At 46.7% G+C, this 122,249-nt stretch overlaps 2 protein-coding genes across 2 annotated transcripts; both read left to right on the top strand.

Annotated features, from left to right (window-relative positions):
- The first annotated feature begins 66,304 nt into the window (after positions 1-66,304).
- Positions 66,305-89,624, top strand: TBPL2 (TATA-box binding protein like 2). Its single transcript, XM_012926882.2, has 7 exons — positions 66,305-66,355; positions 70,751-71,214; positions 71,801-71,888; positions 73,866-73,957; positions 78,665-78,832; positions 82,769-82,863; positions 89,494-89,624. Exons 1-7 carry the CDS (start codon positions 66,305-66,307, stop codon positions 89,568-89,570), a joined length of 1,035 nt encoding a protein of 344 aa, XP_012782336.2. The 3' UTR covers positions 89,571-89,624.
- A 3,399-nt stretch (positions 89,625-93,023) lies between these two features.
- On the top strand, positions 93,024-120,399 carry ATG14 (autophagy related 14). Its single transcript, XM_004584846.3, has 10 exons — positions 93,024-93,282; positions 103,461-103,523; positions 106,406-106,448; positions 108,921-109,002; positions 111,785-112,022; positions 114,198-114,427; positions 115,434-115,551; positions 115,998-116,088; positions 116,166-116,251; positions 119,661-120,399. The coding sequence occupies exons 1-10, from the start codon at positions 93,062-93,064 to the stop codon at positions 119,965-119,967; spliced, it is 1,479 nt and encodes a 492-aa protein (XP_004584903.2). The 5' UTR covers positions 93,024-93,061; the 3' UTR covers positions 119,968-120,399.
- The last annotated feature ends 1,850 nt before the right edge of the window (positions 120,400-122,249 follow it).

Below are 122,249 nucleotides of genomic sequence, written 5' to 3'. Positions count from 1 at the left end.
AACACTTTACCAAAAAAGGACATCATAGAGAGCATATCCTCTAAAACCTTTCCTAATTTCTTCTTCCTCTTGACACATGTTGCTCTAACACAAGCATCTCAACACCATATGGTGTTCTATCACGGGTCTGAACTACAACTGACCTACATACTCTGTGTTGAAGGGCGTGTAGCACTTTCTGTGAGCACAGTGTGGCACGGCTCTCTCTGAGCAGGTGTCTGACACATTCTCTGGGCTGCACTCTCTGGAGTGGCCTGACCATCTCAGTCTCCTGAGCTGGGCAGACACATAGCTTTCCTGCCTGTCTTGCTTTAGCCCACATTGCTGCCATATATCATTCTGAGAGATACATTGGATCTTGTCCCTCCTGGGTTTGAGTGCTTCTGATGAGAGAAGCCCACAGTCTGGTGCTCTAGCTCCTGCCCCCTCCTCCACGGCTGTGTCCCCCCAGGACTGCTCGTGGCTTCCCTGGGGATCCTGTGTTCCATCCCCTGGCATATTCTTTCCTCTTTCAGGAATGCCCTACCCCTTCCACCTCCCCTACAGGAAGCATCCTGTTGTTTTTCATGGGTCGTCTTCTCACTGGCATGCTCTCAACTGTTTGAATCCCAGTGCCACTATTTACTATAATTTGGGGAAATCCTTAAACTTCCCTGAGCCCAGTGTCTTCATCTATAGAAGGAGGTTGATACTAATCCACCTATCTCACATGCCTGACATGACAGTTCAAATTGCTGATACTGACTTGGGTTATCGAACATGATCTTTGACCTAGAATACTTCACCTAGTGCTTAACAGTATAAGTCAGCTTTTGTGCATTCATCTACTAAAACATTTTTCACAATTACTTTGCTGTTGTTAAATATTTCTTTTATATATTTCTCTCCCTGTGCTAGCAGGAAGTTCTTCAAAGTCAGGGACCACATCTAATTCACAGGTACCTCACCAGTCTAGGAAAAGCACATAAAACCAATGTTGGGTAAATCAAGGGATGATTTCTGGGAGCTCTCAGAGTTATTAGTTAAAAAAATTAAAAAAAAAAAGATGTCATACTTTGTTATATAGATGGCACTATATTTCTGTAACAAATGCTAACTTTGAGGAACATTGTACTTATTTCCCCTTCTACAGTCAAAACTTTCTTTCAAATGGGATTTCTTTTTAGGTTGGTAATGATGCAAGCCTATTGCTAAACAGTATCCGAAGAATTGAGGTTGTCATTTGGCTATTTTGCTTTAAAAAACAACAAAAGCATTATGGTAAATTTGGCTTTGTTGCTGACTTACAATCTTATTGAGGCGTGAATTAGTACCTAGAATTGCCATGAAAAAGCAGGACTGGGGCTCGGCAGCGTGGCCTAGTGGCTAAGGTCCTCGCCTTGATCCCATATGGCCACTGGTTCTAATCCCGGCAGCTCCACTTCCTCTCTATCTCTCCTCTTCTCAGTATATCTGACTTTGTAATAAAAATAAAATAAATCTTTAAAAAAAAAAAAAAAAGCAGGACTGGGGTAGTAATTTATCCTAGTGGTTAAGACACCTACATCCCACCTCTGATAGCCAATGTTCAACAACCCAGCTCTGGCTCCTGACTCCAACTTCCTGTTAATGCAGACCCTGGAAGGCAGCGGTGGTTCTGCAAGCAGGTGGATTACTTGTACTCACATGAGTGACAAGGAGTGAGTTCCTGGCTCCTGACTTTGGCTTGGCCTGGCCCTGGCCATTGCAAGCACTTAGGTAGGCAGTAAGCCAGTGGACAGGAATGTGTTCTTGCTTGCTCTGTCTCTTAAATCAATATTTAAAAATCCCAGGGACCATTTCTGACATTGAAACTCTATGAGTAATGTAGATTCACTGGTAGAAAATATACATAAAATGCTTCTGGCCTAACAGGGAGCGTGATTGGAAAAGAGAAACAGGAGTTGGAAGACAGCATGTTTGTAGACTTGCTGCCTTTGTCCCAGCTCCTTTGGTACTTGACATCCAGGGCCCAAACCCCAAGACTAAATCTTGCAAGGCTCTTCACATAGTCTGTGCTACCAGGCCAGCTGAAATTCACCCTGACTCTCTGCTCAGCAGCCCTGTGCTAGCACGCTGCTGTCTTCCTGCAGCCTGAAGCCCAATCTGCACCCCATGAGAGCAGAGGCCAGCTGGCAATGTCTGCTGACTGCCTTCCTCAAGCTGCCACTGCCCCTGCTCCACTAAGCAATGCCTGCCACTGTGACTTCTGCGCCTGCTGCCCCACTGTCCCGTCATGCTGGGTCTCCTGGGACTAATGACTGTGGAACTTGCCAGAGGTGCTCTCTGCTTACTGTTCAGGGAGGCCTCCCTGGATCTCTGCACTCTCCCCATGCCAGCTCCTGGGGCAAGAGTGGTGTCCAGGCAGGGTACTCCTGCTCAGTGTCCTTCTCCCTTTTGCCCAAGTGGCTAAATCATAATACATGGTGTCCCCACTACTGCTACTGTCACTTCTTATCTATCATATTTCTTTCTTCTTTTTTTTTTTTAACAAAAAGTGTTTTTTTTTAAATATAGGACACCTAGTTTCATATTATATTATGTTATATTATACACACATATATATATCACATCTAGTTAAAATCAAATTTCAGATAAACAATACATTACTTTACTATAAGTATGTGTCACTTAATATTCAGGACATTCTAAAAACTATGTAGTATTTATTTGAAAGTTGGGTTTAACTGAACATCCTGTTTTATCTGATAACCAAAGTTCCGTGTCTAATCTAAGCTTAGTGCTAGAACATGATTTGGATCAATAGTTAGTTATTCCTTCAGCATTAGGTAGCACATGGTTACCTCTGCAGTAGCTACCTCATTGTTCTAACAAAGTCAAAAACATGTTTTTATTTTAAGTCCTTTTTAAATACAAAGCTTACAAAACTATGTGGGTAATAATGTTAAGTATCTATATCTTTTTGTAAAGTTGCTCAATCTTTGTGTGAGGACTGCTAAAATTTAATATTCTCAAAAATCAGACTCACACCTGGTGAGCACTGAGATACTTTTATACTGGTTGGGTGAAAACATAACTTAGACCTGCTCAGAAACCTGTTACAAGGGCCTGGGCAGAGTCGGATGTTAATTTAAAATAAATAAGACTGCAAATGCTAAATTCAAAACATACCCACTATTATTTCATTGACTAAGTATTCATGATAACCTTTGCTCTCATACCTGTGGGCACAGATTGAGTTTCTTAGCAAAGTTAACCAACTGAAGTTAACTCCAGAGTTAAGATATTTTTAAAACTTTTTATTGATAATTTTCTCTGAAAGATTAGTGTTTTTTTAACTGGAAAGGCAGATTTATGGAGAGAAGGAGAGACAGAGAGAGAAAGAACTTCTATCCACTTCACACTCCCCAAGCATACCCAATCAGCCAGAGCCGAGCTGATCTGAAGAAAGGAGCCAGGAGCCTTCTTTGAGTCTCCCACAGGGCTGCAGGGTCCCAAGACTTTGGGTCGTCCTTGACTGCTTTCCCAGGCCACAAGCAGGGAGCTGGAAGAGAAATGGAGCAGCCAGGATTAGAACCAGCACCAATATGGGATTCTGGCACATGCAAGGTGAGGATTTAGTCAGGAGGCTACAGTGCTGGGCCCACTTTTTTTTTTTTTTAAGATTATTTATTTGAAGGAGTCCAGTTAAGTCTAGGCAGAGGTGCAGATGTTTGAATTTCTTTTTTTTTAAAGATTTATTTATTTTATTACAGTCAGATATACAGAGAGGAGTAGAGACAGAGAGGAAGATCTTCCATCCGATGATTCACTCCCCAAGTGAGCCGCAACGGCTGGTGCTGCGCTGATCCGAAGCTGGAAACCTCTTCCAGGTCTCCCACATAGGTGCAGGGTCCCAAGGCTTTGGGCCGTCCTCGACTGCTTTCCCAGGCCACAAGCAGGGAACTGGATGGGAAGTGGAACTGCCATATGGGATCCCGGCGCGTTCAAGGCGAGGACTTTAGCCACTAGGCCACGCCGCTGGGCCCTAGATGTCTGAATTTCCTAGCCATGTGGCTGGGGAAATCCGCCCCGCGCCAGGCTTCCTGCTGGCGATCCTAACTCCCTATCCACCGTTACCAGGCGGTGGGCAAACCCTGAGCTTGTCCAGCCTAAGATCCAAGAATCTGCTTCATCCACAGCAATCATGCTGTGGGTGGATCTTGGATGGCTCTGAGCATGCTCAGGACCGTGGCTCCCCCCACCATCACCATGTTGGTGGCCAGAATCCAAGTAAGTCTGGGCAGAGGCATGGGTGTCTAAATCTCCCAGCCACGTGGCTGTGGCTGGGGCAGTCTGCACTGGGCCAGGCTTCCTGCTGGGGATCCTAGCTTCCTGTCTACTGCTGCCAGGTGGTGGGCAAATCTTGAGCTTGCAGCCAGCCAGAGCGTCAATGGCATCTGGCTTTGCCCACTGGTCGCCTGACAGTGAGCTCTGGAGTATTGAGGTGGAATTATGACCTAGGGACATTCATGGATGAGGCCACTGTACATGTAGGTAAGGAATGAATCCAGAGGGACATCCAAAGACAGGGCCATTGTGCTTGCAGGTAAGCGAGGGGACTGAGACCTGGTGGTTTGGAGGAGAGAGACCTGAAGATCTGTAGGGGTCAGACTGATGTATCAGCCCACATGGGAGTCCTGAGAAGGGCTTGTTAGCATAGAACATGGCTGACTACCAAACATTAGTATATGCGGAAACTAGGCCTGGGGCCTGTCTAGAGGGACTAGATCCCAGTCCTGACTGAATGTCAGGGCCATGACACTAACCAGCATGTGAGAGAACCAGGTCTGGGGGTAGATTCTGTGGGGGATATGTGAACCAAGCCCTGTGAAAATATAAGTCCTGCTGGTTAGCTCAAGAGTTGGGATGGTAAGGTAGTCTGCATCAGCCAGTGGATTCTGGAGAGATTTAATCGTGTTTGGAATGGCAAGATTGGCAGCAATCCAGAACTGTTGAACTATCAAAACCACTTGAACAGGACCCTCAGAGCATGCCCCATGTCGGGGACCTGGGATGGGTGGGAGGATGGGTGGGGTTTCTCCCTTTATTCTCCCCTTACTCCAGATCTAGAAAAAAATAATAATAATGTGGAAACAATGATCTTACCCACTTTCCTGTAGCCCTTGACCCTTTAACTATAAAGATTATTTTAAAAAAAATAGTTGGGATGTTGATGGGCTGAGCCAGTGTGACCATGGAACATGCCAACACTCATGGTTACAGAGACTGATAATAGTCTGGACAGGTTCAGGCTGCAGCACCCACATATATGTCCTAAAACTGGGTGTGGGGCAGGCCAGGCTGCAATATTCACCAGCTCATACAAGGCCAAGATGGAGGGGCAGGATATGCCGGGTATGGGCATTGCACCACTGGCAAGCATAAGATCTGGGTCTAGGAGTGGGCCAAGTAGGGGAATTTGGGAAACTCTCCTAATGGGACATAACTCCTGCTGGTGATCACATGGTCCAAGCCTGGGGGTTGGGAAAGCTGGGCAAGGTAGTTCCAACTGTTGGCAAAGGTGTGGGTTGGTTTTGGAAGGGGGTGGACCGGACAGGGCCAAGCAAACCTTAGCTCACTGGCAAGTGCAGAAATCAGGCTGGAGTGCAGGTCGTGCTGGGCTAGGCTGTCACACCTGCCAGTTTGCATGAGCCAGGGATGGGAGCAGACTGAGCAGAGCCAGGTTGCAGCACCCACCAGTGAGATTTGGGACTGGGAATGGGTTTGGTCAGGCCAGGCTGTAGCATCCAGAGCAACCACTGGGACACACAAGATCTATGACTGGGAACAACCTGGTTGGGGAGCAAAGGTCATACCCTGGCTGGGTTACGGTTCCCACTGATGAGTGTGAGGGCTGGAGTTGGGGGCTGCTGTCTGGTCTGGACATGCTATCTGGTCTGGACATGGCTGCAGCACAAGTGTGAATTGGGTCTGGGTTGAGCCAGACTGGGCTAGACTCCAGCACCCACTGGTGCTCATGAGAACCAAGGTAGATGTAGGACAGGCTGTGCTAGGTCTCTGCCCTGCTGAGCCATGTGTGAGCTGTGTCTGGGTGTAGACCAGGCTTGGCTAGGTTATAACATACAACCATTAAAAGAACGATAGGTGAAGGCTGGAAAAGGCCACTGTTCCTGCTAGGATAGGATGTGGACTAAGTAGGCCTGGCCCATGGACCCACTGGTGTGTGCAACATCTGGCATTGGGAGAGGTTCTGGTGGAGGAGCTTGGGAAACTCCTCTGTTGGGACACAGTCCCTGCAGGTGAGCACAAGAACCAAGAAAAGCAGCAGCCCAGACCAGACCAGAAGGGTGCCCACTGGCATACATTTGGCATAGGTCGGGGGCTACCAGGCTGGGCCAGTTCATATAACCCGCTGGCAAATCCAACCACCAGAATGAAGTGTGAGTCAGGTCGGGTTGGGCCACAGCACAAGCCAGTTCACATGAGGACCGGGACTAGGGACTGGCTGGGTTGGACTAGGCTGTAAGCCGCACAGACATTGGTGGGGCTAGAATTGGGGCTGGGCTACACAAATGCCGAAGTGAGGCGGACCATGCCAGACTGGGCCTCAGCACCCAACTAGCACACGAGAGACCCAGAGAAGATAGGTGAACCTGGTATGGGGTTGCATGGGGTTCCCTTGCTGGACCACCACTCCCACTGGTGAGCGTGAGACTTGGGATGAAGGCAGACCAGGCTGGACAGGGCTACAACACCTGTGGGCCTCACATGAGCTGGATCAGGAGGAGCCAGGCTGGATTGACTGTGCCTTCTGGTGCAAGCATAAGTCAGAGTGGGTATGGGTTGGTAGGGCTTTGCCATAGCATCAGCTGGCAGATGCTAGCATGGGGGGCAAATTCTGTCAAGTTCAACTGCAGAAACACTTGGAGAGTATAAGATCCAGGAGTGAGAGTAAGCCCAGTAGGGAAACCTTCCTCTTGGGTTACCACTCTCACTGGTGAGCAGCAGAACCAGGACTAGGGCAGGCATGACTAGACAGAGAGTGGTACCTGCTGGCATGTGTATGGACTGGATAGTGAGGCTGATTGGGTTCAACTAAGCTTCAATGTCCATTGACATGTATGAGAGCTGAATAGGATGTGGGATAGACTGGACCAGTCAGCTGTACATACTGGCAAGCTCGGGAACCAGAGCAGGGTACGGACATGATGGGAGTTATTGTGGATTGCTCCAGCTAGGCTGCAGCTCCCACTGGTTTGCGTGAGGGCCAGTATATGGTGGACAGGATCAGGCTGCGCTGCAACACATATTAGTTTGCGTAGAAACAGGGCTGGAGACAGAACTGACCCAACAATTGTAATCATCAGCATGTGCATAAGTTGATTGGGACGCCAGACTGTGTCAGACCCTGTATGGGCAAGCATACACAGGAACCAGATCTGAGATCACCTCAGATGAAATTTCTTTGGGAATCCCCCCAACCGAACCGCTGGACTCAGAACCCCAACCATGAAGAGAAGTGCATGTTTCATGGTCTGACCGTGGAGTGCATGTGTCAGGGCTTGGCCGCCTCAGTGGCTTAGATGGAGCAATGGACAGCATATCCAGGTGCACATGGAGGATATGGCAGTGCATTGGAGTCTGCAGAGGACACCTGGTACCACAACACAGGACAGACGATAGAACAAATCAATCAACTATTCCAGCCAAGTGTTGACAGTGAATATCTGGGCAAATGGAGACTCTAAGGTGGACTATGTCAGTCAGTGGATTCTGGAGAAATTTCACCGTGTTTGGAGTGGCAAGATCAGCAGTGATTCAGAACTGTTGAACTATCAAAACTTCTTGAGTAGGACCCTCAGAGCATGCTCCACTTTGGGGATCCTGGGTTGGTGTCAGGTGGCTGTCCTCCATCCCAGGGTACAGAGGTGCTTGGTAGGCTAGATGTGACTTCTCCCCTTATTTCCCATTCCCCCATATACAAGAAGGAAAAAAAATGTGGAAATAATGGTCTCACCCACCTTCTTATAGCCCTTGACCATTATTACCCTAATCAACTATGTAAAAATCATCAAAAATAAAAATAATTACCGTAAAAATTAAGATTATTTATTTGAAAGTCAAAACTATAGAGATAGAGAAGTCTTCCATCCCTGTTCATTCCCCAAATGGTCAGAACAGCCAGCGCTGAGCCAATCCAAAGCCAGAGCTTCTTTCAGGTCCTCCACATAGGTAAAAAAGGCCCAAGCACCTGGGCCACCGTCCGCTGCTTTCCAAGCATCATTAGCAGTGAACTGGATAGAAAATGGAACAGCCAGGATTCAGTTAGTATCCATATGGAATGCCAAAGCTGCAGGTGGTGGCTTTACCCACTAGGCCATAGCACTTGCTCTTCTAATGCAGATTTTTGTTAGTGACTGCTGTTATCTCTAAAGATTTATGGTCTAACTCAACAATGTGTAGGCACTCATGATGCATTATTTAAAGCAGATCAACTGAAACGACAGTTTTAATCTCTCATGATTATTAAGTAGTAGTAAAACAAAGTCATCATAGGAGAAGTCCATGGCCATGTAAAGAACATCAACAAAAAAAGAAAAATAGAAATTTCTCAGAGGTGCAATAGAGGACTTTTAAATGTGCCTCCTGATTTTGACTAACAGTCTTCCAGTATCTAGGGAAGTTTGTCTATAATGAACACTCAGGACTTTCCTTCAATAGTAAGAGCAAAGTTTGTAGTACATAGTCCCCACCTACAAAGTTCACCTTGAAAGCTTCTGTAACCTTGTGATATGGTGCACCTGGTCAGTTATTGAAAGTGTAGGTGAACTGAAACTCTGTTCCCCTGCAAAGTAATGTTTACCTCTGACAGTAGGCTTCATAAATCCACACGCCCAGGTTGCACCCATCTCATGCAGATCAGGCTGCAGGCTAAGACCTCACCCTGTTGTGTAGCTGGTGGACAGGATCACTAGCCCTTACTTCATAAAAAGAGGTGGAGAGCAGGAGAGAGTTCTTTTCACCACTGACCATTGCTCTCGTTTGCTCTCTTTCACAGGCAACCATCTGGCCTCCTCCTGTTAAGTAATCATCCATGTGGGGTGGCAGGCCACACTCAAATAGGAAATCCTGTTCCTATTTGCTTACATTGCTGGTCTCCACATAGATGTTTTATCTCTGTGTGGATTGGAAATTAATGCCCATGCCCAGATCATTTGTCTGGATTCTTTGCTCTTGAAGTTTTTAAATTACCCATGGCATCTTTATCTCTTGCTTTTGACTCTTTTGAGTGCCTTACTCACAGCATGTCCTAATTACCTTATTCTCCTAAAATTCATACTTTTTAGACATGCACCCTCTTCATGAAGGAGCACATATCCATGTCATTTTACCAGGGAGACTTAAATGTCATCCCAGAATATTCTTTAGACAATCTTTGATCATTCATCCCTTTTTTAAACTTTTTTTTTGCTTGCTTATTTATTTGGAAGACAAAGTTACACAGAGACAAGACATAGCAATAGAGATCTGCTGTCTGATGATTCACTTCCCACATGGCACAACAGCCAGGACTGGGCTAGGTTGAAGCCAACGCCAGGAGCATCATCTGGGTCTCACATGTGTGCCAGGGATCCAAACTCTTAGGTCCTGCTCTGCTGCTCTTTGCAGGCCACTAGCAAGGAGCTTGATCAGAAGTGAAGGAGCTTTACTCACTGTGTCACAATGCCAGCCCTTCATTCCTTATTTTCAAAAAAGATTAACTTTATTTGAAAGTCAGGGTGACAGTAAAAAGGGAAGAGACTGAGAAAAAGATCTAACCACTAGTTCACTACAGAAATGGCTGCAATGGCCAGGTTTGGGCAAGATAGAAACCAGCAACCTATAACTCATCTGGCTCTCTCAAGTGCCCAATAGGTGCCCAAATCCTTGGGTCATCTTTCACTGCCTTCACAGGAGCATTAGCAGGGATCTGCATCAGAAGTGGAGCAGCAGAAACTCTAGCAGCCACATTGCCATCATTCCTCATTTTTAAAAAAGATTTGCTTATTTTTATTGGAAAGACAGATTTACAGAGAGAAGGAGAGACAGAGAGGGAGATCTTCTTTCCACTGGTTCACTCCCCAAATGGCTGGAACTGAACCAATCTGAAACCAGGAGCCAGGAGCTTCTTTTGGATCTCCTATGGTGATGCAGGGTCCCAAGGCTTTGGGCCATCCTATATTGTTTTCTTAGGCCATTAGCAGAAAGCTGAATTGGAGGTGGAACAGTTAGGACATGAACCAACACCTCTGTGCGATGTAAGTGACTGAAGGTAGATTAGCCAGTTGATCCATTGTGCCAGCCTCGTTATTATTACTCATTTTAGCAACAAAGGCACAGTGATCAATGACCTTCTGTCACCAGAACAATGATGGAGGGGAGAGTAATGGAGGAAAGCAATCTTTGTGGCACTTTCAGTAAGTGATGTTAAAAATAATATGAGATATGATGGGGAAGGTTTCGTAGCACAACAGTTAAAACTTAACTTGGGATGCCCACATCCCATATCAGAGTAACTGGGTTTGAGTCTTGACTCTGCTTTCAATGGGAACCTCCTGCGTTAGTGCCCAGGAAGCAGCAGATGAATGGTTGCCCACATGGGGACCCAGTTGGAGCTCTAGCCTCCTGGCCTTGGCCTGGCCCAGCCCCATCCATTGTAGACATCTGAAGAGTGAACCAGTGAGTGAGAGACACTTGTGTGTCTCTCTGCCCTTAAAGTAAAATGAAAAATAAATGAATAAATCTGTTTTAAAGGAGATCAAGCCATTCGATTTTCCTGGAAATAGCCCATAAGGGTATTTGCATGGTTTGGGATAAGGCAGGATGAAGGCTGGCATAGTGTTTCTATGCTTATAAAAGATGCCTACCATCTGAAAATGTGCTGACTTGGTATACTGACTGCTTTAGGCTGGAAATGACTTGAGGAACTGTAACTGCAGGAAGGGCTATTTGTTCTGTCCTTGGCTACATTCATAAAACAGAAGGCTTCTTGGGGAAGGCATGTGCTCCCCTTAGTAGAGCCAGAGGACGAGCCTGAGCCCCAGACTGGTTACTGCACTGCATGAGCCTCACAAAACTCTGAGAAGTCACCTGATCCCCCATTCACTTCTATACCCTTCCCATCTCTTATGGCATCCCTAGAATGGATCACCCTGGTAAAGAGATCCGTTGGTTCTGTCACTCCTTTACAAATGTGTTGTTCTTCCCCCAACCTCTGCAGGCACAAGAGGGAGAGCTAAAACATTGATCTCACCCTCCTTCCTTGCCAACCTCCACCCTCTCCATTGTAATCAGGGGCTCACATGGGTCTGTGACCCACTCCCCTTTGTAATAAATATTACAATTTTTTTTAAATGTATTGTTCTTTGTTTAAGAAGTATAAAAGCATCATGCTTTGGTGATTTCTTCACATTTCACTCTCTTGAAGACTCCATGTACATATAAATCTAATAAAGTAATTGTGCTTTTCCTCATTAATTTTATCTTCCTCTGGCTCCTGGATCCAGCCAGAGAGACCACATAATAATTAACAATAGATCAGCTCGGCAGCATGGCCTAGTGGCTAAGGTCCTCGCCTTGATCCCACATGGCTGCTGGTTCTAATCCTGGCAGCTCCACTTCCTCTCTATCTCTCCTCCTCTCAGTATATCTGACTTTGTAATAAAAATAAAATAAATCTTTTAAAAAAAAAACAGTAGAGGGGTTCTTTCTCCCCTACAAATAATATAAGATTCACTTCTTATCCATTTATAAGTGCACTGGTAGTGTTAAATATGTTCATATTGTTACACAGCTATCTTTAAAAATATTTTATCTTGCGGTGGGTATTGTGGCACCATGGATGGGCAATGTGACCCCAGAGTTCCCATGCAGCTGACAGGTGCACCTCTGAAGTCAGGATGACACCAAAACCCAACTGCAGCTGCTACATTGTATGCCTCAGTTCAGGGTGTGGAAGGAAATCATCCACTGCTCGGTTATGAATTATTAAATTGCACACTGTGGAACTACCAAGATTTGCCCGATTTGACAAAACAGCCCTTCCACATCATTCCACATCATACATTTATACTCTGTCATATGTCAGAGTATAAATGCATTCCTCTCTTATAACAGAAATCTTACCTTAACAGTGAAGAGTACCAGTAACAGATTCAAAAAGACCTCGAATGAAGCCTGGCTCTGTTTCTCTGTAGATGTGTGGATTGGTGGCAGTTTTTGCACATTCTTCCTCTCCCTACCTACTTTATAGTGAAGTAAGAATAGTGCCTTCCTTGGAGGGTTGTTGTAACAACCACTGGGACAGATAAGAGAGAGAAGCATTTAGTTCAATGTATAGCATGTAATCCTCACTCAGTTAATGCTGCTTGTTACTCTCATCACAATAAAAAAAAAAAACTGAAAAGTTTCACAGATCATGGTAATGATGATTGAACTCAATTCCCCAACTCTTGCATGGCTGGGATGAGAAACATTGAATTCAGAGCAGAGCACAGCAAGGCCCTGCTTCAAGCTAATTTTCCCAGCCCTCTCACTGGCCTCCTTTCTGGAGTGTGTATCCTTTGGGATGTAGGTGCGGGACTGGCATGTTAGTGCCAGCTTTCTACATGCTGACATGAGAAGGATGTGGAGTGGAAGGCAGGAGCGACTCTGTTGCAGCTTTCAGGTCTTCTCTTTTTGTGGAAGTCAGCTGGCTTCTACATGTTGGGCACCATCCAATACAAAATGAAATACCCTGCTGGGATCCAAACATTCAGCATATCTCAGAGGGCCCGTATACCCCGTGCCTGGCAATGTGTAACAGACAACCCAGGGCCAACCCCAAGGACCCACAGCAGCCTGCAGCCTCTCCAGGATCAGAGCTAATGTAGGTGAATCACAGATCACGTTCACTTAGCTTCATGTACTCCATGGGAGGGGAGCAAGCACCAGGATGCTTCAAACTGTTCATGGAAAAATGAATTACAACACAGTACACATATTCCATGGATTTCTTGAAGGCCTCTTGTATTTTCTTATCAGGGCCTTTCATGCTAGCATGACCCCCATCTTAGTATTTTGCAGGGTGGAGAAGGCTATGAGCCAGTGAGCTGACAGGCAGAGTCTCTCTGGCCACCCAGCTCTGATTTGGATGCACCGTGCATTTACTGCATTACTCTTTGCCAGGTTCCTTGCCCTGCCTCTCCCTCTGTCTCCTTAGCTATAACTGGAGGTGATAATAGTAGCTGTGCTATGGCAGGGTTGGAAACATTGAACAAATGCAGACCAAGCCCTGAGAAAAGATCCAGAGTCTGGAGTGTTTATCACTGCTGTTACTAAAATTTACATTGTGAATTTATTTTAAAGATGGATTTATTTGAAAGAATTGCAAAGAGAGACAGAAAAAGAAATCTCCCTTCCACTGATTCACTCCCCAGATGGTCACCAGGCAGGAGCCAGGAACATTCGCTGAGTCTCATACAGGTGCATGAGTCCGTCTTGGGCAATCTTCTGATGCTTTCCCAGGCACATTAGTGGGAAACTAAACTGAAAGTGGAGCAGCCAGGACTCAAATTGTAGCCCATATGGGATGCCAGTATCACAGGTAGTGGATTCACTTGCTATGCCACAAAGCTGGCCTTTTATAATATGGGGGTAAATTAGTCAGATCCAAATGTAAATAATACTATTTTATGGATTTTTTTTTCTGGTGAAAATATGCTCATGATCAGTGGCTCAGACGGAGCAGAGGACAGCATATCCAAATGTACATGGAGGATAGGGCAGTACATCAGAGCCTCCAGAGGACACCTGGTACCATGGCAGAGGACGGAGGACAGAACAAATTGATCAACTACCCCAGCCAATCATTGGCAGTGAAGATCTGGCCAGACGGAGACACTAAGGTGGACTGTAGCAGCCAGTGGATTCGGGAGAGATTTCATCATGATTGGAGTGGTGGGTTCGCCAGCGATTCAGGACTGTTGAATCATCAAAGCCTCTTGAGAAATTCATGGCATTGTAAATTTCTATTTTTCTTCCTGTTGTTGATTTTGTAGTGTGGCTTTTCATTTAAGAGGGATGTGTGGTGACTGTGTAATGGAGACTCTCATGTCCAGATGTGAGGATGCAGTGCAGTGTGCATCTCTACTTCCAGGTCAAAGATGGACTAATGAAACTATTAGCTGTATCTTGACATTCGGACTCTGCCATTGTCCATGTCCGCAATGATGAACATGTGACTGAAGAGCTATGCTATAGTAATAATATAGAGGAATTTGGTGTGGGGAGGGAACTTGGGGAGTGGGCAGGGGAAATAAAAATATATAAATAATTAATTTGAAAAGAAAAGCCAAAGCCACAGTGTCTGAATTCCCAGGCAGCATCCGAGATTTATGAGGATTCAACAGGCAGCACTTTTGAACTCCTCAGACAAAACTGTGTATTGATGAAGAACTCAGAGAGGCAAGCAATAATTCAATGACACGAGTAGTAGGAATTAGAACAAACAATGACTGGCCCACTCAGTGAGGCACTGCTCTAAATGCTTTACACTGAGTCCTCACCAACAGTCCTAGCAAGTAGCCAGACAAGCAGTGATTGTGCCAAGTAAAAACTCAGGTATAAATGTGTACAGCGGGTCAGCATTGTGGAATAGTGGGCAAAGCTGCAGCTTGAACACTGCCATCCCATATGGGTGTCAGCTCAAGGCCTTGGTTGCTCCATTTCTGATCCAGCTGCCTGATGATATGCCAGAGAAAAATGACTGAAAGAAAGTGACTGAGAATGTCAAATGCTAGTGAACATTCATGTATTGCCAGGGTGGGAGGGGACCAAATGTTATGGTCACTTGAGAAAATAGTTTGCCAACAGCCCAATAAGTCAAACATGCCAGCACATTTACCATAGCACCTAGTAGTCACACTGGGAGAAGTAATTAATTTTTTTTATTCGCAAGAAATAAAAACATATGTCCACATGAAAACCAATTACTGATAATAGTATATTCATAATTACCCCAAACTGGGAACAACACAATGTCTTCCCACCGGTGAATCGATAGCATGGAACATCACTCAGCCACTAAAGCCAAAAACAGATTCAGACATGAGGCAAGAATCCAAACTGAGCCCAGTCTTTGAGTCATCCCAGCTCAGTCAAAGGACAGCCAAGTAAAGAAGCTACCAGATTAACTCCAATCCCCAGCGAGTGAGTTCCAGCCAAGGCCACCAACACCACTGTTCGGAAACAAGCCTTTTCCCTCACCCACAGCACCTGCATGCATCATACAAAACTTCACATTACTAAGAAAGGGGTGGTGTGTTACACAGTAGTGTGTAAATTCTACACATAACAAACAACTAAATCAGGTCCTTGAGAATCCAGGTAGTAGTCATTGGATTTAGAGGTTTTTTCTGGTTTATATTTCCCAATTTAGACCAGATAACATTTTAGAAATAATTTCAAGAAGAAAACTTTGAGGATATTGTCTTCTGACTGATTCTCTACTTCTTATCCAAGTTCTCAATTCTGAACCAAGACTGGATAAACAGTACAGTCAATTCTGAATTGCCCAATGCCTATGAGAGTTGCTTTTCACCTACATGTCATTACTTCCTTTTATTTTAGATCCCAAATGATTAAACTTGTTTTTTTGAAAATTTTTAAAAATACAAAGATTAAAATAGGTAACTCCTACTGCATACACAGAAAGAAGAAAATTATAAAGGTACATTTGGCACAGTAAATGCCATCAATTAATTATGCAAACAAGTTAGGACACGCCTCAACTTCTGTGAGGAATGTGTACAAGCTTGTAAACTGTCTTTAATCACCATCCAAACTGTCCCAAAGGGAGAATTAGTACATCAGTCTTGGAGCAAGAGCTTGGCAGATGTTTTTTGATACTTAAAAATAAGTTTTACTTGTTAACTACTGAGCAATTTAAAGATTACTTTTCTGTGTCTATCACATTTAAGCCTCACAATACAGGTGCATGCATTATAAATGTTACCTTAGAGGGCCCAGTGCCAGAGCTCAGTGGCTGAAGTCCTTGCCTTGCATACACTGAGATCCCATATGGGCACTAGGTCATGTCCCGGCTGCTCCACTTCCCATCTAGCTCCCTGTTTGTGACCTGGGAAAGCAGTTGAGAACAGCCCAAAACCTTAGAACCCTGCACCCATGTAGGAGACCCAGACAAAGCTCCTGGCTCCTGGCTCCTGGCTTCAGATTCACTCAGCTCTGGCAGTTGCAACCACTTAGGGAGTGAAGCAGTGGACAGAAGATCTTTTTCTCTGTCTCTGCTTCTCTCTGTAAATCTACCTTTCCAAGAAAAATAAATACATCTTTTAAAAAAAAGTTACCTTAGAGACTTTTAAAGAGTTGGCCAACATTATACAGTAGCAAGTAATGACATAAAACAACAAATTTAAGTAATCTGACCTGGAAGAGGGAGATGGTTCTTATCAGATTTCCCATGCAGACAGCTTTCCACAGCACCTGCAGATGTCAGACTCCATCCAAGGTGGAAAGGAATGTTTCCCGCCCCCACCTGTTAAGACTGAAAAGTAAAAGTCATCTGTTGTACTTCAGGCAAGGACTGTCAGAAGCAGAAGTTTCTCTCTCTCTCTCTCTCTCTCTCTCTCTCTCTCTCTCTCTCTCTCTCTCTCTCTCTCTCTCTCTCTCTCTTATTTTTGTTGGAAAGCCAGATATACAGAGAGGAAGTTCTGTTGATTCACTCTCCAAGTGGCATCAATGGCAGGAGCTGAGCCAATCCCCAGGCCACAAGTAGGGAGCTGGATGGGAAGTGGGCCCACTGGAATTAGAACCGGCACCCATATGGGATCCCAGCGCATGCAATGCAAGGACTTTAGCTGCTGGGCTACCGCGCTAGGCCCAAGAAGAGGCTTAATTAAGTAGGAGCAGAAATCTGTACGGGAGAAATCAGCTCTCTGATGGAATCTTTGGAAGGCCATGAAGCAGACCTGGAACTGCTCAAGTTAAGCAGCCCACATGTGAAAATTCAAAACGCTCTGAATCCAAAAGCTTTTGAGAGGCAACCTAATGCCACAAGTGGAAAACTCCACACATGACCTCACAGGATGGATCCCAGACACAACGCAGGTGCACTGAAAACACCTTATACCATTACTCTCTATTGAAGTGTGTAAGGTGTCTATAAGGCATCGTGCATTTCAATATTTAGTTTTTGGGTTTCATTCCCAGGATATCTCATTAGATAAATGCAAGTATTCCAAAATGTAATAATAATAATGATCACCAAAGATGCTGCTTTTGTGCCTCCAAACAGCTATCAGAAACACTTCTGGTGTCCACAATGGCGCAATGACTAAATCCTCACCTTGTAAGCGCCAGGATACCGTATGGGTGCTGGTTCCTGTCCCAGCTGCTCCACTTCTCTTTCAGCCCCCTGCTTATAGCCTAGGAAAGCAGTAGAGGATGGCCACAACCTTAGAACTCTGCACTGCACCCACCTGGGAGACCCAGGAGAGGCTCCTAGCTTCAGATTGGCTCAGCTCTGACCATTACAGTTACTCTGGGAGTGAACCAGCTGATGGGAGATCTGTCTCTCTGTCTCTGCTTCTCTCTGTAAATCTGATCTGTCTTTCCAATAAAAGGAAATCTTAAAAAGAGAAGAAGAAGAGGAGAAGAAAGAAGAAGAGGAGGAGAAGAAATAAAGGAAGAAGGAAGCATTCTTCTTTGTGGCATTCATTTTCAGTTTGACATCTTGAACGCGTGTTCTGACTGATAGGCATTGTGCCTCTGCCCTGCCGCAAAATAGACTGGAGATCGCCTACGCATACACTTACACCTGAATTCTCTTTATAAAAAGGTTGCCGGGCTCATTATCATTCCCAGCTTCCCTTACAGTTGTGTCAATCAGCTCTGGCTGCCTAACAACTAAGTCCTAAAACTAGGTGGCTTTCCACAGCACAGCAGCAGACTTGAAGGTGAGGTGCACCACTCAGACCTCTCCTGGAGGGAGAGCTCTGCTGGGCAGCCAGCAGTACAGTTAGCTGACAGCTTCTGCAGTCAGTCTTTCTCATCTTTAGGGAGTCCCTAGCCAAGAACTGAGAGAGGCAATGGTACAGGGGCCTGGCCATTTCTACCCAGTGTCGGACTCTTTGATGGAGTTTAGGATGCGCTACTGAAAAGATAGCACCTTGCTATTTGAAAAAAAAAAAAAAAAAAAAAAAAAACAGCAGAAGCAGAACGGTCTCTGACCTTCTCCCACTCTTCCCCCGTTGACGCAGATCATAAAAGGATTCTCTGACCTTCTTCCTCTGCAGCAGGTCAAACCCCTCTCTAGTTCTTAATAGGAAAAGCTACAAATTCACATGAAAAAGGGCAGAATGAAGGACTGTGGCCAATGTGCAAATTACTACATCAGACGCATTTGATCAAGTTGTCACCAAAAAAATATTAGCAGAAGTGAAGTGTTCATTTATGAGCACTGGTCTGGTAACAGCTGTGTGTCCTCCATGCCTGCCCCTTCCCCCTGGAATTCATCTGCATTTGTTCAGCAGATGAGGTCAGTGCAGAGTGTTGCCTTCCAAAGAACCTGGGTCAGAGCTGTCTTGATGACCAGGAGCATTTATATCCTGGCTGTTGAAAGAGCACTTTTTCTTTCAAACTACTGCATTTTCAGCCTCTGTTATAGAGCCTTTGCATTCCCTTAACAAATGCCTAAATAAATTAATGTAGGTATTGAAATGAGAATGGGGAGTGAAAATGCCTAAGGGAGACTTTTACTATTTTTTAACTATCTGAGAGACAGCTAGGCAGGCAAAGGTCCTAGCAACTGGTTCACTCCCCAAATGCATGTCATAGCTGGATTTAGGTCATGACCAAAGCCAGGAGTCAGGAACACAATCCAGGCTTCCCATGCGGGGAGCAGAGATGAAGCTGCCTGAGCTATAACCAGGAATCAGACCCATGCACTCCAGTGTGGGGCGTAGATGTCTTGGCAGCTAATCTGAATGTCCATTCCTAAAGAAGAGTTCTAGAAAAACTTGTTTCTGCGAGTAACCTTCAGTCAAGGTCTTTATTATTTTCCATGCAGATTTTGGCACATCCCGCCCCCCCCGCCCCGAAATGTCAGTATCCTGGAGCTGAATCTTAAATAAGCTTGGGATAATTCAGCACAGCCTGTTTGCATGTGGGTTACAGGATTATTACTGCATTTTCAGTTAGGGAAATTGAAGTTACACAGCAGATAAGTGATGAAAACAGGATTCCAGTCCTGACTGGCGCAAGCCCATTTCTCAGCTAACCACCGATTAGATTTACTTTTTTTTTTTATCTTTTTTTTATTTTATTATTATATTGTTGACAATCTTTACATAGTTAAATATGGTATAAAGGTTCAGGGGATATAGGGAAGTGGGTAAGACTTTTATGTCCATATTGTTTCCTTCATGTATCTGAGGTAAAGGGGGATATTGAGGGAGAAGCCCCACCCAGTTTCCCACCCACCCAAAGTCCCGGATGTGGAGCATGCACTGAGATACTTGCTCAAGTGGTTTTAATAGTTCTCCAGTTATGGATCGCTGCCAATCTCGCCACTCCCAGCTCGATGAGGTCATTGAAGAACCACTGATTGTCACAGTCCATCATAGAGTTTTTTTTTTTTTAAAGATCTTTTCATTATTATTGGAAAGCCGAATATACATAGAGAGGAGGAGAGACAGAGAGGAAGATCTTCCATCCGATGTTTCACTCCCCAAGTGAGCCGCAACGGGCCGGTACGCGCCAATCCGAAGCCGGGAACCTGGAACCTCTTCCGGGTCTCCCACGCGGGTGCAGGGTCCCAATGCATTGGGCCGTCCTCGACTGCTTTCCCAGGCCACAAGCAGGGAGCTGGATGGGAAGTGGAGCTGCCGGGATTAGAACCGGCGCCCATATGGGATCCCGGGGCTTTAAAGGTGAGGACTTTAGCTGCTAGGCCACGCCGCCGGGCCCAATCATCATAGAGTCTTAATTTGCCCAGTATTCACTGCCTAACATATAGCTGAGGTGGTTGATTGATTTGTTCTGTCTTTTCTTGGCTAGGGTTCTGAGTCCAGCAGTTCAATTGGGGAGATCTCCAAAGAAACTTTGAGGTATTCCCAGATCAGATTCTCATAAGTTCTAGTAAGCACCGGGCCCTGCACAGTCCATCGCTACGATCAGCTGAGATTTACTTTTCAAACAGATGAGGATAGCAGAGGCTTTATTCCTGGCCTTATCATCTTTAGAGAGAGAAGGAAAATCTCCCACTCTGCCTGTGTCAGGCAGCAGGCCACTGGGAAGCAATCCAGCTATGTGGACAGGAATCCAAGACCAGTATCCTCTTTGGAGAAAGACAAGTGAGAGGGTTCAGCCAAGTCATCCTAACTATTTGGATCAAATTATGCCTCATTTGAAATCCTTATTAATTAATGTGATGAAGGAAGCACTGGGCTGAAGCCATCTCTGTACAATGATGAAAGTGGCCCATGCTTCAGCCAGAGCTCCAAAGAAGAATGGGAACAGGTTTACAATGGACACGGTGTTGCAGTATGCTGTCTCCAAAGGCTGTGTTTCAACCCAAATCTGTGTTACATTTCACACTATTAGCATATCCCTTCATATGATATATGGATGCACATGCACAGAGGGTTATATAAACTAGGTAACATTTTATAACTGTAGTACTAGGCCGAGGTTTTTAGTATTTTATTTTCTTTTGCAGCTGAGAAGGAAAAGAGGGAAAAAAATCAAATGCCTGACACTAAATTTTGCTTTCAAGTCCCAAATAGCAGTTTTAAATCTTAGGGGCCTACACAGCAATGTATTAAAAACAGAAATTTATATGCATAATTAACCACGTAACTGATTAGACTTGCCTGAATAAACACTTGATTAGTGTAGTCTACCTCGAGTATATTAGTTTCTAAGCTGCAATACATGTGGTGAATTGAAACAGGAATAGGGCCCGGCGGCGTGGCCTAGTGGCTAAAGTCCTCGCCTTGAAAGCCCCGGGATCCCATATGGGCGCCGGTTCTAATCCCGGCAGCTCCACTTCCCATCCAGCTCCCTGCTTGTGGCCTGGGAAAGCAGTCGAGGATGGCCCAAGGCTTTGGGACCCTGCACCCGTGTGGGAGGCCCTGAAGAGGTTCCAGGTTCCCGGCTTCGGATCGGCGCGTACCGGCCCGTTGCGGCTCACTTGGGGAGTGAAACATCGGATGGAAGATCTTCCTCTCTGTCTCTCCTCCTCTCTGTATATCTGACTTTGTAATAAAATGAATAAATCTTTAAAAAAAAAAAAAGAAACAGGAATAAAGAATAAAAAATCACTGACAATTAAAATAAGCTTTTGTAAACATCTTCCTTTAATTCAAGCCTACATTCACAGAAGTAATTCTTTTCATTTTCTGCGAAGCACTTGAAGCAAGGATGCTGGCAGAAATATTTCTCCTAGACCAACACCAAAGTTAGTGTTGATTAATACTTAAAGCTGGGAAGTAAGTGTCTTGAAGCATTCATGATATGTAGCCCAGCTCATCATATTCACAAGGAAGAAGCTGAAACTCAGAAAGCACAACTGATCAATCTAGGATTATTGGTTTTCTCACCAACCCTTATAATCTTATCTATCTATCTTTAGTTCTTTGATTTCAACATTTTCTTAACTAGTTACTGAAATAAAAAGGAGAAATGAACTCTAGAGGCAGAAATGATCTCAGAGGCATAACGTGCCTATACCGTTAAGAATATTTAATACAAGTTCTTTTCACCTGCAGGTTTTTAGCTGTGCCTGCCACACAGCAAATTCTGAACAACGAACAAATTCCTCCCAGCTGAAGGAAAAAAAAAAAAAGGAAAGGAAAGGAAATTCAATCTTCCCAGCCTATGGTTTCAAGTCTCGGTCTAAAATAAGTCATTGCTCTAAGAAAGCCATTGCCATCCCAGTCCCCAATCCCAAAACTAAGGCAATTGTTCTTCACAGCATGAGTCACAAATTCATTTTAATTATGTCCCTGTATGTATACATCATACATTGCTTCACAATGAGTTAATTTCTGAGAAATGCTCCATTAGGTGATTGTGTCATTGTGGGAACACCATCGAGTGTTCTTACATGACCCTAGATAGTGTATACCATAAACTGTCTGGTGTATACCATCATGTATGCTGTCCATATATACTGCCTTGCCTGGAGGTGTTTAAAAAACAATGGTCAAAGACACTTTTAAAAATCACAATGGAGCTCTGAAACACTGAGTCTCAGATCTGGTGAGTACAGCCAGAATTGTAATGAGGAAATAAATGGTTCTAAGGCAGCATATCCAGAAAAATATGACTCTGGTAGGACATTGAAAAAAACAGCTGCATTTCCCACAATAAAAAGGAATAGGCATCTTTCAGGCAAGCATAACAATGGTGAAGCAGTGAAAACCCCACACAGCAAGCGCACAGAGTCTCAGGACAGGCCTTACATTGAGCAGTTAAGACCATGTGTCCCACATTGGAGTTCCTGGATTTGGTATCTGATTTGACTTCTGCCTGCAGATTCACACTCAGGCTGACCCTGGAAGGCAAGGGGGATGGCTCCCGCACAGGTGCCTGCCTCCCACACAGAAGGCTGAGTTCCCAGCTTTCGGCTTTGCTTCAGCCAGTTATAGGCACTTGGGAAGTGAACCAGTGGATGTTTTGTCTCTGTCTTCTTCTCTCTTAAATAAGTAAATAAATAAATAAATAGTTTTTAAGGAAAGTCTTGGGTACATTTTCCTTCATCCTCTGTGTTGACAGCCTCTACAGAAATCAAAGAGGGTCAAGAACAATTTGAAATTAGGTTTTAAAGGCTTTAAGGCAAACCGTTGTTGAAAAACCTCCGTAGCTACTCAGTTGACTTATTGGTTGGTACCCAGGAGTGAATTCAACCTCATAACTGTATCCATAATAAGAAATGAGACAAGAAATAGGAAACAGCTTGTTAAAGGGAGGCCAAAAGCTTCCCAAGTAAAAAGGGAGCTCTAAGCCAAAAATTAAAGGCTTTGACAGTGAACAAAACCAAGCTGACTGTTCTTTCATGAACTACAAAAATAAACAAAAGGAAGCAGCTTACAATGGTTTGTATACACTCTTCAACACAGACCTTGAAACAGGAAGAATAGAGATCAAGCAGAGGAAATTTATAGACAGAATGGAAGTTTTCTCATCAAAGCCCGAAGCAGGCTCGTTTTATCAAGGCTTTTAGAGGCAGGGATCAAAGAGAGAATCCCCAAATAAAGGTCCCTCATTATGTCATCAAAAGGAGCATTATCTGAGAAGACAGGTTTCAAAAAGCAGCATAGGAGTTGACATTGCACATAAGATGCTTGCATGCCCCCCGGGAGTGCCTGAGTCCAGCTCTCTGCTCAGGTCTGTGCTAATGTGGACCCTGGGAAGCAGCAGTAAGGGCTCCAGTAATGGGGTTCCTGCCACCCACAGGGGAGACCCAGGGAGCTCCTGAACCCCACTTTCATCTCGGCTCAGGCTCAGCCCTCATCTATCCAGGGCACTTGTGAAACAAACCAGTGGGTAGTACTGTTTCTCTCTCTCTCTCTCTCCCCCTTCATACCTGTTTCTCCATTAGCCTTGCTACATCTCAAATTGTCTTTTACAAGATGAAGTTATTGTAATAACCTACTGAGAAATGCTAAATAATGAAAAAGTTTATAGTTTGTTTTTCAATGTTTAGGATATTTGTTGTAGTGGGAATGAAGAGAGAAAAAAAAGAGGGAGAAAAAGCACCTGGCAACCAGGAAATACAAACTTCAATCTAGATCTAGTGAAGTGTCATCATGCTCTGCTCTGGTTGACGTTATGCTTCCAAAAAAAGTTCACTTTCTTTGTAGTTTATATATTCTTCCAAACTCTACGTAAGACATCAGTGACTTACTGGAACTCTGGAAGTAGCCAAAAAGAAAGCCGTCTATTTTATTATTTTAACATATCGCTTTAAAAAGACATTTATCTATATTTATTTATTGAAAAGGCAGAGCGTTAGAGATAGAAAGAGAAAGATCTTCCATCCACTGGTTTACTCCCTACAGGACTGCCATGGCTGAGACTGAACTAGGTCAAATCAAGGAGCCAGGAGGCAAGAACTCCACTCCAGTCTCCCACATGGGCGTCAGGGGCCCAAGCATTTATCTTCCTGCTGCCTTCCCAGGTGAATTAGCAAGAAGCTGGATCTGAAGCAGAGCAGCTGCTCTGATATGGGATGCTGATGTCTCCACTGGCAGCTTGACCCACTGTGCCACAGCACTAACCTCAAAAGAGAAAAAAAAAATCTTTAAAATGTGTTTGTTTATTTGAAAAACAGAGTTACAAAGAGATAGGAAAAGATAGAGAGAGCACTTCCATATGCTAGTTCATTCTCAAATGGTCAAAATGACCTTGTCCAGCCAGGTGAAAGCCTGGAGCCAGCAGCTTAATCCAGGTTTCCCACATGATTGGTAGTGGCCCAAGCAATTGGGCCATTTTTCACAGATTCTCAAAGAACATTAGCAGGGAGCCAGATCAGAAGTGGGGCATGTGAGCTAGGAATTGGTATACATGTTGGATGTCAACTTGCAAGCAGAGGCTTAATCCACTGTACCACAAGGCCAACCCCAAGAGAACCCTATAAAAAAGAAGAATTTACCTTAAAAAATAAATAAAATTGAGACACCACTCCTAATACTCTAATTCAGAACAGCCCTAGTCTAAATTTCCCTGCATGTCCAGATGACCAACAAACAAACCAGCATGATGCTTTGTTTTCATAAAGCTGATTTCTTTAAGTGTTAAAGATCATCCTATATGGTCCCAGTGCAGTAAACTAGTGGCTTAAGTTCTCACCTTGCACACACTAGGATCCAAGGTGGGCGCTGGTTCATGTCCTAGCTGCTCCACTTCCCGTCCAGCTCCGTGCTTGTGGCCTGGGAAAGCAGTCAAGGACACCCCAAAGCCTTGGGACCCTGCACCCACGTGGGAGACCTGGAGGAAGTTCCTGGCTTCAGATCAGCTCAGATCCAGTCATTGCAGCCACTTGGGAAATGAACCAGCAGATGGATGCCTTTGTGTGCAAGTTATTGAGGAATGGCTTAAGCAATAAAGGCACTTGCTTCATATGTGGGAAGTCTGCAAGTTCCCTTTCACCACCACGCTGTAATCCTCAGCATGTTGGCTTGTCCCCTACAGCTGCCTTGCCACACAGTCCCAAGATGGCTGCCAAGGTTCAGTGTAACAACCAAGACAACAACATACAAAAGTAGAAAGGCTGCAGAGACTGGTATACCATGACACCGAAGAGCGTAAGCCTTAGAACCCTCACTAACACAGGTTCCTCCCAAGGGGCAAGCCAGTTCAGCAAGGGGCAGGGAAAACCCTAGCAATGCATTCACCTGAGAGAGAGAAAACATGTGCTCCCACCTGCTGATTCATTCCCCCAAGTGCCTGCAACCACCAGTGCTGGGCCAGGCCAAGGGTAATAGCTGGGAACTCCATCTGCATCTCTCAAATGGGCAGCAAGGACCCAAGCGCTTGACCCATCACCGCTGCCTCTCAGGGTGCCCATTGGCAAAAAGCCTGGCATCCGTAGCAGAGCTGAGGCTCAGGTTCAGCCCCTCCCAAACACTGCACCCAATGCCCAGTGTGTCTGTCTTTCTACGCAGAAAACTGCTGCATCATATCTCATTGGCTGAAACGGAGCCTTGACTCACTGCTAAGTAAGTCATTGGCAAGGGGGGCTGGGCTTCACCTCTTGCTGCAGGAGAATAGCCCTGCTGAGCCTGAAGCTTTTGGCTTCCTGAGACCCACACAAAACTGGGATTCTGTGATCAACAAAGAAGAGCATGAAGTTTTAATACACTACTAATGGCATTTTCGCTAACCCCATATTCGGCCTCAAATCCCTTTTTTAACTTCACTGACCCATGAAATTAAAAACTCCAGGAACCTTCAGGCAAGTCAATGAAAAGAACAAGCATCACTAAATATTTTTCAGGAGATTTTCAGGTCAGTGTGCTCCACATGTGCTCCCACCATCCCAGGGTCTGGTGACCTAGAAGTAGACCTGGGATGAGGCTGGTGGATCATTCACTAAACAGAAGGAACCTGCAGGGAGAAGCATGATGGGATGGACAAGAGCAAATGCCAAACCAAATACAGTTGCAAGTAGAGTTTGGGTTCAAGTCTGGTTCAAATCAAGGAGTCTGAGGGTGTGTCTCACACCACACCAGAGCTAATCCTCCACCTTGAGACAAGAGGACCTGAACTTTCCTTCCCCCATCGGTCAGTCAGTTAATGGTTGGACAAGAGGAAGTTGCTAGTAATTGCCCAGCTACCACCAGTAGTTCTCTAGGCAAGGGTTCAACTATGAGTGTTTTGCAGTGTACAAGGCCCCCGGGGCAGAGGTCCAGCAGCCCAGCAAAGCTAGGCTGGGAAAGACTCTAGCAGTCTCATGGTCTGTCCTGCTGTAAAGTGGATTCTGGGGGTTAGATTCAGCAGGAAAAATGATGCAGCTGGTTGTTTGTTTGTTTATTTGCTTTCCACAGATAACACCTGGTATGCTGAACAAGCTGCTCTCATGATCTATAATCATAAGGCAATGTGATTCTGTTGTGGGGCCAGTACTGCCTCCGAATCCCATTCAGTGACTCTTCTGGTCAGGTCCAAGAAATACCATTCCTATTATGATTCAAACTTCAGTGGGAAAGGGACTGTTTGGGCTCACATACTCTTTACTTTGTTGGTTTCATTGGCAATGCAGAAGCTTTTTAGTTTGATGCAATCCCAGTTTTTAATATTTGCTTTCATTGCCTGCACCTCTGGGGTGTTTTCCTAAGAAGTCTTTGCCTACTCTTATGTCTTATGTACATATACATAAAGTATATGTACCCTAGGTTTTTCTAGAGTAATTTGATGGTATCATGTCATAGATTTTTAGATGCTTGATCCATTTAGATTTGATTTTGTATAAGCAATCTTCTTTCACACTTCTGCTCACATAGAAATGATTTTCCCAGCACCATGTGTTGAAAACACTGTCCTTTCTCCCTGGATTGGTTTTGGTTCCCCTGGCAAAATTTTTGGCTGCAGATGAATTACTACATTCTTAATGTTGTAAATATAATATAAAATGGCTTAGGTCATTTTACTTCAGCTTACATTCTATTTATGTAGTATAACTTAGAGAGCATGTTTGCATGTCATTTAAATAGTAACTGTATGCATTGAATAGGCATTTTTTAAATTACTCATTATCACAATCTATGTCCAAATCACAAAGATAAAACATTAGCTTAAAAGTGGTTCTATGCAGTGTAAATGTAGCAATGTAAGCAGTAATGTAAATATTAAAATAGAAAACAACACTACAAATATAAAAACTGAGCAAGGATCCAAAGCAAATACAATACGTTAGTCTATTCATGCCAGGACAAGTTGATATGTGAAGCCTTCCAGTTTCCTGCAAGTCATGAAGAATGAAACGTGTGAACAGAAATCATGATGAGTTGTTGAGATTGACTGCTACTCATTCATCAGCCTTTTTCGCTCCAGTTCTGCTTGTGATGTGTGCTTCCAGCGGTTGCAGACATCTTGGGAAATACTGAATCTTGGGAAATACTCAAATGAAGCACAATGACCACCTCCGTGAACCAATCATCCATTTTATTCTAAAACAAACAAAAGCTAAATCCCCCATTATGAAAGCAATGGAATTTGCTACTAGACTGAGACAATGTTTATCACTCATCCTGAGTCCCATAAAAAGTAGGTGCATGTCATGATATTGCAAAGCAAATAATAATCACATTCAGAGGAATGATACAAAGAATTATAGGCAAAAATCCTCAAGTAAATCAGTAACCATTGTAGAATAAATTCAGATATCATTGCATATCACTCACTGTGCAAGTTGTTCTATTAACAGCACAAAGTTTGCTGAGATCAGCCTTGACAAACTGCCAGTTAGCTATATAGCCAAGATGGTATTGGGGCCAACATTGTGTGGTGGGTAAAGCTACCACTTGCAGTGCGGGCATCCAAAATGGGCACCAGTTTGTATCCTAACTGCTCTACTTCCAACCCAACTCTCTGTTAATGGCCTGGGAAAGCAGAAAAAGATGGCCCAAGTGTTGGGGTCCCTGCCATCTCCTCAGGAGGGCCAGTGAAGTGCCTGTCTCCTTGTTCTGGCCTGGCCCAGCACTGGCCATTGCAACCGACTGGAGAGTAAACCAGTGGATGCAAGATCTATTTCTGCCTCTCCTTTTTCTCTGTAACTCTGACTTCCAAGTAAGTAAATTAATCTTTAAGAAAAAGTGCAGGAATGGAATTCACATAAAAGAGGATGTTCCTGAGTTCTGAACATGCTGTAGTGTTGCCACATCGGCCATTCTAGCTTCTTCTTGTTGTTTATCTGGAACTCCTACTCCTGTAGCAGAAACCTGGCCAACAAGTCCCATTTTAAAGTCACAAATCCTTTGCTCACATGGTACAACTCAGTAGTTTGTTTGTTTTTTAATTATCCTGGGGGCATCAAAACATCATGGAAATACACGTTGTCTTTTGCTTCAATTTTTCCACAAAGTTCTGAAACCCCTTTATATCAAAAAGTCCTTTTCTTAGTGAAGTCTCTAGAAAACAGTCACACACAAGGACTAAACATGTGTGTTTGGGAGGGAATAAAACATAGGGCAGGACCCAGTGCGGCAGCCTAGTGACTAAATCCTCGCCTTGTCTTCACTGGGATCCCAAATGGGCGCCAGTTGTGTCCTGGCTAGGATCCCGGCTGCCCCACTTCCCTTCCAGCTCCCTGCTTATGGCCCAGGAAAACAGTTGAGGATGGCCCAAAGCCTTGGGACCCTGCACCCTCATGGGAGACCCAGAAGCTCCTGGCTCCTGGCTTTGGTTTGGCTCAGCTCCAGCCATTGCATCCACTTGGGGAGTGAACTAGTGAATGGAAGCTCTTTTTCTCTGTATCTCCTTCTTTCTGTAAATCTGACTTTCCAATAAAAAAAATTCAATAAACCTTAAAAAAAAGAAAGAACAGAAAAGAAAACCCAGGGCAAGTGAATTAGGGAAGCCCAGGATCAGGATAAAGAGATGGGTGATTGTGCTGGCTATTGCCTCCTCAGGGGTCATAAGCCTCCTGCCAGGATCCTGTGTTGAGGCAATTGAAAGCCCCCACAGAGACCTCAAAGCACAGGACATACACGGGAGAAAGCAGAAGGGCCCTGCCTTGCCGGTCTTCAGACTCCTGCTCCCCATTGTCTAAGTTTGTTCTATGAAGTTATGCCCTCTGAACTTTTAGTTTGCATTAGTCAACCCTGTGATGGTTAACCTAATGGATAACATGATAGACCAAGCATTTGAGCAAACATCATTCTGTGACATTTTTGGTTGCAAGTGGGATGGGATGGCATTAACATTTAAGTCAGGCCTGGCACAATGGCCAAATGACTAAACACTATTCTTGCATGCACCAGTATCCCATTTGGGTGCTGGTTCGTATCCTGGCTGCACCACTTCCCATCCAGCTCCCTGATTGTGGCCTAGAAAAACAGTATACCCCATGCAGAAGACCAGAAAGAAGCTCCTGGCTCCTGGCTTCAGATTGGCTTAGCTCCAAAGGCAGATCTGAGCCCTGTGGTGCAGCATTTGTCCAGCTCCAGCCGTGCTAGGAAGAGCAGGACTGCTAGGCACACAATTAGTCTGGATGCAGGATGGCAGTGCAGACATGCTGCTGAGTGTTCAGGGAGGGGTCAGAGAGACCCAGGGAGCAGAGCCATGTGGGCTCCTGGGGAAGTGGAGACTTTAGCTGTAACTGAGTTAGAGTGAATGGCTGTAGGTGCAAGCGTAGCATTTAAGGAAATCTTGGGAGAAACACAAGATGTCTTTAGCCTTACCGAAGCAAAGGTTGGACACCAATTATTTGGATCTTTCATACTGAGGATTCATCAAGATTTCTTCAAACAGATTGTGTACAAATGGCTCTATCACTAAGACCTTAAATTCTTTTTACTAACGCAGGACCAGTGCAGTAGCCTAATGGCTAAAGTCCTCGCCTTGCACACACCAGGATCCTATATGGGTGTCGGTTCTAATCCCAGGGGCCCCACTTCCCATCCCAGGCTCCTTCCTTGTGGCCAGGGAAAGCAATCAAGGATGGCCTAAAGCCTTGGGGCCCTGCATGCGCTGGGAGGCTCCAGACTCTGGGGTTCAGATCGGTACACCTCTGGCCATTGCCGTCACTTGGGGAGTGAATCTCTGTCTCTCCTCCTCTCTGTATATCTGACTTTCCAATTAAAAAAAAAAAATAGTTAAAAAAAAGAAAAAAATTTTTACTAACTCTTGATGTCTCATCAGACATCTGGGATGTAAATTAGGGATGCATTATTCAGATATTATAAATTATATCCTAAGACTGCAACACTGAAGTAAGTTTCCCAAATCCACTGTGACCAAGGATGAATTAAAAATCCTGTCATCCAGGGCAAGAACAATAGTCTAGTGACTAAAGTCCTCGCCTTGCAAGCACTGGGATCCCATATGGGCACTGGTTCATGTCCCAGCTGCTCCACTTCCCTTCCAGCTCCCTGCTTGTGACCTGGGAAAGCAATAGAGGATGGCCCAAAGCCTGGGAACCCTGCACCCACATGGGAGACCCAGAGGAAGTTCCTGGCTCCTGACTTCAGATCAGCTCAGCTCTAGCCACTACAGCCACTTAGGGAATGAACCAGCAGATGGAAGATCTTTCTCTGTCTCTCCTTCCCTCTGTATGTCTGCTTTCCAATAAAAACAATTTTTAAATTATAAAGAAAATAAAAAAGAATCCACTCAACCTCTCTTCTAACCTTACACATTCGGTTTCTGCACCTGGGAGAGCCCTGAAACTGCTGTATTTCTTTAATAACAACTCCACATTTTGTGTCTGAAAGCACAGCCTTCTTTATCTGCTAATGATCCTGGGATCCAGACAGGGCAAGGTTGGGACAGCTCATCTCCGAGCCACTTGCTGTTGGTTAGGATGACTGCCCCCTGGGTTCGACTCCCTGAGCACAGCTTCCTTCCTGTGCCTGGAGGTTGGTATTAGCTGTGGAAGATGGCCCAAGTGTTTGGGACCCAGGAGCTTCACCCAGATGAAACTCTTGGCTTCTGACTTCAGCTTGATTCAGCACTAGCCATTGAGGTTATCTGGGGAGTAAACCAGTGAATGGAAGACCTCACTCTCTTGTCTCTCACTCGCTTTCTAATTCTGACTTTTATAATAAATAAAGTAAATCATATATTTTTTTAAAAGTTGGTAAGAGATACAAGCCATTGCTATCAGATTGCCAATTTATGTTCCCAGTGGTCTCAAAATCTAAATGTAATATCTAGACAATTATAGGAATTACAATTAAAAATTCAAAAATTCATAACACAGCAAATTGGCCAGGGGATGCAGACAGTGATACTCACAGTGGCCCAACATGCATTGAAGGTTGACTATGTTCTAAGCTCTATACCAAATAATTTCCTGTTGAGCATATTCTGGCCCTGCAAGATAGGAATCATTATTCCCAGGTAACAAAGGAGGAAACTGACAGGACTAAAAGTTGGATGAACGGCCCAGACAGATGCGTGAGACTTCCATCAGCCCAAATGGAGTAGGTCCCATTCCAAGGTCAAACCTCAGCGCAATGCTGCAAACACAGGCCTCCGTTAGGGACTGCATGTCATGCTGCCACAAGGAAGGGAACAGATAAACTCAGAGGAGGGAGGAAACGGTCAAACCAACAAGACGTCTGCAGTTGGGACTGACGAACATGCAGGGCAGAGCTGGTTTCTTTGATGGCAAGAGAAAAGGAGCCCTGAGGGGAAACCGAGCGAGATCCCCACTGTCCGAATGCCAAGCAGGGAGGCGAGGAGGATGGGCTCAGGTTAATTCAACCGACTGCTCCCAAACGCCTTGCGGAAGATTGGGTTTCCAGACCCACATTCTCTTAGGAATGCTGGGAGTCAAGGTTGCTCCATCTCCGTCATTTTATGTAAGATTAATTTCATAGGAATTTGGGTCAATTACAATTAGTACAGGAAATACAAGCCTCTTCCTCGGCTGCGTTCCTAATGGAAAAATATCTGGGCCTTGCTGAACTCTATGCTGGTGGGGTGGGAACTCTGTGCTGTCACAGATGGCTGGGAAGTTCACAGCTCAGCACAACAGCATGCATGACTCTAACAGGGAATAAGAGCGTTTAAGCTAGGATCCTGCTGCATGTGGCCATCTCCGTTCCAGTATGTCAGCTGAATTCACTTATAATAATCCTAAATTATCTTAAATTGCTAAATATCTAACCAAAGAATTCATAAAATGCTTCTGCTGATTATTTCTAAGAGTTACCGTAATCTTCTAAAATTAAAAATTTAATGAATCTTATGAAATAAGCTTCTTATTGAATCAATTTTCCAGAATAATTTGCATTGAATTGTCCTGAAAATGATGTACATCTGTTTTCTTTATCTGAACCATATTTGAAATGACTCCATCTGTTGCTTAGGAAATACTCAGATTTGTCTGGATTTTTAGATTTTTTTTTTTTAGTTAAGTTTAACAAATTACATTTTTCTAGTTTTCTTCATATTTTGTTTTAAACTTTATTGTCATAAAGCTTTTATCTTCATGTATTTTTAGTTTCCCCTGCTCCATGAATTGTGTTCCAATTTTTTCATAGCATGCATTTTCCACAAATTTGTGTGCTTATGTGTATATTAGCCATAAGCATGTTGATTAAAAACTCTGTATACCTTTAGAAAAAAATTTTTAAAGATTTATTTATTTCCATTGGAAAGACAAATATACAGAGAGGAAGAAAGACAGAGAGGAAGATCTTCCATCCGTTGATTCACTCCTCAAGCAGCCACAATGGCTTGAGCTGAGCCGTTCCAAAGCCCAGAGCCTGGAGCCTCTTCTGGGTCTCCTATGAGGGTGCAGGGTCCCAAGGCTTTGGGCCAGCCTCAAGTGCTTTCCCTGGCCACAAGCAGGGAGCCAGGGATGGAAAGTGGGGCCACTGGGATTAGAACTGGTGCCCATGTGAGATCTGGCACATGTAAGATGAGGACTTTAGCCACCAGGCTATTGTGCCGGGCCCAGCTTTAAAATTTAAGAATCAAAAATTGAGACCTACAAAAAGAAATAGATAAATCTCTTATCCTAGTGGAAAAATTTAACTCATCACACCCAATATCTTCCAGACCCAAATAACAAACAAAACAAAACAAAAAAACACTAAAAAGGTAAAAAAAAAAAAAAAAAAAGCTGTAGAAAGATAAGAGCTAAAAATGATAATTAAAAGGGCCCATCATGATAGCTCTGCCTATAAGCACCGGGATCTGACATGGCAGCAGATTGCATCCCGGAGGCTCCACTTCTTGTGGCCTGGGAAAGCAAAGCAAGATAGTCTAAAACCTTGGCACCCTGGACCCATGTGGGAGACCCAGAAGAATCTCCTGGCTCCTGGCTCTGGATTGACTCAGTGCTGGCTGTTGCAATCATTTAGGGAGTGAGTCAGTGGATGGAAGATCTTTCTCTCTGTCTCTGCTTTTTTCTGTCAATCTGCCTTCCCAATAATAATAATCTCACACTAGATTTATTTTATTTTTGATGATGTTGAGAAGGATATCTGTCCATGTGGACCACCCATTAGGGTGGGAGGAGTCAAGGAATACAGGATAGTGGATGAGACTACTGCTGCTTCTTTCTGTTCTTCCTGTTTGTGGGGGAAGTACCTGAGGATGTGAAATGGCCGCTCGATGTCATGCTAGGGTCCCCGAAGTGGAGCATGTTCCAAGGTACTGCTTAAGTGGTTTGGATAGTTCTGAGATGCTGTTCAGGGCTCCAGGGTTGATGGAATCCCACCGCTGTCCATTGGCTGCCTTAGTCCACCTCAGAGTCTTGACTTGCCCAGATGCCTGCTGTCGAAGCTCGGCCAGGAGCGTTGTTCATTTTGATCTGCCCTCCATGGTATTAGACGTCCTCTGCAGGCCTCAGTGACCTTCATGTCCCCCATGTGCCTCTAGAAATGGTATCCACTGCACAGGCTTCAGCAACTGAGGATTCCTAGCTGTGACACATGCACTCCATGCTCAGACCACAGATCCTGCGATTTTGCCCATGATTGGAATTCTGTGTCCAGCAGTCCAGTCAGAGGATCCCCAAAGAAACCTCATTTGAGGTGACCCCAGACCTGATTCCTGTGTGTGTCACCCAGTGCAGGGTCCAGTTCAGTCCATCACTCACAGAGATCTTTCTGTCTGTCTCTACAAATCTGTCTTTCCTATAAAATTTTTTTTAAAAGATTTATTCATTTTATTACAGCCAGATATACAGAGAGGAGTAGAGACAGAGAGGAAGATCTTCCATCCGATGATTCACTCCCCAAGTGAGCCGCAACAGGCCAATGCGTGCCGATCCGAAGCCGGGAACCTGGAACCTCTTCCGGGTCTCCCACACGGGTGCAGGGTCCCAATGCATTGGGCCGTCCTCGACTGCTTTCCCAGGCCACAAGCAGGGAGCTGGATGGGAAGTGGAGCTGTCGGGATTAGAACCGGCGCCCATATGGGATCCCGGGGCTTTCAAGGTGAGGACTCTAGCCGCTAGGCCACGCTGCCAGGCCCTATAAAAAAATTTTTTAAGTAAAAAGAAAAGAGCATCTCTCCCATCTCATAAAATTAGTACTTCTTTAAAAAGGGGGCAAAATAAGATAAGGATAAGGACATGTTTAAACAGACAGAGAAATATTACCCAGTGTGAAACAGAAAGGGCACATTCCAGGAAATAGAAGAGGACAGAATAACAGCAGAGGGGTACCTAGAGACTGACAGACACAGGAAAGCAGCAAAGCAGCAGACACAACAGTGTGGTGTTGCAGTGACTGATACCCCAGCAACATTCAGCAAATGGCGATCTGAACTCCACCAGCAACCAGGTGGGAAGGGACGTTCATAGCGAGTTCAGGAGGTGAACCCAGACAAAGAACTGCCAGCCCTGCTGGTCTGTCTGATTTGACCAGGCGCAGAGACAGAATGGCAGATCCCAGACAGGTGGGGCAGGAACAGGGTGGATTTCATAGCCAGTTCCACCTCCTAGAGTCATATCGGGCATCATTTTGTTTAAGAAGGCAAGGGCTATGGGGCTGGACTGCACATGCAGTGAGCTGGGAGTGAACTCATTTCTGACTCAGTGAACTGCAACAACATGGCATCCTATAGGTTCCACCCAAGACAGGTCTGGGTAACCCTCAGACCTGATGGCCAGCAGATCAAGAACTCTAGTAGTGGTACGTCAGGTGCCATTTCTTACAATGTGGCAAAGAATTTAAGACTGCAAGGAACAACAGTGAGCTGCACATGCACTGAGCTCAACAAGAACTCACTGAGCTCAGAGCTTTGCACTGGTCCCACAGGAAAATAATACCAACTGTGGCATCGTATGGGTCAAAATAGGTCCAGGTGGCCCTCAGACCTAACATCCAACAGGCTCTGTCAAGATCATCACCACCAACAATCTAGCTATATAGGACACCTGGTGTCTCCCTAACCCTGGGACCTACTGCAACTGCAAGTGGGAGAAAGGTTGTACAGACAACGGTGCAGCCTCAGCAAGGAATCACAGACTGGTGAGCCAGGAGCTGGGGCTACGAGGACCATGGTGGGACTCTAACATAAGAACGCAGACCTGGAGGGAATGGTACAAGTGACTGCAAACAGAGAATCGTGCACAAACCAGAATAAGTAAAATCAAACTGTAGACCTGTGGGTGACAGAGCTTAGAAACCTGCCCCAAGGAGAAGACTCTGCTAACCAGAAGTACAATAACCAAGACCAAAAGAAGAGACAGAGGCACAGGAATATTACTGAAGACTCCCCTGCAAAGGAGCAAAAGCCTTTGCCAACCTCAGAATTCACTGAGAAAGACATTGAGAAAATGGGGATACAGAATTCAAAACCCTTGTTACAAAACTTCTTTTCAACAACGAGAAGCATGTAAAGCAGGCATTCAAGAAATTTAAGGAATATGTCACACTGGAAATGAATCAAATGAAAGCTGATATATCAGAAAATGAAGAATACAGTGGAGCAAACTTAAAGTACAGTGGAGTCTCCAAAATAGAATGAAGGAGTCAGAAGAAACAATCTCAAAATTAGAAGATATTTCCTGTCACCAGGGGAAAACAAATAAAAAGCTGGAAGCAGAGCTGGATCAGGCTAAAAAAAGTATTCAAGAATGGAAAGACACTATTAAAAGACCAAATATAAGAGTTGTGGGAGTCCCAGAAGGTACAGAAAGAGAAGCTGTGTTTAAGAATGTATTTAATGAAATCATAAGGGAAATTTTCCCTAATCTAGAGAAAGAATTGGGAGACAAGTTCCAGGAGGGGCACAGAACTCCCAACAGGGTTGATCAAAAATGATCTTCACCAAGACACATGATAACCAAGCTCTCTTCAATAGAACATAAGGAAAAGATCCTTAAATGTGCACGTGAAAAAAAATCAATTGACATATAAAGGAATGCCAATTAAACTCACAGGAGATCTCTCACAGGAAACGCTACAAGCCAGAAGAGAATGGAGTGACATATTCCAGATTCTAAAAGAAAAAAATTGTCGGCCTAGGATAACATATCCAGCAAAGCTTTCTTTTGTCTTTGAAAATGAAATAAAATTCTTCCACAGTAAATAAAAGCTAAAGGAATTTGCCTCTTCCAAACCTGCCCTACAAATGATACTTCAAGATGTTCTCTTCACAGAGAAAAAGGAATAGTAGCCACCAAAACCAAAGGCAAATGTGAAGAACATCCCAGTAAAGTAACAACAGAAAACAAAATCAATGAACAACCCATTGCTAAAATGACAGGACCAAAGTACCACCCATTCTTATTAACCCTGAATGTAAATGGCTTAAACTCATCAATCAAATGTCATAGATTTGTTGACTGGATTAAAAAAAATAAAATCCCTCTATTTATTGCCTACAGAAGACATATATCTCACCAACAAAGATAAGCAAAAACCATATCTCATGAATTTTTATTTTTTTTATTTTGTTTCATCTCTTCAAAATACTTTTTCTTGTTAAATTCTTCACTGACTCATAGACCACACAATAGCATCATTTTCTTCAAGGAGGTTTTTTATTTTTTTCATTTCTTCAGTCACACATTAGTCATTCAGTAGCATTTATTTAACTTCATGGTGTTGTTAATTTCTTCTTTCTGTTATTGATTTTGTATTGTGGCTTTTTATTTAAGGGGATGTATTATAACTGTGTAATGAAGACTGTCATATCCAGTGACATGTTATTTAACTTCACGGTGTTGTAAATTTCTACTTTTTCTTCCTGTTGTTGATTTTGTATTGTGGCTTTTCATTTAAAGGAATGTATAGTAACTGAAATGGAGACTGTCATATCCAGATGTGAGGATACAATACAGTATGCATCTCTACTTCCAGATGAAAGATGGGCTCTGAATGAATCTGTTTACTATATCTTGACAATAGGATGCTGGATTCTCTGCCATTGTCCATGCTTGCAATGATGGACATATGACTGTGTATGAAGAACTATACTATAGTAATGACAAAGGGGAAGTCAGTGAAGGGGGGAGCGAATTGGGGAGGAGATAAGGGAAATCTCAGGGCCTATGGAACTGTATCATAAAATGATAATAATAAAAATGAGTAAAATTTTGAAAAAAAAAAAGAAAGTAGAGCAGCTGGAACTGGAACCAGCATCCATGTGGGATGCCAGCATCACAGGAGGCAATTTCACCTGCTACACCACCATAATGCTGGCCCCTGGGGGTGGGCTTTTGACACAAGGGTTAACATGCTACTTGGGACACACACTCCCATGCTATTTCAGAGTGCTTAGGTCAAATACCAACTCTTTCTCAATTAACTCTCTGCTAATGTGCACCCTGAGAGGCAGTGGGTGCTGGTTCTAGTGATTAGGTTCCTGTTACCCATAGGGAGATCTTGATTGAGTTCTAGGCTCTTGGCTTCAGCCTGGCCCAGCCCCAGCTGTTACACGCATTTGGAAAGTAAACTAGCCAATGGAAGATATTCTCTCTCTCTCTCTCTCTCTCTCTCTCTCTCTCTCTCTTCTTATAAAACAAAATGAAAATATTTTTTAAAAATTCAAAATTGGACCAGGGCAATGGCTCGATGGTTAGATCCTTACCTTGCAAGTGCCAGAACCCCATGTGGGCACCAGTTCATGTCCCAGCTGTTCTGCTTCCCATCCAGCCCCTGCTTATGGCCTGGGAAGACAGTGGAGAATGACACAAAGCTTTGAGACCCTGTACCTGTGTGGGAGGGGAGGCTCCTGGCTTCAGATCAGCTCAGCCCGGCCTTTGCAGCCATTTGGGGAATGAACTAACAGACTGAAGATCTTTCTTTCTGTCTCTCCTTCTCTCTGTAAATATGATCTGCCTTTCCAATAAAAAAGAAGTAAATCTAAAAAAAATTGAAAACAAAAGATTCATATATTCAAGGGCCCTGGTAAGATCACTGGTGGTGAGTTTAAAGACCCAGACAGATTGAATTTGAGTCACGTCTTTGTGCAGCCTTAAACACTCTATTTAAGGTCTCTATACCTAAGTTACCTCCTTATAAAATAATTGAACTTCGGTCTTAAGCTTTTCTAAGGCTTAATTTGAATCACGTGTGTCATGCACTTAGCACACTGTCTGGTACAGGGAAATAAATAGACATGAGTAATATAGATGTTAGTTAATAGTGTATATTAAGAAATAAAGCTGGAGAATCAAGATGGCGGAATAGGGTAAGGACACGTTTATACAGACAGAAAAACATTCAATCAGGATGAAGCAGAGAGGACATATTTCAGGTTGTAGGAAAGGACAGAACAACAGCAGAGGGGTACCTGGAGACTGACCGACACAGGAAAGCAGTGGACACAATGGTGTGGTGTTGCAGAGACTGATACTCCAGCAACCAGGTGGGAAGGGACTTTCACTGGGAGCTTGGGAGGTGAACCCAGACAAAAAACTGTCTGTTCTGCTGGTCCATTTGATTTGACCAGGAGCAGAGACAGAGCAGCAGATCTCAGACGGGCAGTATGAGAACAGAGTGGATTTCACAGCCCAGTCAGCCCCCTAGAGCTGAATTGGGTGCCATTTTGTGTAAAGAGGAAAGGGCAAGGGAAAGGACGGAGCATGTGCTGAGCTGGGAGTGAGCTCATTTCTGTCTCAGTGAACTGCAACGACGTGGCATTCTACGGGTTCCACCCAGGGCAGGTCTGGGATAGCCCTCAGATCTGACGGCCAGCAAATCAAGAACCTTAGTGGTTGTACATCAGGCACCATTTTGGGCACTGTGGCAATAGCTTTGGGACTGCAGGGGACAATAATGAACTGCGCATGTGCTGATCTTGCGAGAACTTGCTGAGGTCCATGATTGCACTGGTCCCGCAGGAAAATAATACCGACTGTGGCATCGTACCAGCCAAAATAGGTCCATGTGGCACCCAGACCTAACGTCCAACAGGTTCAGACAAGATCAGCACCACCAACAACCTAATTATATAGGACACCTGGTGTCTCTCTAATCCTGGGACCTAATCCAACAGAAAGTGGGAGAAAGGTTGCAGAGACAACAGTGAAGCCTCAGCACGGTATCACAGGAGGTGGAGAGTGGTGAGCCAAGAACTGGGGCTATGGAGACCACGGTGGAAATCTGACGTAAGAACCCAAACCTGGAACTCGCTGGAGGTTGTAGCACAAGTGGCTGCAAGCAAAAAGGTGTGTACCAACTGCAATAAGTAAAATTGCATTGTAGACCTGTGGGTGACACAGCTTAGAAACCTACCCCAAGGAGAAGACTCTGCTAACCAGAAGTACAATGATCAAGAGCAAAAGAAGAGACAAAGGCACAAGGAATATTCCCAAAAACTCCCCTGCAAGGGAGCAAAACCCTATGCCAACCTCAGAGTTAACTGAGGAAGACATTGAGAAAATGGGACACACAGAATACATAAGACTCATTTTAAAGATTCTGATTAACAATGAGAAGCTCATGCAAGAGTTCAAAGAATTTAAGGAAGCAATAAAGCAAATCAAGGCTGGTAGATCAGAAATCAAGAACACAGTAGACAAATTAAGAGTACAGTGGAGAGTCTCCAAAACAGAATGAAGCAAGCAGAAGAAAGAATCTCAGAATTGGAAGATATTTCCTGTCATCAAGGGGAAGCAAAAAAAAAGCTGGAAGCAGAGCTGGATCAGGCCAAAAAAAGTATTCAAGAATGGAAAGACACTATTAAGAGGCCAAATATAAGACTTATGGGAGTCCCAGAAGGTGCAGAAAGAGAAGCTGAGTTTAAGAATGTATTTAATGAAATAATAAAGGAAAATTTCCCTAATCTGGAGAAAGAATTGGGAGACAAGTTCCAGGAGGGGCACAGAACTCCCAACAGGGTTGATCAAAAATGATCTTCACCACGACATATGATCTTCAAGCTCTCTTCAATTGAACATAAGGAAAAAATCCTTAAATGTGCACGTGATGGGCTCGGCAGCGTGGCCTAGTGGCTAAGGTCCTTGCCTTGATCCCATATAGCCACTGGTTCTAATCCCAGCAGTTCCACTTCCTCTCTATCTTTCCTCCTCTCAGTATATCTGACTTTGCCATAAAAATAAAATAAATCTAAAAAAAAAAATGTGCACGTGAAAAAAAATCAATTGACATATAAAGGAATGCCAATTAAACTCACAGGAGATCTCTCACAGGAAACGCTACAAGCCAGAAGAGAATGGAGTGACATATTCCAGATTCTAAAAGAAAAAAATTGTCGGCCTAGGATAACATATCCAGCAAAGCTTTCTTTTGTCTTTGAAAATGAAATAAAATTCTTCCACAGTAAATAAAAGCTAAAGGAATTTGCCTCTTCCAAACCTGCCCTACAAATGATACTTCAAGATGTTCTCTTCACAGAAAAGAGGAATAGCACTTACCAAAACCAAAGGCAAATGTGAAGAACATCCCACTAAAATGACAACAGAAAACAAAATCAATGAACAACCCATTGCTAAAATGACAGAACCAAAGTACCACCCATTCATATTAAACTCTGAATGTAAATGGCTTAAGCTCAATCAAACGTCATAGATTAGTACACTGGATTAAAAATCAAAACCCATCTATTTATTGTCTGGAGGAGACTCACTTCAACAAAGATCAGCAGAAACTATATCACACGGGTTTTGTTGTTTTCTGTCAATTTCATCTCTTCAAAACACTTCCTTCTGATTAAATCATTCAATGACTCGTAGATCATGCAGTGGCATCATTTTCTTCAAGAAGGTTCTTGATTTTCGTTTCTTCAGTCACACATTAGTCATTTAATAACATGTTTTTTAACTTCTTGATGTTGTTAATTTCTTTTTTCTCCCAGATGTTGATTTTGTTTTTTTTTTTTTTAAAGATTTATTCATTTTATTACAGCCAGATATACACAGAGGAGGAGAGACAGAGAGGAAGATCTTCCGTCCGATGATTCACTCCCCAAGTGAGCCGCAACGGGCCGGTACGCGCCGATCCGAAGCCGGGAACCTGGAACCTCTTCCGGGTCTCCCACACGGGTGCAGGGTCCCAATGCATTGGGCCGTCCTCAACTGCTTTCCCAGGCCACAGGCAGGGAGCTGGATGGGAAGTGGAGCCACCGGGATTAGAACCGGCGCCCATATGGGATCCCGGGGCGTTCAAGGCGAGGACTTTAGCCGCTAGGCCATGCTGCCGGGCCCATTGATTTTGTTTTGTGGCTCTTCATTTAAGGGGATGTATAGTAGCTGTGTAATGGAGACTGTCATATCTAGTAACATGTCATTTAACTACAGGCATTGTAAAGTTGATTTTGAATCATGACTTTTCATTTAAGGGGATGCATGGTAGCTGTGAAATGGAGACTAACATTCAGATGTGAGGATGTAGTGTGGCATGCATTTCTACTTTCAGACAAAGATGGACTTACAATGAAAACTGTTTACTATATCTTGACAATAGGATTCTGGACTCTCTGCCATTGTCCGTGCCCGCAATGATGGACATATGACTGAGTATGAAGAACTTTATGTTAGTAATGATATAGCGGAACTGGGGGGGAGGGAACTGGGGAGGAGATAAGGGAATATGAAACTGTATTATAAAATAATAACAATAATAAAAAATGTATTAAAAAAAGAAATAAAGCTAAGCATTAACAATATGATATTATGCACTCTAAAACTCATTTGGAGGGTAGGATTCATGGTAAGTGTTATTCCACAAAAACATGAGAAGAGACAGGACACATTTGGGATGTGCCAGATCTGTCACCGCAAGTATAGAAATGGTACTGTGGTGTGTCCATACATTCAGAGTCAACAAATTGGACATTTTCAATTTGGACAGTTGAACCTCCATAAAGCTGCATTTAAAGAAAGAAGGCCAAGGGACTTATCATTAGCACAAACCAGAATATTATGTTCCTTCTTAGAATCTTAGCTGGAAAGGTTGAACCTCAGAAGCTACAAAGCTAATGTGAGACGGCTCCAGTGAGGACAAGCCTATCACCAAGGCCGTGCCTCAGAGATGCAGTGTGTGATACCTCGAGTGGATGGCACTCTTGCACCTGCTGCTCCTGAACCTGGATCTTACGGCAGGGACCTCAGGAAGAGTGCACCTGACTGGTGAGTCTCGATCACCAGCCTCGCAGAGAAGCACCGCCACTCCAAGCGCAAGGGAAGCTGGGATGGAGCGTTCCTTCAGCTTTGGCCGTGGCAGGTGGACTACCTCCTGCCCAGATCATGTGAAGGAGGATCTCCTCAACCACGGGATTCGGATGCTAGGCACCCTAAAAGAATGCCGAATCACTTCTGCACTAAAATGAGGCAATACAGCTCAGGGAGATCTTGGTCAGGGTCCTGTATCAGTCCACTTGAGACTAGGGACTTTATAATGAAAAGAAGTTTACGTAGCACACAGTTGGGGAGGTTATACATCAAAGATTGGGCATGTCCATCAGCTTGACTTCTCATAGGTCCCTGGGCTGAGTCACAACACAGTCTCTGGCATCATGATGGGGTACATGCCAGAGGGAGAGGTCTCATGACAAGACAGGAAGGGAGAGTGGGACAGGCCAGGCTTGATCTTTCTGTAACAGCACACACTTGGAAGACCAGAGGCCCCTTTCCTGAGGGCGTGCACCCCCCATCACCCAATCACCTTCCAGCAGGCCCGCCTCTTCAAGGGCCTACCCCCTCCACACCACCTCCCTGAGGATCAGGCTTCCCACACATGAGCCCGTTGGGGAAATCAGCAATTCCAAATCCCAGCAGCCCTGTGCACTCAATACTTTGGTATAAAAACTCTGCATTACGGCCAAGTGCCTTAAGCTTCAACAACCGAAGATTCTCCCTTTAGTGGAAATAATAATAGGTCCTCCCTCACAGGCTGCCGTGGGGATGGAATGAGGTAATTCATGTCAAGCACACATAAAGTATTGGAAATTAAAGTGATTGTAATTCCATCACATCCTTCACTGCCCAGGGTCAGTCTTTTTTGCACCTAAATATGATCTCCAAAGTGCTGTCATCTAATAACTAAACTAAATAATAACTAAATTATCCCTTTGCAAACAAAAACATACTCACCCTTCCTTTTAAAATCACAAAACCTAACAATCACTACATCCAGCTTGAAGAGTCAGGCTCTTTAAGAGACCATAGACTATATCAATATTTTGTAATAATAAATGATACTTTAAGTTAACTACCCTAGATAGTCCTTATGTATAACCGTGGGGACAGGAATCCTTGTGGTTTGATTTGAATTTTAGTGTACTACATTTGTTCACAGGCTCTTTAAATACCTCTCTTGCAGTCTTCTGTCTCTTTTGGTAGTTCAACAAACATTTATTGAGTACTCTCTACCAAACCAAGGGATTCTAAACACCCCTCTGTCTTACAGCTCACAATCTTATGGGTGTGCAGACAAGTGGGAAGAACTAAGTGATAGTGGTGGGGTCCAGCATTGTGCATAGCAGGTCTGTGATGCTACCATCCTACATGGGTGATGGTCCAAGAGAGGACTGCCCCACCCTCCACTCCAGCTCCCTGCTGGTGTACCTGGATAAACAGGGGAAGTTGGCCCAAGTGCATGGGCCCCTGCACCCACGTGGAAGACCTAGGAGAAGCTCTTGGCTCCTGGCTTCAGCTTGGACCAACCTTGACTGATGCAGCATCTGGGGAGTAAAACAGCAGATGGAAGATTTGTGTGTGTGTATGTGTGTGTGTGTGTGTGTGTGTGTCCCTCTTGCTGTAACCCTGCTTGTCAAAGAAATAAACAAGTCTTTTTTTTTTAAAGTGATAGTGTTGCCCAGACATCTGCATGCCCATGTGAGGGCAGTCAGGGAAGATGGTCCAGTGATGTGTTGCTCAAGACAAGGAGCAAGGCTGTGCAGGAAACAGCAGAGAATCGCTTTCATCACTCCTTCCCAATGTCCCCCTTGCATGTGCCTCGAGTGTGTCCTGCAAGAACGTGAGCACATGGCTTCCTTTCACCCCTGCCACACACACTGTCCACACACATCCAGCCCCTGCTGAGAGAGTCATTTGATCATTTGGGTTAGATCAACTTCAATACCGTCATTATGGTGGTAATGTAATTGTGATTTGTAGCTGTGCTATTGATATACCATGATCATTTCTCCTTTCTTTATTTGCCACTTTTTTCATTCACTCTATTTTTAGTTACAAACTGTCCCTAAATCTCCATCCAAAATTTTTAAGCTACCAAGGTTTTTTTTTAAGGTTTATTTATTTATCTGAAAGGCCGAGTGACAAACAGTAGGGGAGACAAAGAGAGATAGAGATCTTCCATCCACTGGTTCACTCCCCAGATGTTCACCACAGTTAGGACTGTGCCATGCCAAGGCCAGGAGCCTGCTACTCCATCTGGGTTTCTCACATGGGTGGCCCGGGAACACACCCCTGGGCCATCTTCCAGCATTTTTCCCAGGTGTATTAGCAGAACACTAAATGGGAAGGGGAAAAGTGGAATAGCCGAGACTTGAACTGGCACTCTGATGTAGGAGGGTAGTGTCTCAGGCAGAGGCTTAGCTCACTGCATCACCACAACAGCTCCAATCATCAAGCTTTGAGTTGATTTATCTTGTCCTCCATGCTGACGCCACCACTATAGATCACCATTGTGCCCCATACCATTGTCTCAGGGCTGGAACCCCTTCACTGGCATGCTGAGGACACAGCTTTTCCTTCCCTTCTAGGCTCACTGACTGACTTTCTTCTTAAATGTACTTGGTCATCATGGGAGGTATCCCCTGCTATCTCAGGAAAAAGTGTATGAGGAGTAACAACTTTGAGGGTTCCCATGTTAGAGGGTGCACTGTAGAGGGAAGAACAGATTACCAAGGAGTAGAAGATCATTTTGAGGAGGGCCAGTGCTGTGGCATACTAGGCCAAGCCTCAGCCTACAATACCATATGTTGCCCTTATGGGATGCCAACATCAGAGGTGGGGATCTTCCTCTCTACCACGCCAGCCCTGAGACAGGTACGCTCATATAATACTGGTGGAAAAGCAAAATAGCACAGGCTCTGGGGAGAGGAATTTGACAATACTTAGCTAAGTTACAAATGTATTAATCTTTGGCCCAATAATCTGCACCACGTATACATGTGTATGGTACAAACATACATATATACATATACGTATATACACATATCATGCACACATACATACATACTCATTGATGCATTGCGATGCATACAAAACCTCGCTAAGCTACAAGTTTAAGATTACTGTGTTTTTCTATAGGAATGTGTTACATCAAAATAATTTTTAAGACTAGATGCAAGAATATGACAGAATGAGTGGGAGGGGAGGAAATAGGGATATTGAGAATTCTGGCTATGGAAAGGCAGCACTAACTAAAATAGAACACAAAGTTGAGAGAGTTTCCTTTTTTCTTTTTTTCTTCCTCTCTTTCCTTCCTTCCTTTATTTTTGCAATAACAAAGACTTGGGCATATTGAACAGTTAGTGGCTGGTAAGCAAGAACATTTGAAGAGTAAGACTGAGTCTGTTCAAGGGGGGAGAGTAGAATCAATAGTGTGAGGTACTTGGAAACTTAGAGGAGTCTGAGGACCATCGTCCAGGGAAAGTTACCCTTGGATGGGGATAGACAGGAAGCTAGGACGGGGCCACCTACACGGGCTTGCAGGACTGGGAACACGAGGCTCAGCTCACTGTGCAAAGGCGGTATGAGGTGGCTAGAACATGCTGCGGGTGGAGAGGGAGTTGTAGAACTCCTAAAGTAGAGAAGGAGTGAAACACGGCAGGGAGTAGAAAAGCTGATCTGAACAGGGATTGTCAGATTTAGGGCCTGCTTGAAGTCAGTGATCTTGTGACCTTCTCCAAGTGGAAGCAGAAAGTTGGATCCGTCCCCAGGTGGGTTTTACTAAGAGGTATGCAAGGAAGCATCTCTAGGGCTGGCTCAATACCACAGTGGCTAAATCCTCGCCTTACACGTGCCAGGATCCCATATGGGCACAGGCTCATATCTTGACTGCTCCACTTCCCATCCAGCTCCCTGCCCGTGACCTGGGAAAACAGTAGAGGATGGCCCAAAGTCTTGGGACCCTATGCCCACATGGGAGACCCAGAAGAAGCTCCTGGCTCCTGGCTTCAGATCAGGTCAGCTCCGGCTGTTTTAGGCACTTAGGGAGTGAACCAGTGGACAGAAGATCTTTCTCTTTGTCTCTCTTTCTCTCTCTGGTTCTGTTTTTCCAATAAAAATAAATAATTTTTTTTTAAAAAGGAAAGCGTTTCTAGAGGACCGACTAAACTGGCATAACAGGGAATCTAAGGAATATGAACAGAGAAGGAAGCAAAGCAGCGGGCTGTCAGATTAAAGGGCGATCAAAGGCTTGGAGGATCTGAGTTGTCGCGAGAAGGGTTTACCAGGCCTTATTATGGGCAGAGGAGCAGGGCAGGAGGACGTGATCACGACAGGAGTGCCTCAGTGGGCCACTTAGGGTCTGCAGGCTGTGACAGCATCTGGCACATGGCCACGGGTTTGAAAGACTGAGCCGAAGCAGAAGCCCACAACACACACAGATGACAGGCCGCTCGTCAACCTTGCCCGCGGTGTGTTCTGGAAGACATTCCCTGATGAAGGACTCCTGTCGTCACCATGCATTGTTAAGGTCCTGGTGCATCTTATTTCCCACAAGCCTCTTTGCTGTGTTTAACGAAGCTTTCCTGAAACTCCTGAATTGCTGTGCCTTTTTCAGTGTGCTATCGAGTATCATGCTTCTTAGCTAATGCTCTCCCAGATGCACCTCAGCAACTCTGTCCTGTCTGCCTTAACGAAATGAGCTAACATCACAGCACAGGATATTTTAAGAATGTTTGCTTTAATGCGGCACGGAATGAAAGTAATTTGCCTATCAAAGATATGTTTAAGACTACAGCCTATTTTAAAAACCTAAATGGGATATGTTTCATTAGGTTAATACAGTTAGGTTCACTTTACTTCGCTATGAAGATAAACAAAAAAACATGGTTACGTTAGATAATTAAATTTAGGATTTAACCACTAAGATGATTATTTTGATCTGCGTTAATACACTTCATTTTGACCACTAAGCGGCCTTCTGTTAAAACTAATTACTTTCCTGCTGTGAAAAAGACATCCGAGTAATAAAGGTTCTGGTGTTAATCACATTGAATATGCATTTCTAGTCTTTAAATTTCATAATAAGAATTCTGCTACTCTGGTAAGGAAAGTGAAGAGCAACCATTAAAAACTGGTAGATAAGGCCCGGTACCATGGCCTAGCGGCTAAAGTCCTCACCTTAAATGCTCTGGGATCCCATATGGATGTCGGTTCTAATCCCAGCAGCCCTGCTTCCCATCCAGCTCCCTGCCTGTGGCCTGGGAAAGCAGTCAAGGACGGCCCACCCTGCACCCACATGGGAGACCCAAAAGAGGCTCCAGGCTCCTGGCATTTGAATCAGCGCGCATCGGCCTGTTGCGGCTCACTTGTGGAGTATCTCAGAGCATGAACTGGCGATGTGGCAGATAGAGTCAGGATGAAGTCATCCTGGAGTGTTTAGCCTAAGCAGTGAAGACATCCATGTCTCACCCCAGAGCACCTGAGTTCAACATCCAGATCCACTCGCAATTCCAGCTGCCTGCTAATGCAGACTTGTTCCTGCCACCCATGTGGGAGACCTGGCTGGGGTTCCTGGCTCTGGGCTTCAGATGTAGCCCAACCCTGGCTGACGACACTGGTGTTTAGCATGTGGACTAGGAGATGGGAGCTTTTCCTCTCCCTCTTTCTCTTGCTTTCTCTGTCTCTCTAAGCTTTACTCATAGTGACTACAGTCCTATGACCAGGGGACACGTGGCACTGGCCAAGCACCAGGTGAAGATCAGGAGTAATGCTGCTCCAAACCAAAGAACTTGCAGGCGCTGGAGGAGAGGCGTGGAAGTGATCTTCCCAAACACCCTCCTGTGAGACAACCAGCTAATGGCACTTCCATCTCAGACTTCCAGCTTCCAGAACTGTGACACAATGAGGCAGTCAACCTCTGTTGGTTAAGGCCAGAGCTGAGTTGATCCAAAGGCTGGAGCCAGGGGCTTCTTTGAGTCTCCAGCATGGGTGCAGGATTCCAAGGCTTTGGGTCACGCTCCACTGCTTTTCCAGACCCCAGCCAGGGAGCTGAATGGGAAGTGGAGCAGCCAGGATATGAGCCTGTGCCCATATGGGATGCCAGTGCTTAAAGGGGGAGGATTAGCCTATTGAGTCATCACGGCCCAGTTTGTGTTACTTGTTTATGGCAGCTCTAGGAAATTCTCAAGCATCCCCTCTCCTTTGTCCCAGTCCTCACTAGGATCTGTTCCACACGCCTAGCCGCAGAGACTTGGGGATCATCAAGGAGTAGCGCTGGCTCTGCAAAGTCCAGTATGCTATGCAAAGGGGCAAGCCAGGCAGGAGGGAAGCCAGTGCCAGCCAAGACCATCAGCCCCTTCCACGGACCTCATGAACAAGAATCAGCCGAGCAACTGGGGAAGCATTTAGGCTAGCTCACCAGCCTATGGCTGCTGATTTGAGGCCATCTGTACCGAATTATCAGGCCCAGAGGAGCTCCGCAAGCTGGAGAACCCTGGAACATTCAGTGGCTGCCATCTGCCTCACTCTACTCATGCCATCAAGAGGCTGCCTCTGACTCACAGGCAGTGAGTAGGACAAGCATGGAGCTACTGACGGCAAAACAGCACACTGCCCTGGCCCTGGGAGAAGCAGACCAGCCCGCACTGCCCTGGATCTGATGCTATTCATGCTCTGTGCAGCAGTGGTTAAGTTTGCTGCCTTGGGTGCTTTGAGAGAAAAGAAGCAGGTGCACCCCCTCCTCTGCACAGCGTTGCCACTCCCAATCCCCACCCTGCCCTAACCCCAGTGCAAACCTAGCAACTGCTCAAAGCAAGGGTTAGATTCCTAGTGACAGGGCTGGCATGGGGCGAGGCTGCCTATCTCACGTTAGGCATGAACTGTCGACTCCCCTGGGAGTGCAGTCCAGAAGGGTGTGTAAACAAAGAAATATGGGACAAGGTGAAATGGAACACACGCCAGTGGAGCTCAAGCAACATGGCACAGGCAAAACTGTGCCTAACCCGTGTGTGGGGAGCAGACACAGAGGTGGCTTGAAAGCCAGGAAGGTGGGGGCTGGGAAAGGGCCCTCCCTGCCGAGGGAAGTGACGCAGTAGTGGTGTTCAGAGCGTTTTCAGCATGGGAGTGTCATTTGCAAACTGAAGATGGAGAGGTTTCTTGTTGTAATTTCATGCTTCAGAATTTGTATTCTAAATGCAACAGGCAAGAAAATGTAGATTTTGTGATGGGTTGGAGTAAACTTGCCCCTTAAGCAAGGTAACCTTTGTTCTAGAAGTGTGTCTGTCTGTAACCGCCAGAGCCCCAGCACTAACTCCCAAGCCCGTGCTCGGAGCCACAGCATCCCTTTCTCCCAGGAGCTAGTGTCTTACGAGGCACATGGAAAGGTAAGGTTAGAAGCAGGTTCTGGGTGTAGCAGTTGTGATGCGTCTTGGAGGTGTCCACATCACATATCAGAGTGCCTGGCGTCAAGCTCCTGTTCTGCTCCTGACTCCAGCTTCCAGCTCATGCAGACCTTGGGAGGCAGCAGGTGGCGACTCAAGTACTTGGATCCCTGCCACTTATGTGGGATACTCAGATGGAGTTGCTGGCTCCCAGCTTCTGTCTGGCCAGCCCTGGCTATTGTACACATCTTGAAAGTGATCCAGTGATAGGAAATCTTTCTCTCTCTCTCTCTCTCTCTCTCTCTCTCTCTCCCTCTCCCTCTCCCTCTCCCTCCCTCTCCCTCTCATAAACTAAATAAATACATAAATAAAACTTTAAGAAAACAGGTGTATATGTTGTTGTAGAAATCACATTATTGCTTAAAGGTTTATTTATTTGAAAGCACATCAGGGAGAAAGAGAGACCTTTTGTGTGCAAATTTCCTCACCATGTACCTGCAGCAGCCCTGGTGGGCCAAGCTGAAGCCAGGAACTCAGTCTATGTCTCCTACAGGTATGGCAGGGGCCCGGGCACTTGAACCATTATCCTCTGACTTAGCAGGGAGCTGGACTAGACACCTGTGGCCAGGACTCCACCCAGCACTGCAACATAAGATGACAAAGTTGCAAATGGTGGCTGTACTTGCTACCATAAATGCTGGCTCCAGTATGTATTGTTTTAAAAATGCACAATTTCAAATTTTTGTGTCAAGATGAACTTATCTTTTAATTCTATTTTCCGTAAACTTGTTGGTGTACCCTGATGTGATTTTTGTAAAATATTCCGTTTTTGCAAAAAGTGAAATATAAATGTTCATGGTAGGAAACTGGGAGAATACCAATGTTCAAAAAAGAAATGAAACATACCTTTAAGCTCACTACCCAGAAATACCCTCTATGCTGTTGTTTTATTTTCCTCTGGGAGTTCATGGGATTTTCTTGTTTGCAGCTTGGGAGCCCTTCAGTTCGGCTGCCTTTTCTGAGGCTGTGAATGTAATAGGCTGGTCTCAATCAATAACCAATGCTCTTGTTATGAGCCCAACACTCTGACAGGCATGATGAGGGCAGAAGGAAGATCTTGCTCCCCACTGTAAAAGTCGACAATGAAAGAGAATATGCGTGGGGGAGGAATCGGTGGGCTGAGAAAAGATTCTAGAAGAGTGAGGCTTGGGGGAGTGAGGGAACTGGACCAGCCAAGAGCAAGGTTGGGTTCAGGGTTGCAGAAAGAAGGACACACACGCTGGGATTGAGCAGGAGGGGCGGGGGTTGAAAGGCTGGCAGGACACAGGCTTGGGTTCCTGAGCTGCTGCTGCAGGTTAGGGGTGAAGGGTATACCCTGAGGCCTTACCATCACAGCTTTTGCAGGTTTTCCCACCCCTAGCCATGCAGACATCAAGGCTTCCTATGAAGACCCTCTCATTTGCACTTTCCCATACAGCCCACTCTAGGGATGGGACCATCTGACACCAAAGCTGGGCTTTTGGGCCTTTGAGAAGCAGCACGAGTTTGTAAGCCTGGGGAGTCCTCAAATGTGTCTGCTATTGATGTCTGGAAAGCAGTGCCTGTACTGTGGGAGGACCCGCAGGAGACACGGAAAGCACAAAGTCATGACACAGAGTCCAATGGCAGCTTGCACCAGGCAGGTCCTGAATTCTGCAGCCTCAGTAGCACTGGGGGCAAGCGGTAGGGTCTCCACCCAGAGAAGCATCCAGAGAAGTGGTAAGGTGTCTGGGAAAGCTCAGGATTGGACCCTGACAGTTCCAGTCCCTATGGGATCCTTACCACAGGATCTGTGCCAGGAAGCTGGAGTGAGGCCGGTGCAGCAGCCCTGCTGCCATGCCCTCTGCCCCAGCGCAGGCAGGATGGGTGCCCAGGAGAGGGCTCTCTGGGCCCTGCGACAAGTCTCCACTGGTTCAGCGCACACAGGGGCAATAAAGATGCAGAAGGCCAAAGCACTGCCCAAGATTCAGGAAAGTTCCCTAGCCGCCAGGAAGCCCAGACAATTGGTCAAGTTAATAATTGGACCTGACAGCTGGCCAAACAGCTCAGGGCAGCCTGTGTGCCCTGTGGGCGTTACTCAGCTCAGGAGAGGAAAGCCGTGTAACCAAGAGCAGGTGGAATCTGACTCAGGCTACTTAGCAGGCTGGGCTGAGACTCTGACATGCCAGGGCTCCTGGATCCCCTCAAGGTGCTCTTTTCTGTTGCTTTTCTTGGTTGCCGCTGGTCCTGCCTGGACCAAGCATCACCTCTCAGTATCTCAGAGGTGTGTTAGTTTCCTCAATATGCAACTCCAGTTCCTCACTGCTCATGTAAAAAAATAAATAAATAAACATCTTCTGCTGACATTCAAACCCTGCACAACATACTCCCCATCCTGAACAACCCATTCCCTGCCAGGCCCCCTGTGCCTCAGGCAGACCCAGGCTCACAAGCCCCACACCTCATGGTTTTCTGAGTCAGTGTCTTGGCTCCAGCTTCTGTCTCCCAGCCACCCTGAGGCACCCTTTGGACCCGTTTCTCAGGAACTGCCATCACAAATTACCACACACTAGACAGCTTAAGACAACAGAAACCCGTTTGCTCAGAGCTCTACAGGCTGTGAGTCCAAAATCCAGATGTCAGCAGAGCCAGTCCTTTTGGGAGGTTCAAGGCGGCCAGGCTTCCTCCCTCCCGGCTGGGGGCTTCCAGCGAGCCAGGGCACCATTTGGCCCCTGCCACTGCCCAGGCCTGATCTTCTCTCTGCTTTTCAGAATCTCCGGTCTCTCTCTGCAGTGGCTCTTGGTTGTTGTTGTTGTTGTTTTAAAAATTTATTTATTTTTATTTGAAAGTCAGATTTACAGAGAGAAGAAAGATCTTCCATCTGCTGGTTCACTCTCCAAGTGGCTACAATGGCCAGAGCTGAGCCGATTCAAAGTCAGGAAGCTTCTTCCGGATCTCCCACTTGAGTGCAGGGTCCCAAGTAGGGAACTAAAAGGGAAAGTGGAGCATCCAAGACACAAACCAGCACCCATATGGATCCCAGTGCATGCAAGGCGAGGACGTTAGCCGTAGGCACCATGGCGTGCAGTGGATCTTGACAGCGGATCCAGGATCTACATTAAGTCCACAGAGTCATCTCATCTTAAAAATCTACTTTAACTTTTTTCTTTGAAAGGCACAGGGAGAGACAACACTAACTTCATCCTCAGATTTACTCACCAACTGTCCACCATGGCTGGGACTGGGTCAGGCACAATCAGGGAGTCAAGAATTCAGTCCAGGTCTTCCACGTGAGCGACAGGGACTCAGTCACCAGAGCCCTCGCTGCTGCCTCCCGGGGTCCACTCCAGCAGGAAGCTGGAGTCAGGAACCAGAGACGGGCATGGAACCCAGGCACTCTGATATGGGATGCTGGCGTCCTTATCGGCCTTGTAATCACTAGACTAAATACGCACCACTCTTCTCAAGATTCTCAATTACATCTGTGCAGTCCCTCTTTTTAAACAAGATCACATTCTCAGGTTCAGGATGCACATGTTATTTGGGGAGCCACAATTAGTCCACTGCTCTATGAGGCCCAAGCTGTATTGCTGACTTTCTGGGAAATAAATCCAACACCCAGCGGCAGGCAGTAATCTCTGCCACCTATACTTCACTAAATGGACTGTGTGTGGTTGGTGTTTGTGTGCAAGGCTTATCTCTTAGGGACTTGATGAGCCTTGGTTTACTCATTTTTGAAACTGAGATGATTTAGGGGCTGACACAGTGGATCAATTGGATAATCTACCTGCAAGTTCCAGAAATCTGTATGGGCACCAGTTCATGTCCTGGCTGCTCCACTCCTCATCTAACCCCTTATCATGGGAGAAAGCAATTGAGGACGGCACAAAGCCTTGGGCCCCTGCACTAGGTGGGAGACCTGGAAGAAGCTCCTGGCTCCTGGCTTTGGATCGGCTCGGCTCTGCTACGACGATTTGGGGAGTGAACCAGCGAATGGAAGATCTTTGCCTCTGTCTATCTATGAATTTACCTTTCCAATAAGAATAAATACATATTTTAAGGATTTTAATTTTATTTGAAAGTTAGATATATAGAGAGGAAGAGAGACAGAGAGGAAGATCTTCCATCCATTGATTCACCCCAAATGGCCACAATGGCTGAAGCTGCCCCAATTCGAAGCCAGGAGCCCAAACCTCTTCTGGGTCTCTGACAGGGGTACAGGATCTCAAGGCTTTGGGCCATCATCTTCTGATTTCCTAAGCCACAAGCAGGGAGCTGCATGGGAAACAGTGCTGCCGGGATTAGAACTGGTGCCCATGTGGGATCCCAGCATGTGCTTGGTAAGGACTTACAGCTGGGCCCAAGAATAAATAAATCTTTAACAAGAAGAGGTAAGGGACTTAGAACAATGCCTAGCCACGGTAAGACACCAGTGCCGACTGTTATTTTCACTCTCTGACCCTACATCTTCACTGTGGTTGCGAATTCCTTAAAGACAGGCATCTCTTAGTCCCATGGCACATAAAGAGGATCTAACCCAGAACAGTAGATGGGAGACAGGAGGAGAATGATGGGGAAGTCATTTTGAAATAGAGAATATGCGGCTGGACCTGCCAGAGGAGGGCTGCGTCTCCTCTCTCCAGGCCTCCACCCGCGGAGAAAAGATGGAGAGCCTTTTATCAATCATGAGCAAAACAGTTCTCCCAACAGATCCTCCCTGTGACTCACAGCTGGACACCTGCCACTCCATGGCCCTCCTGGGCAAACACTGCACACCCAAGGAAAACTCGCGCATGCCAGAACGCGGTGGCTGATTCGTCACCACAGTGATTAGATTTCATTATTCCTGTCATCGTGCCTCTTGGCACCAACTTGGTTCCAAAATAGAAGGGAAGGGAGGGGTCTGACTCCTGGCTTAAGGGAACAATGACTCAGCAGCTGTGGGGGCTGGGGAATGGGATAGGTGTGCTGACTCACCGCAGCCTGGGCCTCCCCCACCCCAGGGGGGTGGCGGTGGGGGCTCTTTCTCAAGGACACTTCAGGAGCTGTGGAAGCCTTGGATGGTGCCACAGCCCGTTTTCTCCACACCCATATCTTCCTCCATACCATCCCATAAGCTGGCTTGTAAAGCTACCTTCTAGTGCCTGCCATTGTGGTATAGCAAGTTAAGCTATTACATGCAATGCCTGTGTCCCATATGGGTGCCAGTTTGAGTTCTGGCTGCTCCACTTCTGATCCAGCTCCCTGCCAATGCATCTGGGTAAGCACCAAAAGATGATCCAAGTGTTTGGGCACCTGTACCCATGAGTACGGGAAGGGGAAGCTCCTGGCTCCTGGTTTCTTTCTTTTTTTTTAAGACTTATTTTTTTTATTGAAAAGTCATATACAGAGAGGAGGAGAGTCAAGAGAGGAAGATCCTCTATCCAATGATTTACCCCGCAAGAGCTGCGCCGATCCAAAGCCAAGAGACAGGAGCTTCTTCTGGGTCTCCCAGGTGGCTGCAGGGTCCCAAAGCCTTGGGCCATCCTCAACTGCTTTCCCAGGCCACAAGCAGGGAGCTGGATGGGAAGCAAGGCCACCTGGATTAGAATCGGCACCCATATGGATCCCGGTGTGTGCAATGCAAGGACTTTAGCTGCTAGACTACCATGCCGAGTTCATTGGCTCCTGGTTTCTATCTGAACCAACCCTGGTGTTGCAGCTGTTGGGGAAGTGAACCAGTAGATGGAATCTCTCTCTCTTTCTCTCTCTCTCTCTCCCTTCCTTCCTTCCTCCCTCCCTCTCTAACAGAGCCTTTCAAATAAGTAATGTTTTTAAGCTGCCTTCTAGAAAGCTGGCACACTCTAGGCCAGGGGTAGGGAACTTTTAATTCTGCCCAGAACTGTTTGGATATTTAAAACACCACTTTCAGGCCACAAAATTATCAGCTACTATATATTTATTGAATTTTGAGGCCTGCCTGCAGTTGCCTTGGAAGGGCCAGACCAAAAGACTTTATGGGCCTTATATGGCCCACGGGATGGTTATTCCCCACCCGTGTTCTAGACAGATGATACACTCCTGAGTTTTTCTAGGAATTTCACTGGTGGAAGTGAAGGGTTAGGGTAAGACACCTTTAGCTCCTATCAGAGTGTGTGAGCCGGACCCCTGATTCCAGCCACCTGCTAATGCAGACCCTGGGAGGCAGCGGGGAGTGGCTCAAGTAGTTAAATCCCTGCCACCCGTGTGGAGGACCTGGCTGGAGTTCCTGATTTCCAGCATCCACCAGGCCCAGCTGCAACCACTGCAGGCACTGGGGGATTGAACCGAAGGCTGTGTGCTGCCTCTCGGTGGTGAGGGAGGAGGAACGAAAATATGGAGGGCTAGCAGCCACGCCCACCAGCAGATAGTCGCCCTTGTGAGCTGTCACCCTGTGTGGACACTCTGGTGTCCAGGCCCTGTCCTGTGTGTGCCACTGACGATCTGACAGAGTTCTGGTGACAATGATAGAGACCGAGTAGGAGCTGCACATCACTGGGGAGCACCAAAGCTCCAGATGTTCAGTGACTTGCCTAAAGCCACAATCCTGTGTGCTGCTAAGCAAGACTTCCGGCCGAGTTCTAAGATCTAGATTGTTACCCTCTGCACCCTGCATCTCCTGAGCTGCTTCCACGCCTGGGAAAGGCACCCATGCTTGCTCCATGACTGCAAAACTGGGGTCCACTTGATACCCAAGTCACGACTCAAAGGCCTGTCCATTTTTTTAAAAGATTTATTTCTTTATTTTTATTGCAAAGTTGGATATACAAAGAGGAGGAGAGACAGAGAGGAAGATCTTCCATCCGATGGTTCACTCCCCAAGTGAGCGCAATGGCCGGTGCTGTGCCGATCCGAAGCCAGGAGCCAGGAACTTCCTTCAGGTCTCCCACGCGGGTGCAGGGTCCCAAGGTTTTGGACCATCCTCGACTGCTTTCCCAGGCAACAAGCAGGGAGCTGGATGGGAAGCAGGGCAGCTGGGATTAGAACCGGTGCCCATATGGATCCTTGGCATGTTCAAGGTGAGGACTTTAGCTGCTGGGCCACAGTGCCGGGCCTAGGCTTGTCCTTTTTCTGTCTCCCAAGTTCAAAAACACCCAGGGCAGACACTTCACAGATGAGCAAAGCACAATAAATGTGAATGTCCATCAGAACCAGCTTGGTTTCGGACGTGGGAGAGAGCAGGTTGGACATTTCTGGTTTCACCCGGGTTATCCAAAGGCAGGTACATGCCCACATCTGTTTTGGAGTGAGACACACACAATGGAAAGGTCACTGAGAAGGCAGAACGTGGACTCCTTCTAGGTACTTTTCCAGGCAAACATTATAAAACCTGCTTGTGCCAGTGTGCATGCAAGAGGACAGGCAGCCACTCTCTGGGCTCCCATTCCCCAGAGATGCATGAGTGTTTGGCCTTAGTTCAACTCCTGACTCTAGCTTCTGCCCCTGCTAGTGCAGAGCCTGGAAGAGCAGTGACAGCTCAAAGCGCTGGATTTCTGCCACCCAACCGGGAGACTCGGGTTGAGTTCCTGGCTCCTGGCTTCATTCAGCCTTGGCCCCATCCCAGCTGTCTTGGGTATTTGGAGAGCCAAGAAGAGGATGGGAATTCTGTCTGTCTCATAGCAGGAAGATCCAGAGAGACAGAGTCAAATCCATGGTGTGCTTGCTAACATAAAGCAACTCCATCCTACCCCCAATCTGCACTGATTGATTTGGTTCTATGCCATGGAGCAAGCTGCCAGAACGATGTGCAGAAATAACACTTCCCAGTGATGGCTTCCAGCATCTTGCTTTCTTTGTGCTGGAACCTCTCTGATGGGAAAGGTTCACAAGGAGAGCAGAGCAGTGCTTAGTCACGAGGGAAAAAAAGAAACTTTGGAGATTTTCATCTTTGTTTTCAGTTTCATAGGAAAGCAAGCCATCATCTTGGGAAAATTCAAAGACAATAGCAGGCCGTGCCAAGGGGGTGCCATGCGGAAGGACAGCCATGGCACGCTGGGGCAGGGACTGTGGCCTTTCTGCAGGTTGAGGTTGGTGAACCCAGACGGTGGAGATGGGAAGGTGGTGTATGCTGTGCTTTGCCTCCTCCGTGGTGGATGCCCACTCAGCTGCCTCCTGAAAGCTGAGCTCTGCGCCCACAGACACCGTCAAAGTGGGAAGGATGACTTTCCGGGGTTACTGTGATTTCAGGCGCTTCCTAGAAGAACAAGAACGCAGCACATTTTGATCACATAAAGCCCTTCGGGCAGCGCTCAGATCTGCCTTCGTATCCTTGTGAATTAATTCACCGTCTGCAAGCTGACAGCTCGGTGTGGCCATCAGTCACAGCCAGCAACTGCACTTCCTATGTCTCGCCAAAGTGCCACTGGATTCAATTATGTTCTCTCTTAACATGACCTCAAGAAACCTAATCCTGGGCCCAGCACAGTAGCCTAGTGGCTAAAGTCCTCACCTTGCACACGCCAGGATCCCATATAGGCACCGGTTCTAATCCCGGGGACCCCACTTCCCATCCAGCTCCCTGCTTGTGCCTGGGAAAGCAGTTGAGGACGGTCCAAAGCCTTGAGACCCTGCATCCATGTGGGAGACCTAGAAGAGGTTCCTGGCTCCTGGCTTCAGGTTGGCTCAGCTCTGGTTGCGGCCACTTAGGGAGTGAACCATCAGACGGAAGATCTTCCTCTCTGTCTCTCCTCCTCTCTGTGTATCTGACTTTGCAATAAAAACAAATAAATCTTTTTAAAAAAGAGTAATCCCAGGCATGCAAATGTTCACTTTTCTTTTTTTTTTTTAAAGATTTATTTTATTTTTATTACAAAGTCAGATATAGTGAGAGGAGGAGAGACAGAGAGGAAGTGGAGCTGCCGGGATTAGAACCAGCGGCCATATGGGATCAAGGAGAGGACCTTAGCCACTAGGCCACGCTGCCAGCCCCCACTTTTCTTTTTTTAAAAACATATTTTATTTTGTTTTATGATAAAGTTCCATAGGTTCTGGAGTTGCCTGTGCCTTTCCCCAAGGTTCCCCCTACACACATTGATTTCCCCTCTAGTTATACAATGGATGTCATTCATGAACAGTCACATTGTTGTCCAATGCAGACACGGACATTGTCTGAGAGACCATCATCTTACTGTGAGGATGTATTCAGTTCTTTTACTGGGAGTCCATCTCTGGTCTCTATGTATAGAGACACACAGCACTTTGTCTCCTCCATATCTGAACATATCAGTCCCACTGAACTTCCATTCTGTGTCCCCTAAAATGCAGAACTACAGAGCACAGTCCATATTGGTGTGAAAATAATAAGTTTTCATCAATATGAAGTTAACAACTATGCAACACGAGAGTGGTGAAAACAGGAATGAAAAACCTTCTTGTAGGACTAGCTGCCAGCGCAAACTACAACCCGAAACTATGAGCAATGCATTTTCAGAATTTCGTATTTCATCTTTTTTTCTAAGTCTCTGCTCCGGCCTGCTTAGTTTCCAATCTGAACAAATACAATTTGAAGAGAAAAGCGTATTTCAGTGTATTTCCACTCTGTTCCCCACAGACCTGGCATGACATATGGGTCATGAGATGAAACACACACGCCCATTGGAATTGAGACACCCTGTTTGTATGTGGTGCTCGTCTGTTTACAATGCACTTTCGCATTTTGGTTCTGGTGAGCGATCTTCTGAGAGTGACAGGAGACCACAAGCATTCGCAGGAAACAGGTTCATAGCGCTAACATGGTGGCCCCCTGCTCTGGTTCTCGTGCTCCTACAAGCACTTCTGATGGAACAACCATAAACAGACTCTCCTTTTGTAAAATGTACAGGCGTACAAGTGCACAACTCTTACAAGCCAGAACGTCTTCAGGATGCCTGTATACCTTTGTGCTCTCATGGGAGCTGCCTGCCCCACAGACCAAGTCCTTTGTGGAAAGGAAGGAGCGCCCCCTAGTGCAGCATGGTTTCTCAACATTCCTTCAGCACCAGACTTCCGCTACAGTTGACTTTTTATTTTCAGTTGAAGCATAATGGTACTCGTGCATACACTATAGTGTGGTGATTATCAAATGCCTCATTTCACATCTATCATTTCTGCTTGGAGAAATACTGAACATTCTCTTTTTCTCAGGGCTGTGAAATGCACCGTACCTTATTAACTACGGTCCCCCTAGTGCACAATGGAACAGAACGTTCCCTCCTGTCCACCTTGCCGCTGTGCAGCCATTGGCCAACCATTCCACTCTCCTGCAGAGCGTCTCTTCAGGTTCCCACTACAAGGTGACTGCCTTTGCCGGTCTGTGGCCTGGAACTTTTTAAAGGATCAATAAAATAACTTGAGAGCTGAGAAAATCTATTAGCTCCTCCATTTTAAAGAAAATTCCAAAACTGGAACTAATAAGTTTAATCAAACAACACAAACCATCAACTAGTCACAATTCAACTCTTAAATCAGTTATATTGGGCCAAGCATGATGCCTAGTGGTTAAATCCTCACCTTGCATGTTCCAGGATCCCATATGGGCACCTCGTTTGCTGCACTTCCCATCCAGCTCCCTGCTTGTGGCCCAGGAAAGCTGCAGAGGATGGCCCAAAGTCTTGGGATCCTGCACCTGCATGTGAGACTTGGAGGAAGCTGCTGGCTCCTAATTTCAGATCAGCTTAGCTCCAGCCATTTTAGGCACTTGGGGAGTGAACCATCAGATGGAATATCTTTGTCTCTCCTCTCTGTAAATCTACCTTTCCAATAAAAATAAATAAATCTTTAAAAAAAACAGTTACACTGAAATTTTGTTTAATGTGGAATGTAGGCTGATTTTAATACTTCAGAGGTGGGTCAAAGAGTCAAAGGCATTTTGGGGTCAGTATTGTGGTGTTAATGGTTAAACTACCTGTGGCACTAGCATCACATAAGGGCACAGGTTCAAGTCCCAGATGTTCCATTTCACACCCAACTCCCTGCTAATGTGCCTGAGAACACAGTAGAGGATATCCCACGTGCTTGGGCCCCTGCCTCACATGGGAGACATGGAAGAAGCTCCTGGCTTTGGCCTGGCCCAGCCCTGGTCATTTTGGCCATTTGGGGAGTGAGCCAGTGGATAGAAGATTTCTAAGATCTCTCTCTCTCTCTCTCTCTCTCTCGCTCTCTCTTTCCCTCCCTCCTTCCCGCCCTCTGTAACTCTGCCTTTCTAATAAATAAATCTTCAAATGATTAAAAATTAATTTTTAAGGAAAATCAGACCTTTTTGACAGAGTTGACTATTGACATAGCGCACCTAAGCCTTGGTGACAGAGTAGACTATTGACATAGCACACCTAAGCCTTGGTGACAGAGTAGACTATTGACATAGCGCACCTAAGCCTTGGTGACAGAGTAGACTATTGACATAGCGCACCTAAGCCTTGGTGACAGAGTAGACTATTGACATAGCGCACCTAAGCCTTGGTGACAGAGTAGACTATTGACATAGCGCACCTAAGCCTTGGTGACAGAGTAGACTATTGACATAGCGCACCTAAGCCTTGGTGACAGAGTAGACTATTGACATAGCGCACCTAAGCCTTGGTGACAGAGTAGACTATTGACATAGCGCACCTAAGCCTTGGTGACAGAGTAGACTATTGACATAGCGCACCTAAGCCTTGGTGACAGAGTAGACTATTGACATAGCACACCTAAGCCTTGGTGACAGAGTAGACTATTGACATAGCACACCTAAGCCTTGGTGACAGAGTAGACTATTGACATAGCGCACCTAAGCCTTGGTGACAGAGTAGACTATTGACATAGCGCACCTAAGCCTTGGTGACAGAGTAGACTATTGACATAGCGCACCTAAGCCTTGGTGACAGAGTAGACTATTGACATAGCACACCTAAGCCTTGGTGACAGAGTAGACTATTGACATAGCACACCTAAGCCTTGGTGACAGAGTAGACTATTGACATAGCACACCTAAGCCTTGGTGACAGAGTAGACTATTGACATAGCACACCTAAGCCTTGGCAGTGCTCTCATTCATATCTACAATTACATATTAACACGGGGTAGGCACTGGGTACAGTACTTAAGGTGCTGTGTGGGACACCCACCTCCCATAACGCGTGCCTGGTTCAAGGCCCAGCTCTGCTGCTGGTGCAGCCTCCTGGCCCATGTACTTGAGTCTCTGCTACCCATGTAGGATACCCATATGCAGTTCCAGGCTCATGACTTTGGCCTGGCATTAGTAGGGACTTGACTCTGAACCAACACCTAAATGGGTTGCTGGTGTCACAGGTGACAACTTAACTTGCTACACCACAATAAATACCCAGATAATTGTTTTTTAATTTTCATAAAACAGATTTTCATTTTGAAACTTATAATTTCAAACTTACAAAAAGTTACAAAAGCAAAAATAGTACACTTTAAGGAATACTCCTATACCAATTTTGACAGAAGTGTTATTGTTAGCATTTTATTCCTTTGCTTTATCATTGGTGCTACAAATCTGTGTATTTGTTACGCATCATCTATGATGTATTCATTTTCTATTGTAAAATGACAGTTTCTGACATATTTAGCTCCTTAGAGTCACCCATTAAGAGGGTGACTGCTGTGTAAGTCAGAAGTCTAGAAATGGTGTGACCAAGTTCTCTGCTCAGGTGAAAATCAAGGGCTGACCACACTGCGCTGCTTTATAAACACTGAACCCAGTACCTTCCAGTCACAGGGCTAAGCCCGCATTTCTTTGCTGACTGTCAAAGAGAGCCCCTCTCAGGCTCTGGAGGTCACCCCCATTCCTGGCCACATGTCCCCACACATCCTCAAACCAGCGATGCTCAGTCTGCCTCGCGGCCAATCCTTCGCACTTTGCATCTCCCTCCCTAAGATCCAGCATCTTAGTTAAGGGCTCCCCTGGTTAGGTCAGGCTCAGCCAAGATAATCTTGCTGCCTTAGAAGTCAACTGACTTGGGGCCTTAATGCCATGTGAGCATCCAGGTGAGTGTGGGAAGATCCAGGAGAAGGCATGTGTACATTCTGAGCAGGGGCTCGGGGGCAGCTCTGCATTTTGTCTCCCCCTGCCCCATGCAGGCTGAGGCACTGTTCAGATCCATGGGCCACTCAGCCAGGATGGCACAACAGAGTATACGGACTGCATAACACAAACAGCAGAAACAGTTCTTGCCCCAGGGACGGAAGTGGAGGGGTCGAAGGTCTGAGGTCTCCCGAGGCCTCTCTGCTTCACCTGCAGGTGCCCCCTTCTCCCTGTGTCTTAACCTGGCTTTCCTCTCCATGGGCACACAAACCCAGTGTCTCTTCATGTGCCCAAATATCCTCTTCTTTTTTTTTTTTTTTTTTTTTTTGGTTTTCTTTTGTTTAAAGATTTATTTAAATACAGCAGCTTGGACTCAAATGAGTGTCCTATGGGATACCAGCAAAAGTTCCTCTTCTTATAGGTCCTCTTGCTATAGTGCTGGATTAGAACTTCAGCACATGAATAAAGAAAAAAAAACTTCAACACATGAGGGGCTGGTACAGTGGCATAGCATGCTGATCCTCCACCTGTGGTACACGCATCCCATATGGGCATTGGTTCAAGTCCCGGCTGTTCCACTTCTGATCCAGCTCCCTTCTAATGGCCAGGGAAAGCAGTAGAGGATGTTCCAAGTCCTTGGGATGGGAGACCCAGAGGAAACTCAGCTGTGACTGTTGCAGCCATTTGGGGAGTGAATCAGAGGATGGCAAATATTTCTCTGCCTCTCTCAAACTCTGATGTTCAAGTTAAATAAATAAATATTTGAGGAAAAAAAAGAACTTCAATACCAACACATGAATGCAGCTGTCACAGCTCAGTTCAAAACAGTCTAACAACAAAATTAAGAGCTACTATTTTCTGAGCTATTCATCAGGTGCTATGCTAAATATTTAATAGGAAAGCTTAAAAATAAATTTTATACCACTTAATGAGATAACATTTTATCAAAATAGTTCCTTCATCCTTTTTTAAAACACTTATTTACTATTTATTTGAAAGATTTTACGGAGAGAGAAGGTCTTCCACATGGCCCCAATGGCCAGAACTGAGTTGATCCAAAGCTGAGATGCTGAAGTTTCTTCTGGGTTTCTTATGAGCAACCAGCACACACCTAGGATGCTGGCATCACAGGGCAGAGTGTTAGCTTGCTGAGCCACCATGCCAGTCTGACGTCATAGTCCTGAGCTGGGCCTGGCTGAAGCCAGAGCCTACAACTCTGTCTGGATCTCCTAAATCAGGGTCCCAATCACGTGAGCCCTCACTCGCTGCCTCCCAGGACGTGCAACATCAGGAACCAGGACTCCAAAGCAGGCAGCGGGATATGCGGTGTGGGCACCCCAGGCAGCATCCTAACCGCCACTCTGCTCACCCACTCCCGTGCTGTCCACTACCCTTGGTTAGAAATTCTGTAAGATGTCTCATGATCGGATTCTTTCTGCAGTCTCTTTCTACTGCAGTGTACCCCACATATTCCAGCTCAAGACTTCCCTCCACACATCAACTCTTATTGAGATGAGTTTAGCAGTTATGAGGCCACATAATTTAAACTCCTGCTCTCTGTATAATCAAGTGAGAAAGATGCATTTTATATATGTGTATGTCCATGTACATTTTGAAATAGCCCACCTAAAAACTGCTAATTATATTCCTAGAACTACTCTGCATGGTTAAATTCTTTTGAAAGTAAAGGATTTGAAAGTGAAAAGAATGATCAAGAAAGAGAAAAGTCTCTATGAATATTTGGTTTTGCATAATCTTCTCAATGGCCCTCAACCTCAACTGCAGCTCCGCTTGTGTAGGTGGTTTTAGATGAATTCTCTTGAAGAAAAATCCCCTCGGGTTTGTGACAGTCCATGCCTCAAACTGCCCTCATTCCCTTGGGTATGTCCCTTGGGTAGGTGGAGAGGGGGAGCGGGCACCCCAGCACTACCGTGGCATAGCATGTTGATTTTCCATCTGCAGTCAGTCCTGGTTCAGGTCCTTGCTTCTGATCCAACTCCCTGCTTATGACCTGGGAAAGCAGTGAAGGATGTCCCAACTTTTTGGGCCCCTACAACCACATGGGAGATGCAGAGGAGGCTCCTGGCTTCTGGCTTCAGATCAGCTCAGCTCTGGCCAAAATGTATGGAAGATTTTTCTACATCTCGGTGTAATTTTGCCTTTCAAATGAAACTTAAAAATAAATGTGGGGGACCCAGAGCAATGGCTCAGAAATCTTCACCTGCAAACAATGGGATCCCATATAAATGCTGGTTCATGTCCTGACTGCTCCACTTCCCAACCAGCTCCCTGCTTGAGGCCTAGGAAAGCAGCCAAGAATGGTCCAAAGCCTTGGGATTCTGCACTCATGTGGGAGACCTGGAAGAGACTCCTGGCTTCAGTCAGCTTAGCTCTGGCCACTGCAGCTATTTGGGGAGTGAGTAGTTACATGGAAGTAGATGGAAGATCTTTCTCTCTGTATCTCCTTCTCTTTGTAAATTTGCCTTTCCAATAAAAATAAAATAAATCTTTTCTTTTTTTTTTTTAATGTGAGGAAAGGGAAAGATATTTAACCTAGCTGTTAAGCCACAAGTTGGGATTTTGGCATTCCAGATTGGAGGGCGTGGGTTCAAGTCCCACGGCCACTGCTGATTCTAGTTTCCTATTAAGGCACACCCTGGGAGGCGGTTGATGATGGTTCAAGCACTCAGGCCCCTTGCCACCCAGGTGGGAGACCCAGACGCAACCCTTGCTGTTGCAGACATTGGGAAATTAACCTATGGATGAACTCTCTCTTGCTCTCTCTCAATAAATTTTTCACAAAACCCACTTCGTTGTTTTCTCGTATGCAGAGAACTCAGGTTGACTCTCCTTACGTAGTTTCATTCCAGAAGCAAGGCCTGCACGTCCTGAAGAGTAACACCCCCACCCCCTCACCCGTCGCCCCCCACGGCCCGCTGGCCTCAGCTCACGCTGCTGGCCACGCCTCTCCCAGCCCAAACTGCGGCACCTGTGCCTCCTCATGCCCTGGGCCCCCGCCCGGCCCCAAGGAGATGATAAGTGGCCTCTGCACCTGGATGTGGACAGCTTCCGTAGCTGCTTGTCGGAGTCGCAGTGTACCTGCCCCCACCAGCGGGACCTCTACCCATGGAGGAGGACACATACCTGGAGCTTTACCTGGACCGGTGTGCCGCCCAGGTGAGCCTGGAAGCCGCCGCTACTGGCCCAGAATCGGGGTCCGCGCCGCTGGACTAGTTTCTGAGTGCTAAGTCCTGTGTTCCAAGGGCTTTGCCTCGGTCATGACTCTTATAGTTCATGGCCACACTAAGGGGTGGGCTCGGTTACCCGTCCTTTCAGCGTGTTAGAGGGCGGAAACCTGCCTCCGGTAGCGATGCCCAACTGCAGCCCGCTCTGGTGTGCTTCTAGAGCCAGATTAGACCGGTCGTTCCTCCTCCGTTAAAAAAAAAAAAAAAAAAAAAAAAAAAGGGCATCTTTGGGGGACTGACGCTGCCCTTTGAGGGGTGGCAGCCTGAGAGGCCTCCAGAAACCAACTACCTAGTACAACTGGTGGTCACGGGCTTTGCCAGCAGGCAGAGACAGCTGAGGCTTCTTTCAGCTAATTACCCTTAGAGGGTTCCCCCACCCACCCCCTTGGAAGGGGTCAGAGAAACAGATCTCACCTGCACAGGTTTGCTCCGCAAATGCTCGCAATGACAGAGGTGTGGGGAGCTAACAGCTCAATCCCAATCTCCCTCATGGGCGGCAGGGACTCAACCACTAGACCCATGACCTCTTGCCTCCCAGGGTGCCTATTAGCAGGATCGGGAGCCAGAGCTGGAACTGAAACCTAAGATTCCAATTAGAACAGGTGCTGTAACCTGCACCTTCCTACTATGTTTAACAACTGCTTGAAGTCTGTGTGTGTGTGTGTGTGTAAGAGTCAATTGTGGTAAAGGAAGAAGTACTAGAAAGGGGGGCGGGCTGGCACAATGGCTCAACAGGATAATCCTCAGCCTGCAGCACCAGCATCCCACATAGGCACTGGTTCTAGTCCTGGCTGCTCCACTTCCTGTCTAGCTCTCTGCTTATGGGCTGGAAAAGTAGCGGAGGAAGGCTCAAGTTCTTGGGACCCTGCGCCAACATGGGAGACCTGGAAGAAGCTCCTGGCTTCAGATCAGCTCAGCTCCAGCTATTGCAGTCATTAGAGAAGTGAGCCAGTGTGGATGGAAGATAACCCCCTTTTCCGCTCTCTCCCTCTCTTCCCTTCTTCCTTTCTCTTTCTGAAAAAATAAAAAGAGTTATTTACTTAATTATTTAGAGTCAGTTGCAGCATGAGGGACAGACCTTCCATCTGCTGATTCATTCCTCAGATGGTCCCAACAGCTTCTTCCAGGTTTGTCATTTGGATGGCAGGTGCCCACACATTTGGGCCATCTTCCTCTGCTTTCCCAGGCACATTAGCAGGGAGCTGGATTGGAAAGTGGAGCATCTGGGACTGAAACCAGAGCCTATATGGGATGACACCATTACAGGCAGTGGCTTTACATGCTGTGCCACAATGCCTGCCCTTGGAGGAAAAAAAAAGGCAGGTGAGCAACTCTTCCTGCGGGTACTTTTTGAAGACAATGACGGCAGTCTGTAGCATTTAACACAGATTTAATGCAGAAAGGCTCTGGGAAAGATGACGATTCTGAAAAACCTGACAAAAAAAGATGTTTCTGGGGCTGGCATTTTGGCACAGCAAGTTAAGCTGCCACTTGTCATGCAAACACCCCCTATTAGTATCCCTTCAAGAGCTGTCTGCTGTAGTTCTGATCCAGCTCCCAGCTCCTGTGCCTGTCCTGGGTCCCTACCATCCAAGCGGGAGACCTGGATGCATCTCCAGGCTCTTTTAACATTTTTTCTTAGACTCAAGTCCAAGGAGGTAGCGACCACAGTAAACCTAACTGCTCCCAGTATACTCCTGTACGTGACCCGCACAGGACTGTCCAGGCTCTGGGACTAGTGAACATCTTACTGAACTGTGGCCTCCTTGGTGAGAGCTTTAATGCCCTAAGGAGAGTCCTTCTGGGCCAGGACCCCAAAAAGCCAGAGGAACTGTGGAGGGGGATCAGAACCCACAGTCACGGTCCCCACTCCACTTTCCTTAGGGTCCTCCAGGGGATTGTAAAATTCAAAATGAAATTGAAATCTTAAAGCAATCTTATTCCAAGAGAACAGTTTCATTTTTCTAGGTGTTTCTGGGAACAGTTAGTCGCCTCTGCCATCTGCTGGATTTACAGGAACAGAACAATTCCGTAGGACCCAGCCAGACAGGCTGCAGGGGCATCTCAAGGTGACGGGAAACAGAACTAGAAGATGCATTTGGGTGCAAGACCCTTTTGAAATCTGTGCTTAGTGTTTTCGTGAAATTTATTTTTCATGAACTTTTCATATGCGTGGATTTTAAGGTTTTTGTTTGTTATACCCAAATTTTAAAATTCCATTTCCAGGAACTTTTTGAGGCACATGAATTTTGTCTAATGTATATAGCCAAGGTCAATAGGAAAGTGGAATGTGGCATATCTGTGACAAGTTACCAGGAACAAGATCATCTAAAGGACCAGATAAGTGGAAAGCAGTGTGTAAAAGCTGGAATCCAAGCCTGCAAACTGGGCAGAACAAGTGGTCATGCGTGTGCCAAGTTCTAGGTCTTTCCAGAATGAAGTCCATGAACTTCACCATAGCTGCTGCCCCAGGAGCTGGGTAACAGGCTATGAGCAGGGCTGGAAATACAGTACATGGATGTATTCAACTTTCTTGGCCATTTAAATTTCTATAACTTTGCCTATCATAATTTTTAAACATGTCTCATTGCTTTTGTCTTATGACTTTTTATGACTTTTTAAAAAAAAATTATTTGTGGGCCCGACGGCGTGGCCCAGCGGCTAAAGTCCTTGCCTTGAAAGCCCCGGGATCCCAGATGGGCACCGGTTCTAATCCCGGTAGCTCCATTTCCCATCCAGCTCCCTGCCTGTGGCCTGGGAAAGCAGTCGAGGACGGCCCAATGCATTGGGACCCTGTGCCCGCGTGGGAGACCCGGAAGAGGTTCCAGGTTCCCGGCTTAGGATCAGCGTGCACCGGCCCGTTGCGGCTCACTTGGGGAGTGAAACATCGGATGGAAGATCTTCCTCTCTGTCTCTCCTCCTCTCTGTATATCTGGCTGTAATAAAATGAATAAATCTTTAAAAAAAAAAGTTTGGAGGGCAGAGTGAAAAGAAAAAAAGACATATCTTCTATCCACTCATAATCCACAAATGGTCACAATGACCAGGATTGGACTAAATTGAAGGCACATGGGTGGCAGGAACCCAAGGACTTGGCCATTCTGATACTTTTCCAGGCCATTCATAGGGAGCTGGATTGGAAGAAGGGCAACTGGAACTTGAACCAATAGCCGTATGGGCACTGGCCACTTCTATCAAGAATTTGCATACCTAGAACATCTTAACCTCTCCTTTTTCTGAAAGGAATAACCATGGGTTATTACCAAATCTAATCAAGACTATCTTAAATTGCCTTCACTTGTTCTTTGAAGTATGAATTTAAACAATAAGAATTGCTTAAACCAATTAAGTTGCACAGGAAATCCATTCTTTTCTAAGTATACTCAGTCATGACTGCTCAATGCTTCTGTTGGGTTTAGAGAGTGCAAATGATAAGAGATCTAACTGAAGTAGGAAAGACACTTTGTAAATGTCTTTCAGGAGAATTTCCAGAAATACTGTCCAAGGTACTGTAAACCTGTTCTAGAATCTTTTTTTTTTTTAAGATTTATTTATTTGAAAGGCTGTGGGGGTGGGGAGGAAGAGAAGGAAAGTGATTTGCTGGTTCTCTCCCTCAAATGTCCAAAACAGTGGGAGCTAGCTTGATCCAAAGCCAGAAACTGGAGCAGCTGGGACTTGAACCAGGGCTAATATGGGATGCCAGCACTACAGGAAGTGACTTTACCCTCTGTATCACAGCAGTGGCCACATTCACTAGCATCTTATCAATACTTTATAGAAAAAGGCAGGGCATAAACATGAAAGGCCTTCAGAGAGTTCACAGGAAATGTGTTCTGAAAACATGACACATGGATTTTTAACACTTTTGTCCCCAAATGCATCTTTAATCCAATGTTGTTCTTGGTCTTTTTGACATAGTCTCAAATAAGGATTCTTGAATTGTCCATCACACTGAGCACAATGCCCATTTGCCACTGTAGCCCCTTGGGTGTAACTTGATTATTTTTGTTTGAAAGGCAGATTTACACAGAGATAGGTCTTTATCCAATAGTTCAATCCCCAAATGGCCACAGTGCCAGGAGCTTCATTCAGGTCGTCCACATGGATGCAGGGTTCTGAGGACTTGGATCATTCTCCACTGCTTTCCCAGGCCATAAGTAGGGAGCTGGATTGGAAGTGGAGCAACTAGGACACGAACCAGCTGCCCATATTGGATACTAACACCACAGGGTGGAGGATTAGCCTGTTGAGCCACAGTGCCGGCCCCATAACCTGCTGTTCTGTTTGTTTTATTCTCTGTGTATGTGTGTGTTTGGGAACTGCCCAGGATGGCCTCATCCCTGTCATGGCTCCCCCATTCAGCCCAGTGGTACCTTACGATGTGTACGTACCCAACCCATCCAATCCAGAGGCTGCCTTCCACCTGCATCCTGAAGATTGCGAAGAAGCAGCTGAGAACTTTCCCTCTGTGGATCTTAGCTTCTTACCAGATGAACTGACCCAAGACAATGAAGGCCAGTCAGTCATTCCAAGCAAGCTGGAAATGGAAGAAAGTTGTGAAAATCAACAGCCAGGCAGGTTGCCGTCACCCAGTGAGCAGGGTGCTCGTCTAGGTCCCGAGAGCCACCGTTTGCTGGCTCCCCACACACAGCTGCTGCAGGTTGGTGGGACTGACTCCCACCATCCCTCTCCTGAGAAACCTGGCTCCGACCCCTTGCCTTTGGCATCCATAACTCCCATGATGCCGATGACCCCTGTCACAGAATGTTCTGGAATTGTGCCTCAACTACAGTAAGTTGAGTTTCATTTCTTTTGTTTTAAATGGAATGAAGCTTTGGGGTGTCAACTAATTCCAAGATAGGAATGTAGGGGACAGAATTTTTGCTTTCATTATTCTTTATTCGTTCTTGACAGACTGGGAGTTTAGACATTCTTGCTTCCCCTAAGATGAGGTTTAGGATTAATAGATACGTTCTTGGAGCATTGTATTGTTTTTAGTAACTCAGTGAATTGGCTGAAAATTGTGGTTAGGGTTAGATAAACACAAAGAATAGAAAGATGGAAAATTGAATTCAGTGTGAAAATTGGTTCAAAATTATGGTTTCTATTTCCAGGCATAGTTTTAGAAGCAATTTAAACCATAACTTGAGTCACCCAGTTGTGAAACTTTAGTGAAAAGCCATTTGAGTATTTCAGGTTGGGATTCTCACGTCTTACCAGGGCCCAAGTCTCTGCGTGTTCCCACCATGGAGATAGCACCCAATCCCCCCTCCACCCCCACCCTGGGAATTGCTAAGGGATAACTTATAAAGTGAGGAGCTCAGGTGGTTGTTTTGTCTTCTTAATTCTTTACATCTAAGCTGACTTGTTCTGTCAGGAATATAGTTTCCACTGTCAACCTGGCCTGTAAATTGGATCTGAAGAAAATAGCTTTGCATGCAAAAAATGCAGAATATAACCCAAAGGTAAGACTTGTCAACACTTTGTTCAATGGCTAGCTGCTCCTTAGATTGACTTAGCTTCATCTGCTCATGAGACTGACCCGTTCTTTTGTGATTTTGCTTTTTAAATGTAGGCAGAAAAGCTTTGGGTATCTCAAAGTCTTCACTATGGTGCCACTGTTTTGAAGTTACAAAAATAATTTCATTCTCTAAGATGAATAAAGCAATTGTTGCTGAATAGTTCATGGAAGTGAAGAGCTTTTCCTAGTGATTCAAAAACCTTTTTCAGTGTGACTGCTTGTAGCCTGCCTAATGGGATCTTCACTTTCTTAAAATGCCATTCCTATTTTTAGAAAAAAAAAAAGAGCTTTTTCTAAATGTGTTCCCACCTAGCTAGTATTTGTATATTTTTCCATTTGCAATTTCTCTTATCTGAGATGGCTGACTTGAAAAAAAAAACCACAATGTGAAATTCAAGCTTCTACTAATTGTAAGGTTTTAACAAAATCCATTCTCTCTATGTCCCATCAAGGCCAAGTAAAGCTTGTGACCTAGAGGGACTGGATTTGTCAATCCAATCAACATGTAATGATTTGCCAGCCTCTGCCCTTAGGAGTGCAAAGATGAGTGAAGATGTGCCCTCTACTGCAATAAAGTGCATGGGGCTTAGGTGGTGGAGGACTTAGGAGTGAGTCTTAAAAGGGCCACTTTAATAGGAACCCAAAGTCTTTGCATGTATGGATTAAGTGTTTACCTCTGACAGTTCTGGGAAACATCAGTTAATGTTGGTGCAAAAACTTCCTGAAGCCATGCATAGTTCTTTCATGACAGACAACTTTCAAAATGGAAGAGAAAGGCGGAGAGAGACTCTTCCATTCACTGGTTAACTCCCTGAATGGCCACAACAGCCAGAACTGAACCAAGCCAAAGCCAGGAGCTTCTTCTGGGTCTCCCAAGTGGGTAGCAGGGACCCAAGGATTTGAGCCATCCTCCACTACTCTTCCAAGCACATTAACAGGGAACTGGGTAAGAAGTGGAGCAATTGGAACTTGAACTGGTGCCCATACATCACTGTGCTGATCCCCTCAAGAACGATTTTATGGTTGACCCCTCAACTAGGAAACATGCCTGTCTGGCTTTGAGGTGAGCTGTGGCACAGTCCCAGCCTGGGTCATCTCTCATGGTACCCAGCCCACAGTCCTTCTCAGCTTAGTTGGGGAAGGGGCTTGGGGAAGAAGAGCAGGGGAACCAGGAAGAGGGAGGGGACCAGGAGGAAAAGCAGGTCATGAATGCCTGTGGTAGACCAATCCTTTCCCTCCTAGAGCTCATCAGTATCACCTGGGTGGCTTTCCACACTACTGTTAAGGGATTGTCCTTTGAGACCCCCCCAAAGGGCCTGTGTTATGGTGCAGTGGGTCTGAGTGGAGTCCTGGCAGCTGTACTTCTGACCCAGCTCACTGACAATTTACAAGGGAAGGCAGGCAGAAAGTAACCCAAGTGCTTGAGTCCTACCCATGTGGGAGACCTGCATGAAGTTCCTGGCTTCAACCTGGTCCAGTCCAGACAGGATCATTGGGGAGGGTGAACCAAGTGCGCAAGTGCCAATGAGCTCCATCTACTGCTTCACTCCCCCAGCTGATTGCAGTGTTAGACCAGCCTGAAGCTGGGAGTCAGGAGCGCCTTCAGAATCTGTCTCTTGGGTGGCAGGAACCCATGTGTGGGTCATCTTCCACTGCTTTCCCAGTTTGCATTAGTAGGGAGCTGGATGGGAAGCCGAGGAGTCAAGCAGGACCTGACATGGAGCACTAGCATCAGAGGCTTCACCACATTGCCAGTCCCATAACTATTTGTCACTCACTGAGGAAGGACTAGACCCAGAAGTGATGCTCTCCCATCCAGCCTCGATGTCCATGATCGCTTTCATTTCCAGCACGTTTTCCCGACCGGAAGAGAGGTAAGCCCCGGCCAAGGCTGACTGTGCTCTTGGCTCTCTGTATCCAGAGGTTTGCCGCAGTGATCATGAGGATCCGAGAGCCCAGGACGACAGCCCTCATATTTAGCTCCGGGAAAATGGTCTGCACGGGCGCCAAAAGGTATGAGGAGCCTCCCTCCATGCTTGCCCCACAGGCCTGTGTGGAAACCAGGGAGTGCGGTTAGCGTGCTACCGTGCGCAGCACGCAGAGCCCAAGGCTCTCCCTTGCCACGGAGTTGACTTCATCAGATGCCAGTCCTGGGAGAAAAACCCTCAGTCCTCACAAGTTTGAGTTACACCCCACATTTCACAGGCGGCTCGCCCCACTACACCCAAGAGACTTGGCTGCTGCCGTTTGTTTTTAAGAAAAAAGGCCATGCGCCTGGGGAAGAAGTCGCTGTGGGCGGGACTTTGGAAAGAAGGGATGTTGGATGCCTCTTGGCCTTGCGCGTGTGCCTTCAGGGGGTGCCCCGGAAGGCTGGCTCTCCATGCAGCTGCATAAGGAGGCCCTGTGCCCACGGCAAGTGTGGCCTTTCTCCGACAAGCAAGGGTCAGAACCTCCACTCTCTGAGTCCTAATGACAGGGAGCAAACTGTCCTGAAAGGCTCTGCCAGTTGCTTTATTTTTTTTTAAGACTTTTGTTTGTTTTATTTGAAATAGAGTGAGATAGTTCTTCATTCTGTTCAGTCCTTGAGTGGCTAGAATAGTCAAAGCTTACTCATGCTGAAGCCAGGGGCTTTTTCTGAGTTTCCCACGTTGAGTATGGGGGGTCCAGGCACTTAGGCCATCTGCTGCTGCTTTCCCAGCCTATCACCACAGAGCTAGATTGGAAGGGGGGCATCCAGAACTCCAACTGATGAGCGTGTAGATTGCCAGAGCTGCAGAAGGGGGCTTAACACACTATGCCACAACGCTGATCCCCTTTGCTCTTGAGATTTCCCGAGTGTCTGTTTTCTCTTAGGAACACCAGCTGGCAACATATTCTTTTCCACATTTGCTGAAATAATTGGCAAAGAAAAAAGTTGTTTCATTTTCTAGTGAGATTGAGTAGCTGTTCGTAAGCATGCAAATTGCTGACTGGTTTTTTTTTTTTTTTTTTTGCCTAATATCCTATGGAGATATTTGCCTCTTGTTGATCATCTTTTGTATTTTAACTATTTTCCCCATGCTATACTGTAAAATTTTTCAGGTTATTTTTTATGCTGTTTTGTGTTTTTTAAAGAGATTTTAAATGTTTTTGTGTTAATTCCATCTAGAGCATTTTTTCATGGTTTTTGGCGTCTCATGCTTAGGAAGGCATTCCCTGTCCATGATATTATGCAAATGGTGACTTCCATGTATTTTTTTTCTGATTTTTTCAGGTCTTCCTTAGTAATAGGGAAAGGACAGTTGGCATTTTGAAGCATCTAGATCTTTCTATAAATGATTGACATATTCAGCGTGTGACTGAAGGACTGAGTCTGTAATTCAAATGGACAAATGGGGTCTCAAGTTTGATTTTGCTATAATTACTTTGATTAGTCCATGCCCTGGTACATTTATGGAAAAATCTATTCTTGTCCCAGTTCCCCACATGTTTCTACATATCAAATTTGGCTCTGTTGTTGTGTCATCTATGACTAAGTATGTTTCTGTACTTCTATGAGTTGGTGAATCCCTGGTTCCAGAAGCCTTCATGTTTAAGTGACTATTAGACACTTGGATGAGAAGTCTGAAAGGTGTGTGTTTCCGCATTATCTAAATCAAGGAAAGTGAAGTTAAGCATTTACCAATAGGACTTTAATTTTAAGTCACAAAGTAAAATTGCACTAGTAACATACACAAATGTTGAATTGCAAGGATGATCACATTACATTATGTTGGAGTATGGAAAGTAAATGAACTGTAGGCTTATTGTCCAATTTTCATGAAAAATATGCTTATATCACTCATTCATCGATATCTTAACTTGCTTGAATCTATTTTGCTCCTAGAATTTAGTAGTAAGAACTTGAACAGTGAATTCAGAAAATGAGGTACTTACTGTCCAAACATACATCAGTCTTTTGAGTCTGCAAAAGTGAGTTGTGAAAATTTGAGATTTATTTATTTTTATTGGAAAGCAAGATTTACAGAGAGAAGGAGAGACAGAAATAAAGATCTTCCATCCTCTGGTTCACTCCCCCAAGTGACCACAATGGCAAGAGCTGAGACAATCTGAAGCCAGGAGCCAGCAATTTCTTCCAGGTCTCCCATATGGGTGCAGGGTCCCAAAGCTTTGGGCCATCTTCTGCTGCTTTCCCAGGCCACAAGCATGCAGCTGAACGGGAAGTGGAGCAGCAGGGACATGAACCAGCACCTATATGGGATCCTGGAGCTTGAAGGGAGAGGATTGGCCAACTGAGGCATTGCACGAGGCCCCATTATGAAAATTTGGTTAGTAAAAGAGATAGTAATATTATCTCCAAAAATGTATAAAAAATGATCCTCTTTGGTTGTAATATGAAAGTAAAGAATAGCTGTGTTTGCATAGCAAAAACGTGGAAGGTCCAACTTCAGTGATTACCATCACTAGTAATGAGGCTTCAGGGGTTTTTACTTTTCTAATGTTTGCACACTGAACACATTTGGATTATTAGTGAAGCTTCTGCGTGATAATCGGAGCTTCTATTCCAGGGAACTACAGGACTACACATGGTCTCAAAATTCACTTACTAAAATTATGGGAAAGATAATGGATCATTTAAGCAAAATGTAGTTATTAAAAATGAAAACTGTTTCATTGCTCACTCAGCAACATGGCTTTGCTGGAAAGGACATTTCTGTGGTTAGAAGTGGGTAGGGAGAATCAAATGTTCCAGGAAGTCAGTAATAAAGTAATTACTGCAGGAACAGTGTTAGGGAAGGAGCTATATACATAGAACCAGACACTTCTTTGGTTCAAGCCAGCAAGTCCAAGCTGGCCTGGCTTTTGAGAGTATGTTGTTTATAGCACTGATTCATTCAAAAGGCAGTGAGCTCTCCTGTTTGCTGGACACTCCCCACATAGCTGCAATAGCCAGAGATGGGCCAGATTGGGCCAAATCAAAACCAGGAGCCTGGAATTCCATCTAGGGCTCCCATATGGCTGCAAGGGCCCAAGCAGTTGGGCCATGTTGTGCTCTCCCAGGAGCACTATTAGGGAGCTGACTTGGAAGTGGAGCAGACAGGACTGAACTAGCACTCTTGTATGGGGTGCTGGCATGGCCTTAACCAACTCTGAACTACAATGCCAACCCTGCTGTCAGGTAGTTGGAATTTTACTACTCAGAAGTGGGGATGACCTGATTCCTTCCCTAGGTGTCACCCCTGCCCACTCACTGTTTCATTTTGTGGGGCACAAAAGGACATTTTTTTTAAAGATTTATTCATTTTATTACAGCCAGATATACACAGAGGAGGAGAGACAGAGAGGAAGATCCTCCGTCCGATGATTCACTCCCCAAGTGAGCCGCAACAGGCCAATGCGCGCCGATCCGAATCCGGGAACCTGGAACCTCCTCCGGGTCTCCCACGCGGGTGCAGGGTCCCAATGCATTGGGCCGTCCTCAACTGCTTTCCCAGGCCACAAGCAGGGAGCTGGATGGGAAGTGGAGCTTCTGGGATTAGAACCAGTGCCCATCTGGGATCCCGGGGCTTTCAAGGCGAGAACTTTAGCCGCTAGGCCATGCCGCTGGGCCCAAAAGGACGTTTTATAGGACACAAAATGGGTGCCCATATAGGATCCCAGAGCTTCAGGGGGAGGATTAACAAATGGAGCCATTGTGCTGGGACCTGTTTGATTTTGGCTGAAACAGTTAAAGAAAAGAAAAATGACAAAACGAAGCCCTGAGTCTCCGGACTTTATTCTCTGACATGGATATAGGGTTGGAAAAGGACAGATGGGAGACACAACTACATAGCTGGATGAGTTTCCTTCTGGGTTGGGCTGGATGTAAGGTGTGTGAGAAACTCTGAGTAAAATCTGGCAGGTTGTCTTTTTGGAGCACTGTCCCTTAAAGACCTCAGCCCCTGACAGTAGGTCTGTGCTACTTAGCACATATCTGTGTTCCTGGCTGTGCTTTTTGGATGTGTCTGAGTTAGTCTTGAGGTCTTTCCCACCTAAATAGTGTGTCATTAAGATCAGATGGCTGGTTCTCAAACTTGGTGAATTTTGGGAACTTCCTCTGGAAGGCTGGTTAAATAAGTTGTCTCCCCTAACCCAGAGCAGTACTGAAAATTTACGTAGCACTTAAAAGGCAGAAATAGGGGCCAGCATGTTGGTTCAGTTGGCTAATCCTCTCTATCCAAGTGCAGGCTCCTTTATGGACACAGATTCATGTCCCAGCTGTTCCACTTCCCATCTAGCTCCCTGCTTGTGGCCTGGGAAAGCAGCAGAGGATGGCCCAAAGCTTTGGGACACTGCGTCCATGTGGGAGACCTAGAAGAAGCTCCTGGCTCCTGGCTTTGGATCAGCTCAGCTCCGGCTATTGGGGCTACTTGGGGAGTAAACCAGCAGACAGAAGATCTTTCTGTCTCTCCTCTCTGTAAATCTGCCATTCCAAGAAAATTAATAAAACCTTAAATAATAAGAGGCAATGTACCTCCCGTGTGGGGAGTGACAAACTGAGACAAACTCATTTCCAGTTCAATTCCACAAGTGCCCCTTGTAGGAGACTGCGCCAGGCGTTCAAGAAGGTGCAGCCTTTTCCTCACACACTCTTGCGGTATGAGAGGGAAAAGTTGAGTTGAGAAGCATGTGAGTACCACATGAGCAGTAAGAAGGGCCCAGGGTTTGGGATGCCTGTCAACGTTATGTGTCCCTTCCCAGCGAGGAGCAGTCTAGACTTGCAGCAAGGAAGTATGCCCGCGTGGTGCAGAAGCTCGGGTACCCTGCCAGATTCCTCGACTTTAAAATCCAGAACATGGTCGGGAGCTGCGACGTGCGATTTCCCATCCGGCTGGAGGGCTTGGTGCTAACCCATCAGCAGTTCAGTAGGTATGGTGGCTGCAGGGGTCGAGCTTTGCAGCACGTTAGCTTTGGGCCCCCCAAGCTGCATGTGGATCTTACAGAGCAGGTGTGGCTGCTCACAGGTGGGGCAGGGCAGGAACACAGAAAACACACAGACTAACATCTTGTGCCCCTGTCCTCACTGGGTGATGCTATAGGAACACTTTGGAAATAGCAGCTTTGAAACTGAAATTGTATAGTAATGACCTGGATAGCATGAGAAACGTTGGAGGACTTTCTTGAGTTTGCAGTACTAAAACACTTGCAGGGAATGTCAGTGTTGCTGGCCAGAGGCCTACATGCTGACCTATAGATTTGGGAAAAAGACTGTGATGATGATGGGGAAAGAAGGAAAGGAACATGAGAATGGGTTAGGTGAGTAGGAAAAGGCTGCAAAGATTGAAAAGCAATAAGAATGACCATCACCTGCTCTCTGAAAGCCTATGTTGATTCTGCCTTTTTTGGCTGGAAGTTTGTTGTTTGTGTGCAGTTATAATCCCTGTCACAGTGAGGGAGACTGACTGATCTCTCCCTCTTCTGGAATACACTTCTGGCGGAAGGCACTGGACCAAGGAGAAGCCCAGGTGCTCTCAAATTCCATCTCTGTAAAATATGGATTTCTTTATTTGAAAAGCAGAGGTACATAGTGAGCGGGAGAGACAGTGTTCATTTCCCAGGTGGCTACAAGAGCCAAGGCTGAGCCAGGCTGAAGAGTCTGGAACTCTGTGTGAGTTACAAAGGCCCAAGCACTTGGGCCATCCCACTGCTTTCCCAGGCACATTATCAGGGAGTCGAGCAGAAGCAGAGCAGCTGGGACGTGACCAGTATTTCCAGTAAGGGATTCTTGTGTGCCAGACCCGAGTTTAACTGGCTGCACCACAATGCCAAGTTCTTGGATCTTTTTGTTCAAACTTGAGCTTGAGTCATTTATTTCCTTCTGATAGTTTTACCTTCTCTCAACCACAGAGCAGTCTTTAGGCTTAATATCCAGGGATGGACCTATGGACCTGTATTTCCTTTTACCTTGGATCTGAACAGAAGTCAAAAGTCATTTTGCAATTTTTCTGCCAAAAATTCTTAGTTGATTTCTTACCTTTTAGGATATGCATGAGGGAACATTTATGTTTCTTAGTTACATTTTCTTTTCCTCATTTGCATTCCTTTTCCCCCCAACATGTGCTTATTGAATGCCTAGAATATGCCCCCATCTTACAAAACTGAGATCTTTTTCTTCAATCTTGAGCTAATTTGTAGAGTGGCAGTAAACCTTCCATCCTTGAGAGTCTCTCAATACTTGGCCATCTTATTTTCCTGATGCCCAGGCCATGGCCCTCCAGCACCCCCAACCCCCTTTTGTTTGTTTCTGAACAGATTTTTTTCCTAAGCCAAGGAAGGAGCTTTGCCTGAAATCCAAGGTGTGTGTCTTAGTCAAAGGCTGACAGAGTTCTGCTTTCTGGCCGGCTGAGGGTGATGCGTGCAATGCCCTGAGTCTCCTTTCACTTCTTTTCTACCAGTGACGTTGTCTTGAGTCCAGAGTAGAAGTGCTTCTTGCCACTACTGCCACCTTCAGAAAGAGAAAATGACCATTAGGGCGGGATAAGAATTCATCATCAAATGCGCTGTTTTACACTGGCTAAAGTGGGCCTGTCCAGTCTTATCTATCTTTTGGGTCAATTTTATAACCTCCAACTTCTTTTACTATTTTTTTTTAAATTTGCAATTTCTTTATTTCAAAGGCAGCATGAACTAGGAAAGGAGGAGAGAGAGATCCATGCCCTGGTTAGCTCCCCAAATGGCCACAATAGCCAGAAGTTTTACCAAGGTCTCCCTTTGGACCATCATCTGATCCCCAGGCACATTAGCAGGAAGCTGGATCAGAAGCGGGACAGGACTCAAGTCAGCACTCTGACATGAGTAAGTCCTAAGCAGCAACTTGAGCTCATTGTGCCACAATACTAGCCCCTCAGGTAGCTTTTTACTTACTTACTTTAACCCGGTCAGGAAGCTTGCTTTGTATATTCTGTTTCTAGCCTCATTCTTGTCTCCCCTAATGCTTTCCTTGGGACCTTTGTCCTCAGGTGATGGATTAGGACTTCGATGCACATGGTGTTGATATTGGGAGCATTCAAGCACCTCTTTCGCAGTAGGCTTTTATCTTTAATTCGAGGCCTCTCTTTAGTTGCCTATAGCTCTGTGGAAAGCCATGGCCCAGGTCAGTTACAGTTCCCTGGACCCATGCACCTTGTGTGAAAACCAGAAGTTCACCTAGGGCCACAGATTCTGCAAATGTACATTAACATCTAAAAATAAGTGTGTTAATAGTGACAAGTGTTAGCCTTGTGTTGCCCAGCACCTTCTCTTTCTATGCCGTAATCACCTTCACGGTTTTCTGTGAGCATTTTTTTTCTCATTCCCCTTAAATCTTTAATTTAAAAATCACCTGATAATACATATTGCCTAAATGAATAAAATCTAGGTGACTACCGAGTAGCAGATGCTAGGGCGATGATCATTAGTGATAAAGCACAGTCCCTTGCTCATACAGAGCTTGCTGTCTGATAGAAACTAATCAACTATAGTCATGAGAGAGGACAGGTATCATGTTAAAGCCCCTCAAGGTGTTGTAGAACCAACAGGGTATTTACTAAAACTGGGGGCAGGTGAAGATCAAGGAAGGCTCCCTGGGAGAAGTAACACCTTGATTCAAAGAATGAGTTAAAATTAAATTGGCCAGGCAACTGGCAAACATTTGATAGTCTCCATCCCTAACCAAACTACTCTTTTCCCTACCTCAACCTTTATTTCAAATGAAGCAGAAAATAATTTTTTAAAAATCTCTTTAATTGGGGAGCTTATTATGCTGGTAACCTTAAAGTTTCATGTTTTCTGGAACCGAAACACCATTCACCATTTATACCCTAGAGTCTTTTTTCCATCTAGGTTGAGCTGGAAGGTCAAGTGAAAGTCTTCTCCCTTCATGCCAGCCTGCATTTTCTTGACCTTTGCCCTTTGAGGGCATTACTGCCAATCCACAAATTAGCCCAAAAGAGGTTTCACCTCTGCTGGTGGTGAGGGTTGGGGAGATCTTACTTATTGCAGAACCGAATGAAGCTTTGCCTCGTGGACTCTGCCCACTGAACTGCAAAGACCCACAGGCACCACAGCGCTCCATTGTTCCTTCAGCTGTTGCTTGGAGAAGCATTTTCTTTCCACTCCCCAGCTGCTGCTACATTCCTCCCGGCTTGTGTTCAGTCTGTCCCCCTCCTCTTTCCAGATTCTGCCTCCTCCTTTGGCCTCAGGGGTGCAAAAGCAACTCTTACGTTCCATCACCCTTTGCTCCATGGAGAAACAGCTTCCAATTGGGAGCAAACACCAGCGGACTACTATTCACAGGAACAAATCCTGAGTTTAAAAAGCTGGGGGTTTAGTTTTCTTTCTTTGTACAGCACCTATCCTAACACCAAGAGCAGTCATCAAAAACTGCTTTAGAGCTATCTGTGAAGCAAACATCGAAGCGTTTATAATGTATTCAAAATGGACTTGTTATTGCAACTTGGAAAATCCAGAAAAACATGTGCACACACTCTTGCTGGTAGACTTTCCTAGCCTAAGGAAGATAAAGAACATTCATCTGACAAGATCTTAACACAGTCAATATGATGCCCTGAGCTTCCTTAATTTGCAATAATTTAGGAAAGCTTGCTTTTGAAAGGAAATGATAACCCCAAATTATCATTCACTAGTACAAAACTTTACATAAGACACTTGAGATCCTACTTTTATCAAGTTAGCTGAAAGGTTTTTGGTAAAATTAACACTGACTTGAAACTGCTTGGTAGGCAGCTTAACATTCTGGGTCTTGAGTGTTATAGAAAACTAAATGAATGGTACTATTGTTAACATTTTCCTTTTGTGTATTAACAGTTATGAACCTGAACTGTTTCCTGGCCTTATTTACAGAATGGTGAAACCAAGAATTGTGTTGCTTATCTTTGTGTCTGGGAAAGTTGTGTTGACAGGTAAGGTGTAAGATTATCTTCTGACCTTCATAAAATTAAGTATGTTCCATGTGTACTTTGCGTTTCCTTAGCTTTGTCCAGCCAATACCTAAAACAGCAACCTTTTTGGGGTTTTTTTTGGCATTCATCTCTCCATTTTCGTATTAGCAGCTATGACACACCCAGCTTAACACATTGCTATGAACTCTTCTTCAAGGCGTCTAATGCCCGCACAATGTTCTAAGATGAAAGTCATACATACTTTAGGCTTTGTGGATTGCATCTATCACAATGCAACTCTGACAGCATGGTGTGAGAGCGGCTCTGAACATTAGCTTGTCCTAGCACCCTCTGGCAACCACTTTGTAGAATTTTCTCTTGCAGGTTAGTGAGTGGGTTGGCCTTGTTCAGCACTCCTATGTTTGCTGACCCCTATTCTAACGTGGTAGTGAGTCAGACTTGTTCTTATGTAGTCAGATCCCGTCAATGTTCCTTGCTTATTCACCACTTATAAATGCCACTGACCTTCGCTTATTTTTGATGTGATAATTATTTTTTTATTTGGATGCTCAGGAACGTTTAAGAATATGACTGCTTTGGGCTTGGCAGCATGGCCTAGTGGCTAAGGTCCTTGCCTTGATCCCATATGGCTGCTGGTTCTAGTCCCAGCAGCTCCACTTCCTCTCTGTCTCTCCTCTCAGTATATCTGACTTTGTAATAAAAAATAAAAAATAAATCTTTAAAAAAAAAAAAAGAATATGACTGCTTTAAGGTCCGATTTTTTCTTAGTACAAATTGCCTAATCCAAAAACAATTGCCTAATCCATTTAAAGAATTATACAATATAATTCTAGATCATGCATTCCTACTCAAAATGCATTTGAGTATCCTTTACCAAATCCTCAGCCTTCAAGATAAAATGACACAAACGGGCCTGGCGGCGTGGCCTAACGGCCTAAGTCCTCGCCTTGAAAGCCCCGGGATCCCAGATGAGGACCGGTTCTAATCCTGGCAGCTCCACTTCCCATCCAGCTCCCTGCCTGTGGCCTGGGAAAGCAGTCGAGGATGGCCCAAAGCTTTGGGACCCTGCACCCACGTGGGAGACCTGGAGGAGGTTCCTGGTTCCCAGCTTCGGATCGGCGCGCATCGGCCCGTTGCAGCTCACTTGGGGAGTGAATCATCGGATGGAAGATCTTCCTCTCTGTCTCTCCTCCTCTCTGTATATTCGACTTATGTAATAAAAATAATAAATCTTTAAAAAAAAATAAAATGACACGCAAAAAAGCTTCAAGTGTACAAGTGAAGATTATCTTATTTCTTTAAACTCAGTGATAGTCAGAAATAGAAATCTAGCACTTTTTAAAGTTTATTTTTATTGGAAAGTCAGATATACAGAGAAGAGGAGAGAGAGGAAGATCTTCAGTCTGCTGATTCACTCCCCAAGTGACCCCAACGGCCGGAGCTGAGCCAATCCAAAGCCAGAAGCCCGGAGCCTCTTCTGGATCTCCCACGCGGGTACAGGGTCCCAGGGCTTTGGGCTGTCCTGGACTGCTGTCCCAGGCCACAAGCAGGGAACTGTAATGGAAGCAGGGCTGATTGGATTAGAATCAGCGCCCAAATGGGATTCTGGCGCATTGAAGGTGAGGACTTTAGCCAGTAGGATACCACGCCAGGCCCCTATCACTTTTTTTTTTAAGATTTGAGTTACTGAAAGAGATTCTTTTTTTTTTTTAAGATTTTTTTTTTTTTTATTATGAAGTCAGATATACAGAGAGGAGGAGAGACAGAGAGGAAGAACTTCCGTCCGATGATTCACTCCCCAAGTGAGCCGCAATGGCCAGTGCTTGCCAATCCGAAGCCGGGAACCAGGAACCTCTTCCAGGTCCCCCCACGGGGGTGCAGGATCCCAAAGCTTTGGGCCATCCTCGACTGCTTTCCCAGGCCACAAGCAGGGAGCTGGATGGGAAGTGGAGCTGGATGGGACTAGAACCACCACCCATATGGGATCCCGGAGTGTTCAAGGTGAGGACTTAAGCCGCTAGGCCACGCCGCCGGGCCCCCTGAAAGAGAGATTCTGAGAGAGATCTAATCTGCTGGTTCATTCTCCAAATGGTTGCAATGACCAGAGCTGGGTCAGTCTGAAACCAGGAGCCAGGTGTTCCTTCTAGATCTCCTGTGTGGGCACAGGACCTAACTTGGGCCATCTGCTTTCCCAGGTTCATTAGCAGGGAATTAAATAGCAAGTGGAGCAGCCAGGTCTTGAACCACTGCCCATATGGGATGCTGGCCCTGCAGGCGGCAGCTTTACTTACTATGCCACAGTGCCAGCCTCCCAAATCTATCATGTTTTTAAGGTAACCAGTAAATAGCATTTAATCTTTTGTGAATAATGTGTATAAAAACTTTTTTGCCCCTTTGGTTTTTGATTTATCAATTTGGCTGAGTCTGCTGAAATCTTAAAGATGATTACTCTGCTGGATCACTGACTTATTAAAACTGACTCTAATTGTACATATTTATAGAGTTCAATGTGATCACTCAAAATGTATACTCAGTGGTTAAGGTTCAAGTCAGGTTAGTCCTGTGACTTTGGGATCTTCTCTGGAAACTCAGTTTGGTTGATTCCACATCTCCAGTGTTGTGACCAGCACAGCAGTAAACGCGAGGGTGTAGGTACCACTTCGGTTTGCTGATTTCATTACTTTATATAAACTGCCTGAAGCATGACAGATCAGTCCCACAGTAGATGCACTGTTGGTTTCCTGTAATGTCTGTGTTCTTTTCTGTTCTCGCCACAGGGCCTCGGAGCTTCTGCATCCCCATCAGCATCTGCTATTGTTCTCTGTTTTGATGATAGCCAGTCTGACTAGGGGAAGGTGAAGCTCCATTTTGTTTTTAGTGGAATGGCAAAGAGAGAGAACATGAAAATGAATCCTTTCCGTCCCCTGGTTCACTTCCCACACAGGCATCACAGTCAGGTCTGGGCCAGGTTAAGGCAAGCAGGAACTGCAGCCTGGTTTCTGAGAGGCCCAGACTCTCGGGCTGTCATCTGCTGATACACTCCCAGGCACATTAGCTGGAAGATGGATTGAAAGCAGACAGGACTCTGTGCAGCCACTCCCATGTGGAATGAAGGTGCCACACACGGCAGCTTAACACACTGTGCTACAACAACCTCCCTTTGTCATGGCTGGATTTGTAGTTCTCTGCCAGCTGATGGTGGAGAGTATTTTCTCACCATGTCTTGACCATGTGACTGTCTTTTTGTGAGGGGTCTTGTCATCTCATTGGCCTATTTGGTTGAGTTTGGGGAGTTCCTTCTACATTCTGGGTATCAGTCCTGACTCTGCCATTGTGCCTTCACTCTGTTGATTGTTTCTTTGCTGTGGAGAGGCTCCTTAGTCCAACATAATCAGTCTTACTAAAAGTGCAATTTGCGAAGCACAGGCTAAGCTTCTGTTAGGGGTTTGCTTTAAAATCCTCAGATAAGATCAGCATTTCTACTTACCCTGATTAAAAACAAAACAAAATATTTCAGGCCACATTTGCTAGAAGTTTCAAATGACCACAGCAAGGGATTATTGTTGCTGCAAAATTGGGAATGCTATGCAATATGTCTTCTGAAAATGGGTATTAATCACCCAGAATAGGTAGATCTCAATTTCTTCATTCTTACAAGTTGTGGATTGCCCTTTCTGTGGATGAGGGGCCTGATTCGGCTTCTGCTGCGGAGGAGACTACTGAAGTGAGGAATAATCGTTATTGTGGGTGCTGTTATCTGTTTACGCCACATTGCCTTAAACTGCATCACACAGAGCTATATAGAGTACGTCCTTTTTAAAAATAAATTCATTTGTTTATTTCAAAGTCAGAGGGAGAGACAGACCTATCAACTGATTTCATTCCCCAGATGGCTGTGACAGCTAGGACAAAGCCAGGAGCCACTTCCAGGTCTCCCACATGGTGGCAGGGGCCCAAAGACGTGGGCCATCTTTCACTGCTTTCCCCAGGCCACTAACATGAATGCATGCATTTTCAAACATGTGTCACACTCAAATCAACTGTTGGTCCCATTTTCCACCAGCTTTCTGAATTAGCCTTGCTTGCTTGCTTGCTAGCCCTGTCATGTCCTACTGTCAACTAAAAGGCTGCTCCAGACAGATGTGTCCAGAAGCCACAGAAGCCAGTAAACACAAAGGCAGGTTTTTTCACGATGGCCCTTCCATGACTGGCTCCCCCAGCTCACTGCTTGGTCCCTGTACAACAATCTTAGCATTTTGGGGCTGCAATGAAGCTGTGCCAAGGCTCGGGGTTTCTGCATACTCCTCCCCACCAAACAGCACCAGACTTCTGGGGTGTATGATTCACCTTCCTCCCACTCCGCTATTTGAGTGGAGGACTCCATGTTTGATTTGTTACTATATTTTACACATATGATTAAATACTATCATTTAATTATTTAATTATAAATATTAAAATATATAATATTACTACTTTTTTTTTAACTTGAGGTGGTATTCATATGATAAAGGTATACCCATTTTAGAGTTCAACAGCACTGTGGCCCATTTCTAGCATTGTGTGTTGGGAACCCTCCACAATTTAGTTCTAGAACATTCCACACTCCCAAATAAAACCGCAGTGCTGGTAAGCAGTTTCCCTGCAGTCCCCTCACTGTGGACTGACGTGTTCTGGATGTTTCTTGTCCATGGCATCACAGGCGAGGTGGTGGTTTTCTATGTCTAAATGCTCTCCTTGGTCTGTTTCTAAGGTTTGTCCATGTGGCAACATGTGTCTGTCCTGACTCTCGGCTCAGAGTATGCTTTGTGTGGACATACCACATGTTCTGCATTGCTCTCTCAGCTGAGCAGCGCTCCACCATGGTCTGGCTATCGCACGTGGCAGGTGTGATTTCAGCACCGATTTTTTTTTTTAAGATTTTATTATTATTATTGGAAAGCCGGATATACAGAGAGGAGGAGAGACAGAGAGGAAGATCTTCCATCCGATGATTCACTCCCCAAGTGAGCCGCAACGGGCCGGTGTGTGCCGATCCTAAGCCGGGAACCAGGAACCTCTTCCAGGTCTCCCACGCGGGTGCAAGGTCCCAAGGCATTGGGCCGTCCTCGATTGCTTTCCCAGGCCACAGGCAGGGAGCTGGATGGGAAGTGGAGCTGCCAGGATGAGAACCGGTGCCCATCTGGGATCCCGGGGCTTTCAAGGCGAGGACTTTAGCTGCTAGGCCACGCTGGCGGGCCCATCAGCACCAATTTTTAACCTGGAGGAGTGTTTACCCAGAAGCGGATGGGTGGGTCATGATACCTGTCTGAGGTGTTGTGCGTGGCAGCCTAACCACTTTACACCAGCGACACACAAGGGCTCTGATTTCTCCTTATTCTTGCTCAGTTTTTTTTTCCTTTACGACAAAGTTTGACCCCAAATCCTGATTTCCATCTTCTTTTCTAACCTGCTGGTCCTGCTGTCGAATTTCTTCTTCCCAGTCCCATAATTAAGCCAGGGACAATTTTCTTCTCTCCCTAATGCCTCCCTCCCTTCTAACTTGACAGCTCTTGGGAACATCAATGGAAGCAACTTTTCATTTCTCTTCAGATTAGCAATTCTTACATTAGTCTCACTAACCTCTTTTTTTCCTGCTTCTCACTGGCGAAGGTGGCAGGTGAGTGTCCTATAGTTGATGCTGCAGAGAGTCCTCAGGGGACCAGCCCATGGCCTGAAGGTGGCAGCTGATGACAAGCCATGAATGGGCACAGACTGATAAGGTTTCCCCAGAGCAGAGACTTGTCTGAGTCATGCTGTAGCCTTCTAAATTCTACAACTTATTATGATTTACTTAGATCCCTTGAAATCTGTGAAGTATGACGGTGATACAATTTTTGCCCCTAATAATCTATACATTGAAAATTCCAGAAAAGTTTTCTCCATATTGTCTCAATCTGTAGTCACTATGAGGGGTGGGGACCTCAAGCTGGCCACCAGAGATGAGTGGGCAGCAGGAAGTGCTGCTGGCTCATTGCTAGGGGCTCCCCAGGCGCTGAGGGAGTCACTCTGGGACCCTGTCCCTGGCACACTTCCAGATAAACATTCCCTGTTCCCACTGAGCACTGTGCGGCTGGAGGCCACACCCACACCTTGGGATTCCCAGAGACCCCTCTGCTCCAGGGTGCGGGTTTTGTGAGAATACAGCTGAGGTTGCCAAATTCTATACCCAAAGAAAAGTTCATCTCTCAGGTACAGTTAGAGGGGCATTCCTATGGAAACCCATCGGAGGCGCAGGCAGCTGGCCTGGTGGATATGCTGCTGGTTCAGACTTCCACTGCCCACATCAGAGCACCCGAGCTTGATAACCCACCTCCACTTCGTGCTCTAACCTGCTGCTAACCCAGATCCTGAGAGGCAATGGCGAATGGGTCAAGTGCCTGGGTTCCAACCACCACACAAGAGTCCTGCATTTTGTGGGCATCTGGTGGGGATGGAACCAGAACATGGGGAGGTCTCTCTTGCTGTGTGTCTCCCAAGTAAATAAAAAAAAAAAAAAATCGAAAATGACCCAAGAAAAAAATCTCAGTATTATGAACAGTTTGGCATTTTTACATTAGATTGTGTAAACTAGGGATTTTTTTTTTTTTGTAGGTGCCAAAGAACGTTCTGAAATCTATGAAGCATTTGAAAACATCTATCCTATTCTGAAAGGCTTTAAGAAAGCCTGAGGCTACTGTTCATTGCCTCTCGCGAAGCTGGCTTGAAAGTGTGCACGAGCCCAGCATAGGAACAGCTGGAATTGTACCTGTAACTGTAGATGCTCCAAGTACATTTTGACCTAAAGGATAATTCCTTGTGAGTGACAATCCTTAAATGAAGAAAACATGACGTCAAATGCCTCCTGCGTGCTATTTTTAAAAGTAAGCAAGGCAACTATTCAGAATTTGAGAAATGAGGGCCTAGCCAGAATGATACTGTGGTGTGTTTAACATCCAATGCTTTGTTCTTGATCAATGTCATACGCTAAGATGTGTCCTCTGAAACGCACAGCAACAGGCAGAAATTTCAAGGAGCTTCAGAAACTAACATATAGCAGAAGAATGAATGGGTCTGAAGTTTTGCCTTCTAAAATATTCAGCAAATGGTCTTGTTGGGTGCCAGGCACTGTGCTGGGTGCATTGGGGACTCAAATGAAAGTCACCTACCTGAAAGTTCTTTTTGGTTGGAAGTTTTCAAGAATATGATTTCTCTCAAAAATAAATCCTAAACTTTGGGGCACCATTCAGGTATGACAGAAGGTCTATTTTGAAAGCAATAAAGGAGGTTTTTCCTTGCTTTTTTTTTTTTTAAAGATTTATTTTTTTATTTTTATTACAAAGTCAGATATACTGAGAGGAGGAGAGACAGAGAGGAAGTGGAGCTGCCAGGATTAGAACCAGCGGCCATATGGGATCAAGGCGAGGACCTTAGCCACCAGGCCACGCTGCCAAGCTCTTTCCTTGCTTTTCTAATCCTATTTGACTATGTTAAAACTGACTGGATAAGACCAAGTGAAAGGGCCCAGAGCGGTAGCCTAGTGGCTAAAGTCCTCACCTTTCACATGCCAGGATCTCATATGGGCACTGGTCCTTTTTTTTTTTTTTTTTAATCCATTTTATTGTATTGTTGTTGACAATCTTTACATAGTTAACTATAGTTGAAGGAAAAACAAGAAAAAGAAAAAAAAAAGGTTCAGGGGGATAGGGAGGTGGGCAATGCTATTATGTCCATATTGTTTCCATCATGTATCTGAGGTAAAGGGGGATATTGAGGGAGAAGCCCCACCTGGTTTCCCGCCCACCCCAAGTCCCGGATGTGGGGCATGCTCTGAGATATGTGCTCAAGTGGAGTTAATAGTTCTCCAGTTATGAGTCACTGCCAGTTTCGCTCGATGAGGTGGTCCACTGATTGATATGGTCCATCATGAAGTCTCCATTTGTCCCATATTTCGCTGCCAACATGTAGCTGAGATGAATGATTGTCCTATTCTGTCTTCTGTCTTTTCTTGGTTAGAATTCTGAGTCCAGCAGTTCAAGTGGGGAGATCTCCAAAGGTACTTTGAGGTATTCCCAGATTAGTTTCTTGTATGTTCTAGCAAGCACAGGGCCCGGCACAGTCCATCACCCTGATCAGCTGGTGGTTGCAATTGCTGTGTTGGTTCTGTTTTCAGTCCCGAGTTGCACTGGAACCAATGGGTGTTGCAGTCCAGTCTGGTTCGGCCCTTACATCAACCAGTGGGAGCTGCAGCCTAGTTGGGGCGACCCACAATAACCCCCACCAGACCGCCCCCTACCCTGGTTTGCCAGTATGTGTAGCAGAAGACCAATCTGTCCCCCATCCCATTTGGCTCTGGTACTTGTCAATGGGTATTAAAGCTTAGTTTTATCTAACCAACTCAACCATCCAGCCCTCACAGATATTGTTGAGTACCTCTCTATCTAGCCATCCCAGCCCCCGTCCTAGTTTTCATGCCCTCCCACGGGAATAGTGACCCAAGAAGGGGGAACCCACTTTTTCCCTCCCAGGTCTCTCTGTCCCGGTTTATGCACTCTTTAGGTGGTCCTGTGATTTGACTCGACAGAATTAGTCCCCAGTGCCAGCTTCTGCCAGCTGATGCTGCGGCCCTGATCTAGTCCACATGCAGCGCACAGGTGTTGTAGCCTTGCTTAGTCGTGTCTGTCTCTATCCCAGCCCACGCTCTCCAGTGGGGCACTGGTTCTAATCCCGGTGGCCCCGCTTCCCATCCAGCTCCCTGCTTGCGGCTTGGGAAAGCAGTCGAGGACGGTCCAAAGCCTTGGGACCCTGCACCCATGTGGGAGACCTGGAGGAGGTTCCTGGCTCCTGGCTTCAGATCGGCACAGTACCGACCAACCATTGGGATCACTTGGGGAGTGAATCATCAGACGGAAGATATTTCTGTCTCTCCTCTCTATATCTGACTCTCCAATAAAGGACCACATGAGAGCATGCAGATGCCGCCTCGGGCTCCTGGGCCTAGGTGGGCAGTGGTAACACCCTTTGTCAAGGTAAGGAAAGAGGTTTGTGGAAAGGTAGACTTGTGTTTCCAACACCACCAGGGAACGGGATTATGGCTACATCGCCCAGAAGGCGTTATGAATCCCAAGGGGCAGAGAAAATTCTGGGCCATCATTAGCCCATTACATTAGCCAATACAACCCCTGGATCAGGTGACTTATGTAGGAATCTACTTTGGTTCTTTCCTTCCGTGGTTTTTAAAAGCCTTAACACCAATTTCTGTAATGCCCTCCTCCCACCCCCTAATTTGAGTTCCTCCCTTCTCCCTGCCCACAGAGAAGATTGACACATGGAATGCAAATTCCCAAGGCAGTGGGGGCAGGGGCCAGCCTTCAGAAAGCTAGAGCTGGACTTGAATTTTCATTACAATTTTCTTTTTGTTTTTCTGTTTGACATTTTGTTGAAAAGCTGGATTTACAAAGAGAAGTGAAGGGTATTCCCTCTGCTGGTTCACTTGCTAAGTAGCTGCAAAGGCCAGAGCTGAGCTGATCCGAAAGCCGGAGCTTCTTTCAAGTCTCCTACTTGGTTTCAGGGTCCCAAGGTTTTGGGCCGTCCTCGACTGCTTTCCCAGGCCACAAGCAGGGAGCTGGATGGGAAGTGGAGCAGCCGAGATTAGAACCAGCGCCTGGATCCCAGCGGTTGCAAGACGAGGATTTAGCCAGTAGGCTATCGCCCCCAAGTATTTTTTGACTATTATTAAATGTATTTCTTAACCCTGATAGTGGTAGGCATGTACCGTAATTACATCCTTCGAACATGAGAAAAGGGACACAAAGACGTTAAGAATCTGTCCCAAGTCCCCAGACTCTCAGACCCGGGCTGATGGTTGCAATTTTACCCAAAAACATCTCAGGGAATCGAACTGATCCCTTTCACGTGGTCTCATTCTGAGATCTTTAGGGAGTCGCCTCGCCATTTGTTGCTGCTGCTGTTGGAGCCAGAGGCGCCAACGCGTAGCCTGGGGCTGACAGAGCCCCGGCGTGCCCGGGTGGGATCACGGTCCCTGCCAGAACGCCTGCGCCGAGCTCCACGCCGCCAGGGTCCCCGCGCCCCGCCCCGGCCCCGCCCCCGGCCCGCCCCCACGCCCAGGATGCACCCGGTTGAAAACAAAATCCCACGTGACTGGCTCTGCTCTCAGACCATCATGGCGTCTCCCAGTGGGAAGGGATCCCGGGGGCCGGAGGCTCCGACCTGCGGGCCCCGGTCGCTCGCCGGGGATCTGGTGGACTCCGTGGACGACGCGGAGGGGCTGTACGTGGCGGTCGAGCGGTGTCCGCTGTGCAACACCACCCGCCGACGGCTGACCTGCGCCAAATGCATCCAAAGCGGCGATTTCGTCTACTTCGACGGCCGCGACCGGGAAAGGTACGGCGGCCGCCAGGGTCCTATTGTTTCTCGGTGTCTCCTCCTGCCGAGCGACCGAAGGCTGGAGCACGGGGTCCCGAAGCCCGGCGAGAGGGAGGGTAATGGCTTTGCCTGAGCGCCTCGCTGCCTGAGGACGGGATTAGGGTCGGGGCCAGAGCGGTTGGTTACCTGAGAGTAGCTGGTCCCACGCCGCTCTGAGGTGCCAGGGGGAGAAAAAAATAGATGGCGACTCTGGAGAAGTCGTCTTGTGGCTGTCGTGGAGTTGGGTCCCCGTTTGTTGTACTCGACTCAGAAGCTTGTTTTAACCTGTCTCTTCAAAAAAAACACGCAAGTAATGATTTTCTGGAGGGAAGACCCGAAAGGAACGCGTTAACTGGTGAGGAGGAATTAGGCCTGAGCGTTTGTATTACAGGTGGCCCTTGTTATTGGGCACGCTAGGACTAACTAGCTACTTGCTTTGTTTCGTCTCTATCTCCAAAGATTGCTTGGGATGCTGAGAATTTAAGGATGTATTTTGGTTTTGCTTTGTAGTTCACCCTGGGAATTGGAAGTCTTTAGTTGATAAAGTTGCCTTTAGGAATGTGATTTGGCTTCGTTTGGAATCTAAACAGGTAAATCTTTGATCAAGAAATGTGAAAACCCGGTGTAACTGCAGGATCTCCAATTCCATACTTCGACTGCAATCGTTTGGTGTCAGTGATAGTAAGGTAGCTAGCTCACTGTAAGAGTGCTGAGGTTCAGATGTCATTCCTCTCTGACAACCCAGTAAGTCCTTTCTCCCAGCTTGCTCCTGGGGAAATTGAATAGTAAGAGTGCCTTCCCTTCGGACATGCTGATAAATGTAGGAACCAGAATTGAGTTTGAGACAGCCTGAACCTGTAGGTGCATGCACTGAAATGCTAGAGTGGATCACTCCTCTGTGTGGGAGCGTTTGAAGTTACTTGTGTTCCTGTTATCGATGGAATTCCTTCCCTTGAGGGAGTTTGTGTGACAGAATCTGTCTAATCGATACACTAAATGGCTTTGACATGTGATGGCTGTGACCGTTAAGCCAGTTATTACAAAAATACCAGGTGTATCCAAATGAGGGATCTCAAGCTTGTTTATATTTTTGCTAGCGCCATTGCTATGTTCGTGTGCTAAAGATGGCGCTTGTGTCTCCTTCCAAGCTGTGTATCTCTAGGCTCCAGGAAACAACTGCTTGGGTTTGTCATCGGTAGTCTCAGTGTGACCTACTCTGCCGGTTTTCCATGATTTCTTCCTCACAAATTCATCCCAGCCCAGGAAATGGTAGTCTCACACTTTCTCTGACACAGGCCACGATCCTTTCCAGGCCTCGCTCTGACTCCCCTACCATGGCTGATCTCACAGACATAGAATCCTGCCGTTGGGCTCTGCATCCCAGCTCTGCTCAATCTGGCCAAGCCAAAGCTCTGTCCTCTGGCGGATTGTTGAGCGTCCTCTGGTGGGATCCAGAGGAGGGTAATCGCCTCTTGTGTCTGCTTCCACCCTGCTCTTTTTCCGTGTTACAGTCAGCAGTGTTGTGTTATGGGGTGCAGCCCGTGATAGCCAGCACCCATTGACAGTGGGCAAATGAAATTTGGCTGTGTTCCCTACCCTCAGTCCTGAAGGTGTGTCCTAACAGCAATGGAATGTTAATCCCATCCTCAACCATTTCCCCCCTTCTCATTTAGCCAGGAAATTGGATGCAGATAAGTCCAATTAGTCTAGGTGTTTTTAGCTACCAGCCCAGTTCCTGTTCCTGCCCATCCCAAGAGCACTAATCAACTCCTTAACCCACAACACTTAGGTGAGTCACAGGTGGGCAAAAGCAAATACCTGTCAACTGAGAGGGGATGGTATTGCATTGTTGTGTAACCACTCCCCTCACAAACCCCTTTAAAAGGCCGGTGAAGCCGCGGTTCTCTCTCTGGTCAGGTGCTTCCGTTACTCTGGCAGCTCAACCCTTAGCTGACCCAGGACAGATAATCCCCTGAGCATGATCCCTGTGTACTGCTTAGATTGGGCAATGGATATAGTAATGTTTCTGGTTTGTGTGCTGTCAGGAGTTCCAGGAGATGTGAGGCCTAGCAGTAGTAGAATGTGGGCAGAGAAGCCAGGGAAAGGTGAATGTCTGCAGCTTTGTGTTTCCAGGTTATTTGTTGCATGTCTCTTGGGATAACATATTGTTGGGGAAGCTAGGACATAGATCTTCAGCTTAATGGATGGATTTAAGGATAATGACCATTTGTTCCCCTTTGGATTATGTTTGGTTGGATTATGATCGGTTGGATTGCCATATGGACTTGTGATTTGCTATTTCTAGTATGTTCTATTATCACCAAGATTGGTTAATAAAGACTCCTTAATAAACCTTAGACATGTCTGGTGTGATCTCGCTCACACCCCGCAACAGTTGATCTCAACTTCAGGTTCCTGTCTTGCTAAAAAAAAAAATAATGACTAAAAGCCAGTGTTGTGTATTATGTGTTCTCTGTTCTCATCTCACCATTTTCTACCTTATGATGTACTTTGCCATCCTCGGCCTCCTCAGCCCTCATACAACGAGCGATGCTGTGTCTTTCTGACCCACGGTACCCACTGTCCTGCCTCACCTGCTTCGTTGCCTTCCATAGCACCTGCCACCATTTCATGGCTTACTGCTATTTTGTCTACTCCGCATGTGGTAGAAACTAAAGATTTGATGAATTTTTACTAAAATTTTATTTAAAAAAAACAGATACTGATTTTAAAAAGCAGAGATATTGATTTGATTTGCTTTCAGTTAGTTCACTCCCCAAATGCTCCCAAGGCTGGCCAAGGCCAGAGCCAGGAGCCAGGGACTCAGTCAGGTGTGCCACTTGGATGCACATTAGCAGGAAGCTGGAATGGGAAGTAGAAAAGCCAGGACTTGAACCCATGCACACCAATATGGGTTGCAGGTGACCTCAGTTACATTTGAACTGATAGGCCAAACACCCTTCCATCCTTTATTAAAGTTTTTAATGAGTCTATCCCTCCCCTCTGAACTTAGTTTCTGAGCCATTTCATTATTAACCATCATGATGCACCTGCTAGAAAAGCCAGCTTCTGAGTTATCCTAGACTTTTTCTCGTATTCCCCACATCCAAACCATCAGCCACTTCAGTCAGTCTGCTGCCATAGGTGCCCTGAGTTTGCTGCTCCCAGTGCGGGCCGCCACCCCGCTTTCTCTCCTCGCTTGTACTCAACTCCTCCCCACGTGGTAGTGAGACCAAAGTGTAAATCGGCATGTCCCTGTTTTCCTGCAGGCTTTCAGTGACTTTCCACTTCTCTTTTCTTTTTAAGATTTATTTTACTTTTATTGGAAAGTCAGATATATATATAGAGAGAAAGATCTTCTGTCTGATGATTTGCCACCCACCCCCCAACGGCCGGAGCTGAGTCGATTTAGAGCCAGGAGCCAGGAGCTTCTTCTGGGTGCAGGGTCCCAAAGCTTTGGGCTGTCCTCGACTGCTTTCCAAGGCCATAGGCAAGGAACTAGAAAGGAAGTTGAGCATCCAGGACACAACCAGCACTTGAATGGGATCCCAGCACGTGCAAGGCGAGGACTTTAGCCACTAGGCTACCGTGCCAGGCCCTCCACTTCTTTTAAAACTTAATCTCCTGACTGCAGTGTGTGAAGCCCCATGGGTTTTGGCCACTGCTTAGGTCTCTGATATTGGGGTAGGGCTAAAGAAATGTGGACTTTTGAGTTGTACCCAAATACCTTATCTCGCTCTAATTTTGGAAGAAATTCTTAATTTCTCTCCTACACGTGTTTATTTCATTTTGAAATGTTGAGGTATTTTGTAGGTTTCTGAAAGTGATTAATTAAGAGCATTAATTAAAAGTACCTAGCATGGTATCTAGCGTATATTAAGCACCCAGGAAATAAAGCCATGCCATGCTTGTTCTCACTGCTCCGCAGTCACGACCCTTCTCTCAGATCCTCCACTCGGGGAAAGAGGACACTTGATCTCTTACTGCTTCCTTTGCATGGAAGACTTTTCTTGTTTGGTGCCTTGCCCTTCATCCGTCAGCTGAAGCATCTCTTCCTCAGTGACGCCTCCCTGTTCTCCCTCACTGTCGGGTTCCCTCGCCATCTCTGCCCTATTTGTGGTGCCAGCATTGCTTCCTGCATGGTACTAAGCGTGGTGTATGGTGTCACAGGTTTGTGGAAGGTGGCTGCCTATGGAGTGTAGTACACGAAGGCCTAAGTTCTGGTTTTGTTCCCCATGTCACCAGCCTTCAGGATCTGGGAAAAATTTTCTGTGCTTGCTTTCAGACTGCTTTTAACTTGCTTTTTCTTTTTCTTTCTCTTTCTCTTTCTTTCCTTCCTTTTCTTTCTTTCTTTCTCTTCCTTCCTTCCTTCCTTTCTCTTTTTTAAGATAATTTATTGGAAGTAGTTGCAGAGAGAGGCAGTTAAGTCGAGAGTGATCTTGCATGTGCTGGTTCATTTCCCAGATGGCCGCACCGTTAGGAGCAAGTCTGATGCAGAGCCGGGAGCTGCTGCTTTCAGGTCTCGTGTAGTTTCAGGGGCCTAAGAACTTGGGTCATCTTCCATTGCTTTCTCAGGCCATTTAAGCTGGATTGGAAGTGGAACAGCCAGGACTTGAAACCATGCCCATATGATGCCAGTGCCATGGGCAGCAGCCTTACCCTCTGCTACAGTTCCAGCCCCTTTGTTTTTTTAAAAGTCCCTTGTTAATTGTGGGAGACTACTGTAAATAAATAGTACCTCATAGCATAGTTGAAAAACCCCTGCTTTAACCTAATTGAGTAAATTAGCAAAATTAGCTGTGCCTGTGTACATGTTAAATGTGAGTGGTTCTTGAGTGTGATAATGTTTATCACAGTTCTTAGAAATGTACGTGGAGTTTTTCAGATTGCCTTAACAGAGAAGTGGAGATTATTGGCTTTTAATGGCTTAGCAGTTCAGGGAGAATTGACTGTTAGTGAAGTAAATCAGACCTACCTCACAGTTACACAAGACCACATGTCTTTGTTCTCACGAACAATATGCATTCATTTGTGAACTCATGGCTTTTGTTGTTCAAGGGGAAGACTTTATAATTCTAGGGTTCTCAGCTCGTTTTATCTCCCAAATTCCCCAGACTGTCACTGTCAACCTTTGGCCCATGCAACACAAAACCTCTTAGCATCCAGTGGCTCTCCAGTGTGAATTAGCAAGAACATGCTATTCAGTGGTCTTGCCTTTGGAGGTCCTTGCATGTGGCTGCACTGTCCATTTCTGGACGGAAGTTTACCGGCCTTACTGTTTGATTATGACCTTCAGGAACCGTCTGAGCTGCCATCCATTGCAGCTTGTCACTTGGGTTCCCACCACAGATGCAGATTTGCTAAGGAAATGTAACTGGTTTTCAGTTGGTTATTGCTGGCTATTTCTGCCCTTATATGTTGTGGATTTCATGAAAGTGTTTTGTGATTTCTGTCTCGGGTGGTCTCCGCCGCAGCCCCCTGAGTTCATTAACCCATTTTAAAGCTTATTTAAAAAGTCATTATAGCTGACTTACACCTGGACCATGCTAATTCTTTCAGGTATTGAACTATATATACAAACGTGTATATGATGTATGTATCAATATATAGATACATATAGATTGCGTGTGTGTGTGTGTAACAGTGTCAGAAAAGGAAAATTTCCTGCCCTTTGACAGCTTGCGATCTATCTTGGAAGATCAGGTGTGCTCTAATGAACTACGTGCCCATGTGCCCTCCCACTCTGGGAAGATTCCTCAAGTGCCTGGATTCCCTCCCTTTCAGTGGTTGCCATCTGCTGCCGGCTAGGTTCTGAGAGTCCCCAGGCCCAGCATGCTCGAGAGCCTCTCCAGGCCCAGGAGAGCTGTTCTGGGAAGGTTCCTGAAGTAGCTGGAATCCCTCCCCTGCAGGCAGCTGCTGCCTGCTGCTGGCTGGGTTCTGAGAGTCCCCAGGCCCAGGAGAGCTGCACTAAGGGTTTTCAGGGCCTCTCACCATGTAAGTGTTTTCATAATCTAAAGCCTCCTACCCTGGACTTGCTACCTGCTGTTGATACAGGAGGGGCTAAGCTGACGTGATGATGATGCCAAGGACGCTTGCTGCCAGCGTACTGCCTGCCCAGGCATGGCCGAGCTCAGGGCTTGCGGTTGATAGTCAGAAATGTGCTGCTTTTCACAATCGGAGGAGAGTGCTTGGGGCAGACTTTGTGAGCGCTTCTGGAGATGGCTTATCTCAAGTAAACATTGTGACACCAGCTCATGTAAGTCACTTGGTGACCCTGTCCTTGGCAGATGGTAACTCTGGCAACTTTCTTCCTGTTAAAATTGGGAAAATATATTTTAAAGATTTTTTTATGGGAAGTCAAGATAGAGTGGAGGAAAGACAGAGAGGAAGATCTTCTGTCCGATGTTTCACTCCCCAAGCAGCTGCAACAGCTGGAGCTAACAGATCCAAAGCCAGGAGACAGGAGCCTCTTCCAGGTCTCCCACGCGGGTGCAGGGTCCCAAGACTTTGGGCTGTCCTTGATGCTTTCCCAGGCCACGAGCTGGATGGGAAGTGGAGCTGCTGGGATGAGAATCGGCGCCCATATGGGATCCTGGTATGTGCAAGGCGAGGACTTTAGCCACTAGGCTATTGCACCAAGCCTGGGGAAATATGCATTATTTAAAGATTTATTTTGGAGCTGGCCAAATTAATATTGTGGCCATTTTTTTTATTTGTATCATGACCTAGTAGGCTAAGCTGCTGGCTCATATCCCTTCTAAGTTCTGTTCCCAGTGCCAACTGCTCTTTTTGAACCCATTCCCTGCTAATGCCCTGGGAAAGCAGCAGAAGATGGCCGTGGTGCTTTGGCCCCAGCACCCACAGGGGAGACCCTGACAAGTCTCAGGTTTGTGGCTTTTACCTCTCCCAGCGCCAGCCACTTGGAGAGTGATCCAGTGGATAGAGGACGCTTCTGGTCTCTCGCTGTAGCTCTGCCTTTCTGTTTGCATGGGATGCTGGTGTTGCACAAGGTGGCTTGGCATGCTCGAGCCCGATGCTGATGGCCCTAGCCTCGCAAAACATTTTGATTTAGGATAATTTTCGTCTAACAAGATGCAGTTGAAGTGTTTCATATTTTTATAGTGACGAAAAATACAAATACCCTATTTCTTTTGAAGGAAGCTAAATATGGTATTTGAAACATCAGTATGTTTCACACAAATGCTGTGGAAATGTAAAGGGAAAATCTGGCACACCATGAAAGCAGCTGTCACACAGCAGGAGCCACCGCAGCGCTTTATCTCGGGGCTCATTCTGTGCTGCTGGGGGGATGACGTAACCCATGCTGCATGGCAAGCGCGTTTTCTTTGCACTTCTGTTACTAAACATGTTTCACATCAGTGTTGTCAGCATTGCTTTTTTTCTTCACAGTTAAGCTACCCATTTTTTTAAGGTTTTTTTTTTAAAGGCGTGTTTATTTGAGAGGCAGATTCACAGAGAAAAATGTAAACAAAGCCACCCTCTGGTTCACTCGCAAAGTGGCCACAACAGCTGGAGCTGAGCCAATCCGAAGCCAGGAGCCAGGAGATTCCTTCGGGTCTTCCATGCGGGTTCCAAGGCTTTGGACTGTCCTTGATTGCTTTCCCAGGCCACAGGCAGGGAGCTGTGTGGCAAATGGAGCTGCCAGTGCTAGAACTGGCACAATCCAATGCAGATGGAGGATTAGACTATTAAGCTTGTACACCAGCCCACAAAGGTTACCTTTTAAAATCATTTGCTTGATTGGGCCCAGCGGCGTGGCCTAGCGGCTTAAGTCCTCGCCTTGAACGCCCAGGGATCCCATATGGGCGCAGTAAGCATGCATCTTTCCCCAAGACAAACCATGTGCCAGGCCATAAGACTGTCCCAATTTAATGGAAACCTCTCAGCATTCTAGGATCACATCACACCAGAAGGGGATAAGAAGACAGAGTTACCTGGAAGTTAAACAATCTGGAAATCAACACTGTGCTTCTAAATAACATTTGAGTCAAAGAAGGATTTTATGGGAATGTTAGAAATTTCAAATCAAGTGGTAATGGGAGCACAGTATCTTAGGAGTCTTAAGCTGTGGCTGAGGCAATATTTAGAACTGACAACTGCATATGGTTATATTAAAAGTGGGGCCTGTGTTGTGGCTCAACAGGCTGATCCTCCACCCTGTGGCATTAGCATCCCATATGTGCACCAGTTCAAGTCCCGGTTGTTCCAATTCCAATCCTGGGAAAGCTGCAGAGGGTGGCCTGCACCCACATGGGAGACCTTTGGGAGAAGCTGCTGGCTTCAGATGAACTTAGCTCCGGACATTGCTGCCATTTGAGGGATGAAACAGAAGATGGAAGATCTTTTCTCAGTCAATCTGCCCTTCTAATAAAAGTAAATCTTTTTTTAAAAAATGAGAAAGCTGTTGAAATTGATGATCTAGGTTGTAGTTTAAACAACAACAACAAAAAAAGGTGAGAGGGCAAGCGAAACAAAAGTTCAAAAAATAAGAACAGGGATGGAAGTCTGACAGACATGGAGAAAATTATTTCCAATATGATAGTCCTTCCTTTTTGGTTCCTTATGTTAAGTAACTTGTTAGTCTGTAAAGAGTTAAAAGTACAATTGGGGGAAAATTCGCTTTTTTTTTTTTTTTTAAAGATTTATTTATTTTATTACAGTCAGATATACAGAGAGGAGAGACAGAGAGGAAGATCTTCCATCCGATGATTCACTCCCCAAGTGAGCCGCAACGGCCGGTGCTGTGCCGATCCGATGCTGGGAACCAGGAACTTCTTCCAGGTCTCCCACACGGGTGCAGGGTCCCAAAGCATTGGGCCGTCCTCAACTGCTTTCCCAGGCCACAAGCAGGGAGCTGGATGGGAAGTGGAGCTGCCGGGATTAGAACCGGCGCCCATCTGGGATCCCGGGGCGTTCAAGGTGAGGACTTTAGCTGCTAGGCCACGCCGCCGGGCCCAGAAAATTTGCTTTTAAAAAGACTGAGTTGGGGCCTCAGAAAATAGAGGAGGATGGCTAAAACTCTTGGAACCCTGTGCCTGTATAGGAGACCCAGAAGAAGCTCCTAACTCCTGGCTTCGGTTCAGCTCAGCTCTAGCTGTTACAGTGGATGGAAGATCTCTGTTTCTTCTCTCTGTAAACCTACCTTTCCAGTAGAAATAAATGAATCTTAAAAATAAATGGCGAGGGCCCGGTGGCGTGGCCTAGCGGCTAAAGTCCTCGCCTTGAACGCCCCGGGATCCCATATGGGCGCCGGTTCTAATCCCATATGGCAGCTCCACTTCCCATCCAGCTCCCTGCTTGTGGCCTGGGAAAGCAGTCGAGGACGGCCCAATGCATTGGGACCCTGCACCCGTGTGGGAGACCCGGAGGAGGTTCCTGGTTCCCAGCTTCGGATCGGCGTGCACCGGCCTGTTGCGGCTCACTTGGGGAGTGAATCATCGGATGGAAGATCTTCATCTCTGTCTCTCCTCTCTGTATATCTGACTTTGTAATAAAATAAATAAATAAATAAATGGTGAGTTGGACCCAGTATTGTAGCCCAGCAAGCCAAGCTACTGCCTGTACCTCCAGCATCCCATATTGGCTGCTCCACTTCCAGTCCAGCTCTCTGCTAATGCACTTGGAAGGAAGCATATCAAGGCCCGAGTTCTTGCATCCATGCCACTGACATTGGAGACCCAGGGTGGAGTCCAGGCTCCTTGCTTAAGCCTTATCCAGCCCTAGCTGTTGCAGCCATCGCGATAGTAAGCAAACAGGTGGAAGATGGATGGGTGTCTCTTGCTTGCTCACTCTCTTCCCTTCAGATAAATAAACCTTTTAAGAAAATTATAAGGAGTCAATTCATAGGCGAGGGTAGCTAATTAAGTGAAATGATTGAAATTGTTTTTATAACGAAACCTCAGTTTCTTTGAATTTATATCTGCTTCGTCTGATGTGCGTGTTTTGAAAATTTAACTTGGTGAGGAGGGAAAATCTGTAGAAAAGAATTCTGGACTTAGAACCAGTGTGTGTCGCTCTCCGGGCAGCGCGTTGCTGCAGGAGTCTGCAGGCTGAATCGGCTCTCAGAAATGTGCGTGTTACTGTTGAACTGGGAAGAAAAGCGAACGTTTAAATAAAACATTGAATTTTCTTTTTAGATTTATTGACAAGAAGGAAAGATTAAACCGACTTAAGAGCAAGCAAGAAGAATTTCAAAAAGAGTGAGTATTTTGGTTTTGCTTTTGAATTTGTGGAGATGGTTTTGTTGTCCCTTCGTCTCAGGGCTGTACGTGGCAGCAGATGGGTAAACAGTTGCTGTGTGTGAGACATTCTCCGAGTGGGTCTGAGCGGCTCCCAAGTCCACGGCGGTTGATAAACATGAGCGACTTAAATCTTCACAGCTCCCCTGCCTGTTAACTGAGCTGTCTCTAACTCCCATTGCTCTGTGGACTCTTCTCCAGAAGGCTGTGTCAGAGCTGCCGGCTTGTAGCATTTCCTCGGAAACCACCCATAGCACGTGGAGTTTTGGGCCACAAATTCTCTTAAAAGCTATCATTGCTGTTATGTCTTATGGAGATTAGTGTTATAGAAGACACAGACTAGGGCTGTCACGGACTGAGTGCGGGGTTGCTGGAGGCCCTCAGCTGTGGTACGAGTGCCGTAGGTACATGATGAGACAGACTCACAGTACAGGGATTTGAAAACACCTTGAAAGGCCAAGTCCACTTGGTAAAGCTAGCCATTTCTGATAACATTTTTATATATAAATTTATTTTTTTATAATGATTACATGGTGGATCAGGATGGGAAGGATTGAAGTTTAGGGAAAATTGTATGAATTCATTGCTTCCAAATTTGCTATTTCTTCTTGTTTCTGGGGGGAGGGGGAATGACAAAGGGGGAAACCACTCACAACTCTCCACGTCCCAGTGTCCAGGGATGAGGAACCGCCACCTCATATCAACCCAAAACAGGCAGCCTGAGCCCTGTTGGATCCCCGCCCCTGGGACTCACAAGCCCTACACCCACCTCACCAGGCAAGCCCCAGAACCTGGGCTAAGCGACCCGAGTCCCACCAGATTCCCCCACTCCTGGGGCAGACGAACTGGCACCCACCTAAAAGGTAGGCCCTAAGATCTGGGCTGGGCAACCCAAGCCCCACCAGTTCCCCTGTCCCCGGGGCTCAGGAACCCGGCCCCAACCACACAGGTGGACCTAAGCACTTGAGCCAAGCTACCTGAGCCGTGTCAGATCCCCCATCCCTGGGACTCAAGAACCCAGCCCCCCACTGGGCTCAGGCTGGCCTGACTCTCTTCACCTCGCCTTAGCGTCCGCATCTTATTGCACAACCTGGCCTTTTCTGGTCCGCCCCCTGTTCCAGCTCCTGCTGGTGGGTGCTGCAGCTTATCCCAGCCCAGCGTGATTGCTGTCCCAGTTCTAACGTGAACTGGCTGCTGTGGCCTGATATGGCTCCTCCTGCCCCTGCCCTGGTTCTCAGATCTACCAGTGGATGTTATGTGCTGGGCGAGACTGGCCTGTCGCCAGACCTGACCCACATGTATGCTGGTGGGTACTGTTTAACCTGGTGTCTGGGCTGTTCCTTGCCTTGCTTCTTGCACCTACCTGCAGGGACTGCGTCCCAGTGAAGGAGTTTCCCAAAGCTGCTCCATCAAGTCTCCGCCCAGTGGCAATTCTTGCGCACACCAGTGGATTGCTGGCCCAGGTTGACTTTGTCCACTTCCTGTCCTGGCAAGAGCAGTGGCCTTGCTCAACCTGCCACACCCATTCTGGTTCTTTTTGGTTGTTGCAGCCCAGCACTACCTGGTCTGCGCCCAGACACAGCTTTTATGTAGTACAGCGGAAGTTGACCTAGCCTGGCCCCTTCTACACCCAGCCTGGCTCTCACGAGTACCAGTGGGGGCTGGAGTCTAGCCCAGTCTGACCCTCCACCGTCGCAGTGCATACCACACCGGTGCAGGCTGTAGCCTTGTACAGCCACCCCTGCTGCTCTCAGTCCTACTCTCATTCTCACCAGTGGGAACCCCAACCCAGCTGGGGCGCCTCTTAGCTCCCCAGCAAGGCCTGACCCCATCCGCAGTTCTTGGGCAAACCAGCAGGGATTACTGCAGTTTCATAGGGGTGAGCCCACATCCGCCCCCCGATTCTGCTTTCAGACCCACTTTATTCACTCTTCTTCTCCCTCCAAACTAGTTTTCTGTCAGTCCCCTGGGACTGATATACACATGTCGTGGATTTGTCTGTGGAAGTCCCTCAGCTGTAATTCCTAACCTGGGCATAAAAACCTCATAAAATCTCTCACTGTCACCTGTGAGGTCCCATCATTCCCCTGTAAATCAACACCCTTCAAATCGTGAGGGTGTGCCACCTGGCAACCGAGGGGCTTCTTCACCCAGCAACTTGGCGCCCAGGCCTTTGGGAGGGAGCCACCGACCTGGCTATAGGCATTCATGAGGGTCAAAAAAAATTAACTTCCAGGATGGGGTGGTCCTGGAAGCCCACTTACCGTCCTTCCAGACCCACCCCCGCCGCCCCAGGGAGCCAGCATGCTCAGCTATACGTGGCTACCTGTTAGAAAAGCCTCCAAGGGCCCAGCACAGTAGCCTAGCAGCTAAAGTCCTCACCTAAAAAGAGAAAAGAAAAAAGGCTCCAAGCAGGGCATTCTGAAGGCCCGCTGTAAGAGCCCCTCCCCCAAAGCACCCACACGGCCCAGCTGTGAGAACTTGTTTTAAAGAGTTTAATTTTCAGGACTGGTGCAAAGGCGTAGCAGGCTAAGCCTCCACTCTAGCACCCACCAACCCGCGTGGGGACTGCTCCACTTCTGATCCAGCTTCCTGCTAACGGTCTGCGAAGGCGTGAAGGAGGCCCCAGCCCTGGAAGAAGCTCTGGCTTCTGGCTTCAGACCAACTCCAGTCACTTGGGGAGTGAGCCTACAAATGGAAAGGCTCTCTCTCTCTCTCTCTCTCTCTCTCTCTCTCTCTCTCTCTTCCTCCCTCCTTCTCTCCCCATAACTCTTGCATTTCAAATACAGCGTTTACAGATTGTTTTTAAACAATGTTTAATTTTCTGTCTCTTTTCCATACAGAGTGTCCAAAGCTATGGAAGGAAAATGGGCAGCAGATCAGTTGGTAAGTTAGCAGTGTCTGCAGGATACGAAACGTCAGTGTGAATTCAGATTTGTGTTTTATCGTCTTAGCTGTACTCTATTGAATTACATTTGTCGTGTGGGCTTCTCAGAGATTTCATCTGGCTGCCAAAAACAGGGCTGATGCTTATGGACCCTTCCTAAAGGAGGGTTAGGAAGTCTTGTTATTAATACAGAAGTAGTGTTTGGTCAGCAATGCCTTTCCCTCTGCACAGTCGCTCAGGGGAAGGTGGAGTGGGCTCGCAGCTCGTGTGCCTGGCGGGTCCTGTCCTCGGGCGCACGTGAATGCCAAGGGCCACAAAGCTGATGACACGGAAGCTAACGTGCAAACTATCTAGACCAAATGGTTGTCAGTCACCTTGATTTTAGTGGGATTAAAAATTATAGCATTCTAATTGATAAAGAGAATGGCTCCTCATCTATGCTGAAACGGGAAGATGGCCAAGATGCATGTTTAATGAACAAAGCGGGAAAAACAAGCTGAAGTTTGATCTTCCTAGCATGCAGTTTAAATGTAAAGACGCTCTAACATTTTTGAAAATATAAACATCAACTTTGAAGAAATGACCTAAGGAATGAGGCAGAGTTCGATACTCAGAGTTATGTGGTGTTTAGTTTTTCTGACAGCAAGCGTCAGTCATGATTTTGTATTGCATGTGAGTATCTGGACAGAAGTGTTTGTGCTGTGGATATCGTACATTGTCTTCTTTTTAAAAAAAATTATTTTTTTATTGGAAAGTCAGATATACAGAGAGGAGAAGAGACTGGAAGATCTTCCGTCCGATGATTCACTTCCCAAGTGACCACAATGACTGGTGCTGCACCAATATGAAACCAGGAGCCTGGAACCTCCTTCAGGTCTCCCACTTGGGTGCAGGAACCTAAGGCTTTGGGCTGTCCTCGACTACTTTCCCAGGCCACAAGCAGGGAGCTGGATGGGAAGTGGAGCTGCCGGGATTAGAACCGCGCCCACATGGGATCCCGGGGCGTTCAAGGCGAGGACTTCAGCTGCTAGGTCATCGCACCGGGCCCCGTACATTGTCTTCTAAGAGAGATTTTCCTAAGTCTGTTTTGTAGTGCTAGATTTCTAGTTTCTGAGCCCAGGAGTCCCTATGCAGCTGTTGTCCAGTGTTTCTGGCAGTTTGGCCCACTGTAACATCCCTATAATGAATCCAGCCTGTATCTTGTGCTACCAGCAGTGCAGACCCTAGATGCCGTTTTTACCAGTCCTTTGTTCATTTCACAGGTAGCAGTACCTAAATCCTGCCAATGTGAAGAGGCAGTTTTGTTTCATGTAATCTTTTTTTTTTTTTAATTTATTTTATTTTCATTACGAAGTCAGATATACTGAGAGGAGGAGAGATAGAGAGGAAGTGGAGCTGCCGGGATTAGAACCAGCGGCCATATGGGATCAAGGCGAGGACCTTAGCCACTAGGCCACGCTGCCGAGCCCTGTTTCATGTAATCTTGATGCTTTTCAGAAATTCTTGAGTTACCTACATTTTAAAAAGACTTGTGTTTTTTTCTGCAGTTCCTTAAATTGAATGTGGGGTGACATTCGTAGGCTCAACAGAAACCAGCAGTCAGTAGTACCGTATCTCAATGGAACTTTCTGGGCTAGTGCAGGTGTTCTGTGTCTACACTGCCCTGTGTGGCGGCCACTGGCCGCATGGGCTCACCGTTTGATATGTGGGTAGCGTAACGAATGGAGTAATTTTATGTGATTCTTAATTGAGTCTTAAGTTTTATGTATTTCGGAGGTAGATTAGAGAGCTCCAATCCACGAATTCACTGCCCCAGGTACCTGCAGTGGCACAGGCTAGGCCAACCGGAGCCTGGTACTGGGAACTCAGACCAGGTCTCCCACCAGGCTGACAGGGACCCATCAGGGACCAGGTTGACACAGCCATCACCTGCTGTCTCCCAAGGTCTGTATTAGCTGGAACTGGAAAGGCGGCTTGCATTGAACTCGGGGCCTTTAGTGTTGGGTGTGGGTGTCGCCCTCTAGGTGAGGCTCAGTCACTAGGCTGAATGCCCAGTGCTCATCCCTCAACAGAATATCTTTTAAAGATTTATTTTATTTTTCTTGGAAAGTCAGATTTTGATTCACTCCCCAAGCAGCCGCAGTGGCTGGAGCTGAGCTGATCTGAAGCTAGGAGCCCGGAGCCTCTTATGGGTCTCCCTCACAGACTCAGGGTCCCAAGGCCCTGGGCTACTCTCAGTTGCTTTTCCAGGCCACAGGCAGGCAGCTGGATGGGAAGTGGGGCCACCGGGATTAGAACTGGCACCCATATGGGATTCCTGTACATACTAGGTGAGGACTTCAGCTGCTAGACCACCACGCCGGGCCCCTTCATTGCACTTTCTAACTTAGACCTAGGAATAAGTAGTGATCTTGTTGCAGTCATTGGCATTGGTGATCAATATTTGTGATATCTGTTGCATACTTTTACAGAGATGGAAAATAATGTCATGCAAGATGCGGATTGAACAGCTGAAACAAACCATATGTAAAGGAAACGAGGAAATGAAGAAAAGTAAGTACATTGTGCCCTTCCCTTCAGCTGTACGCGAGGCTCGTGGCATTTCATGGGCTGAATCAGCGAATCCTGTTCAGCCGTTCGAGGTGGTTTGGACTGCCCCCATCAAGGCACCTCCAGGCAAACTGAGAGCTCTGTAAATGCATAGAGCAGGATGGTTTTTAAGTGATCGTTTTGTATGACCCACAAATGATGTTATAAATATGCAAGTGGCCTTTGGCAGATAAAAAGCTCCCCCCTCTGAGCCAGGGAGCCGCTGGAAGGAAAGTAGCAGGAGCAGCGTGCGGAGGTTTGGAGTATCTCCTGTGTGAAATGCTTGGGACCGAAAGAGTCTCAGCTTTCAGATTTTGCCCAAAGTGGGTAATATTCTCATACAGAAGGAGACACGTGGAGATGGGTGTTAGATTCGCCGACCACCAGGGAAAGAATAACAGCTGAATATACAAAAAGAATCTAGATGGCCTTTATTTCGGGGAACCATGGTCACGGGCTTCCCTTCCCCATGAGGCAGACAGACGTGAAATTGAAGTCTGCAGAGGCAGAAGAGAGCAGGAGAGATGGGGAAGGGCCTTTCTAAACTCCCCTTGACACGGAAGCCAAAACAGAGGTCGCTTCGGCCCTTATTTGGCGGGGTGATATGGGTTTGTGCCCCTCATTGGTGCAACAGTGGTTTCACAGCCTGGGGGGCCCGCCAGAATTCCACCGTCCTTTCTGGGTTTGGTTGGAAGCAAATCCCGCCCTCCCCCGGTTACCGTGGTAACCATCAATGGGCACCCAAGGCCAGATGCAGAGTTTATTCATGGTTTGTCGATGTATACCTTCTTCATGTAGCAGCCCTGTTTTTAGTACTCCTTCATGTTGGTTACAATGCATCACATGAGGTCACATGTGGAATTTTTTGCTCATCATGGCAGAGCTCAAAAAGTTTTAGATCTGATACGCACACAGTTAAAGAGATGTGAAAACCTGGATTCTTCTCAGTTCAGGTTGAGGAACTTCAGCCACCATCTACCAAGACTATCATATTTGCCTACAATTAGTAGCCTGTGTAGGAAGACAAACACTGGCTTTGTTCCTTTAATGAGTCTCCTGTATTTTCAAATTTGTGCAAGTTTTATATTTTTGTTCTTCATGGCTAATTGGGGTGGTTGTCAAAATTTAAAGAGACCTTGGAAATCCTGTGACCCTAGAAACCTGTGTTGAGAATGAGTCACCTTGTCCATTGGGACTTCCTCTCTCGTCTCATCAGTTTCAGAAGCAAGTGCTTTATGGAGGTCTGCGTGGTTTAAAAGCGTCGTTTGAATAGGTTTGTTCTCATAAAGTGCTCACAGGGTGTTCCCGGGATGAGTAGGCCCAGAAGAGGGCAGCGCAGGGAGGTGGGGTCGAGGCTCAGCAGTGTTTCAGGAACTAGTCATTGACCAGTGGCTCACCACCTTCCCCCATCCTCCCGTGCTGATTGGCCCAGGTTTACCAGCAGGCCATGAGCCGCTGAAGTCGCCAGGTTCACAGTTCTCAGATGGTCTGAGAAAAGCATGGTGAAAGCTTTTTTGTTTTGTTCTTTTGAGAAGGTTCCTAACCCCTAAAAGCAAAACCTTATACCACAGCGCGTGGAAGCATAGATTCAGTGCAGTGCCACTGCAACAGTGGTTTCCATCCCCAGCAAACATCCAAGTCACCTGGTGATGACACTAGGGTGAAGGGCTTCCATAGGGCACTGGGGATGCTGGCCAGTGTGGAAGGGGCCGTTGGGCTGCTTGTGATTAGGTGAGAACCACTGCGTGCTGACTGGTTTATTAAATCAAGCAAATGAATTTGAACCATGCTGGAACGAGGTAAAGGTTTGGGAGCTGACTAGTCCCGAGACATTGGGGATGGAAATGAAGATCTAGCATGAAGAATGGTCAGGAAGTTGGCTGTCAGGGCAGTGGACAGGTCACCAATAATCATCAAAATAGAGAAACTAACAAAAACTGTCTTGGAGGGTTTTTTGCAGAAATTCTGAATGTGGTTTTGAACTTGAGTATATGTGACTCCTGTCTGTCTCAAAAGTTTACAACTCGCTGCTGTTACTGACGTTTGAGCACAGCCCAGCTGCCTGTGCAGGTCTCAGGGTCTGGAACCGGTGGTGGCTTCCCCGAGAGGCCCGCCCTCAGTGTGAGGGGAGGAGGGCCGCTGGGAGCCTGTGCTGCGGAGGACTTCCAGATGGCAGCCCCTCCCCTGCTGCTCGCTGCTTGCTTCCGCTGTGACTTTCAGAGCTCTTGGGCCGCTGCTGTGGCTCATCCTTAGCTGTGAGATTATCCCCGGGTGCCCTGCTAATCCAGGGCATGCTGAGGAGGCTAAGTAGTAAGTGTAAATGAGATCTCTCTCCTAACCGGAGTGCTCTTGGTGCCCTGCTGGAAACGTCAGGTGCATCCTAACCGGAGTGCTCTTGGTGCCCTGCTGGAAATGTCAGGTGCATCCTAACCGGAGTGCTCTTGGTGCCCTGCTGGAAACGTCAGGTGCATCCTAACCGGCGTGCTCTTGGTGCCCTGCTGGAAACGTCAGGTGCATCCTAGGCTGAGGTTCAGACTCTTCTGAACCGCGATGATTGTGTCATGGCAGCAGTGGCTCCTGTGCCCTCCGCGAGGCCTGCTTGAGCCAGGCTCTCCATGTTTCCTGAGTGGGTTTTATGCAGATTTTGCTTTCAGTTCAAAGCTCGGAACACCTGAGATGTGACATGGCATCCTGTGGTGCCCAGGGACCGTTTGCTGAGGTAACTGTTGGCTGTGACTTGTCTTAGATTCTGAAGGCCTTCTGAAAACCAAGGAAAAGAATCAGAAGCTCTACAGCCGCGCCCAGCGGCACCAGGAGAAGAAGGAGAAGATCCAGAGGCACAACCGCAAGCTCGGCGACCTGGTGGAGAAGAAGGCCGCGGACCTGCGCAGCCACCACGAGCGCCTGGCCCGCCTGCGGCGGGAGCACATCCTGGAGCTCACGTCTGTCATCTTCCCCATGGAGGAAATCAAGACCACGGGGAGGTATGCTGAGCAGGCGTCGCAGCTGCAGGGCTAGAGCGAGTGGCAAACAATACCCTTCAAGGGTGCCAGCACCTCTCTTACTGGACCTCAAAGTGGGGTCATTAGATTTCCTGGAAATGAAACCAGTGTGTTCTCTGCTTGAGCAAACGAGAACCAGCGAGAGCTGGGGAGGCAGCCAGGCGAGGGGGGCTTGGCCTGGGCCCTGTCACCAGGCTGCCAGGTGTCCCACTGACTCACGCTCCAGGTGAGGAGCCATCTGATGGCTGCTGTCGGCCACAGTCCCAGCCAGGCTGTTTGTTACTTGTGTAATGTGTGACGCATGCACTTGAACCCAAGTCATATGTCCTTGTTGATTGAAAGGGGATTGGGAAATGACTAATTCACCCAGACATCCGTGTGAGCCAACAAGAGCAGGTGCCTCGGTCTGGAGGCAGCCGCGTGTGGGTGCCGCCCGCTGACAGGCCTGGTCCTGGCAGCTCCTTACCTGTGTCGGCCACTTCTGAGCACTGGATATTGTGACGTCAGTGCTAGCAGATGGCCTGAGCAGAGCATCAGGAGGAAGCGGGTTGGACAAGTGTCCCCCACCTGGCTCTTCTTCATAGTTACCCAGGGACTTGGCCAGTCCATCTCACAATCCTGGAGATGCACACTGCCACAGCCACTTTTCCTTTGCTCTCGGGCTAAATACCATGCTCACTTTTATGTGTGTGTGTGTGTTTTTTAATTTATTTGAGAGAGAGGGACAGTGGCTGGAAGATTTAGCTCTGTCTCTTCTGCTCTGTAACTCTTCCTTCCAAATAAATATTCATATTGAAAAAAGTTACATATTCAGGTCTTGTAAAAATTCATGGATATCTGTATTATCAAACATGTGCATGAACTTCAGTGTTTTGTAGCAAAGTAAACTTTTAATTCTGTGTTTATTTTTGTTGCACATGTATCTGAACACAGTCGTGTGACTTACGATGTTACAGTCAGCTACGTGCCAAATACATACTGACAGTCCCCTGAGATCACCTTGCCCAGTGACATCATAGTGGTGGTGGTGGTATGCTCAGGCAGCCTGTTGCTAAGCGGCGTGTGTGCGTGTGCATACGCGCACGCACTCATGCAGAAGATTTGCCTCTACTGGTGCTGTTCTGGAACTATCTTATCAGTGTACATTGATAGTGCAGGCAATACTTTTAGGTTGTTAGTTTCAAAGTCTTTGTTATAATATTTCTCATCCATTGCATTTCTTTGGACTTGCATGTGGAGGAGGAGGAGGTCGTCCCAGGCCCAGGCTGGGCCCTAGAACATTTGCATGGCTGGCTCAGGCCATGCTCAGCAAAACCTCTCCTGTCTTGACACACTTCAGAGCCAAAACTCCCAAGTGTGGCAATAACCATCACTAAACACCTTGCACTTGGAATTGAAAAAAATATGAATGAGTAATGTTTAAGAACGTCCATGACAAAGCAGTGAAAATTACTAATTTTGAGCAAAAGCCTGACTCCTGAGTGTGCATCTTTAATGTGTGCTTGGCTCCGGAGTGGCGGGTCCCCAGCTAAACTCGCTGCTTTGTTCATGGGAGGCTGCTCGATACTTAGTCTCTTTTGAGTTTACAAAATGTAAAAATACTGTTACTCTTCTACACATTTTCTTGCCCTGAAAAAGAGACGTGTTTCTTAACAGTATAGTATTAGGCTTAGTATTTTTCTTTTAATGAACTAGTTTCTACTTTCGCAGTTTCAATTTCTAATGCAGATAGAAAAATGATAATTAACCCAGATTAACAAATTTGGGGGCACTCTCAGGATTTGTTGGCGCATGTAGAAGGGTGTTAAGGCCAAATGGTCCAAGAGCCTAATGTTTGGGGCTCCCACGCGTGGGGCCGCCTTCTCCCACCTGGCTGGTCTCCTGTGCTGCAGCTGTTTGAGTCGGTTCAATCTTCATTTCTGATAACAGTTACTAAGCTCTGCCAGGTCACTTCAGAATACACGTGGAAAATGTGAAAATAAGGTTTTTTGGTACAGAATATTTTGAAAGCCACGCACAGGTTTTTCTTGATGCATTTTCATAAACCTGCAGGAGACCCTCCCCACCCCCGACACCTGTGCCCATTGCCTGGCACGCCTGGCAGATGCGTCTCCTGTTCTTAGAAGCTGCTCGCTCTCTGGTCTTCTGCTTTCTCAGAGATCCCGCGGACATGTCCTCCGAGAGCGACAGCGCCATGACCTCTAGCACTGTGAGCAAGCTGGCCGAAGCCCGGAGGACCACCTACCTGTCGGGCCGCTGGGTCTGCGATGACCACAATGGGGACACCAGCATTAGCATCACAGGGCCGTGGATCGGCCTCCCCAATAACGGCGACTACTCTGCTTACTACAATTGGGTGGAAGAAAAAAAGACAACGCAGGGGCCTGGTAAGGACGCAGTCTTTGAAATTACATCTAGTATGTATATGTTAAGGGTAACTTAGATAGCCAATGTAGCTTTCTACCGGGAACAGTTGAGTGGCTTGTAGTACGTTCACAGCACTGTAGCCAGAAACAGTCTGTAGCTTCAGAAACAGTCATCTCCCCAAACGGAAGCTCCCGGGCTTAAAAGTGTCACAGCCCCCAGCGCCGGGTGACCTGGCAGGCTTTCCGTCTGTAGCCTAGTCTGTCCTGAATGCCTGTCACTAGATGTGGCCTTTTGCTTCTAACGTTTGCTTAGCACGCCATTCACAGTCTGTCCATGTTGCAGGAGAATGGGTTCCTTTTGTGACTGAGTAACATTCCATCATCTTTTCACTCATTCACTTGAAAGCTGAAGACATCTTGGTAATAGTTCAGCCCTGAGGGTGAAAAGTGCTTTGATTTCTGTGAAAAGAGCTCACTGTTGAAAGAAGGGCTGTTAGCGCGTGTGTCCTACTCGGTGTCTCACCTTGCAACCTCCCTGTCATCGCAGTCCTCGGCGTGGCATCCTGACTGGGAGGGGACGTTCCTTTGGCGTTCAGCTGATGCTTAACACGTGCCTTGTGTCACGTGCAGAACGGGCCACTGGTGACGCAGCGGTGACCAGGATGGGTGTGGTTGTCCTCTGGGAAAGAGGCCAGGAACACAGTGCTTGGTGTCAGGCAGTGACGCTAGAGGAGCCCTCCAGGGGAGGTGGTACTGAGTCAGGTCCATGTCACTCTGACGACACAGCATCAACTCCAGTGGCCCAAACTTGAGCTTCTGCTGGCTCATCTAACCCACGTCAGCATGTGTTACATCCCAGCCAGCCAGGACACATCAGCACTCGACTTTTGAACCGGTGGTGCTCCCAGTAAGTCAGGAGGAGAACCTGCCTGTTGGTGATGTCATGGTAGATGTGCAGTTCGTGTAAGCTTGGTTCATGAATGTTTGGGGTGACATTGAAGGGGTGTGTGTGCTGTTTGATCCTCAGACATGGAGCACAGCACCCCCGCCTACACCATCAGTGCAGCATTGTGCTATGCTGCCCAGCTGGTCAACATCCTGTCCCACATCCTCGACGTGAACCTTCCTAAGAAACTGTGCAACAGGCAAGTCGGTGGGCCAGGCTAGAAGCACCATGGGGTCAGGGTGGGAACAGTCTGGCTGACGTACTAAGGGGGGCCTCCAGGGGCTCCCCCAGATGTTGATTCATCCTTTTCGAGTTGCACATGGAGTCTATGAGAAGACCACATATCCCCCATTTGAAAGCAGTAAGACAAAAGGAAAACCAGGATATTCCATACTCAGCGATACCTCCCCCAGATCCCGCTGAGCCCTGCCCACCACCCTTGGTCTTTGTGGGCCAAGTTCTACCGAGGAATCCTCGGTGTGAGTGCCACGTGGTGGTGGTGAGCCTGTTCCCCAAGAGGGAGGCGTCTGTCAGACCGGCAAGGGACAGGCTGGGAAGCGTGCCCTTCGAAGTGAAGCACGAAATCCAGAACGGCCTTAAAAACAAAGCAAAGCTGACTTTACCAATTGTCTGCTTATTTTACAGTGAATTTTGTGGAGAAAATCTCACCAAACAGAAATTTAATCGAGCAGTGAAGAAACTGAATACAAATATCCTTTATCTTTGTTTTTCTCAGGTACGGGAAGTGTGCTGAGCATGTATGTCACTGGGGCCATGATGGACAACAGTCACTGATTGTTTGTTGTTTTCCAGCATGTCAATCTGGATCAGTTACAGCCACTACACACCCTCAGGAATCTCATGTGCCTGGTCAGTTCCAGCTCTGAACACCTGGGCAGGTAAGGGCCACTCACAGCCTTCTCTGGGACAGCTCTTCCATCATGTGCCCAGTGATCAGCTAGTATGTTGAGACACTGCTGCACACTGGCCATCCCCTTCCTGCTTTCAGTCCTACCCTTACTGCCATGCTAAAAGGAGGATGGAAACTAGCGTAATCCGCTAACTCAAGGCCAGGGAATCTGCAGGGAACGGAGCAGGCCAGGCTCCCAGCACACACACTGGCTGACTCCAGAGAAGCGTCCTCTGCAGGAGTACCCAGTGCACGCTACAGCATCCTGTACCCAGCTAAAGAGGAAATTTAGGTCAACCTCAACAGGTGCCAGGAGAGAGAACTGAACGAAATGCAGCTCCCACTAAGGAAAAATTATATACAGCAAGTTAAAAATCAGATATTAATGCAGCCTGTGGGAGGGGTCCTTCATGACATCAGCACTGGAGGGACGCAGCCCTCACGGTCAGGAGGAAGCCACGAGGCTGGTGTCACGCTGTCACAAGGCAAAGCAGGGGGTATTGGGATTGGGAAGACTCAGTGGACATCACTGAACGTAGTTGTCCAAGTGACTCGCCAAGCAGAAGGGACTGCTAGGAGTGCTAGTTCCCTGTGCTGATGTCAGCAAGCAGTTCCTGTTGTATGTGCTAACAGCCAGTTAGAAAATGCAGTGAGGAAAACGACCCTCTGTTGCCATAGCAACAAAAGCTGCACATTCCATAGCAATAATCCTAATAAAAGATAGGCGGTGCTAGACTGTGCTCATGTGGGAGGCCCTGGATGAGACGGGTGAGAATGAAAGGCCTGAGATAGTGTGGCTTTCTGGGGGCCAAGCCTTCCTGTTAGAGATGCCCTGAAAGGAAAGCTCACCATTTCAACAGGTGCTTCTTAGAGCTTTGGCAAGCTGATTCTCAACTCCAGCTGGAGGCGCAGCGTGCGAGGAGATAGAAAGAGAATAGCAGTGCAAATTGGGGTGAGGGGTACAAGAAAGCACGGAGTTTGCCACAAGTCCTGGGGCGAGTGGGAATAGAACCCGCACTCGGGGTGGCCAGGGGACTTGGATGAGGGGAGCTCAGGGGGGCTTGGGCTGTGGGAAGGACTGGATTCATATCACAGTCCATACCCAAAAAATGTAAAAGTCCTTGCTTTACAAACTACAATCAGAAGCAGGGCAATGTTGTTTAATCCTAGGGTGGAGAGGCACTCCCCAAGCAAGCCAGGAAAACCACCCAGGAAAGTAGTTCATAGATTTTATTGCTCAGAAACTCTACATGACTCTGGATAACATTGACCAGCCTAGAAGACAGTCGATAGGTCTTTGTAACCTGCATGACAGACACTGGGTTAAAGTCAGACCTGACTCTGACAAAAGCAAGGACTAATGCCCGCTGGCTGGGAGCTTCTGGAGGGCAATGCCGGTGGAAGGTGGATCTGGGGGCAGTTTCTACAGGCTCTCCATGTGCAGCTCCTTCAGATAGAGGCCTCTGCCCAGCGGAAGTGCTCGTATGTTTGAGATCAGTATTAATGGAACCATGTGGGACGTAATAGTGAACAAAGCCGTCATCCACTGTTGGTGTTGCCTGTTTGTTTCCCATCTCTGCACTGTGTGGATGTGGATGTGTGCACAGGTTGTCTTCTCGAACCCTGAGGGTAAGGTACATTTGTTGTGGCTCTTGATCCCCCAAATACAGTGTTGGCGTGCTGCGGCATCCCAGGGTGTTCTGAAATAAGGTCTTTCTAAAGGCAGCACAGTCACGTTGTTGGCTCAGCTGATGAGAAAATGAAAATGCCAGTTTTTTAAATTTTGGGGGGAAATGTCAATTATTTAGCCAAACTATAAATTAGAGAAGCAATTTTATAGTCTAGCCTCCACAGACTTTAAAGGAGGATCATGAGTTCTGCGAGTTCATTCAATGTCTGTCTCTCCATTCGAGGGGTGGGGCCCAAGGTGTCCACTGGCATGGCCCAGGTGCCTCGGCCCAGGCGGACCCCTCCTGTGGCTTCTCAGGAATGAGACTGGGAACCACAGCTGGTCCACACCAGCCCCACTGGGGTTCCTCCCAGGGGATCCTTGCATGTCTTTGGGACTCAGCTGAAAACCTGCTCCATGCCAGCTAGTGTCTGCCCTGTGCTGTCCAAGCAGGGACCTGGAGTCCAGGGGCTCTTGGCAGGCGACTGGGACACTGCCTGCAGGAGGTTCTGGGTCCCTCCCGCCTATTTATTGGGAAAACCCAAAAAGGACATCTGTGGGCAGTGGCAGTGCCAGGCTGGGGAGGAGCCCAAGGCGCGGGGGAACAGAGCTAAAAGCTGAACCTGCAGAGCCAGCAGGGTAGCAAAGCTGAACAGATGGCCCCAAAGTCGGTGTAGAGGAAGGGAAGGCCCGGCAAGGTGTCTAAGCTCAGTGGGCGCAGCCAGGAGGCAGCTGGCAGCAGAAGGGGGTGCCGGTGGGTAGGGGGCCCTCTGGGGGATGGGAGGCTGGAGTCCCCACTGGCCACCATGCTGCAGGCTGGCTTACTCAGGTGTTAGAGGGCGAGGCCTAGAGGCTAGGGCAGCTGATGGAGGGGACCCAGAGAAGGGCGCAGAGGACTGCCTTGGGAGATAAGCCACATGAGGAAAGGGACAAGGACAAGCAGGGTCAGGAGCAGGCTGGGCTGAGAAGGTTCCCACTGCCATCACCCCATGCATAGCGCCTTCTCGCAGGGCTTAGGGGTGGGAGGAGGGAGAGTGGCTGGGGCTTGCCTTCCCCAGGGGACCAGGAGCGGATGCACGAGGAGCCAGGGACTTGGTGACTCTGTTACTGTGTCTGTTACTGTTCTGTCCTGAGGCCCAGGGCTCTATTGGGGCTGCAGCAGCGAAATGGCCTGCCAGAGTTGGAGGGGGGCACTGAAAAGCCTTGGGGAACAGTCCTGCAAAGGCGGGTTGCTGGGTGGGCCCACTCGGGAGCCTGTAGAGGACCTCCCATACTTGGCAGGCAGGTTAGCAGCAGGGGACCTTGGGAAAGTCAGGGGTTTTTCTGCAGGTGAGTGTTCTGGAGGGCTGGGTCCCTGTAGTACCAGCGGCCTGTTTCTGGGTACTCAGCTGTGGCTGCTGGCTCCCCTCTCTCCAGTCCCACAAGGTTCATGATCCAGGGCTTCTGGAAGGCAGTGAACATCTCAGTGTACCGTCCACTATTGTTGTACATCATTTCTGTCAGTCAGCTCACTGGAACATTGTGTGTTCACTCCGCACATGCTGTGGCCACTCGCTTGCGTGGACCATGGGCAGTGAATGGGTTTCCCCACGCAGGCCACACACAGTGGGCAGCCTGGAGGGATGGCGGTGTCTCCCGGGGAGAGCTGCCCACTTCCAGCCCAATGGCAGCTCGGCCCTGGGAGGCACTTGGGGGTCAGCCTAAGGGGCAGTTCGCTGTCTCCATGCAGGTCGGGACCCTTCGAAGTGCGAGCTGACCTCGAAGAATCCATGGAATTCGTGGACCCTGGTGTCGCTGGAGAGTCCGAGGAGAGCGGAGATGAACGTGTAAGTGATGAAGAGACAGACCTGGGCACAGACTGGGAGAACCTGCCCAGTCCCCGGTTTTGCGACATCCCCTCCCAGCCTGTGGAGGTGTCCCAGAGCCAGAGCACCCAGGTGTCCCCACCCATCGCCAGCAGCAGTGCGGGCGGCATGATCTCCTCCGCTGCTGCCTCGGTGACCTCGTGGTTCAAGGCTTACACCGGCCACCGCTAGTGTGCGTGCACCTGCCACGGCAGCCAGCCAGCTCCCAGCGTCGGCTCCCAGGCTCACAGTGCCCTGAGATGCTAAGTCGGCGTCTGCAACAGCAAGAGGTGGAACTGCTATTAGTTGTTTGAACCATGGACACACACAGGTTTGTCAGGTGATCCAGGAGGGTGACCCCAACTAGAACCCAGGGGTCAAAGGTCCCCCTCCTCTAGCTGCAGGCAACTGCTGCTGTTGTCCCCTGGGGCTTCCTCAGGCCCTGGTTGCTCAGACTGTTCCCCAACTCTTAAGTTGTAGACTTTGGTTGAACCACAGGAATTGGTTCTAACCGATTAGGACTTAAAAGATACAAACTGTTTATAGGGTTTATCTTTATTCCCTACAACTTTTGTTTTGTTTTTTGTTTTGTTTGTGCAGAGAACCAGCAGGCAGGTTCAGATATGTGCTTGGTTTGTCGTTTGGCTGTTTTGGTTGTTGGGTCAGGGTTTTGGTTAGGTTGGGCAGGGAGGGCTTTTGTGGTGGTTACAAATCATTTCACCTGCGCCGTTCTGGCGCAGCTCATCTGACATCCCCGCATTTCTGTCCCCCACGCACCAAAGAAATTCAGGCCTTTCCTTCTGGACAGCTCCACCGGCAGAAGGCCGAGCTGCAGTCATGTCCTGGAGGCCGTGCCCGAGTCTCCGGGCTTCTGAGTGCCCGCCGCTCATTCCTTGTTTGCAATGCACTGTGTGCATTTTGAAATTGATCTTATTTGAAATTAACCTTCAGTGATCCCAGAGCAAGCTAACCACCTGTCTGGGCACAAGTCATGCTCGGTGTCCCCGTTTGGCCACGGGGAGTTAGCAGGGGCGTGTTCGCAGGCAGAACCCCCAAGCTAGTCTGTTTCCTAGAGGTCTGGGGGGCTTCTAGAACATCACCTGTGCTCAGAAGCGCAGAGCAGGCCCTGGGGACAGCCGGGGACAAGAAATTTTCCCCTCATCAAGAGATCATTTCAGTTCATGTGTCGTCATTCTGTCAGTGACAATCTTACAAGGAAACTGAGAGGCATTATGTACAACTATGTAAGTAGATTTATTTTTTCATTTTCAAATAACTGCAAAAAAAAAAAAAAGTCCAATGTAACAACTACAAAAAGAAACCCCGTGGGAAATTCCTAACAGGCACTACTGCTCCCACCTTGTACCTCTCAGGAGCCTGGTGGCGCCCCAGACATGCCCGGGGCCCTGCTGGCCGCCTCCCTTCCCCAGAGGTGCTAACTAGCTTTCGCTGTAGCGTGGGGGAGGGGTCGTAGAAGAGATCAGTCATGTGTCGCAGGGAGCCCTGGGGTCCCGAGCTTTAGGGAATCCCCACACGGGGAGGCAGCAGGCTGTTGGCCTGGGGCTCTCTGGTGTCATCATTTGGAGGCAGCCTCACTGTCATGGCTGCCGCCTCCCGTTCCCCTGCCCAGTTCTGGCACCCGGAGAGCGGCTGTGCAGGCTGGACACAGGCCGGAGTTAGCCTCCCAGGGCGCCGTGCGCGTGGGGAAAACGGGTGTGTGGATGGAGAGTAACTCAGTCAGACTTACAAGGCTGAGGAAGTTCGGGGGGAGGGTGTATTTTGTTATTGATGTCAATTCGAGGCACTTTCTGTAGGGTTAGGCGAGCACCAGCATGCCGGCCTACACTGCTGAAGTATCTTGGGTTTCGTTCTTTTGCACTGGATGCACCCTGTAAATACTACATCCACATTTCAGCCACTGTGGTTTCTGCTGCTGCTCACTGAGCTCTGCCATGTAGGGCCGGAGCCGGATGGAAACGGATCTTGGGGACAAAAAGGAAGCTGGATTTTGTTTTTGTTTTTAAACAAAAAGCCATAGAACTTGGGTCGTGTTTTTCCATTTTAAAATGATTTCTTGAAACAAGGTAATACTAGTGAAAACCCACAGGTACCAAATAGCCTGCCTGAAAAGGTCTGCTAAAGGCCTTTTCCTGTGATGGACTGTAATGAAGTTTGCACGGCTGAAAGCCGAGCTGAGGGCATGAGGGTCCCGATTCACAGGCAGAGGAGTGTGGCGGGTGGCGCCACCCGAGCTGCGGGGACGGCCCTCCACTCTGCCACTTCCACTGGTTTGAGTCACATGTTTTCTAGATTTGAATTGTATTACTGCAATAAAACTTTTAACAGGATTTGGCTCATGCGTCCATCTTTTGCATTGTCCTGCTACACTACGGGACGCGCGAGGAGGAGATCTTACCATTTTCAAGAACATGCATTTATACCTTCGGGCGCTCATCCTACAGGGCAGGGAGGCA

The sequence above is a fragment of the Ochotona princeps genome, chromosome 6, assembly GCF_030435755.1.
Source record: "Ochotona princeps isolate mOchPri1 chromosome 6, mOchPri1.hap1, whole genome shotgun sequence".
Classification (NCBI taxonomy): domain Eukaryota; kingdom Metazoa; phylum Chordata; class Mammalia; order Lagomorpha; family Ochotonidae; genus Ochotona; species Ochotona princeps.
Note: the sequence above shows the minus strand (reverse complement) of the source record. Positions and strands in the feature narration are given on the sequence as shown.

Bases quoted from the DNA above. Each gene is read 5' to 3' on its own strand.
- TBPL2 (XM_012926882.2), top strand. From the start codon at position 66,305: ATGGAGGAGGACACATACCTGGAGCTTTACCTGGACCGGTGTGCCGCC. The intron at 66,356-70,750 runs GTGAGCCTGGAA...GGAACTGCCCAG, and splicing joins TGGACCGGTGTGCCGCCCAG to GATGGCCTCATCCCTGTCAT. The intron at 73,958-78,664 runs GTATGAGGAGCC...GTCCCTTCCCAG, and splicing joins GTCTGCACGGGCGCCAAAAG to CGAGGAGCAGTCTAGACTTG.
- ATG14 (XM_004584846.3), top strand. From the start codon at position 93,062: ATGGCGTCTCCCAGTGGGAAGGGATCCCGGGGGCCGGAGGCTCCGACC. The intron at 93,283-103,460 runs GTACGGCGGCCG...TTTTCTTTTTAG, and splicing joins GACGGCCGCGACCGGGAAAG to ATTTATTGACAAGAAGGAAA. The intron at 109,003-111,784 runs GTAAGTACATTG...GACTTGTCTTAG, and splicing joins AAACGAGGAAATGAAGAAAA to ATTCTGAAGGCCTTCTGAAA.